At 40.8% G+C, this 112,040-nt stretch overlaps 2 protein-coding genes and 1 non-coding gene across 5 annotated transcripts; 1 reads left to right on the forward strand and 2 right to left on the reverse strand.

Moving 5' to 3' along the window:
• The first annotated feature begins 6,546 nt into the window (after positions 1–6,546).
• LOC106021786 (pyrin domain-containing protein 3-like) lies at positions 6,547–19,499 on the forward strand. The gene is given in 7 exon segments (XM_021231881.2): positions 6,547–6,550; positions 6,650–6,934; positions 8,904–9,040; positions 11,964–12,953; positions 14,638–15,054; positions 17,357–17,545; positions 19,202–19,499. Coding segments are annotated over 7 exon segments (2,100 nt in total). The 3' UTR covers positions 19,280–19,499.
• A 3,440-nt stretch (positions 19,500–22,939) lies between these two features.
• Positions 22,940–72,636, reverse strand: Aim2 (absent in melanoma 2). 3 transcript variants are annotated; one of them, XM_040738451.1, is made up of 9 exons: positions 72,514–72,627; positions 67,245–67,294; positions 40,180–40,295; positions 35,256–35,540; positions 31,788–31,799; positions 30,108–30,253; positions 27,701–28,120; positions 24,970–25,161; positions 22,940–24,083 (listed from the first exon to the last, which is right to left on the reverse strand). In XM_040738451.1, exons 4-9 carry the CDS (start codon positions 35,518–35,520, stop codon positions 24,036–24,038), a joined length of 1,083 nt encoding a protein of 360 aa, XP_040594385.1. In that variant the 5' UTR covers positions 35,521–35,540; positions 40,180–40,295; positions 67,245–67,294; positions 72,514–72,627; the 3' UTR covers positions 22,940–24,035. The 3 variants fall into 3 exon arrangements, with proteins under 3 accessions (XP_040594385.1, XP_040594384.1, XP_021087585.1); XM_040738450.1 differs by lacking the exon at positions 67,245–67,294 and having other exon boundaries at positions 72,514–72,636; XM_021231926.2 differs by lacking the exons at positions 31,788–31,799; positions 67,245–67,294 and having other exon boundaries at positions 72,514–72,636.
• A 27,235-nt stretch (positions 72,637–99,871) lies between these two features.
• Positions 99,872–99,945, reverse strand: Trnar-ucu. Its single transcript has one exon. It is a non-coding gene; the product is annotated as a tRNA-Arg (tRNA).
• Positions 99,946–112,040: the final 12,095 nt, after the last annotated feature.

Consider the following 112,040-nt stretch of genomic DNA (forward strand, 5'->3'; position numbering starts at 1 on the left):
TTTGGCTATCCTGGGCCTTTTGTTTTTCCATATAAAGTTGATTAATGTTCTTTCCAGGTCCTTGAAGAATTGTGATGGAATTTTGATAGGGATTGCATTGAATCTATAGACTGCTTTTGGCAAGATTGCCATTTTTATTATGTTGATCCTACCAATCCAAGAGCATGGGAGATCTTTCCATTTTCTGGTATCTTCTTTGATTTCTTTCTTCAAAGACACAAAGTTCTTGATATACAGGTCTTTCACTTCCTTGGTTAACATTATCCCCAGATATTTGATGCTGTTTTTGGCTATTGTAAAAGGTGATGTTTCTCTGATTTCTTTCTCAGTCACTTCATCATCTGTATATAATAGGGCCACTGATTTTTTTGAGTTTACCTTGTATCCTGCCACATTGCTGAAGGTGTTTATCAGCTCTAGGAGTGACCTTGCGGAGTTTTTTGGGTCACTTATGTAAACTATCATATCATCTGCAAATAATGAAAGTTTGACTTCTTCTTTTCCTATTTGTATCCCCTTTATCTCCTTTTGTTGTCTTATTGCTGTAGCTAGAACTTCAAGTACAATATTGAAGAGATATGGAGAGAGTGGACAGCCTTGTCTTGTTCCTGATTTTAGAGGAATTGCTTTGAGTTTCTCTCCATTTAGTTTGATGTTAGCTGTTGGTTTACTGTATATTGCTTTTATTATATTCAGGTACGTTCCTGTTATCCCTGATCTCTCTAGGACCTTTATCATGAAGGGGTGCTGGATTTTGTCAAAGGCTTTTTCAGCATCTAGCGAGATGATCATGTGGTTTTGCTTTCGCAGATTGTTAATATGGTGGATTACATTGATAGATTTTCTAATGTTGAACCATCCCTGCATTCCTGGAATGAAGCCTACTTGATCATGGTGGATGATTTTTCTGATGTGTTCTTGAATCCGGTTTGCAAGTATTTTATTGAGTATTTTTGCATCAATGTTCATGAGGGAAATTGGTCTATAGTTCTCTTTCTTAGTTGTGTCTTTGTGTGGCTTGGGTATCAAGGTAATTGTAGCCTCGTAGAAAGAGTTTGGCAGTGAGCCTCCTGCTTCTATAGTGTGGAATACTTTGACGAGTATTGGAATGAGCTCTTCTTTGAATTTCTGGTAGAATTCTGCACTGAAGCCATCTGGGCCTGGGCTTTTTTTGTTTGGGAGACTTTTGATGACTGCTTCTATTTCATTAGGGGTTATAGGTCTGTTTAGATTATTTATCTGTTCTTGATTTAGTTTTGGCAAGTGATATCTATCCAAGAAATTGTCCATTTCCTTTAAATTTTCAAATTTTGTGGAGTACAGATTTTCAAAGTATGCCCTGATGATTCTCTTGATTTCCTCAGAGTCCGTTGTTATGTCCCCTTTCTCATCCCTGATTTTGTTAATTAGCATGTTCTCTCTCTGTCTTTTGGTTAGTTTGGACAGAGGTTTGTCTATTTTGTTGATTTTCTCAAAGAACCAACTCTTTGTTTCATTGATTCTTCTCAATGTTTTCCTGGTTTCTACTTGATTGATTTCAGCCCTCAATTTGATTATTTCCTGGCGTCTGCTCCTCCTGGGGGAGTTTGCTTCTTTTTGTTCTAGAACATTCAGCTGTGCTATTAATTCTCTAGTATGACTGTTCTCCAGTTTTTTCATGTGGGCACTTAGTGCTATAAACTTTCCTCTCAGCACTGCTTTCAAAGTGTCCCATAAGTTTGTGTATGTTGTGTCTTCATTCTCATTGAAATCGAGGAAGTCTTTAATTTCTTTTTTTATTTGTTCCTTTACCCAGGGATGGTGCAATTGTGCATTGTTCAATCTCCATGAGTTTGTAGGGTTTCTGCGATTTGTGTTATTGTTGAATTCTAATGTTAATGCATGGTGGTCTGATAAGATGCAGGGGGTTATTCCAATTTTTTGTATCTGTGGAGATTTGCTATGTTTCCTATTATGTGGTCAATTTTAGAGAAGGTTCCATGTGGTGCCGAGAAGAAGGTATATCCCTTTGTATTTGGGTGGAATGTTCTATAGATGTCTGTTAAACCCAGTTGGGTCATAACTTCTATTAATTCTTTTGTTTCTTTGTTAAGTTTCTGTCTGGAGGTCCTATCTAGCGGTGAGAGCGGAGTGTTGAAGTCTCCTACTATTAGTGTGTGAGATTTTATGTGCATTTTGAGCTTTAGTAATGTTTCTTTCACGAATGTAGGTGCCTTTGTATTTGGGGCGTAGATATTTAAAATTGAGACTTCGTCTTGATGTATTTTTCCTTTGATGAATATGAAGTGCCCTTCTTCATCTCTTTTGATTGATTTTAATTTGAAGCCTAATTTGTTAGATATTAGGATTGCTACGCCCGCTTGTTTCTTGGGGCCGTTTGATTGGAAGATCTTTTCCCAGCCCTTTACTCTGAGATAACGTCTGTCTTTGGTGTTGAGATGTGTTTCTTGTATGCAGCAGAAGGAAGGGTTCTGTCTTCGTATCCATTCTGCTAGTCTGTGTCTTTTTATAGGTAAGTTGAGGCCATTGACATTGAGGGATATTAATGACCATTGATTGGTGATCCTTGTTTGCGCTTGATTTATTGTTAGTGAAGTTATTTTGTGTAGTTTCTCCTCCCTTTTTCTTTTAGTGTTTTGTAAAGTATGATTCTATATTGCCTGTGTCTTTGTGAATGTAGTTATCTTCCTTGGCTCTAGGTTTTCCTTCTAGCATTTTCTGTAGAGCTGGATTCATGGATACGTATTGTTTAAATCTGGCTTTGTCATGGAATATTTTGTTTTCTCCATCTATGGTAATTGAGAGCTTTGCTGGATATAGTAGTCTGGGCTGGCATCCTTGTTCCCTTAGCGTTTGTAGGACATCTGACCAGGATCTTCTGGCTTTCATCGTTTCCATTGAGAAGTCAGGTGTAATTCGGATAGGTCTGCCTTTATATGTTACTTGGCCTTTTTCTTTAGCTGCTCTTAATATTTTCTCTTTACTCTGTAGGTTTGATGTTTTGATTATTATATGGCGAGGTGACTTCTTTTTCTGGTCAAGCCTATTTGGTGTTCTGTAAGATTCTTGTACTTTCATAGGCATATCTTTCTTTAGGTTAGGGAAGTTTTCTTCTATGATTTTGTTGAATATGTTTTCTGTACCTTCAAGTTGAAGTTCTTCACCTTCTTCTATACCTATTATTCTCAGGTTTGGCTTCTTCACGGTGTCCCATATTTCCTGAATATTTTGTGTTAAGGATTTGTTGGTTTTGAGATTTTCTTTGGTTGACGATGCTATGTCCTCTAATGAGTCTTCAACACCTGAGATTCTCTCTTCTATCTCTTGTATTCTATTGGTGATGCTTGCATCTGTAATTCCAGACCGTTTACCGAGCTTTTCTATTTCCAGCATCCCTTCATTCTGTGTTTTCTTTATCGTTTCTATTTCAGCTTTCAATCCTTCAACTGTTTGAGCTGTTTCCTTAATTTTCTTGGTTGTTTTTTCTTGGTGCTCTTTAGATTCTTTGAGAGATTTGTTTATTTCTTGAATTTTTCCCCCATTTCATGGATTTTTTTGTTTGTTTTTTCTTCTATTTCTTTAAGGGATTTCCTCGTTTCTTCTTTGAGGCTCTCCATCATCTTCATGAAATAACTTTTAAGGTCTGTCTCCTCTTCTTCATCTATGTAGTGCTTTTCAGATCTTGCTGGTGTTGGATCCCTGGATTCTGGTGGGGTCGTGTTGGTGTTTCTATTGCTGAGTGATCTCTTATTCTGTCTTCTTCCCATCTCTTCTTCCAGTGGGTGCTGGTGGGGGCTTTCTGTTTCCACTGGTCTCCTTCCTTACTGCAGCTGAAGCTGAAGCTGGCCTCGCTGGGGTTGGGGTCTTGGAGGGGCTGATCTCTTTCCTGAAGCTGGGCTCGCTGGGTTGGTGTCTTGGAGGGGCTGATCTCTTTCCTGTGTGGGCGGCTCTTCTGAAGCTGGGCTCGCTGGGTTGGAGTCTTGGAGGGGCTGATCTCTTTCCTGTGTGGGCGGCTCTTCTGGAAGCCGGGAGCGGCCCCGAAGATGGAGGGGGATGGGTGATGGGCAGGTGGTCCCAGCCGGGGATCCAATCTCACCTGAAGCTGGGCTTGCTGGGTTGGGGTCTTGGAGGGGCCTGTGTGGGCGGTTCTTCTGAAAGCTGGGAGCGGCCCCGAAGATGGAGGGGGATGGGTGATGGGCAGGTGGTCCCAGCCGGGGATCCAATCTCACCTGAAGCTGGGCTTGCTGGGTTGGGGTCTTGGAGGGGCCTGAAGCTGGGCTCGCTGGGTTGGGGTCTTGGAGGCGCTGATCTCTTTCCTGTCTAGGAGGTAATTTATAATCATTTTTGTTTCTTATAAGAATTTTTATCTTTAGTTTTAATTAAAACAATGCTGGTATGGAAAATAGTCTTTTATTAGTTAATATGCAGATGATTTATATTAAAATTCCCACCTTTAATGAATGTCTTTTAATAGCATTTAACTGTATATGTTAAATAAAATTTGACAAATGATGTTAATTAACAGATTATGCTATGTCCTTATGGGTAGGTTGGTAACACATTTTTCTGGCTTCTATTATGGCCATTTCTTTATGGTATGTCTATACTGCCCTTCTTGCCTTCTCTTTACAACTTGTGACTTACAATTGAAGATAAAAGCATTGGTGATCTTAAATTCTTGCCTCCCTCAGTGATCCTGTTGATATCGTTCCTGTCTCTTCTCTTTCTGAGAAGGGTTTCACACCTGGAGCAGAGGCACACCCAGACAACTTTGGTTTTCATTCTGCTTCGGTTTTTCTCTGAGACACTCCCAACTTTACATACCATTCTTTTATCATGCTTTCAATAGTTGTTCCCTGTGCACTTTCTCATTTCAAACTACTGAATGTCAGAGAATACTTTTGAGACTTTCTCCTTTGAGCATAAATGTGTGTAAGTTAAAGCACTCTTTCTCATTTTCTGTTTTACTCAGGGTAAGTTGAGGGCATCTCTTTGCACCACAGGGCTGAACATATTTTGATATCCAGGATTTGCTGTCTGGAGATGTGTTTTAACTCAAATATCCCAGATATTATATTGTTGGACACTTTGTCGAGGTTGTGATCACTACTCCAAAATCAAAAGAAATACTGTTTCAACAGCAAAGCATGAGTGTTCATATATAAGCAGAATGCATGAAATGTATTAAGATCTCCTGTCATGTCATATCAACTTATATTTTTGCATAAACTTCTTGTCAAAAATCACACAATCAATAAAACCTTCCTATTTTTAAGATTTTTTTGATTTGTGGCATCTTAGGTCATTCCACTCATTTGCTGAAAGTAGCTTGCTCTTGAGAGTGAACTTTAATCTGGTCCTTGAATCTTTGCAGATGATCTGATCTTTAGGTATAAAAGTTGGCAGTTGGCATTGACTCAACCTCTGTAGCTTTCTTCAAAGTCACTGTCCTGTGTCTCTTTGTAGAACTGCCTGTCATATTCTGGAACGGCAACGCTGTTCAAAAAGGTTAATAGTCCTAGAATTCTGATTAGAATATCACACACATAATACATAACTAAAATTATTTATAAATGTAAGCAGACATTGGAATCCATCCTCTAGGATGTACAGAATTTCCTAATCATATCTAGAAGAGACATTTGGTTCATTGAGAGTTAGCAGTTTAGAGAGTTTCCAGAAGGCAAAATCTCAGTTGATTCCTAACGGTTATCATAGAAGGCATAAAAGGAAGACTATGTGGGAATGGTGATGAAAAAGACAGCATCTATTTCACAAAGCCTAGCAAAGGAAGGGGTGTTGTGTTTTCTGAAGTGCGTGGTGTCAAGAACATAACTGAAAAATATGTGAAAGGTGCAGATTAACCAATGCATTCCAATATATTTTAAGAAGCAAGGAATATTTTTAAGAAACTGATGAGCTATGGACTTATTTTAGCAGGGTTTAAACATGGCCTATACAGAGAAACCTGGCACTGTGAGTTGAGAAAACAAACTAAGAAAATCAAGCATAAAAGGAGGAAAACCAGGTCACTACTGAAATAATTTCACCCAGTAAATGTTGTCATCAGAGAGTATTGTGGGTACAAAGATCTAGAGAACAAGGTCTAACATCAGGAGAAACAGTTTAATGAAGAGACAAGTTCATTAGGACCAATGCCTCAGGAAGGGTCACCCTATTGCAGTCAACACTCATTCCTATATATGGACAGAATGTGCAGCCCATTTACTAATAGGCCACTTAAGCATGGGCAAGGCAGGAACAGGTTCCAGTCCAATAAAGAATGGAAAAAGGAACCAAGGTCTAACATCAGTTATACATAAAGGAAAAAGAATGCAGGATTTCAACCTCACAGCCCATACTCCAACACTGTAACAACTACTGACTTCCACGTTTTCTTGTATCACAACCATCACAGACCTAAGGCAACTATCATCATCAACAGAGAAGAATTTCTTAGACTTACTTATTAACTGAGCAGCTCTCTGGTCATTTTTCACAGTGGCACAATTAGTAATCAGTTCTCCTTTCCTCACACCCACAGCTATGGGTAACACTGTGGCATGGGTTTTTCACTCACATAGGCATGTCCTGTTTTTTAAATTATCTATTTATGTGTGTAATTCTTTATACTGTTATTCTCTTGCAGGCTCACCCATAATTTGAGAGATGGTGAATGAATACAAGAAAATTGTTCTTCTTTCAGGATTACAGTCTATCAGTGACTACCATTTCAGAGTAGTTAAGTCCTTACTGATTCATGACCTACAACTGAATAAGAAAATGCAAGATGATTATGACAGAATTAAGATTGCTGACTTAATGGAAGAAAAGTTCAAAAGTGATGCTGGATTGAGCATACTGATAGAACTGTGTCAAGATATTCCAGATCTTGGATACCTTGCTGATACACTTAGAAAGGAGATGGCAAAAGGTAATAGGGGAGCACCCTGAATGTCCACCCTTTATCTACCCTTCCAAAACTTTCTAGCTCCTCGCAGTGTTTATGGCTGATATGTCCCTTTCCCAGTGTATGCTCTGGGACCTATAGAATGGCAGCACTTCAGATCTTAACAAGTTGCTGGAAACTTAGGCAACTTCTTTCCTACAAAGAATTCTAATACATTTGGAGGTAGATGTCTTTGGGGTGAGTGTAGGAAAGAAAAACAAAAGTTTCTTAGAGAAACAAGAGCTTCTAATACAGTGGAATGGATAGAAAATTACAAAGCAAGACTTTATTATCACAATTAAAAATAATTAGGTCAATTAACAAAATTCCAAATTAAGATGCACCATCATTAACACATTTTATGGCAGCAAGTGTGAGTCAATATTTAAGTAGAACCCGGAATCTAAGAGATGTGAAGTTACTAGGTTCAAAATACATGAAAAAAGAGAGAGTGGGCATGTTGCCCCACACTGTGAGCTTAGCACTTGGTTGGAGCAGAGACATCTCCAGTTTAAGACTAGCCTGGTGTTCATGCTGAGATCTTACACCAGAAAATAAAAGGGACCCAAAAGGCAAGCAAATGAAGTTCACTATTAATCCATTGTCACATCTCAGATTAGGTCACCATATCTTCCTCTGTTTCTCTAATTTGGGATGAACTGCAGAAGGTAAGTTGTCATAACATCATGCAAATTTTAGATTTCTTTTTTCAAAATAAATTTATTTATTTATATATGTATATATTTTACATCCCAGCCACAGTTTCTCCTCCAAGTCCCTCCCCAACCCAATTGCCCCTCTGTTCCCACCCCACAATGGCAGGTCTCTGATGAGTATAAACAAAACATGACATATGAAGTAGCACTAAGACTAAACACCTCCCCATGTATTAAGACTGGACAAGGTGACTCAGTGTGAGTAATAGAATCCCAAATGCCTATAAAAGGGCCAGAGACAGTCATTGCTCTCACTGTTAGGAATCCCACAAGAGGACCAATTATACAACTGTAACATATATGCAGAAGGCCTAGGTCAGTACCATGCAGACTCCCTGGTTGTTGGTTCTGTCTCTGTGAGCCTGGGTTAGTTGCTTCTGTGGCTTTTTGTGGTGTCCTTGACACCCCCTGGCTCCTACAATCCTTTCTCCCTTCTCATCTGTAGGATTCCCAGAGCTCAGCTAATGTTTGACTGCATTTGTTTCCATCAGTTACTGGATGAAGCCTCTCTGATGACTGGGTTAGGCAACAATCTAGTCACAGAAGATGGTATTCAGGCTACATAACCACTATTGCTGGGATTCTTACCTGAGGTCATCCTTGTGGATTCCCTTGCTCCAGCTTTTTATCTGATCCCAAAATGCTCCCTCTTTCCAGAAGTCCCTTTTAGTACTCTCCCCCTATGGCCCCGAACCAGATTGCTCATGTTCCAATCCCCACCTGCTCTCATTCTACTTACAAAATCTCTTCTATTTCCCTTCCCAGAAGGATCTAGGTGTCCCCCATAAATCCTCCTTGTTACTTAGTCTTTTTTGAGTCTGTAGATTGTAGCACAGTTATCCTTGATTTTACAGCTAATATCCACTTATGAGTGAGTACATACTATATTTGTCTTTCTATTCCTTAAAGTAAACTACAGATTAAAAGGGCTGGGATAGGGCTTGGCTGCTTTACATACAAGTCCCATACAAGGGAAACCTATGCCCATTGCACATGAGAAAAGCAAGGAAACCCAGATGCAGTTCCTGTGTCTGTGTTGTTTGTTGGTGGCAGAGGTAAGAAGGAAGTAGACTGAGACACAAACAAGAAGTATACTGAGATGCAACAGGAAGTATTCTGAAACACAAGCAGAAAGTATGCTGAGACATAAGCAGGAGGCAGAAGAGCACTGGATGGACTTCAGCTGTCCACAACAGGACAGCTTCATTCCGTTTTTCATCTTTTCTTTATTTCATCAGTTAAAAATAAGAGCCAAAGAAAAGTCAAACACACTTCAAAAAGACCTAAGCACAATGAATCCTGTACTTCCCACCTGAGCTCCAACACAAAGGAAGATTTGGAACTAGAACCAACTATGAAGATGCCTTCGTTAGAGGTATGCTGTCTAAGATCTCACTAAGCTTGCTCTCCTCAGAAACTTTCTCTGAGTACTTACTCTAAGCCCTTTACCTGTACCAAGGGCTTAGCAGAATTAAGTGAAGAGTCAGCAAATTCATGATTTCTGGTCACTCATTTTGTTAGGACTGCAGGACTACTTTATTAAAATATAATTTCCTGAATCAAAACTATAAAATCATTACTTACTTTGTGAATGTGTACTCTGTGTGGGTGTGGGTGTGTGTGCTTTACATACATGTGTATGTGGTTTATATACATGTGTGTATGCATTTGTTGATACAAAAGGAGGACTTCAAATGTTTTGTGTGTGTGTGTGTGTATGCGGTTTACATATTTGTGTGTGTGGTTTGCTTAGTTGTGTGTACATGCATTAGTTGATACCAAAGGAGGACTTTAAGTACTCTGCTTAACTCCCCCCTCCTTTTCCCTTTGAGAGAGAGTCTCTCCCTGAAGCTGGGGCTATGCAAGTTTCAGAGACCATCCTACTCGGGGGTAGCCCAGATTTTTCTATGGTTTCTGGGATCCAATCTTAGGCCCTCATATATGTGTAGCAAGTACTGTTGTCCCCCGAGTCATCTATTCTCTTCAGATGCTCTTCGCTCCCTTTAAAAACATTTGCAGAAGTAGCAGCCAATTTAAGGATATGACATCCCAAAGTCTGTTAAAGGGCATCAAACATCATCTTGTGCTTTCTAAATCTAAGCCTAGAGTTCTCCCATCACCAAATGTGATTAGAGGATTGACATAAATGAAATGTTTCTATTCCTGATTGAGATGATCCTGTGATCTTCTCTGGCCATTTGTTCAGAGTATTCAGTTCTCAATGAATCAATAGAATCAGAACCCAGTAACACGGAGTGAATTATCTTGGTATTAAAATTATTATTCTTCAAACAATATTAAAAACCATTGTATGGGCATTGTATGGGATGGGGATAAAACTCCTTAGTGGAATCCAGTTTTGCTCACATGAGACACCAATTCCAATCTTTAACACACAAAAGAGAAAATCAGCCCTTACCAGTTGAAAATGCATGCATTTTTTTCTTTGAGAAAAAGGGAGATGAAACTACAAAAACTGAAGACTCCTCAATTCCAACATATAATTAAAAATCAGTCATTATGTTATCAAATGCTTCTATGAAGACCTCAGTGAACAGCTTCTGCTCTTGACAAGATATATACTGTTAAGAAATAATTTATGATCTCAACAAACTATATATAGTAGTTAGATTTCATCAGCATTATCACATAATTGTGTTATTGATCACTTAAAACATGTTATCTTTACATATATTTAAATGAGTTTTGATTGGGCTTCCTGTATATTAGGCAAGCATTCTACCAGTAGAGCCACAACATGATTAACAAAAATATTAAATCTATGCTCCTTTCTTTCAAGATATCCCATACTTCTTCACAATGGCTAAAATCTAACTTAGGTATTTAATGTAAATATTCATCCCTCTAGTGTACATTGTCAAACTCTGACAGCTGTTTATAAATGTTTGATTTATTTTATTGCATTTTACAATTACACTAAAAATCTCTATATGGTCAATGTTTTTCATTGTAAATTTTAGGGTTCAGTTACTTGGAATGCTAAAATGTGCACATTTAATTTTCTGTCATCATCAATGATGATAGTAATATAATTAAAAACAAATATAAGCTTGGAGAAAAGGCCATTAATAATCCTTTTTGCTTGCATGGTATCAGCTTGAATGACATCATCTGTTTTCTTTTTTCTGTTTTTTGGAGCAAAGACTTCTTAATGAATATATTTTACAAATACACCAACGGATCAAGCAATGCTGCCTTCACTAGATGTGATTCTGGGCAAAACGTCTGCACACTCCTTTATAACTAGAGTTGCAGAACCTTTCATTTTCCCCTTATTGTTTATTATGATGCCTGCATTATCCTCAAAATGAAGAAAGCCCCATCTTTTCATTGTTGAAATACCACTGCTGCATTTATCTTTTTTCTTCCTTCTGGTCACAGAAGACTTACACCCTAAGGGATCAGAAACACAAAGAAAACAGGAATAGTTGACATGATAGTCATATGAAAGCTTTCACATACTTTCACTTTTATTTTTTTACTTTTCACCTTTGAAGCTAAATTTAAGATCTTTTAAGGCGTATGCCTCATATAAGTTTAGGCAAATATATTAAAAGGCACTAAAATATGTATGGCTGGCTTAATATACAAATTATATGATGGAATTGTGGAGTCTTGTTTTTGTAGTTTGTGTGTGTGTGTGTGTGTGTATTCATATATACAGCAGTTTCATTTAACCAAATACAAAATGAGTATTTAAACGATCTTTACCTAAGCAAATATTTAAATGAGTTCTATCTAGTGGAGAGTAGGAAAACACTGTATTAGCTGAACTATATCTCATTTTCCAAAATCTTACCTCTGTGGTCCATTATTTCAGGTTACTTGTCACACATTTAAAATCAGATCATCAGAAAGGGCAGTGGCAAAGATTCCTGTGTACTGACAAAGTAGACAATTTGGAGCAGTTTTGTTACAAAGCTGAGGGAAGAAAAACTCATAAGTGGGAGCCAATCTTGCCTATACAACAACTATGAGTTAAATAGGACCAGGGTACCTTTGACCAGTTTTATAAGACATGCAGAGTGAGATTCCAAACTAAACCAGTGATTTAGTGCCCAAGTTTCTAAGAGACATTCTGATTACCACGGGAAGAGGTTAGGTACTGGGGGTCTCTAAGATATGTGATCTATAATACCCCCTGCAGCCCCCAGGGAAGGGGGAACTGGTGAAACAGAATTATTTTTAAAGGGAGAAAATGTGAAAATGTATTTGATTTGATTTTTGAAAACCATTTATCAGGACACAAAGAATTTTAAACATCTGTTTCCCTTCAGAAACATGAAGACACAATCACCAAATCACCTGACGTCAGGACAGCAAAGTCATTCCAGAGAGCGCATAAACTTCCAGAACTTTCTGCAACCAACAGATGCCCAACTGTGAGAGAGCCACAGACTCCTCAGGAGCTTCCAACAATAGCCTTCAGCAGCCTCCGAACTCCGCTGGGGCCTCCAGAAATATCACACACCACATTGACAACATCGCGGGGTCCTTCAGCACCATTTTCTGCCAGTGACCAGACTTCTCAGGAGTCCCCGGTGACAGCCTCCAGCAGCATCCACACCACTCAGGTAACTTCATCACTTTCGTACAGTCACCAAGATCCTCTGAAGTCTCCAAAAACAGTGCCCAGCTCTGTCCTAACCCTTCAAGCAAGCCCAGTGACTGTGACCAGCAATGCCCAGGCTTCTTGGACACCTCAAGCAGCAGTGCACAAAAGTGTCCAGGCCTCCCGGGTGACTCCAGCAACAATGACCAGAGGTTATAAGATTCCCCGGGTGTCTGCAACAACAGTATCTGGCAATTACAATACCCCTCAGGTCACCTCAGCAACCATGCCCAGCAGCAACCAGGCCTCTCTGGTGACTCCAGCAACAACGACTAGATGTTATAAAATTCCTCAGGTGTCTAAGGCAACCATATCCAGCACTTTCAATACACCCCAGGTCACCCCAGCAACAGTGCCCAAAAGCAACCAGGCCTCCCTGGCAACTTCAGCAATAGTGCCCCACAGTGTCCAGCCCTTTCAGGCAACCCCAGCAACAGTGACCAGTAGTTGTAAGAGCCCTCCGGTGTCTGCAACAACAGTTTACAGCAGTTACAGTGCCCCCCTTGTCCCCCCAGCAACAATGCCCAGCAGTTTTAAGTCTCCTCCACAGTCTCCAGCAACGCAGCCCTGCAACAGTAGTACTCATCAGCGGCCTTTGGCAAATGCACTGGGCAGTTCCTCTGCTACTTCATGGTCTCCAGCAATACCACTGGAGGTAATGATGGCTATTCTCATACATATAATGACAACAGAATGAACACAGATAATTTCCCTTAAGCACCCTATGATATATGACGTTTTATTTTAATGAATCACTTGTTTTATCATATGATTTGAGCTCCTTCTCTAAATTCATTTTGTACTGTTCTTATGTTCTGCTCCTTTAAGAAAATGTATGATTCAGTGAGCACCTGAGTACCCCTGTTCCTTAAAGGGTACAATTAACACTATTTATTTATTTTTACTTTTTGTTGTTGCTTTGGCTTTCATCTACATTTTTCACTAGGTGGACCATAAATGTAATATTTTGGTGGAAAATATTATGTAGAAATATAAAATTAAGCAGAATGTATCACCAATGATTTCTTTTTCATCTTTTAATTATACTAGTATCATTTTAGAAAACTTAGGAAAGTAGCTAATACACAAAAATAAGTAAGTTTTAAACTATCTAGACTCTCTTTAGAAAATGCCACATTTCATTATTTAATCTTGTTTATCTTTTGTTATATATAAGAAGAGTGTCCTTTACCAGATTTGCATCACAATGCACATATTTTTCTATAGACTATGGTTTTAAATTTTTATTTAAGCAGGCCTGGAGGATGGCTTAGTGGATAAAAGAACTTGCCACATAAGCCTGACAGCCTGAACTTGAATCACCACGACCTTTAAAAGATCTGGACACAGTAATATCCATGTGTATAAACCCATGTGTCCCAAGGCAGAGGCTGAAGGCAGTGACAAGAGAATCCACAGAGACTCATAGGCCTGCTTGTTAGGTACTCCCAGAACTCAGCTAGAGAGATCCTGTCTCAGACAAAGTAGAAGGTAAGAACCAGCACCCAATGTTGTTCTGTGATCACACACACACACACACACACACACACACACACACACACACACCTTTAAATCCAGAAAAGAATGGTGGACCTCTACGAGTTCAAGGCCACACACCCTGATCTACCTAGCAAATGCAGAGTCAGCCAGTAATACATATGAAGAACTTGTCTCAAAGACAGGAAGAGGAGGGAGAGAGGTATGGAAGAGTAGGAGGGAAAAGAAAGAGGGGAGGGAGAAAGGAAGGAGGGAGAGAGGGAAAAAGGAAGAGAGGAGTGTATTGTGCAGGCTGCCAAGTACTGGGGAGACAGAGAGGTTGTCAAATTACTGTTCTTCCTTCCTTTTCCAAATCTAGGATTCTCCTCCAGGGCCGCTCTGATGCAAGTGGAAGAGCTTCTAGTCTCAATTATTCAGATTAGCAGAGCCCTGGGGTGCCTCCAGTGGCTGTCTACCTAAGCCTATTTTACAAGGCAGTAAGACAGTACTGTGTGTGTGTGTGTGTGTGTGTGTGTGTGTGTGTGTGTGTGTGTAAAGGTTTGTAACTTAAGTTTTTAAAATATGCTGTTAGACTCACGATGTAGCTCACAGGAAAATAATCTGTCTGGCATTCAGGAGGCCTTGAATGCATTCCCAAACACCATGAAATATTAATACAACCTATGTACCTACTGTGAGTAATTAGTACATTCTGGAGTTACTGCCCAGATCTCTATTTATTCCCCATCACTTACACCATAGCACATCAGAAATTGGTTAGATTTTTTCCAGTATGTCTAATAAAAATATTCCCTAGTGTCTATCTTAACTGTGCCTGGTTTTCCCATGTACATTCCATGCAGAAACCAAGACTGAAGACCATATCAAAGCAACCTTCGGAGGAAGATGGACATCAGGAAGGTCCCAAACAAGTGATGGTATTAAAAGCAACAGAACCATTTACATATGACATGAGAGAAGACAAAATGATGTTCCATGCCACAGTGGCCACTGAGACTGAATTCTTCAGAGTGAAGGTTTTTGACAAAGTCCTAAAGGAGAAGTTCATCACCAACAAAGTCATTGTCATCTCAGATTATATTGGCCGCAATGGTTTTTTAGAAATACACAGAGCCTCCAGTGTATCTGAGGTGAATGGCAGCAATATGATGAATATCCCACTTTCACTGAGACAAAGAGCCAATGCAACTCCCAAAATTAATACTATTTGTACACAAAGAAGAGGAACATTTGTGAATGGAGTGTTTGCAGTATATACGGTAAGCCTTTGGGTTATTTTGTAAAATTTCATTTGCAACCTGGGATTTTAAGTCTTAACTTGGCAGATTGGATGTGGTCGATTTTTCTGTACACAAGAAACCAAGGCCTCCCTGATCAGGAAGAGGAAAGTGGACTTTCCCAATTTAAGACATGGGATAGTCTCTTCACATTGTTATCGTAGTATCACCATGAAATGTTTTACAAAGAGACTCCACACAAAAGCCAGTATTTTGCTAATTGTAATGATCCATTTATAGCATTTGATATCAATACATATCCTTAAGATCTTGTCTGTTTGCATTCTTCCCTACACATATCAGAAATAACTTAATTATAATTAATAGTTGGAGCCCTTAACTGGGTAATTGTTGTGACAAATAGAATAAGAAAGCAAGTTGTAGTGGGATGCCTTGCTCAGCCTCAATGCAGGGAAGAGAGCCTTGGTCCTACTTCAACTGAATGTGCCAGGCTTTGTTGACTCCCCATGGATGCCTTACCCTTTCTGAGGAGTGGATGGGGGTTTGTTTGGGAAAGGTTGGGGGGAGCAGAAATAAGGGAGGGAGGGTGAATTGTGGTTGGTATGTAAAATGAATGAAATAGCCTGGATATCTGGTTCTTACATTCTTCCTGTCCCCTCTTCTGTGATAATTTGTGAGACTAGAGTGCATATATTATGTTTAAAATATATTAATTGGGGGAGGGCACTCTATGATCCTTTGATCTCGCATTTTGACCAGTTGTGGCCTCCTGTAATGGTCTCCATCTGCTGCTCAAAGAAGCTTTGGGGGGGAGAGGTTGGATGGATTACCTGGTTGTACCTGTAATTTTAAAAGCTGCATGAGAAGATACTGTGAGACAGGGTTCATGTGGAGGGGCTTTTAATTAGGGAAAGGGATCATAAAAATGAGGAAGGGGGGAAGACTGGTCTCCAGGGACAGGAAATAAAAGCAGAGAAAGAGGAGAGAGACAGAGAGAGGGAGAAAAATAGAGAGATGGGAGGTGGGCAGAGGCCTTTTAAAAGGGAATGTAGTGAATGTGAACAGGTGGTGCTCTTCGTGGATGCATCTGATGGTGTATCCTGTCAGAACCCCAAGGACAGACCTGTACATATGCCTGAATACTAACAGAAAAGTATTTAGAATGCAGTTAGAAATTATACTGGTTCAGGCAAGTGGCAGGGGGTCTTCCTCTAGATTCCACGTCCCAACAACTTACAGTGCTGCATTCATATTCCTTCCTAATGAGTGGAATCTACATTCAGTAAAGTAACTGTTGGTTACTTACAGGATATAAGTGCCACTATTTCACCTTTCAGGATATCTTGCCATGCTTATCATTGTTGTGGCTCATTGTCGGTATACCTGAGATAGGGCTATTCATTGCTGTTCTCTTTAGCTGCCTCTGAAACTATAAGAATAAATCATCAGTGAGGAGGCTTCTAGATAATCTAGATCAGTTACTCCAAATTCTGTGTCTCAACTATGTGATATCTTCAGCAAAAGTGTTTAACATTCGCCTGGCAGGAGCCTATATTGTTATGGGGGTCTATTGCACTGACCTGATTAACAGGTTGAAAGGAAGTTTTCCATACCTGGTACTGGAGTTTTTGTTGATAGTTTAGGAGGTTTTCTGTTTGTTTGTTTTTTGGTGGGTAGGCAATTGCAATAACTTCAATCAAACTACATATAAGTGTGCATGTGTGCGTGTGTGTTTGTGTGATGTTATATGTAATTTAAGTTAGAACAAAATATATATTCCACTATGGCTTTTCCATACATCATTAATGTTAATTGTATCTCCTCCTTCCATCTCCGTCTGTGTTGTCATTTCTCCTCCACCCCAGGTGAGTGTCCCCCAGTCATTTTTTCCCATTTCTTCCTTCATAGATACGGTGCCCTCCTATTCCCATCCTTAATATTTCTGTTATGGTCCCTTTTTACTTCTCTAGGATCTGCATTTATTCTAGGTTATTTACTTGCACCTAAAGATTTGGAGCTAATATCCACAAATAAGAGAAAACATATATATTTGTGCAAAGGGTTACTTGAGTTACTTGCCTCTCATCTCTATCAATATGGTAGAAGGAAAGTTTTTTTCTATAGCAACCTATAGGATAAAGACCTTAAGTAAAAGCTTGAGAGACATTTTCTGGTTTGGGAACGAGAACCCCTGAAACTGTCTTGTACCCATAATTCTAAACCTACGCCTGTATTTGCCTTATCAGAGACAACAGTATTTATGTCTCATAGAAGTAACAATACAGATTTCTCAGAAGATTAATGTTAATTATTTCTTTTTCAGAAAACAGTGAAGAATGAATTCATTTACTATGGAATAGAAGATATAACAGGGAAAATGGAAGTGGTGGTACACGGAAAGTTCACCAATATGTACTGTGAACCAGGGGATAAACTTCGACTCTTCTGCTTTGAATTGAGCTTAAGTATGGATAAGTGGCAGCTGAGATCCGGGAGGCACAGTTACTTGCAGGTGTGTGGTCTAAGGAATTGTCATTTTTGCTAGTAATCACTTTTAATACTCTGCTAAGACTTGGTTGCAACAGAAAGTAGATCCAGTTTATGACATTAATATATGTAAACATTTTCTTACTATCATTTTCAAACAGGTTATTTTTGTTTGCTTCCTCTTGCTTTTTTTTCTTGAAAATATTTTCTCATAGAATATGTTCTTATCACAGTTTCCCCTTCCTTATCTCCTCCCAGATCCTTCCCCACCTTCCAATCCACCCAACTCCATCCCTATTTTCTCTCTTTATCTTTAGGAAACAAACAGGCAAAACAAAATAACCACAATAAACAAAAAGAAAAAGCAGGAGCAACACACACACACACGCACGCACACACACACACATACGCACATCCACACCATAGAAACGAGAGATCAGAAACCATAATATATAAGCAAAATACCAGTAGCATTAAAAAATGTTCAAATAAATTTGTAACAACAACAAAATATCCAAAACTACCTTTGAATTCATTTTGAGTTGGCCATCAACTTTTAAGAATGGTTTGTACACGCAATGAGATTCCATTAGAGGAAACTAATTTTTCCTTTGCATCAGTTGTCTGTTAGAAATGGGGTTTTTTTTTGGTTAGGGATGGGAACTTGGATCCACTTCCCCCTCACAGTGTTGGGATTCCATCTGTGTTGGACTTGTGCGTGCCCCGTGAGTTCTGCCTCAGTCTGTGTGAGCTCTTATGCCGATCCTGTTATGTTTAGAGGTCTTGTTTCCTTGGTGTCTTTCAAACCTCTCTCTTGCAGTCTTTCTTCTTCCTCTTCCACATTGTTTCCTGAGCTCTGGGGGGAGTTGGGGATTGATGAAAGCATCCCATTTAGCACTGAATGTTCCAAAGTTTCTCACTACCTGCATATTGTCTGGATTTAGGTCTCTGTGTTAGTTTCCACCTACTGCAGGAGGGAGCCTCTCTGGTGAAGGCTGAGTGAGACCCTGATCTATAGGTATAGCAGAAAGTCACTAGGAGTCGTTTTATTGCTATACTCTTTTAGCAGACCTATACTTGATCCCTCCCAAGTACAACTTGGAAATAATGTTCATCACAAAGGATCATGAACAGAACTCACAACAAATACCATATGTTTCACAAGGATGCCTTAAACAAATTAGAGCACAAAGAACCAAAGTCCAGTTTCTTGTCACACAGTGGGATTCACTAAACACCACCAAAGACTAGCAATAATACATAGAGGAAATATAAGAACTGACCTATTCAATCACAGGAAATGCTTTCAGATCTCCCTTATTCTCAGGACCATAAGTCAAACATTCCAAACTTCCCCCCAAACCCCTGCAGCGGCTTCAGGCATGCTTTCTGTGCCGTCCTAGTAACCATCTGTGTGATGGTGTCTTCCACTTTGGTTCTGCGGTTTCTCCATCCCTACTATTCCTTCACCATATCTCCTGCTCTTCTGTCTGTGCTCATGCCTGGTAGGGTGTGACTAGCTCATTTTATATTCTCAAGCACTGGGAGCAAAGCTGATTCCCAGGATAGATTCAGTAAAGGAGTTAGGTAAGGAAAGAGGAGTGATTCATAGAGTGTGAGGAAACAGTTGTGTGGCCAGCTGCATCTCAGCTGATCTGACTTTATTCTTTTCTTCTTCAAGGTCATCCAGGCTAGGACAAAAGACTTAGAGCCACCCAATCCTCGTTTACTTATGGAAAATCCCTACACTCCAATTTAAGGACAGCTGAACAACTTTGGCAATGATGTCTATGGTAATAAGATGCAGGTACAGAAAAAAGTGTATACAGCTTATAATGAAGTAAAATATATATAAAATGAGGCTCTTAATTCTAGAGAATAGTGCTCTTTGACTTTGTTCTTCATATATTTTAGATTTCATATTTTCCACATATATGTTTCAAAACTTGAAAAAAAGAATAATAAACATTTTATCGAAAGCGGGTCTTCCCCAGGAGTCTTTTTCATCTGTTTATAAATTATGAAGTATATAGCTTGTGCTGTGCAGATCATAGTGAAACAAACAGGGTTTGACAAACATGCCAACTTGTACTTTGGGTGGGACATCCAAAGACATAGGCCTCAGGCTGTGTTCCATGAAGAGAAATCGACTTAAAAGTAGTGTAGGGTCTGGAGAGCAGTCTGTACTGTAGTTATCAAGGCTTATTCTCCAAGGAGGGGTTTCATTGACTGAGGAAAAGATAGTGATTACTTTACCAAATGAGGATTGTCTAGTGGTTTGGTGAAGGCACTAGTATGCTAGAACTGCCAGCCCTGTGAAAGGGACGGAGTCCACTCGCTTACTCATAGTTTACTCCTATCCCAGGGTTTGTCAGTAGCTCTCCCATCCAAGTTCCCGTTTACACTTGCGTGTGTGTAGAGCTACTGGGAGTTATTCCCAGCAAAGACTTATATCAGGCAGATGTTGAAGGCAACTTACTTTTGAGTAGAAAGGCAGATAACAGGGCTGTGTGTGTTAGGGGCAAAAGTCTGGAGACCCTGGGAACAGAAAGCACAGTTCGCTACTCTAAGTCACAAGGCTATTCATTTCCAACGGGAATCAATGAAGTTCTACCATTTTATACTGTGTCCAAAGATCCAAGAATCACGATACCTTGCTTCACTTTCACTCTCTGATTATGTGTCTTATACTACCTTTAGATGACAGATATTATATATTCTTGCCTAATATTATGCTAATAGCATATACATGTGTTTATATATTTATATTTACACACAGACATGGTTATTTACATATTTACATAAGTATAGTTACATGAATGCCTAGGTTAATGTATGTTCATATATTTACTTATTTATAAAAATTAGTTTAGTCATCATATCACTTCATCACAGAATCTCATTTTCTTTGCTACCATAGCCGATCCAATGAAGTGATCAAAGTTGTAAGATTACTGATCTGGCTAGGAAACAGTTTCAGGAGACATAAAGAAGGCATGCATACTCTAATCAAGGAAACAATTAGCTAGCACGATACTACTAAACATCTATGTGCCAAATTCTGGCTCACCCAAATTCACAAAAAGCATGCTACTGGACTTCAAGACACAAATTATCCCCACCTCAGTAATAGCAGATGGTTTCACCACACCCCTTTGCCCAGTAGACAGGCCACTGGGACGAAAATGTAGAGAAATTTCAGAATTAAATGGCATTATTCATCAACTAGATCTAACAGATACATGCAGAACACTGAACTGAAATGAACACACATTCTGCTCAGCAGCCCAGGGAAGCTTGTCTAAAAATCACCACATAACAGGATACAAAACAAATCCTAAGACGTCCTAGCTTGTGTAGACTGTATTGTAGAGTCACAGAGAAGAAATTTTGCATAAATACAAGTCATAGAGAATCCAGTCGGATATTTTAAAGCTCGAGATTTTTTACAGCTGAGGCAATTATTTTCTTTTTTAGTTAATTTTGTTAGTTATGAATTGGGCCCATTATTTTTAACGTGGATACCTAATTGTTTTAGTAGTATTTGTAGAAAAATATGATTTCTATGTTTTGCTTTGTGTTTATACTTTTATGGATAAAACAGTATATTGTAGACATGTGAGGGATGTTGCCTTCATGTACTCTATAGGCTTATTTTGACCTTAACATCACAATGTCATTGTATTATTTACCTATCTATAAAAACATTTTAATTACTTCACTATGACTCACAATATCTACTTTTAATCACACAAGATATATTTCAAAAATATTACACTGCTTTATATGCTGTATTAAGACCTTGCAACCAGTATTATACTCTTAACTTTTCCCTCTCAGATATTGTATTTGTGCCTATATACTTTACTTTCAAATATTTTGTAAACATTTGTAGTATCTTTGCTTAAGATCAGGAATTGGCAGCCGGGTGTTGATGGCACACGCCTTTAATCCCAGCACTCGGGAGGCAGAGACAGGTGGATCTCTGTGAGTTCAAGGCCAGGCTGGACTGACAGCCTCCAAAACAATACAGAGAAACCCTGTCTCGTAAAACCAAAAAAAAAAAAAAAAAAGATCGGGAATTGGCAAAGTTGGTCTCTTACCTGTTTTTATTTAGATTATCTGCTTTTTAATAGCCAATAAACTAAAAGTACCTTTTACATTTTTTAGATGTTCAGGGGAAAAAAACCAAAGGATAATATTGTGTGGCTGAGGGAATTATATGAATTTCAAGTTTCCGTGTATATAAATAAGATTGTATTAGAATTCAGACAGACTCATTTATCTGTATTTTTAGGGCAGGGGCCACGTGGGGCAAACAGTTCTGTATATGTGTATGTTTGGAAAGCCAAGCTGTGGCTCTTACAACCTACAGAAGGTCAGAGAGACTGGGGACAAGACACAGAGTCGGCAAGAAAAGCACACAGACTTCTTTTCTGAAGGATAAAAGCTTCTGCTCCTTTATTTTTCAGACCCTTTTACTATTCCCCACTCTAAGTCAATTACAAAGTCAAGGGTATCTTTTTCTATTCCCCATACTAAGTCAATTACAAAGACAAGGGTGTTCCCTATGACCAAAAGTTACACAGTCACTGCATAATCACCGTAAAAACATATTTTTCTCGAACAGCTCAACTCCATTGTGTTTCTCAACCACAATTTGTGCATTTCCTGAGAAACCCACACTCAGTCAAATGCTTATCTTGTAGACTTCTCACAGATCAGGAGCCTTTAAGCCACAACCATTTACATAGGCAGTAGCTCTTATAATTGCCAGAAAAATAGGCCACTTGTTTAACTTTCAGATTTTAGAGTCCTGTATATTTATCTTAACTAACCATCCAAGTCTTTGTTTTTTAGTTATACAAAGTCATTATTTAAAGCTTTTTCCCCCCGGTTATGTTGTACACTGAAACCCATATTTCCCAACATCAAGATTTGAAAAAAAAAAGAAAGAAAAGAAAAAACTTGAGCTAGCTCAACTCCTGGGACTCTATTGTTTTCCTTAATCTTTAACCTAAACCACAGTCTATATGACTCATCAAGTGAAACTCACAAGCTGTGTGACACTTCCTATTTTCTACCCTTTGCAGCCCCTGCCTTATCGGGGCAGGAGCAACACTATATCCTACTTTTACCTATATTAACTTTCACACTAAACTAACTATCTATATAATCTATGTAGCTATATAACCCATTACTGTATTTGTTAGAAACCCTTAATCACCCAAATTCTATTTCAACTAACACTGTATTGTATAACACCATTACTTCAGTTAATTACTTCATTACTCAAATAAAGCTTAAGAGGAAATCACCTTGATAACAATCCACAGGGGAAAATGCCCAGTACAATGGGATATTCCTAAGAGATAATCACACTACATTAAAGACAGTGGAGACCCCCCCCCGCCCCATGCCCATTCACACCATGCCAGATACCAAAGAAAAATGGCAGTGGCAAGCATGAAAAGACATAGCAGTAGCATGAGACATTATGGACCTGAAGCCCTTGATGCCTTGCCTATTGAAGATTCACCCATCAGTGCCTTGCACTGTGGTGAGCTGAATGCCTGAAGCTCAATTGTCATCTGCTGCTCCTCTGACAAAGCCATGAATGACAACCTTTCTGTCTCCTCTTCCACAATGCTCCCTGAAACTTAGGTGCAACAGTTCTGCTGTAGATATATCCACTGGGACTGGGAGGATATACAACTCTACATCTTGATGGTTGTGATTTTCTGTAATGGTCTCTATCTATTGCAAAAATTTTCTTCATGAGGGATAAGGACTACACTTATCTATGTGTATAAGGCCAAATACCTAGAGTGTAGTTAGGGATTATGCTGGTTTAGTAAAGTGGTGTTACTAGGTTCTTCTTTAAAATTCATTTCACTAGCCCTAGGGGATCCGGCTAGGTTTCAGGAATGATTTCTTCCTTGTTGAGTGGGTCTTAAGTCCAACTAAAGAATTGTTGGTTACCACTAAGGTATTCACCCTTACGGTTATTTTGCCATGCTGGTCATTTTTATGGTTCTTAGTCATCACAGCTGGGTGTTACTGATGGTTGCTTCCCTCTTTTGGAAGCTTGTATGGCACCTTCTGGGATCATGAAAGATAATCCTTGGGTAGAAGACTGTCAGGTCAGTTACAGTTCAGGCCTCTGAATCCCATGTCTGAAGTGCGTGGTATCGTCATCAGCATAAACTTATCACCCTATCTGGGGGTCAATAGCATTAGCAATGGCAATAGCCTGTAATGTTTGGGGAGTCTCTTAGACAACCCTGACCAACTACTCAAAAGAGGGTTTCTCGTGCCTGGTATTATGATTTTTATCAGGTTTTGTATTTGTTTTGTTTTGCTATACATCTGACAGAGGATTTTTCTAGTATTTATCCTTTTTGAACTAATGGGATAGGATGATGAGCCGGTAAATTGCTCTCCTCAGGCAGCTCAATCTGATTCAAGAAGCAGTATTATAATTCTTTAACAAATGCTGTTTAGATGACTTGACTTCAATTCATAGTTTTCTTCTCAGCTTTTGGCTTTGTGGCCTTAATAACCTAGGTGGAGAAGAAAGATGTAGACTGAGATATCATTGATCAATTAATTCTTCTCTACTTCCTATTACTGTGTTCTCCTGAAATGTACCTCCCTTTTCATCATATCTCCTCCCCCTCCCTCATACCCCCTTAATTCCTTCACTCTTAGATGACTCTCCTGAAGTACATAAGCTCCAAACACATGCATTCCTACCTAAGAAGGGCACAGATAAAGATTTCTCAGGTCTCTATCTAAAACTTACAGAGAGAGGCAACTGTCCATACAAACACTGTTGAGTGGAGGAGAGAGAGCAAAGCTAGGGGAAGAGAGCAAAGCTGTGTCAATAGGATAAGAACAAGGGTGTGACAGCTTACTTAACTGCCCTGGACTATGATATAAGCACGAATGGTTGGACTGCCTCAGAAATTTGTTTTCAAGGAGTTAGTCTGACTTTTAACTGCATTTGTCACAATATTTGTGCAACTTCAGTCAAGTTGCCTTCATTAAACTTAGACTGTGTTTAAGAAAACTCACTGTGGAGTTGAGAAAGAGAGAGAGAGAGAGAGAGAGAGAGAGAGAGAGACAGACAGACAGACAGACAGACAGACAGACAGACAGACAGACAGAGACAGAGAGAGCAAGGGAGGGAGGGAGGGACAAAGGGAGGAAGGGAGGGAGGTATGGAGAGAGGGAGGGACAGAGTTGTATGTGACACCTATGAGTTTTTAATTGTGTGTCTAGGATGTGAATTTTCTAAAGACAGACTCCTCGGTTCTGTGAGATGTAGATGTGCTCACTACATATTGGGGGTCTTCTCTGTCATATCCTGTTCAACAGCCTCTTTTCAGATTTCTGACAGAAAACACAAAATAATGTCCTTTTTTGAGAACTAACATTCTTCCATACCTTAAGGAAGCTGTAGGGTCCCGATTTCAGCTGTATTTTCTCTCCACTTTTTGACACCTCAAAGAATGTGAGTCTAAGTTTATCTCCTTCCTCGCATTTTTCTTGATTCTGGTTTCCAAGCACCAACAGGTTCATCTCCCCTGTGTTGTCATGGATACCATATAGCACTCTATCTTTTCTTTGCTCTATTACCTGTGAAAGGAAGACAACAACCAAGCTCTGTTGAGGTGACTAAGGAAGAGCAGCATGTAAATCAATCATCAGACAAGATGGGAGCAGCTTTCTAAAAGAAGCATTAGGAGCAATTCCAGCTTCCAAACTAGAAGGTTTCTACCTAACAGGTATTAGAAAATCCTGGTGAAGGAGGTAGGAGAGTCTTACAAAAATCATGTTGCTTCTTGCATACATCTTTCTGGTCCCAAGCCTTTTTCCCTTTGGGAAGCCAGGATGGCTCATAGAAACAACTAATAAAGGGGAAGTCTTCTCCAGGGCTAGTATATAGGAGGCAGCCAGGGGAAAGGAAGACCTTGTGGTTAGGAGGAAGGTCGCTTGGTGAAACAAGTCCAGAGAAACATGAGCTAACAGTAAAAGACCTAGTGAACAAATCTACAAGTTAAAAGTCAAAGACAGGAAATCATTCACATTCAAGTGCAGATTAGAAGGGACCAGATGCTGGTGACATATGTAAAATATGGACAGCATTTGAAAGTCAGTTTTATTGGCCATGTAAATAGACATTATGGGTAGTTGACCAAACAGAAGGTTCAAAATTCAAGGGTTAAAAACAGGTATTTTTATACTTTAAATTTCCAAGGAGGATAATCTTCTCCCATTACCTTTTCTGAAAGGACTAGAAAACCTCATCTCACTACTAGGTACAGAAATCAACAAGTTCCCCGTGGTCCTTTAGGATTTGTACTAGGCCAGAAAATTGTTCACACAAGGATAGTTTTCCATCCAGTTGCAGAGAGGGTGGAGTGATGAGCAAAGGGGTCAAGACCATGCTGGAGAAACCCACAGAAACAGCTGACCTGAACTAGGGGGAGTTCCTGAACCCCAGATTGACAGCTGGGAAACCAGGACAGGACTGTTCCAGACCCCCTAAATGAGGATGTCAGTTTGGAGGTCTGGTTAATCTATGGGGCCTCTGGTAGTGGATCAGTATTTATCCCTAGCACACAAATGGACCTTGGGAGCCCACTCCACATAGAAGGATAGACACATGGGGGAGGGCTAGGCCCTGCTCCAAATGATATGACAGACTTTAAAGATCCCCCATAGAAGGCCTCACCTTCCCTGGGGAGCAGAAAGGGGATGAGATAGGGGATCTTTGAGGGGCAGGGGAGGGAGAGGGAACTGGGATTGGCATGGAAAAGAAGCTTGTTTCTAATTTAAATTTTAAAAAAGGAAAAAAGGCCCCCTCAGGCTCATAGGGAGTGGCACTATTTGAAACGATTAAGATATGTGACCTTGTTGTAATAGGTGTGATCTTGCTGTAGGAACTGTGTTTCTGGGGCTGGGCTTTGAAGTTTTAGAAGCTCTAGCCAGGTCCAGTGGCTCACTCTCTCTTTCTGTTGCCTGTGGGTCCAGATGTAGAACTCTCAGCTACTTGTCCTGCACCATGTCTGCCTGCATCCACCAAGCTCTGGGCCATGGTGATAATGGAGTAAACCTCTGAACCTATAAGCCAGCCCCAATTAGATGTTTTCCTTTGTAAGATTTGCTGGGGTCATGGTGTCTCTTCACAGCACCAGAAACCCTGACAAAGACACGTGGCATCTAGCTAGGATTCCCTGCTAACTCTCCCATTATCTTCTATTAGTCCTCTAGCTCATCAAAGAGCACACCTCTCCTCAAAACAAAAGTGGCTTTGAATGCGGATGGTAATAAGTGTGCAAGAGCAACACAGAGGGGGAAATAGCTGTGTCTGTGTTTCAGAGGTTACAAGGATTGAAAACATAAATAAAAGTGGCTTCAAAAGAAAACTTCTGCCACCAGGCCTTGGTGGCTCACTCCTTTAATTCCAGCACTCGGGAGACAGAGGCAGGAGATCTCTGTATGTTCGAGGCCAGCCTGGTCTACAGAGTGAGTGCCAGGACAGACTCCAAAGCAATACAGAGAAACCCTGTCTCGAAAAACCACAAAACTAAAGTAAAATAAAACCTTTGCTGGCTGTTGTGGCTCACATGTGGGTCTCAACACTCAGGACACAGAGGCAGGGGAATTTTGGCAAGTGCCAGACCAGCTAAACCTACACAGTAAGACCCTATCTCAAAAGACAAAACAAACAAAAATACATATAAAATAAAACTTTTGTGAGCTTTGCATAGAAGTTTTGGCAAATTCTCATCCTGCAAATTCTTAATTGTATTAAATTGGGTTTTTCTTGATTGTCAAAGTTGTTTAAACTCAATTATTTCATTGATTTACTTGTTTCATATTTTATACAGGGAGAAGAACACTGAAACATAATTTCTAGAGTTCCATTAAAGCTTAGAATAACTGTTGGCTAGGCATTGGTGGTGCATACCTTTAATCCCAGCACTTGGGAGGCAGAGGCAGGTGGATCTCTGTGAGTTCCAGGCCAGCCTGGTCTACAAAGTGAGTTCCAGGACAGCCTCTGAGACAATACAGAGAAACCCTGTCTCGAAAAAACAACAACAAAAAAAAGCTTAGAATAACTGTTGCATTCTTTTTACCAACCAATATAGAATTGTACATAAAGATTTACCTTCTGGACTTTAAACATCCCATTGACAATTGTTCCACTAGGCTGAGTCTTCAGCTTCTTAATCATGGGAGTTCTCCCAGCTTTTTCCCTAATGTTATTTGGAACACAAACTTGGTGGTCAGCATCAGCCTCAACCACAGTTGAGGAGCTGGTCACCTCCAAGAAGCTCCTGTACCAAAGATAGTTTGATATTTCAATTGTTCTTTGTGGGGTAAACTTATCTTTAAGCTGTGCATTTAAAACTTTTACGAAGAAGAAATTTGTCGGTGTGGCCACTGTTGCATGGAATATCGTTTGCTTCCCTTCCCGAGTTTCACACTCGAAAGGAGTCGTAGCTTTCAGTACCAATAAAGCCAGGGGATCTTTCTGTAAACCTTTTCTGGTGGCTTCCTGTTCTGCCATGATCTGCTTCTTCTGAGGCTGTGACAACAGAGAAGAAGAGATGTTAGCTATGGGTCAACACTGCAATTGAGGTGGCCTTCACTCAAGATAAACCCCAGCAAGCCAGAAAATGATGAACTGAAGGGAAGATGGAGAAGTCCAGAAAAGATTAGACTTGGAATTATCTAGATTTCTTAAAAGGGATACCTCTCATGTTATATGGGGGGGGGGCAATAGAACTGACTCTGGAGACAGAATTTCTGAGTCAGGAGCCTTCTTTGCCATGTAGTCTATGAAAAGAGTGTGTGCAAAACCTGAATCATTGCTAGAGGCAGAACCTGATCCTGTTTTCTTTTGATTCTATTATAGTGTATTTCTCCCTCCAACACTGTTTTGAGCATTTATGTGGCTCTTGTGTGAGGGTGAGGAATTTCAGTGATGTACACAGAGCTCCCCACATCCACAGGAATATCCACGTACACAACAAAAGTATAGATCACTAAATATGAGTAAAGGAAGAGATCTTGGGATGAGATCCCACAGATGTACTAAACAGAGAATGAAAATGAGAATCAATTCTACCTTTGTGACTTTACTCTTAGAAGCAATGAATTCTACATTAAGGTTTACATAATAATTGCATTTTATTATTTGTAGTTATAAATCATTAAGATCATTTAAATATCAAAAAAGGATCTTGTCAAATAAAATCTTGTAACACAACATATATAATACTAAATATGTTTCATAGGGATAATGTAACAAACTATTTTAGTTGATTTAACAAAGGATAAAATACAATGTATTCCTTATTGAATAAATACACAAATAACCCACATAAACACAATACAGGAGCGTCGTCAATGATAAATGGGCTTTCTTCTCCACAATCAGATTATGGTGATTTGATTCTCATCTTTTTTGTTGTTCTTGTTGATGTTGTCCTTCCAAATTAAGAGATTAAGGAGGATAGGGAACAGTCTGTCTGTGTAGGTGCACATGCAGGCCTGTGTTCATGCATGTGTATGTTTTAGAAGCAATACTATTTTTTTGTAAGTAATTAATGACCCATAAGCAAAGGAAGACACTGAGTAAAAGAGGCCCAGAAAAGACGGTTCTGAGCTGGATCTCTGGGAGACCCTGAGATGTGAGTCCATGAGTACATCTGACGAACAGCATCCCACACTCAATTTGGTCCAAAGCAGGAAAATGCCAAGTTCACTGGGGACTGTTGCAGAATTTTTTGTCTGCAGGCCCAACCATTTTATCTGGATCATCCAGACTATACAATATGTATTTTCATGTCTGTTGGGTAAAATGCAACACTTCAACCTGGATATTGTTCTTTTGACAATTCTAGAAATTTCTAAGCCAAGCACAAAGGAAGTGGGTGGATACGCTACAAAGAATGGTGTACACACCGTAAACTCATTCCTCTGTAGAAGGACATGACACTTCCTTCACAGGAAATGAAATTGCATGTGCTTGGTAGATTTTGTGGTAGAGCCCTGCATGCTGCCATCAGGGCTAAGGAACAAGGACTCTCTTCAAGTTTTATTCCCTCTGCTACAAAGAAACACTTCCCCACAAAAAGATCAGGCACATAGTGAGTAGAGGGGCCCTAACTCTCTCATAGGACAGGCTAATCTCTTTACTGCAATCCCACTGAACTTGAAATTTTCCCCTATTCCCTCACTTCCTAACCCTCCTCACAAGAACTAATGTGGAGAGCACCCTAAAATACACTCCCTGAAATAGACCCTGTCAGAGTCTTCTTCTAATAGAGGCTTAGAGTGAAACATGTTAGTATGTCCAGAGCACGGCAGAAATTAGATGTTTGCAGGCATGTAAACTGATGACTTTGAGTGACTTTTCTTTTTGTAATGCAGACATATCTTCCCTATCCTCACCTTGCTTTCCTGCTTTGTATGCTCTAAGACAAAGGGCAGAAGACTTCAGGTGCTGGATAACAGTGTTAATCATGGAAGGGGGTCCTCATGAGGACCAAGGAGCTGCCCTAGCCTACCTTAGCCTGAGGACAGACTTCTGTAGCAGAGTGTTTATTGGAGGCTTCGTCTCTGCTGGTAGCAGAGGCACCAGAACAGTTTTCATCTTGACTTCTTTTTTCTACTTTCTGTGCTCCTTTCTTCTTTGTCGTGGCTCGACTATCAACTGAAGAAGGAAGAAGAGGGGAAAGAGGAGGACAAGGTGGGGGGAGGAGGAGAAGAGGAGGAGGAGGAGGAGGAGGAGGAGGAGGAGGAGGAGGAAGAAGAAGAAGAAGAAGAAGAAGAAGAAGAAGAAGAAGAAGAAGAAGAAGAAGAAGAAGAAGAAGAGAACCAGAAAGAGGTATGTTAACCTAAAATGCATGAGCAAGCATGGCTGAGACATTAGAATATCATTTTCTCTCAAGAAGAAAATTAGAAGGGAGACAGCAGCAGGGTGATGGATTAGGAGTTTCCCTCTTCAGCTCCCCTCAAGAATACAACTCATGACTATCCATAGACAAGGCACATTAGGGAACATCTCAGAATGCAATGGAGGTATCTTCTAGAACCATGGAACCAAAAATGTCTGGAGGCTGAGAGAACTGTTTTCATTTTTAACAATGTTATCTCCCTCCCAAGATGGTGCAGTACTGTGCAGAGAGAATTCCACGACTCCACACCTCCTGTGGTGAAGATGGATGGCAGGAGGTGAGCATGTGGCTTGCTCAGCATTATGGAATTCACTGTAGAAGACTCATTTTCACCTTATCCCATAAGGAATGCTGGGGACATTGGCAAGACTGGAATAACAGGGGTCAATTAGGAGTAAACAAAATGAAGTGGGTCTCACTGTGACCAATACATGCTCTTCTCTCTGGAGTTGCCCAACCAAAGACACTAACTTATAGTACTTTTAAAAGGCATTCACAACCAGTGTGTTGGCTTTGAATCATAGCCAACTTTCCACTTAGCCTTGGCACTCTGTGTAAGGCTTCCCTGAACTTCCTGGCTGAGGGTGTACACATATGCACATGTGTGGAGTGCATCATCTAAATCTGTCTAACCTCCACAGTGGAGTGATGACCCCGCCAACCTCAGAGCAATGCAAGAGGCTTCTGGGACATTATAGGCAAGTTCATGCACACAAATAACCTTGAGAGGAAACATCTGATCCTGCTGCCCTATTGTGCAACTCATCCCACCCAACCCGGGGCTTAAAAAAAAGGCTTCTTGTTAAAGACAAGTCTGTGCCCCAGTACTTCCTCAGAGTAGAGCATCTGGTCTCCCAACCCCAGTGGCTGAGAAGTGATGGGACCGGGAGGAATTTTGACCCCAGCCTGAGATCCAGCAAGGCCCAACACTGGAAGGGAAAGCCTGAGATTATACATAGGTATCTAGCATATTCTTTGACCCTGCCCATTCCAAGTGGGCCAACAGCAGCACCCTCAGCCTTTCCCAGCCTCAGAACCCAATCCTACGGCCATGCACAAATAGAGATCCTGATTGTCAATTTAGGATCCATATCCTGTAAACTTACTTAACTGAAGGTGATCACAGATGCTAGCCAGCAGCTACACCTGACTGTGAAGTCCAGTTGGTGATCTTACTGGACCATTCAATGTAACTAGTGTCCTTATTTGACCACAGGACACAGGCAGTAGCCTGGTCCAGTCAGAGAACCTGCAAAGGGGTCTCCCCGTAGCTGATACCAGCTGACTTACGCAAAAGCACAGCTGGGTTAAAGAATAAGGAGGATGGAGAGGAGGGGAAGGATACGAAGAAGCAGAAGAACAAAGACAAAAAAATGGTTACTTGTTTCTCTTTCAAGTGTGCAGACACTAATCACAAAAAGAACAGACCCAAAGCATGGGCCATCTAGAACATCAGTTAATTTGAAACCGAGTAAGCCAGGCGACCATGTGGTAGTATATTTAAAGCCGTGGGACAGAAAACAAATAAGTGAATATTTTACCTGGAAAACTGTCCTTCAACAAGAGGGAGAAGTGAGCTTAAAGGACGGCTCAGTGGGCAAAGGCACTTGCCACCAAACCTGATGACCTGAGTTTCGCTCCAAATCTCCCTTGCTGGAAGGAGAGAACTAAGTCCTGCAAATTGTCTTCTCACCATGTCCATGTGCTGTGACACGCATATGACTCCCACACCCCCAAATTGAATAGATAAGTGTTAAAAGGGTTTCATAAGAGGCAAGTACCTAGCTTCACCTTTCAGAACTTGTCAAAGGAGCTAATTGATAAATAAATAAATACAAATATATAGAATTCAATAATATAAGTCATATGTAGTCATGCTTAGAATACTATAATGGCAAAATAGAAGGAAAACTTATCTATAATATAAGGTTTAAAAGAAAAACGTATTTTTAAAAACTACACCTACAATTAACTATTATAGTAAATGTTACAAAAATATGCAAATTGGAATTAACTCTAATTTCTTGAGCCTAAAGGAGTTGCCGATAGTCATTAAAAATTCAAGGAATGTTTGTGGATGGAAAAGTGAATTGTTAAATGAATGACATACTCACCTTTTAGTAATGGCCCCATAAGGCAGTTGTATGATACAGCTTGGGTACCCAGGTTAATGGTTCAGTTTTACTTTATTCTAAAAAAGCCACTTCTTGTCCTGATTTTGATGTGACCGTCTATCAAGGTGGTCAATATTCAATCACTTAAGGAACTCATGGGCAAAGCGCATCACAAGTAATTATTAGTTGTGGTTCCTCACAGGAGTGTTCATGGATTTGAGTTTGTTGGAAATCAAATGATTTAAAGAATATAGCTAGCAGTAGAGTGAGCTCTCTAGTCACATACTAAGTAGGGTCTCTGCCACTATGTTTTAGACAAAAGAAAGTGTTTGAGTCTTGGTCAGAATGTTTACAGAGACCTTTGCTCTTGTAGGTGTGTCTAACCTGGGGTCTGTGGGTCTCATGAGGCCAGGACATGTCTAACCTGGGATCTGTGGGTCTCAGGAGCCTGGAACGTGTCTAACCCAGGGTCTGTGAGTCTCATGAGGCCAGGACATGTCTAACCTGGGGTCTGTGGGTCACAAGAGCCCATAGAATATCTAACCCAGGTCTGTGGGTCACATGAACCCAGGTCATGTCTAACCCAGTGTCTGTGGATCACAAGAGCCCAGGACAGCTCTGAAATCAGCCCAACACAAAACCACAAACTCACTTAAAACATTAGTAGAGGTTCTTGTCATATTTTAAGTCCATTTAGCTGTTATGGAGCATGAACTCTGTAAATGATGTTGGCAAAATACTAAATGTCAAAATGGCTAGAAATGTTTGCAGGAAGTTAAACTGATCTTCCAGTGGTTAGTTCTATGAAACTTTTTTAGAAACATGCACATAAACATCCAGTCTATACTGACAGTATAGGAAAGGAGAAAGGAGAGTCACAGGGTCTCAAGGGAATAAACACATCCTTCGATCACACTTATGTGTCCTTGTATTTTTTCACCAGCTTTCCTGTTCAAGCCTTATAGTCAGAACCCTGACATCATTCTCTAATGACATTCTTTAACTTGTTCAGATATCCCCATTCTTCTTGAGACGCGGTAGTGGCTAGACATGGCGAACGTTTGCCAGAATAAAGGGTAGGTAAGACTTCTAGGAAACAACCCAGAAATCAACAGATGGTGCCCTAACGGCCAGAGGCATCACTGACACAGCTGTGCTGAACTTCAAGTGGGCTTGAAGATGGCTTCGGATAGAGCTTTGAAGTTGTATAGGAACTAAACTGATTTCTGGGTCAGCACGCAGAGCTGCCAGTTGGTTGTCAGCCAGGTCTCACGGTAGGTTGTGTTGAGCTAATCAAACTGCTATAATCCCACCATCATTAGAAGCAGTAAAATGGAGGGAACAAAATGAGTAAGGGTGTTTACATCATTTTAGCTGAAAAAAATCAGGAATATGGATTGATGGGGTGGGGTAGAGCAGGAAAAGATATTGTCAACTTTATTCATTTGGCTTGATAGTACTAAACCAAGTAGCTACTTGGAGCAATTATGTATTCTTACTGCCACCCTGTGGCCATTTGGAAGAACTACATATTCCTCCTAATTTCAGCCACCCTTTGAAAATAAAGCATTTGGCGTGATCAGGCCTTGCTCTAATTTCCTCAAAATTGCATAACAACTTACATCTGTACAGAATTTTAACAGGCTTCCTAAAGAAAGAGTGACCAGGACCATGGCGGGCTGGCTCAGTACAGAAGTGGATAGTCGGTGATGAAGTTAGAAGATTCTCTGGTTCGTCTGTTCAAGGCTGTGCTTTCCTGAAGTTATTGTCAGGCTTTCAGCAAAGTGTGAAAGCAAGCCATAAGTACCGTGTAACGGGACCTTTTATCTTAAGGCTTGTTACTTTTGTTTATGCTCTGGAACATGTGTTTAAGGATTCAAAGATGTGTTTGGTTGAATAAAATTCACCTGCGGTCAGGAGGCTGGGTCAGCAACTAGCTGACAGGAACTTATAGGAAGGAGCCAGGTGGAGAAGGATTTATAAGGAGGGGTGAGAACGAGCACTTCATGGGAGACTGGAAGAGGTGAGGTAGGTGGGCTGCTGCCTATTCAACCTCTCTGGGAAGTGGGATTCTATCTCGACCTTTGAGTCTCAGAGTTTTTTAGTGGGAAAGAGATTTAAATGAGTTTTCTTAGTAGGTTTGAAAGAGTCGGTGCCTGAGGGAACAGTTACTGAGCAGGAAACAGCAATTAACTACAGGGCATCACCTAGGTAAGCCACAGCCATGTGGAGATACACAGATTAATAGCAATGGATTAATAATTAAGAGAAAGCGAGCTAGTCAGTAAGAAGCCCAAGCCAATGGCCAAACAATTATAAATATGTGTTAAGTCTCTGAATAGTTATTTCATGAAGCAGCTGTGAGACCTGGTAGGTGGAGAGAAAACAGATCCAGTGGGGCCTGAGATAGATGGAGAAAATTTCCTTCTACACTTGAACACTAACACTGCCATCCTGTGACCACAGTTTCTGCAAGTAGATTGAAGACAATGGGTGGCAGTCCTAACTGCTGGCGGAGGAATTTCTAACACTCCTTTTAGTGACTCCAAGGCAGGGAGGCAAGGAGACTGGTGATTAGGCAAATGAATTCCCTACACACGGGCTGTATCTCTCCTGTTGTTAAAGGAGGGTCGCTCCCACATACCTTTGTTCTTTTGTTCCTGAAGACGGTTTGCAGCGTGCATGAAACTCAACTTCTGGAAAATACGAATGGTCTTTGTCACCGCAGCCACTGGGCCTGCACTCTCAATCAGTTGTTCAGCTAACTCTGTCCTGTTTGTCGCCTCCTCCAGTTTGCTCCTCGAGATCTTAAACTCATCTGGGACAAAGAACTTGAACCGTTGCAGTTCCTCCTCCTTGATTTCATCTAGGCCGGTCAGCAACAGTATCTCTCTATATTCACTCTCCATCCCACAGTCTGGAGATCAGCCTGAAACAAAACCTCAGCCATAAGATGGCAGCGCTGTAAACAAGTCTGTATTCAGGATACTCAAGGTGAGTGCTCCACAGAAAATATCCAAGATGGCCACTTTGCAGCAAGACAGAACTGGTGAAGTATGAAAAACAAATCCCTGTGCAAGAAGGTGACCAGTGTTGGAAAAGGGCACCTCCAATGTGCATGTGATGCCTCAGGAATTCCTAGAAGGTGGTTCTGTGTTCCTGAGCCCTCTAAGGCAGATTTGTAGAGACAAATGACATGTGACACAGTGTGTGTATTTCAGGCATATAATGAGAAGCTTTGACACACATATACATGAAATACAACTTGCCAGTCTATTCACTAGTGAACAACATTTTGGCGTTCCATCTTTTCAAATTCAAGATCAAGACTTTTCTCCCATATTCCCGTATTATTCTCTAGAGATTTTAAATGTCATCTATTAACTTCTATATCTATGACCTATTTTGGATTCTTTTGTATATGGTATGAAATGTTGAGAAGATCCTGTTGCTCACATGACATGAATTTTCCCATAATCTTATCAAAAAGACCATGTCTTCTCCATTTGCTTCTGCCAAAAATCACTTTCCAATATATGAGTTGGTCTAGTTAAGGAATCTTGCCAATTCATTAGTTTATCTCACTATTAATTTTGGATGCATGTGATATTTTGAATGGGAACATTCAGTGAAATGATGATATCAACCATGTCAATTCATATCCAAACCCTACCTAAAACTTCAAAGGATGAATCTAAAATCTACATGACAATGTAAGGACAGCAATATACAAAGTAAGTTAAAATAGTCACCAAGAAACACTGCTTACTACCTACAAATACTGTTAGAAAGATGCAATAATTAATAAAATATCATAAGTAGACATAAGTCATCATAAAATCATAATCACTTGTAATACAAAAGGACATGGTATGTAAACAATGTTGTAAGATATTTGTACGCTGTGTGAAGATGTGATGCTATGATTGGTATAATAAAATCTGAATGGTCAATAACTAGGCAAGAGAGGATAGGTGGGATTTCTGGGGGGAGACAGGAAGAGGAGGAAGAATCTAGGCATGAGGTATTGTCAACAGACTTGGAACAAGTCAGACATGTTGTACTGAGAAAAGGTAAAAGGAGAATGTAGATTAATAAACAAGGTTAACTAAGTTATAAGAGCTAGTTGGAAACAAGTCCAAGCTAAAGGCCAAGCTTTGGTAATGAATTATCAGTCATGTTGTTAACTGGGAAACCAAAGATATTCTGACAAGAAATCTTGATATAATGTATCATGTATACAAAGAGACATGGCATGGAACCAGTGTGCATAGATCCCAAATAAAGAATGATCAGCAATAATACCAGTGGCACAGGCACTGAGATCGACAATTAACAAATGGGACCTTTTGAAACTAAAAAGCTTCTGTAAGGCAAAGGACACAGTCAAAAAGACAAAAAGGTAGGCCACAGAATGGGAAAAGATATTCACTAACCCTACATCTGACAGAGGGCTAGTCTCCAAAATTTACAAAGAACTCAAGAAACAAGTCTCCAAAACACCAAAGGATCCAATTAAAAGGTGGGGTACAGAGATAAATAGAGAATTCTCAGTAGAGGAGGCTAAAATGGCCAAGAGACACTTAAGAAAGTGCTCAACATCCTTAGCCATCAGGGAAATGCAAATCAAAACAACTCTGAGATACCATCTTACTCCTGTCAGAACGGCTAAAATCAAAAACATTGAAGACAATTTATGCTGGAGAGGATGTGGAGAGAGAGGAACACTCCTCCACTGCCTGTAGGAGTGCCGACTCATACAGCCTCTTTGGAAATCAGTATGGAGATTCCTCAGGAAAATGGGAATTAATATACCACTAGACCCAGCAATTCCACTCTTAGGCATATATCCAAATGAGGCAAGTTCATACAACAAGGGCATCTGCTCCACTATGTTCATAGCAGCATTATTTGTAATAGCCAGAACCTGGAAGCAACCTAGATGCCCCTCAACTGAAGAGTGGATAGAGAAAATGTGGTACATTTACACAATGGAGTATTACTCAGCAGAAAAAAACAATGGAATCTTGAAATTCGCAGGGAAATGGATAGCACTGGAAGAAACCATCCTGAGTGAGGTAACCCAGTCACAAAAAGACAAACATGGTATGTACTCACTCATATATGGATTTTAGACATGGATCAGGATAGTGCCAGTCTGCACTTCCACTGATAGAGAGTCTGGGAAACAGGAAAGAACCTAAAAGATATGCATATATGCATAGTACCCAAGAGAAGAGGATGGAGACAAGATCCCCTGAATGGATGGGGAACATGGCGAGGGGTGGGGGGAGTGGGACCTGGGAAGAAGAGAGGGGGTGAAGAGGAAGAGAGTTGGTCATGGGGGAACAGGAAGTTGAGGGGGTGGGGGTAGAATAGGGGGAAGAGGGAATCATAGGATCGAATACAGATCAGGCACCAGAGCGACCTCAAGTGATCTAAAGGGATAACACCAATTGGCAAGCTAAGCAATAGTGGAGAGACCACCTCGAATGCCCATTCCTGATAATGAACTTGATGTCTATAACCATCCGGGAGCCTTCATCCTGTGACTGATGGAAACAGAGGCAAACACACAATTAATCACTGAACTGAACCCAAGGAACCCAGTGACAGAGAGAGAGGAGTGATGAGCAAATTGGCAAAGAATGGGCTGGCAAAACCAGCAAAGACAGCTGATCTGAACAGGGGAGAGCTCTTGGACCCCAGACCGACAGTGGGGAGGCCAGCATGGGACTGATCTGGACCCCCCCAAATGTGAGTGTCAGCGAGAAGGCCTGGGCAACCTATGGGGCCCTGAGCTGTGGATCAGTGTCTATCCCTGGTATACAAACAGTCTTCGTGTGCCTATAGCACAAAGAGGGATGCTCTCTCAGCCTGGACTCTTAGGGGAGTGCCTGGACCCTACCCAGAGTAAAATGACAGACTCTAGATATCCCCTATGTGGAAGGATTTGGCAATAGGGTGGGAGGGGGGGGAGGGGAGTGCGGGAGGAGGGGAGGGAGAGGGAACTGGGATTGACATGTAAAACAAGCTATTTAAAATTAAAATAAAAAATGATAAAAAAAGAATGATCAGCAATGAGAGTTGTTCAGAAAAACATGTGGTGAATACAACACTTAACGTTTATCTGATATCAAATACAAAAGACATATGCACCTGAGTTAAATACCTAAAAAGCAATAGTCATACAGTTGAAAAAATGTTTTTTTCTTTACTTTACATTGAGTAAAAGTTTAAGAAGCAATGTACATAAAGGACATATTGCAGCAGCAAGACTGTATTACATTTCATTGAATACATATTCTAAACTCCCTTTGTATTCTTCTATCATATGTTACATTCTGACTGCAGCCTCCCATCTCTCTCCTCCCCCAAGTCTCTCCCCACTAAATTTCCTCATAAGAAACACAAAGCAAACGTCAAAAAAAAAAGGCCCCAAAGTGGGAAGATACTACCTTGAGTGTCCATAATTAATAAATGCTTTGTTTTCAGAATATATGAAAAACCACATCTGTAAGAAAATTATTGACAGCCTAGGTAAAAAGTGCTCAAAAGACATGAATAAGCAACTTGCTTCCATAGCTAATGAAGATGTGTAAGAATATGTTTGACATTACTAATAATTATTTACTTGGGAGAAAACCAGGTAGAGGATGTCATGAGAGGGAAACAACTAGCCAAAGACCTTAAGGGTACCCACCAGTGTGGCTAGTGTCACTGAGCTATAAAAAGTATGGTTAATGTGGCCTTACTATTGTTCCTGACAAAGAAAAGACTGGGCAGGTAGGAAGGGATGGAGTGGCTCTACTTACATGGGTGTTGCTCATACTCTATGCCCGAAACTACCATCAGCATCCTTACCACCCTAAGAAATACACCCAAAATAGCCACAGTGATAACTACAACAGTGTAGCAGTCTTTTTGACAGCACCAAGGAAGGAAATCTCTTTTGGCTTAGTATATGTAGCATGCTAATCATATCAGCATGCTTCCTGCTGGTCTGTTTGAAATGTTTATCTTCCTAAACTCCTCTTCGATACAAACATAATTGCATTTAATCACAGTTTATTTGAAAAATTAGGACACTGATTTCTCTGAAGATTGTTTACCTTATTCATGTACAGTTTGCATTTTATTACACAAGTCTACTTGAAAAGTTTTAAATTATTTGTTGGGACCAAATGAAACTCAGTAGTAGAGCATATGACTACTATGCAGGAGGCTCTGGGTTCATTGGCAAACACGAAAAGAAAAAAAAGTGAGGTATTGTTGGAGGGTGGGTTGTATGCAAAGGAAATGCATTCGAGTCTGATTGGCAGCCTCAAGGTCAACAGTAGGTGCAGCTGTAATTTGACAGTGCTATGCCACGCACAATGCATATTCAAAGTGCTTGCACCAGGAGCCTAGATGGAAAGAAAAAAAAAAGCATATAGGCAGGACTGACTTATCTTTAAATTAGGGAGGTTCCTGTCACCACACAGAGGCAGCCAGTATGGCATACCTGAAAAACATCAGCTACACAGCAATTGTAGGTTAAATTTGGTATTTAAAGTGGAATGTCTTACCTGATGCCACACAGCTTGTAAAGTAGATGGTTCAACCTCAAGTCTCCTAAATGCAATCCCTTTTCTCTTTCTTTTGTTAAATGCCTTCTTATTTTTCGAAGAATGTGAAATAGGACCTTTAAATTTAAAAAGATTATATATATTAATTATATATATAGATTTACTGGGTATGATTTGAAGACACCCAATCCTTAATTACCTATATCTAACTCACTGGCAATTTTAATAATAATATACTAATTGTCATGTTTTTCCCTCGCTGAAACCATTAATCTGTCTTCACAGGGTGTCTGCATAACTGAAAACCCAGCCTCTGAGGATTTCTGTTCAACCTTCCATGGGTACATTTTATGAAATAGGACCTGGTCCTGTTCCTCTCTGTTATCACACACTGTTCCCTTTCTTCTCTACTTATCTACTCAGAATCCTGTATTTTGTGTTTGTGTTTTAGTTCACATTCTGTGCTGGAATGAAAGTGGCTTGTGGGCCAGGGCTCCACTGTTCATTTCTGCAGTCCTAGTTCCTAAAATATCATCAGAGATATAACAAGTATTCACTAAAAATTTATTGGGTGAGTTGGCTAGGCTTCTCTAACTAAAAACACAGTTCTAGGCATCTCCATGTTCTGAGCTGAACTGGGGATGCATTTGGTTTGACTAAGAAGCCCAGTTGAAAGACAGAACAAGATGGTAGCCAAATAAAGACCCCAAGCAACCTTCTTCCCATGGTCACACAAACTTTGGTCAACTGTTCACAGTCCAAACTACCCTCCTCAAACCCAAAGAAGTCATTTGAGAGACCATTACGTTAGATTTGTTCATGGTGGCATTCTTTCAGGTCCATGAGTGTGGAGCTCAGAGGGACGGTTTTAAACTCAGTTCCAGGCCATCACGGTGAAGCACTGCCCTGGGGTAGCCTGAGCAACTGGAACTGTGTTAGCCAGACTGCCGATCCCCTCTAGCTCTCCTCCTTAGATCTGGCTGGGGCAGAAGGATTCTGGAAGAGGACTCCAGTCATAGGCAACAGGGCACAAAAACTAGCCCAGAATTCTGCTTACTATAATGGGAACTGGTGGCAATCAGAAAGGGAAATCCTTTCCAGCCAGGCCACAGTTTACAGATGAAGTCTCCCAAATGGCACTGGCATTAAACAGCTGCCTGCATGCCAGTGAGGCAGACTCAAGTTTGGCTTTATTGTTGTCAGCCTTGAAGTGGGCAAAGGACACATTCCTACTCAGACTGCATGGTCTTCTCTGACTGTGAGACTCAGGTATAATGGCGCCCTTGCTGGATTCGAGGCTTGGGCATCAGTTATCTTCAAGTTAGTGTCACCAGAAAGATCAGCAAGATGTGGCTATCGCCAAACAGAGACTGTGTTCCCGCTGGCATGGAGCCATATTTTGGCCTGTGCTTCTACTGGTGTGCCACAGACCTGGGTGCACTCAGAATGGGTGAATTCGCCAGCAGATGTGCAGAGAGAGAGAAACAAGTCAAAGCTAACTCTGCCCACTGCCAGTTACAGACCCTTGCAGCCCTTTCAGGAAGTGGCTGTTGAGCGAGGTAACAAATGAGAATACAGTTGTGTTCCAGAAGCTAAGAAAAGATCATGCTTAAAGTAAACAAAGAACCAACCCTGTCTCTTTTGCTTGTTTGCTTTGTTGGAATGCTAGGTAAGGTGAGGACTACAGATCTGTCATGGAAGTAGCCATGTGAGGTTAGTGGTGACAAGTAGAAGGACGGGGATGGGCGGATGGAAAGCAAACCCAACTCTTGCTGTAAAAGGGCCAAGAAAATGTGACAGAAGACTGAGGCCAGGCAGGAAATGGAGAAAGTAATTTGTACATGTGTGCTTGCTAGCTTGCTTGCTTGCTTCTCTGCCATGGAAGAAATTAAGACTGGTTCCACGCTGATGAGAATGATCTAGAAGGGGGCGGTGAACTGTGGTACAGAAGAACAAAAGGGAAACTGTGTGAATGAGCCTTAAGATGATTCCTCTGCAGCACACCTCCTGAAACAAAGGAAGCCCACTCTCCATTTCCTGCACCTGATGTCAGCTGTGCAGGACAGACGCCCACCTTCCTCATGCCAAGAGTTCTGAATTCTTCAAGGATTTCCAACTGTGTTCATTTGCTGCCTACGGCTGACAGCTACATAGCTAGACAGACACAGACTCGGATCCTGGCTCTGCCATTTGCTAGCTGTGTGACATCTGGTAAATTACAACCTTCTAAAGTGTCTACATCCTCAAGTGTAAAGCAGAGGAGAGGTGATCAGAACCGTTGAATAACTACTGTTACAATGCCACGCCGCGGAATCAAGAACATGTAACAGAATGATGTATGAGGAATTACTCCGTCAAAGTCAGCTATGAATATAAAAAAATGATAGACAGCCTTCAGAGGAAGTGCTGTTTTATAACGAATAGCAGTCTTACCCAGAATGGGAGGTGATGGCTTGTATTTGAAACTGGAAAAAGAAGACTGACTGGTGTTCTTCTAAAACTGTGTTTTGAAAAAGACAGAGGAGGAAGAGCAGAAGGGAATGAGGAGGTTAAAGCTTGAAATCTTGCAAGTTAAAGAGAAATTGCTGGCTCCTTTTCTGGGCTAAATCAGAGGGCTTAGGGGCAGATGTGGCAAGTCTTACATGGTGGGAGAAAGGGCATTTACTTAGAGACTCCCAGTGCTGTATGAGGATTTAAGTCAATAAGCTGCTGAGCTACTGCCCTAGAAGGTACCTTGGGGACCCTGCAATAGGAACTGCAGAAAATGTCAGTCTCCTAAAAAGGCTGGCAGGAAATCTTTAAGACAGATTGAAGCTCAAGAGAAATGAATCCAATCAAGAGACTCCGGGGGACAGAGCTGAAGTCACAGTAAAGGAAATGTCTACTTTCCAAGGGGATGTCATTTGCTCAGGTTCAAATCCTCAGAGGATGAGCAGTGTGTCCAATCCCCCAGTCTTCTTTCCATGTGGATAAACCATAAAGTCACGCTGATCACTCTACTTCACTTCTGATCCCTGAGTGCTCAAGCATGTGCTGGCCTCCATCAGGCACATGAAGCAGTTTTACAGTACCACTACCCTCTAGGCCCCAAGGCACCATGAAGATTGCCAGGTTGCCAGGTCCATGGTGGGTAGGATCCAGATAAATCAGTTGAGATAGTCTTCCTTTCATTGCTACCAAAAAAGTAATTCTTGTAGACACTTCCTGTTGATTCACTCTAAAGTTACAGTGACTCAAAGACAGAATCAAGAGACTGTAAAAAATGATAACAGAAGAATTCCTGATACTTGTGTAGCAAATAGACTTAAGGTAGCACTTGATTTCTGATACGTTCTCACCATGTATAGAGGGTAAAAGCAAGACTGAGATCTTAAGGTCACTCCAGTGTACAAAAATGTTTGTCTCTAAAGCCTATGCTATATGAGAGCATGTGACCAAAAACTAAAACCTAACTAAAATAAAATCAAAGATCAAAATAAAAAAAATTGCTGATCTCAGAGGGCAACAAAAATATGCAAAAAAATCCTCCATCACTACTCAGACTCTTGCCCCAAGTGTGAAGCTGTTGACGTGAACATTTGTTTCTAATTCAGTGGATCAGATGTGATAGTATAATGAGAAGGTTCTAGGTGTTGAGTAGCTACTTGAAGTCAAGGAAGTGGAGGTGGGATTTGAAACATACAGTAACAACTTATGAGAACAGTTCTAACAGAAGCAAACTCCAGAAGCCACGAGGGTGGATGAAGAACATCTAGCTATGCCCTGTGATCACATAATCATCCAGGAAACGTAGGACCCCTTTTATCTCTCACTGCAAGACTCACTGCATACATCCACAGATGTACTCTCAAACAGGACCTTACCAATGAGCCATCACTGTACAGAAACTCTGTACCCTTCCCTGCATTACCATCTGAAAAACTATCCGTATTCCTTCTGTGTTCTGACTCTAACTACTAAAATTTAAGGCCTCTGATAATAGCCATTGTCCTCTTTGCTGACTGAACCCATGTCAGTTAACGTGGTGCATGGTACACAGAAAGTGTCTAAAATGCATGTGTTTAATGAATGAGTAATATATGCAAGACTAGAGGGTACTCTGATGCTCTGGTGGTTAAACTCAGTTTTCAACTTGAGATCTAGAACCACAGGGATAGGGACCTCTGGGCAGCCTGTGGGAAATTATTTTGATTAAGGTGACTGATGGGGGGAAGACATGACCACTCTAGGTGGTGCTTGAATGTAGATACAATGTGATCAGCTACCTCTCCTGTCATTGTCACTTTCCTGACATGATGGACTGTGACTCCAAACTGTGAGCCAAAATTAAACCTTTGTTCCCTAAGTTGATTTCATGGGAGAATTTTCTTACAGCAATGGGAATTTGTTACAGCAATAGAAATTTTATGACCCCAATGGAAAAAAGAAAAGGTGCTTAAAAGAAAGAGACAAAGCTAAGGGTTAAAGAAAAACAGGCAGTCAACAAGAGATTTAAACAGATATTGCAACAATGAAGCTATATCGACAAATGTGACAATGAAAGGATTAACAAAAAATATTTTAGACACACATTATGAATATAGTATCAGAGACCCTTTTAAAGTTAATGAGGTGTTAAAGAATGCAGCTGAAGAACACTTTGTAAAAGCATAAACGGAAGACAATGGAATGGAGAGAAGAAAAAATAAGAAATTTAGACTGTGCACTAACATAAAGAATGACTACCTAGTACATATTCACACAAGAGTGAGCAGAGAAAGTCGGGGAAATAGAAATACTGTCTAGGGTCAGAGATATAGCTCAACAGAAGAGCTCCAGCCCAGCAGAACAAAGTCCAGGGGAGAGCCCCCTATCCTTCCAAACAAATAAAATGTGGTCCAGTTGGGTGGACAAGGGGACCGTAGAGGCACATTCTTTTGTCTTGGGTTTTAGATTTTTTAAAAATAAACTTTATTTTTAAAGCAGTTTTATGTTCACAGCAACAGGGCCGAAGGTACAGACAAGCCCTGTGCCCCTATCCACCTTATACACACAGTGTCTGTTATTACCATCACTCCTGACTGGATTTGCTGGGACTGAGACAATGACACAAAGTTCATATCAGGCTTTGATCCTGGGTCAAACATGTCTATATGTATAGGCAAAGTGTATATGATAGGCAACTGACAGTACAGGCTGGTTTTACTGACCTTACACTTACACGGGTCTCTGCATAATCATGTTTACCTACCCTTAACCACTGGTGACCCATATGTATACCATCTCCTTGTTCTTTTCTCTTTCTCAGAAGTTTTATGTGTAGAATCATACACTACTCAGCTCTTTCTCAGATTGCTGTCTCTCTGTTAGTATATATCTAAGTTTCCTTTGTGAGTTTTTTTGATTAGTTTTACAGCTGAAACTTAATATACTTTTCATATCTGCTCCCAAATCATGACACAGAGACTTATTAGTTATGAATGCTCGGCCTAGCTTAGGCTTGTTTCTGGCTAGCTCTTTTAACTTAAATTCACCCGTTTCTATTAAATCTACCTTTTGTCTCCAGGCTTTTATTTATTTATTTATTTTACTTTTCTATCCATCTGTACATCTTAACTTTCACTGCTTCTCATGTCTGTCTGGCAGCTGACTGGGTTGCTGGCCCCGGACATCTCCCTTTCTTTCTCCCCCACTGTCTTTGTTCCTCCATTGTCTAGATTTCTCCTCCTGTTTATTTTCTCTGCCTGCCAGCTCTGCCTATCCTTTCTCTGCCTAGTTATTGGCTGTTCAGCTCTTTATTATGCCAATCAGGACCTTAGGCAGGCAAGGTGAAACAAATGCAGTACATCTTTACATCATTAAACACATGCAGCATAAACAAAAGTAACATAAACCAGCCTTTTAAAATCCATTTTTCCTACTGAATAATGTTTTGGTTACTCCCAAGTTTAGACAATTATCAATAGTACTGCTGTAAATATCCATGCACAGTTTCAGGGTGCATAAGCTTCCAGTTCTCCTGTGTGTTACCAAGGAGTTTGATGCTGTGGTATACTGTCAAGGTAGAAGTGGCTTTACAAGAACCCACAATGTTGTACCAGTCTGCATTTCCATTAGCAGTGAGCTAGTGTTCCTGTTGCTCCATATGTTCTTGCTAGTACCTGGTGCTGTCAGAGCTATGGATTATGCCAGATGGATGTGGAGATTGAACATCCTTGTTTATTATGCTTTTTGCTTTTGAATGATGGCACATGAGACAAAGCATCTTTTCAGTTAATTGTCTGAGACATTTATCTTTTCCCCTAGGTAAGGTGATTGTTAAGATGTTTGGTCCATTTCTTAAAAGACTTGTTGGTGTTCTCACAATTGAGATGATCATTTAAAATATATTTTCTAATATGAATAATTCATCAGATATGTCCTTGGCAGATATTTTCTATTATTCTCTTGCAAGGTCTTTGCATAGCAAACATTTTTAATTTCAATGAAATAGCCCATTCTTTCAGAGATTTTGTGGTCTTTGGAGTTCCATTTAAAGCCTTCACTGTATGTACAGCTTGTCTGGAGTGTCATCTACACTATCTAAGATGTCTTTAAAAGGTTTTACATTACTTTATTTGTTTATTTAGAGTGAGAGTTGGAGAGCAGGAGGGTAGGATAGAGAGAGAGCTATCCCCACATGCTACAGCATCTGTGGAAGTCAGCAGACGACTTGCAGGAGCTAGTACTCTTCCTCTACCACATGGGTTCGTGAGACTAAACTCAGGTTGTCAGCAATCCCCTTTATCCACTGAGTCATCATCTTCCAACCCTCTTCTAGACTCTTACACCTTTGTGTTTTATATTCACATCTGTGTTGGTGACCAGTTGCCTGCAACCATTTACTAAAAGAGTACCTTTTACCATCATCAACAAAGTTTCCTTCTGCAGCAGATGGGAATGGAATCAGTCCTAAAAAGGATGTCTCCATCAAATCCCTCCCCACAGGGCACAGAGAAGCCCACAGAAGCGTGTAAGAGCAAGAGGGGGTGGAGGACACAAACAAATCATCATGTGTAATCATGTGTAAAGTGCATTCTTCCCACAAGCTGCCTGGGTTCCCTGCTGTCTCTGTCCCCAAATAACACATGAGACACTATATTAATTATGAAGATGTTGGCCATTGCTGTGGTTTCCTAATAGCTAACTCTGACTTCACTGTTATTAACCCATAATTACTAATATATATTTTTATAAGGACTTTTCTTTCCAAGGACACCCTCCTGATGCATCCTTTCCTCCTGGGATCACATGGAGACCCTCCACTCTACACTACATTTGCCAGCATCCTCCTCAACTCCCAGTCCCACCTATCTTGCTTCCTTATTGGCCAACAGTGCTTTATTATCAACCAATTAGACAAACATACACACAGAAGGACTTCCCCCATCAATCATGATCAAAACTAATATGTCCACACAGAAACTGAAGCAGCATGCACAGGGCCTGCATGAGTCTACACCAGGACCTCTAGGTACACATTATGACTCCAGGTTAATGCTTTTGTGAAATTCCTGGGTGTGTGAATGAGTGGGTCTCTGAGTCTTGTGCCATCTCTTGGGCTCTTTTCCTTCTGTTTTTTTGTCCAATTATGGTGTGTTGGTTTATACTATGTTATATTATATATTGTTGTCCCTTAGAAGCCTGTTAGTTTTCTAATGAGAGACAGAAAGTGAGTAGATTCATATAGGAGAAGAGATGGGGAGAAACTAGGAAAATTGGAGGGAAGGAGACCTATAATCAGGATATAATAAGTGAGAAAAAAATCTGTTTTTACTAAAAGTGGGAAAGGGGGAATACCTTTTAGTCATTGTATTACTTTTTCTCCTTTGTCAAAGATCATTCAGTTAATCATGCTTATTTGGGTGTACTTTTAGGCTTTGTGCTCTGACCTACTGATTGTATATTTTCTTAATTTTTTGATTCTTTATGTGTATGTGTGGGAGCCTGTATGTGTTCATGTATACCTCATAGGCACAGAAAACTGTGGAGTCCAGAAGAGGGTATAGGATACCCTGGACCTGGAGTTACCAGTGGATGTGAGCTGTCCTATGTGGGTGTTGAGAACCCAACCTGGATCCTCTGCAAGAACAGAGGTCTACATGTCAAGCTATATGCCAGTCATGGCTTCAGAGAGAGATCCTGCCTCAAAACAGAAAAAAAAACAAAGCCAAAAGGCTAAAATAGTTGCTGCTGGTGAATGGGATTTGAAGTAGGAATATATAAGGCAGAGTCTCTCTCTCTCTCTCTCTCTCTCTCTCTCTCTCTCTCTCTCTCTCTCTCTCTCTCTCTCTCTCCCCAGTCTGAGGGGATAAAACTAAGGACATTGTACATGCTAGGCTGGCATTCTACCACTGAGCAATATCCCCATCCCCAAAGAAGCTATTCTTTCCATGGTTCCAGTACTATTTGAATTTTAAGCCAGAGCAATGTATTAATTTCATAAAAATAAGGATTAAATCTAAAACATAAGAAGCTCTGCTAATTTTTGCTAAAGTACTTCACTATTGTATCACCCCCAGGACACAAACATAATAACATTAATACCAATTATGATATGAAATAAAATAAATAATATTTTAGAAACAGAATTAGTTACATCTGGATAAACAAACTTATAATGGATTCATCAGGGGGAAAAGGCACTTGGGCTCATCTTGTTCAGAGTCAATTTTATTTTTAAAATTGTTTTTGAGACACAATTTCCATTCTGTATCCCAAACTTCTCTTGAACTGGTGGTTCTCCTGGTTCATGTCTTAAGGTGCTGGAATTAAAGGCACACACTATGTGCACTACAGTACCTGGCTCAGTAAGCAGGAATTCTATAAAATGGAAGCGTACTCCAGTGAAATGGAAGCTATTTCATAGTTTATGTGTGCATGTTATATATAGCATATATTACACACACACACGCATAATTGCTTCAGACACAAAGCTAAACTTTATTAGTAAGCCACTGAGAGCCAACCTTCTTCCACATTAACTCACATAATGCTTCAATAACCTTGCCTCCTAACTTAAGCTCCTGGAACTGGAATGAAGTGAATATGTAAAGTTACTTGCTTAGTGGAATTCTCCACTAGCTTGTGTTTTAGCCTATTGTTTCCTGATAAATTTTCCATTTTCTTCTCCCTGTTATTCCTTGCCTTTTTAAAACAGGTAGGAATAACTCCATACTCAATATACAAAACCACCGTTAGGAATGCAAATTAGCCAAACCCTACAATGCCCCAGCTCTGCCCATTCCTGTTTCTTGCTCATCCCACCCTCCCCGAACCTGTCACAGAGCTCAGAATACAGCTATATTTCCCCCCACACTGGAATCAATAACCTCAAAGTGTTCAAGATTTTCACTGCAAACAACAGAATTGACCCCAGCTAGTTTAATAAAATCTTTTTTCTTAAAAATAATAACCCCTCAGAGATCACTGAAGGCTGAAGGAACAAAGTCTGACACAAACTCACAGGAAAGGGGCCCCCACCTCCTCCCCTACCCACACCTCAAACCACAGAGTAAAACTGATCTGAGGGAAGACACTGCTGCTGACACCTGCAGAATGTCAAGATCTGGCTCCTCGGCAAATGCTGCAACTTCAGGGCAAATGCTGCCTCTGTGCCAGCAGTCCTATTGCAATTTCAGTTGGTATCTAAGAGCTACACACCCCTAAAGCAGCCATATTGGCAAGATACATGCCCTGCATGGTCCCAGTTCTTATACCAAAGATGTCAGACTCAAACTTCACCAGGAAAGCACCCATTAGGCAAGCCTGGTCTGCTGCAGCCATCTGAACTGCAAAGGAAGCAGAAAATCTGCCTTGCTTCTAGTTTGGAGGAGGGTAGGACTAACACATGTGAAGTATTTGTAAGATGCTGGAAAGCCCCAAATGTGACATGTGCCCAGAAAAAAAACTATTTATAAGACAGTGGATTGAAGGCTAAAACCCAAGATGCTGGGTCAGGAAAACATGAGAACAATGGCATCATTACAAAAACAGGAAGAGGAGGAGGAGGTCGTGGCAGGTGACAAGAAGGTGAACTGTATGCGAGAAGTTTTCAATTTGAGGTACTCGTGAGATATGTAAATAGAGAGGTTTAATTGAATATATGAGCCTGGAGCTTAGATGGAAGGTCAGAACTCTGGATAATGCAGACAGCATCAGAATACAGATGCCAGCTGATGCCATGAAAAAGGATGTGGTGGAGAGGCAAGGAGTAAGATGGAAGGATCCCATAGAGACTCACAGAGCTCCGACAGCACAACCCTGGGCAGGAGAAGCCTGAGAAGGGGAGACTTACAGAGAAGGTCAGGGAACTAGAGAAAAGAAGCAGAAACGTGTGGGTCCCAGAAGGCTGGGCACAGGAGTATGGAGAGCAACAGAGTGGTATACATTTGAAACTTGCTAAGACAATAGAACTCAGATGTTGTCGCCATACTCACAATAAAAGGATATCTATGTGAGGACACACACACAGACACAAATGCACACAAGCACTATGTATACACATATAAACATGGATAAGCATGGTTCTGTGATAATCATTCCACAAGGTATATATACACATGAAGACAGTACATTATGTCCTGTAAACACAAACCAGTTATCTGTGTCAATTACAGCCCAGTAAAACCAGAGGACTCTGTTCAGATTTAGGAAACAAACAGTTGGTTACCTGAAGATTTTAGCCCTCATTTCCATTTCTGGTCTAGGTTTCTCTACTTATGCTGGGCCATACTGTCCTGAAACAAAGATGAACAGACAACAGGGACAAAGCAAGTGGCCTGGAAGACAGCTCTAAGCTTCCACAGCTGCAGGATCATATACCCGTGCTACCCTGTGGAGAGTTCTCCTTACCTCCCACCTGCCCAAGGGCCTCTGTTTCCCGTGTTGTCCCTGCTCTCACACTGGAACCATCTCCTAGTATTCTTTGGGTGGGCCTTTTCCCACATCCCTCACCACCCCATGCTGAATTCCTGCTGCCTTGAGAAGATCTTGCAGTTCTTTTCAGCCCCCTTCCTTTGATCAGTTACTTATCCCAGAAAGGTCTGTCTTTACAGTTCACTTCTTTCAAAACTACTCTCAAATCGCCCAAGTCCAAATCCAGAATTCCCAGATCTTCCTATCACAGTAACATAATGCACAGAGGTTCGTGATAATATGCCACCATACTTTACAAATGAAAATAACTTCAGCTTGTGTGAACTTAAGCCCCTCAGCCTTCTGAAGTACCTAGTCCATGAGAATACCCAAGTATATCAAATTTAAAGAGTTTAGACAATTAAAATATTAGTTGTAAAATATAAAACAGACAGCAAACAATGTGCATTATTATTATGACATTCTTTCAAATTATTTCTGCTATTTTCATCAAATGCAAGCTATTGGAGCATACACTGTATCCAAATACTGGTTATAAATCAATGTAAGCATCACACCAGCCATGGAAGTGCATTAAGAGGTTAAGAGGCGGAGATAGGAAGATCATTTGAAGCCATCTTTGGCTACAAAGTAAATTCAAGGCCAACCTGGCCTATATAAGTCCTTGTTTCAAAATAACAATGACCAAAGAGAAAGAAATATGTGGAGATCTCAATCCACAATTATTTTTTTGTTTGTTTGTTTTGTTTTGTTTTGTTTCAAGACAGGGTTTCTCTGTGTAGCTTTGGAGCCTGTCCAGGAACTCCCTCTATAGACCAGGCTGGCCTCAAACTCATAGAGATCCACCTGCCTCTGCCTCATGAGTGCTGGGGTTAAACGTGTTTGCCACCAACTGCCTGGCTCAATCCACAACTGTTAAGTGCATGATTTTACTAATATCCATAAACCATTGCAAACCCAACTTACCAAGCACACTAGAATTTAAGATGCATAATAACCCTGTTAATGTCTTCAACCCAAACTTAAAAGGTAACTCTCTCCACAATTGCACCATTCCTGGGTCAAGAGAGAAATAAAAAAAATAATAATAAATTAAAGACTTCCTAGAATTCAATGAGGATGAAGACACAACATACCCAAACTTATGGGACACTTTGAAAGCAGTGCTGAGAGGAAAGTTCATAGCAGTAAGTGCCCACATGAAGAAACTGGAGAATAGTCGCGCTAGAGAACAGCACAACTGAAAGCTCTAGAACAAAAGGAAGCAAACTCACCCTGGAGGGGTAGACACCAGGAAATAATCAAATTGAGAGCTGAAATCAATAAAGTAGAAACAAAGAAAACAATACAAAGAATCAATGAAACAAAGAGTTGGTTCTTTGAGAAAATCAACAAGATAAACCCTTATCCAAACTAACGAAAAGGCAGAGAGAGAGCGTGCTAATTAACAAAATCAGAATTGAAAAAGGGGGACATAACAATGGACACTGAGGAAATCTAGAGAATCATCAGGTCATACTTTGAAAACCTGTACTCCTCAAAATTCAAAAGGAAATGGACAATTTCCTGGATACCTATCACTTACCAAAATTAAGTCAAGAACAGATAAGCAATTTAAACAGACTTATAGCCCCTAATGAAATGTAAGCAGTCATCAAAAGTCTGGCAACCAAAAAAAGCCCAGGGCTAGATAGGTTCAGTGCAGAATTCTACCAGAAATTCAAAGAAGAGACAATACCAATACTCCTCAAACTGTTCCACATAATAGGAGTAAAAGGGACATTGCCAAACTCTTTTTACGAGGCTACAATTACCTTGGTACCCAAGTCACACAAAAACAAAACTAAGAAAGAGAACTACAGACCAAAATCCCTTATGAACTTTGATACAAAAACACTCAATAAAATACTGGCGAATCAAATGCAAGAACACATCAGAAAAATCCACCATGATTGAGTAGGCTTCATCCCAGGGATGCAGGGATGGTTCAATATACAAAAATCCATCAATGTAATCCACCATATAGACAAACTGAAAACGAAAATCACATGATCATCATGCTAAAAAAGCCTTTGACAAAATCCAACACCCCTTCACTTTTTTTTCAAATATGTAACAACAAGTTGGCTTTCTTATCATGAATACATTTTATTGACACTGATTCATTTATTATAAAAACTGAAGGAAAAATCCATTGATAAGAAAGCCAACTTTCTGTTACATGACTATAGAGGACACACACTGTGAACTAGGTTAGAAATCTTTTTATTTATATAAAGATGCTACATGAGTGAGCAGCTCGTGTTAAATTTACAAAATGTTTCAGATGATAAAGGTATTTTTTTGCTTTTTAAAATTTTTTTTATTTTAAATAGCTTGTTTTACATGTCAATCCCAGTTCCCTCTCCCTCCCCTCCTCCTGCACCTCCCCACCCCCCCCATCCTCCTACCCTATTGCCAATTCCTTCCACATAGGAGATATCTAGTGTCTATCATTTCACTCAGGGTAGGGTCCAGGCACTTCCCTAAGAGTCCAGCCAGAGAGAGCAACCTTCTTTGTGTTATGGACACACGATGTCTGTTAGTATTCGAGGGATAAACACTGATCCACTGCTCAGGACCCCATAGGTAGCCCAGGGCTCCTCATTGACTCTCACATTCAGCGGGTCTAGATTGGTCCCATGCTGGCCTCCCAGCTGTCGGTCTGGGATAAAGTTTAAGATTTGAAAATTCTTAGAAAAAAATTCTCAAATTCTGAACCCCAAGAATGTTAGGAAATTTTTTTTATTGAACAACTTTTTATTTTTAGGTATTTTTCAGATACCACATAAAATGTGTATAGTCACTAGGAACATTTTGGGAAGAACTTTTAAAGAGATTAACTATTTAGTCTAGCCTCATTTCTTTTTATAATCAAAAGAGGTAGAGTAAGTTTGTCAAGGCAAAGTTCTTAGTAGTAGAGAGATGAAAGCAAAATTGACTTTCCATGATTTACTCTAGTGCTTCCTCTGTATCTATAGAACTTAATGATTGATGTAATCATGCTTGTAAGCAGGAAACAAATACATTTTTGTGTTTTTAGAAGCATTTCTGTTTTCTAATATTTCATATTTATATTTTCTCAATTATAAAGTGATGTAAGGATAGAAGTCAAGAATGATGAGGACCAGGGAAATGATTATAATGTACAATGAAGATCATAATAACAATTTATGGTGGGTACACCATATTCTAGACACTTAATCAGAAGTATTATTTAATCCTTATTACCACCTCTGTTTTCTAGATAAGAAATCAAGGAACAAAGGCCCTAAACAATCTACTGAGTGGTAGAGATAGGACTCAAACCTAGAAATCTCAGATTTTAGAGTCCGTACTCTTATGCTTCTCTGTATGTATCATGGGCACAAAGAGTTTAAGGAAACTCCTCACAATTAACTTTGAAGTTGTATTTCAAATTCGCTTTGAAGGCACAGTTAAAACCCAGGCAGCCTTAATCAAGAGTCTACGTGATTCTAGTTTTACTTTTTTTCTCAATATATGTTTTTATTTAAATTAGAAACATGAATGCTTCACATGTCAATCCCAGGTCCCTCTCCCACCCTTCCTCCCTTGTCCCTCTACCAGTCCGCCCAACCCCCATCCCATCCCCATATCCTTCCCCAGGGAGGGTGATGCCCTCCTTGGGGGCATCTCCAAAGTCTGTCATTTCATCCAGGGCAGGACCTAGGCCCTTCCCCATGTGTCCAGGCTGAGAAAACATCCCTCTATTTGGAATGGGCTCCCAAAGTTCATTCACACACCATGGTAAACACTGATCTACTACACAAGGTCCCAGTGATTTCTGTGGCCTCCTCACTGAGACTACATTCATGGAGTCTGGATCAGTCCCCTGTTGGCCTCTTAGCCATCAGTCTGGGATTCAAGAGCTCCCTCTTATCTGTTCAGCTGTCTTTGTGGGTTTCACCATCATGGTCTTGACCACTTTGCTCATCATTCCTCCATCTCTGTCACTAGGCTCCAGGAGTTTAGTTCAGTATTTAGCTGTGGGTATCTGTCTCTGCTTCCATCAGTCACTGGATGAAGGTTCTAGGATGTCATATAAGGTAGTCATCAACCTTATCATCAAGGAGGAGCTATTAATATAGTCTCTTCACTATTGCTTAGTTTGCCAGCTGGTGTTATCCTTGTAGATCTCTGGAGATCTCACTAGTGTCAGCTCTCTCCTCAAGCCTGTAATGACTCCATCTATTATGGTATCTCTCATCCTGCTCTCCTCTATTCTTACGTCAACTAAACCTTCCTGCTCCACCATACCTTCTTCTCCCCTCCTCTTATCTCTCTCTCTTTTTCCTGGCTCTCTCTCCCCTCCTCCAATGTTCTCAATCTGCTCAGGAGACCTTGGCTCATTCCACTTCTCTGGGATATCATGCATCTCTCTTGGGAACCTCCCTGTTTCCCAGACTCACTGGCCCTGGGATTGTAGGCTGACACTCCCCTAATCCATATCTAAAATCTATATATGAGTGAGTACATAACATGTTTGTCTTTTTGTATCTGGGTTACCTCACTCAGGATGGCTTCCTCTAGTGCCTTCCATTTGCCTGCAAATTTCAAGGTTCCATTGTTTTTTTTTTCCGCTGAGTATTACTCCATTGTGTAAATGTACCACATTTTCTCTATTCACTCTTCAGTTGTGGGGCATCTAGGTTGCTCCCAGAATCTAGCTATTATATATAATGCTGCTATGAACATAATGGAACATACATCCTTGTTGTGTGAATGGGCATCTTTTGGGTATATGCCTAAGAGTGGAATTGCTGTGTCTTGTGGTAGACTGAGTCCCATTTTCCTGAGGAATCTCCATACTGATTTCCATAGTGACTGTATGAGTTGGCACTCCCACCAGCAGTGGAGGAGTGTTCCCCTTTCTCCGCATCCTCTCCAGCATAAACTGTCATTGGCGTTTTTGATTTTAGCCATTCTGACAGGAGTAAGATGGTATCTCAGAGTTGTTTTGATTTGCATTTCCCTAATGGCTAATGATGTTGAGCACTTTCTCAAGTGTCTCTCAGCCATTTCATACGCCTCTATTGAGAATTATCTATTTAGTTCAGTCCCCCACTTTTTAATTGGATCCTTTGGTGTTTTGGAGACTTGCTTCTTGAGTTCTTTGTAAATTTTGGAGATCAGCCCTCTGTCAGATGTGGGGTTAGTGAATATCTTTTTCCAATCTGTGGGTTGCCTTTTTGTCTCGCTGACTGTGTGCTTTGCCTTACAGAAGCTTCTCAGTTTCAGGAGGTCCCATGTATTAATTGTTGATCTCAGTGTTTGTGCTACTGATGTTATGTTCAGGAAGCAGTCTCCTTGTACCAATTCGTTCAAAGGTACCTCCCACTTTTTCTTCTAAGAGGTTCAGTGTGGCTGGATTTATGTCATGGTCTTTGATCCAGTGTTTATCCCTAGTGAACAAATGGACTTTGGGAGCCCAATCCCTATGGAAGGATACTATTGCAGTCCAGATACACAGAAGAGGACCAAAGCTCTTCCCCAAATGATGTGACAGACTTTGATGATCCCCAGTGTAAGGCCTCAATAACCTGGGGAGTAGGTGGTGGGTGGGTTGGGGGGTTGGTGTGCGCATGGGAGGATGGGAGGGAGAGGGAATGGGGAGATTGATATGTAAAATAATGTTTCTAAAATAAATTAAAAATAAATAAAAAAGAGATACTTCTCTCTTTCTTGAACCTCTCTGTCTGCTCAGCCTCATCATACTAATAACATTAGTGACAAGAATGAGTCAGAGGTGAGGGTAGGGACATGGCAAACATTAAGGGGTCTCAGCTGACCTCTGATCCTGTAAATGAGTTCTGTGTGAAAGGACCATCCCTGTACTGAGGGTACCTGGGAGTGAGAACAGGTTTACAGCTCGACATTTATAAATCATTTGCTAATGAGATTTTAATGATAATAACCCATCACGCCATTTCTATGTGTAAAAGACAGGTTCTTCTGCTGCATTTTCTTTCATAATTAGAAACTTTCTACTTATGATTGCCTCTCACCTACCATGTCAGGCAGGATAAACATTACAAAATTATGAGAAGAGTTAATGCAGGTGGTGATAAAGCAGAGTAGTGCTTTTGGATGCACGGAAGGGCAAGGAAGGGTGAAGACAGACACGGAGTCATTTGGACATACTCAGGCTAACTGAATGTCCAGATGCCTGAATTGGCCCTAACAAACATAGCAAAGTGAGGTGTGTTTTGCGTGTGTGCATGTGGCTGTGCGTGTGTGTGTGCGTGTGTGTGTCTGTGTGTCTGTCTGTGTGTGTGCATGCAACATAAAATCTCTGTCTCTGGCATCTGATTCCTGTGTCTTCTTGATGTTTTATAAATCAAGTGACATAACTGACCACCACAAATAAAAAGGTATGTGACACACAAGGATTCCAATGAGCCAATCTGGTCTGTCATCTATTGATTTGTGATGTCAAGGGCTTCAGTCTTTTTCTATAATTAAATTTTAAGAAATGTGCTCCTGCAGATGAGTATCCAACACCTCACCCCAATGTCAATGAAGCTGTGTTGTCCAAATACCAACTGCCTGTCCTCTGTGTTGATAGCTACAACACATATATACATAATATCCATTTTTCACATTTTATGATTAAGTCTATGACCTAATCATCCTCCTTTCTTTGTCTTTTATTCAAAGATGATACAAAATTCTCCTTTAGAAGGATAATTAGGGGTTGTCACACACATGACATGATTTTCTCAGTCTAGTTGGCTTTTCTTGGCTTGAGAGACCAGCAACCCTGAGCCTCTAACTTTGATGGTTACGATCTTTGTTTCAAGTTATTAATGACACTCCTCACAAGCATGCAAAGTAATGTCACATCCATTTTGAAGATGAGCAAACAGAAGCTTAGGTTTGTTATGTGCATGGCCTACCATCATATTAGTAAAAGAATTATAGAAAAAATCCTGAACTTGGGCAAGGAGAAATTGCAAGCAGAAACTCTCACACCTTCCCACACCGCCCCACACTGCTTCCTGGTAGGAAGTGAATGGACTGAGCTCTGAGCAAGGATGAAAACAGCTGCATGGAGATGGAAAGTAGATGTCTACTAAAAGACTTCCCTCAGCTGGCTCAGCTAGCTCCCTCTTACAACCCCCAGGCTTCCCTGCTCGGTCTCTGACCAGCATTTCCTAACTCTTCATTCTTTCCCTAGTTCCATTACCTTCTTCTCTAGATAACACAAAACAAAAGCCAGGAGGTCTCTGCTCAGCTCTTTAAGTTACATACCAGCCCACCCCAAAATGGCCACTCCAAGACAAAGTTGCTACCATGAACTTATTTTTCTAGGACTTACACAAATTACTTTCAGCCCACCCCAACTGTCTGGTCATACTTATTCTAACTGCCTGTGGTTCAGTAACTTTCTATTTTATAGTAACTGCACTGGAAATTCTCACCACCCAGATCCTCCAGTCCCATAGCCCAGTGCTCATCCCCCCCAGCTAAGAGTACTTGCTGCCAATGGTTGAGTTATGTACCAGAATCAGCGTCTGCAAAGGCAGCCACCTTGCCTAAGGTCACACCACTGCCTGTAGTTAGTTTGAAGGCAAGCTTATGGAAAGGTTGTCCCAGCTTGAGAAGCCATCCAAGCCTGAGGGAATGACAGGGGACTTCTACAGCTGCCATTATGAATTCATGTGAGTTCACCTTCTCCCTCAGTCCATGCAGTTTTATGCTCTTATTTACAAATGCTCCTGGGACTCCCACAGGCAAATCTCAGCATCTGTGTCTTGGAAACTTGACTGAATAAGATATTCTACACTCATAACTTCAGTTGGATCACAAATACTGTCACTTTACCTAAAGGGTAAGACTGCACGATTGACACATACCAGAAGGTACATGGATATGATGTCCAGAAGCATATGAGGAGGTAAATGGTGTAAATATTAAAATCTATGAGTCATTCCTCCTTGTATCCTATTTGAAGTGTTTACTTCATATTTCATAGCTTTGCCATTGTAATATTTTCATGCATATTGACACTTGGATATCCTGCCCTTTTCTATTTCTTTGGTTTTTGCGTCTGTATAGAGATTTAGATACTTTCTAAGCTTTACTTCACATTGTCAACATGAAAACTCTTAGTATCTTTGTATATGTACTTCACATTGTCAACATGAAAACTCTTAGTATCTTTGTATATGTACTTCACATTGTCAACATGAAAACTCTTAGTATCTTTGTATATGTACTTCACATTGTCAACATGAAAACTCTTAGTATCTTTGTATATGTACTTCACATTGTCAACATGAAAACTCTTAGTATCTTTGTATATGTACCCTTGTATTTTGGTTCATGCACGGGTGTTGATTGTGTGTACACATAATGGTTTGATTGTGAATATGTGTGAATGCGTGTGTATATATGAATGTGTTTGTGCATGTATATTGCTGTGTGTGGATTTTTGTGTGTGGGTATGCATGTGGGTGTATGAAGGGGTTTGTGTCTATGTGTGCACATGTATGTGTACAGTTATATCAGCGTGGGATGTATCTGTGTACATGTAGACATATGTTATATGTGTATATACATATGCATGCAAGTGAATATAGAATGTTCATACATAAATAGCTATGTGCATGTATGTGCATGTGTGTACCTGTTCTGCACTTCTAGGTATATGTGTATGAGTGTATGGGTAAGTGGATCTATACATGTGCATGTGTGTCCATGTGTATGTGTGCATATGAAGGAAGGTGAATCTATGTGTCCATGTACTTGTGTGTCTGTGTCTGTGCACATATGTATGTTCATGTTCATGTTCATGTAACTGCATACATTTTACATCATGGTATTTACCATGGAAATAGAGATACAGGCACAGATTTAAATAAATGGCTATATATCTTGACACAATGTTAAGGTAAAGTATGTCAGTACAATCTGAACATGTAAAACTAAGATACTAATCATAAAAAAGACACAAAAACAGTTCACTATATTGCAGAGACTGAAAATAACTAGGTGATGTACTAGATGATGTGACTCCATGACTATACAAGCATCAAGAGGTTATGGGGATAGATATAAATAAAACTCTAAATAGGCATAAACTAAACTTCTCAAAGCATTCCCATAACCACACAGAAGAGAGATTTTTGTAAGTTATCTGCCCAACCCCTATCAAGCTGAGGTTCTTATCTTTGGGAAAGACACGAATTGAGTAAGGAGGGTGAATAAATACAGATGCACCATGTCAGCAAGCTGAGAGAGGAATGAATCTCCAGTGCAAATCCCAGGAATGGGAACAGCTGTTGAACCCACACTCTAACAGTGCAGGTGCAGAGAGGACAGGGTCCCTGCCTAAGACAGAAAAGAAACAGACTGAAGTCAGAGTCTGAAATATTGATCATACTCCCAATTTGTTTCTGAAGCAGTGAAATTCCAAAAGGACATTAACACACTCACAATTTTGTGACATTTATTAATGGAACAAGGTTAGTAATGGCATATATAAGTCTAAAAATCAAGCATTCTACTCCTACCCCAACTGTATAGAATTAAAAACATCTGAATTTCCTGAAGTTTGGTGGAGTGCTCTCTCTCTCGCTCTCTCTCTCTCTCTCTCTCTCTCTCTCTCTCTCTCTCTCTCTCTGTGTGTGTGTGTGTGCATGATATATATGTACATGTATATACACTCATACATACATGCATACATATACATACATACATACATACATACACCACACATGCATGTGTAAGTGAGTTCCTCCATACCCAGATATCCATGTTGGGTATCTTCCTTAATCTCCCCCAATCTTATATTTGAGACTGAATTGTTCATTCATCCTGGAACTTGCTGTTCCAGCTACAAAGGGTGTGCAACTAGCCCCAGGATTCCAACTGTGTTTGTTTTCCAAGCAGGTGTGGATTATCCTTAACTTCTTTGTTTGTGTGTTTGTTTGTTCTGGAATTCTAACTGCAGGTTCTCATGTTGCACAGTAAGCAGTCTACTGAAGACATTTCTCTAACCCGTACATATCTTCTAAATCAAACTGTTGATGGCACAAGGAGCTGCAACTTGTTTGAGATATATGTGAAATAATCTACTAATTTTAAAAATATACATGTTCTGCCGGGAGGTGGTGATGCACACCTTTAATCCCAGCACTCGGGAGGCAGAGGCAGGCGGATGTCTGTGAGTTCGAGGCCAGGCTAGACCGACAGCCTCCAAAAACAATACAGAGAAGCAGTGAGGGCAATGGGAAATAGAAAGAGAAAGAAAGACAAGATTATATTATCTTCAGAGAGTGCTATATGATACAGGTGAAAATGAGCTACAAACAACATGGGGTGAGAATACCATTATCTGTAAAATGAAGTATATATATATATATATATATAAGAATATATATTAAATATAAGAATCATATATAGTACTATATATAATAATGTCTCCCTTTTAAAATGTATAAAAATAGCATATTATTTAATGATACAGAGTGATACCAATTCACAGCACTCAGGCATCTCAGGGAGGCAGAAAGTGGATGGGAGTAGAAGCCAACACGGAGACCTTAGGAGTCCTGATACAATTCTGATCCTGAGCCAGGTGCTGGGTCCAGACACACTTGCATCTTTACATCTTAAAGTGCTTATCATTATTATGTGTATTTCTGTGCAGGAGTCAACTATTTTTAGAAACAATATACTTGGTGAAGGAATTCTTTGGAAATTGTTGGTGACTTGTCAGCTAAATAGCCCTGTCTTTTTTTTAAAAAAGTTATTTGTGAAAGTTTACATTTTCAAATCAATTTTCCAAAGTTGAGGATTGTTTTTAACTGTCTGCTTTGTACCTATAATTTATTGTCAGTAGGTTATTCTGTGTTGCTTATGCTAGAAAAAGAGAGAAGTATAAATTCTCAAAAAACCATACAATTTTCTTGTGTTTTACCATTTATTTTATTAAGTTCACTTGTTCTTACCTTTGTTCTTGTTACAAAAGCAATTTAAATCAAAGCTTTAAAAATGAGAAAATTTAGACAAACAAAAGTAGGATAAAAACCACTTGCAGTCCCACTGTTGAGAATGTGAAACTCTTGCCAAGTGATTTTCAATACTGTCTGTGAATTAATATAATTATGGAAAGATTGACTATTTTGGTATGAGTGTCCTACAATTTACCATGATTCATTTATTTAATCTAAACTCAAAAGAAGAAAACTTTCAGATATGCCCTGTTTTCTTCTTTATTGGAAAGAATTTGTAGATAGCTGTCAAGGTAGAATATATAAGAAGCCTGAATGGAAAGTGCTTTTCAAGGGTCAATTGCAATCAACAGGGTTGGCTCTGTGAGCCAACCAGGCCCGGCATCAAGAATTCTGGTGTAGAAGGAATGGTGTCTTACATCTGCCATTGGGACCTCTGGGCCTCTGTTCATGAACAAGTGCTTCAGATTTCTCCAGTTTGCAGCTGTATATCCTAAGAGACATTCTACTTTAACCTGCACCTTTTTTGGTCTTTCTTATTGCAGTCTATACTGAAAAGTACCTAGATCACCTTGTACCTAGACCATCATGCCCAACACAGAGTCTGTGTGACCTAATATCTTTAAGACTCCATGCTTGCTTTGCAGTAGAAGAACCAACTCTAAAAATAGCATAATGAATATTAGGCAATCTGTAATAGCAAGAAACATTTGAAATTTTAATCACCTAATTAGAAATAGTCTAATTTATATATTATTAAGAATTCCCTAAAGAGGTAGAACCATGGAAAAGAAAACCATATAAACGTCAGTTTAATACTTCAGGCAGGTAGCTATGAAAGTTAGCTGTCATGTCATAGTTAATAGACTGATGAGAGAAGGGACCAAGCTGAGAAGAAACTGTATAGTATTGAATTAGGTGTGGATTACAATAAGTCACAATAAACTTTGAAATATCTCTTCACACATGTTCATTTTTATGCATATTGTCAAGTGCCCCAGTCAAGTTTGGGTCTGAACTCTGGGAAGACTGATACCAAGAGAAAGGGCATTGTTCCTGAAACAGCATTAGCTTTGTTTAGATCCTCATGCATGGGCTGGTGTTATCTATCCATAATGCTACCAAATGCTAAAAAAGATCATTCTTGAATCAGCTATCTAAACTCTCCCATCTGTGATTCAAAGGAAACAATGCTATCATAGGAAGAGCAAGAATTTGAATGTGTGTGTATATCTTCAAGTCCTGGTCCTTACGTTCACTGGCCTCAAGCATGCTGCTTGGCTGTCTGATTCTTGTACAAAATAAACACATAAAGACTATTTAGCAGATATATTTTAAAGAGAAACAGGAAATTGTCAAAATACCACTTCCCACAATGACACAGTTCATTTACTAAGCTTAGGAAATGTCTGACAGCAATGTATGCCAGAGGTAAAATAATCCAGGATGTAAATGAAATGCCATTAATTTCTACCTCAGGTTTTTGCAGATTTTGCTGATATTTTTTGCAGCCTTGTTTTCTAGCAGTAACCCACATTTTAAAATTGTTTCTTGACTAGATTGCTTCTCTAAACACTTCCTAACTCCTCTGGCCCACTAACACTTTCACAGCATGTGATCAAACACGGAGCTGTCAGCAGCAGTTTCAGGCCAGCACAGGCACCCAGTTCCCTGTGAGAACCAGAGCTTGCCAGGACTCTGTAGCTTCTCCTGGCACTGTAAATGTATGGCCAGGGTGTTGCCAGTCATGAAGGAAAGGATGGATTCCGTGGTACAAGGAAGATGCTCAAAGATTCAAAAGACTTTTTTGCAACAACAACAACAAAAACCACCACAAAGGAGCCAAAAATAAAAATATGTCCCACAGAAAACGCAAACCACACCCCAAACCAGTACCCCCTTCGCCCTTAAATCTTCTACATGCTCAGTGAGCTCCTAGACATTGGATCTCTTTGGATGAAACAATTCCAAGGCTCAGAAAATGGGAACATAAGAGAGATATGCATGGTAACCCAGAGAAGGGGAACAAGAAAGAATATTCTGAGGGGATTGGGAACACAGGGCGGGGGAAGAAATAAAGAAGCTGGGGGGAAAAGAGGGTGTGAAGAGTAGGGGAGAAGAGGACAGGGGGGCAGGAAAGTTGATTCGGGGGAAGAATAGAGGAGAAAAGGATGAGACATACCATAATAGAAGGAGCCATTTATAGGTTTGAAGAGAGCTCTGGCACTAGTGAGATGTCCAGAGACATACAAGGATGGCACCAACTGGCAATCTAACCAATAGTGGATAGGCTACCTTAAGTGCCCTTCCCTGATGATGTGATTGATGACTTCCTTGGGTGTCACCCTAGAGCTTTCAACCAGTGACTGAAGGAATCAGAGGCAGACACCCACAGCTAAATACTGAACTGAACTCCTGGAACGCAGTTGCAGAGAGGGAGGAGAGATGAGCAAAGGGGTTAAGACTTGGCAGGTGAACCCAACAGAAACAGCTGACCTAAACAAGGGGGAGCTCATAGAGCCCAGACTGATAGCTGAGAAGCCAGCATGGGACTGATCCAGACCCCCTGAACATGGGTGTCAGTGAGGAGGCCTCAGCATTCTATGGGGCCTTGGGCAATAGATCAGCACTGATCCCTGTCATCAACTTTGGGAGCCCATTCCACGTGGAGGGATGCTGTCTCCACAAGGACACATGGGGAAGGGTCTAGATCCTACCCCGGATCATATGACAGACTTTCAAGATCCCCCATGAAGGGCCTCACCCTCTTTGGAGAGTAGAGTAGGGGTTGAGGGAGGGATTGGGGGAGGGTTGAAGGGCGATGGGAGAGGAAGTGAGGGAGAAGGAGCTGGGATTGACATGTGAAGCAAACTTTTTCTAATTTAAGTTAAAAAAGAAAGAAAGAAACCTTACAGAAAAAAAAGATGAAATGAAGGGAAGTAGGGAATCCCCAGGCTTCTCTTCCAGATTACAAGAAAAAAATCTTTGAACTAAAGGAAACTGAAAGTTAGATTTTTCTCTCAACCTCAGGGAAACCACTAAACTGTGTAGTCGTATAGTCCCTGAGACCGGCTATCCCTGTGTGGCCACTGGCCTATTCTGCCCTTCTAGGCAGCACCCAGCCCCACTTGGGAGAAGATCCTTTATGTTTAGCAAGTCTCTTGACTATAGCCATTGCGTGTGAGTTGTACCGTGCATGCGTGTATGTGTGCATGTGCATGTCTGTGTGTTCAAACAAATGAGAGGTAGAGGGCTCTGATGTCATAGCTGCTTCATCCTGCTCTCCCTCTTCATCCCCATCTCTTCCTCGTCCAGATGGCGTTTCTGTTAGGTAGTATCCTGCTGTCATAACAAAAGTCCTGATGTAATCAAGCTACAAAGAAGAAATTTTCTTTGTCCCTACAGTTTTGGATGTTTCAGTTCATGACAAACTGGCCCCACCATTTTGAGATGGTAGTGGCACAGTCTGTCCTCGTGGGGACATATGACAAAAGCATTCATTGACATCATATTGATAGGAAGTGAAAGAAGGGGATGGTAGGAGAGATCATGTGCCCAATATCTGCTTTTGGGAAATGACCCCACTGATATTACTCCCAACGGGTTCCATCTCCTAAAGGCTTGACCACCTGCAAGAGAGCTACAAGATGCTGACACGGGGCCTTTTGTAGAGCACTTAGCCAAACCACAGCACAGTGGAGATGCTATGACGCAGAAACACAGAAAGCTATAGGCAAAACCTTGGACCTGACAACAGACCTACAGATATGAAACTGCATTATAAAAGAGACATTTTCTTATCATCAGACACTGTACAAGTTGCTTTCAAGATACACTTGTAAAATTCTAGAACCTGATTTTTGAATGACCTTGGAAGCATGCTAACATCAAGTCCTTCACAAGGGGGGAGCTAAGAAACAGAGCAGGCTCTTAGGGCACAGATTCTTATTTTTATCTAAATTAAAAACAACCTCTGGACTCTTAGGGGGAGTGCCTTGACCCTACCAAGAGTAAAATGATAGACTCTAGATATCCCCTATGTGGAAGGATTTGGCAATAGGGTGGGAGGGAGGGTGGAAGGGGAGTGTGGGAGGAGGGGAGGGAGAGGGAACTGGGATTGACATGTAAAACAAGCTATTTAAAATTAAAATAAAAAATGATAAAAAAATTAAAAAAAAAACAACCTGATTTTACATACTAATTACAGTTACCTGTCTCTCCCATTCTCCTGTTCCCCCACTATCCCTCCATCCAACCCCATCCACTCCCCAGGGAAGGTGAGACCTTCCATGGGGGATCATCAAAGTCTGTCACATCATTTGGGGCAGGACCTGGACCCTCTCCCATGTATCTAGGTTGAGAGAACATCCCTCCATAGGGAATGGACTCCCGAAGTCCTTTCCTGCACTAGGGATAAATATTGGTTCCACTGCCAGAGATCCCATAGACTGCCCAAGACCCCCAACTGACACCCACATTCAGGGGGCCTGATTTGGTCTTATTCTGTTTCCCCAGCTTTCAGACTGGGGTCCATGAGCTCCTACTTGCTCAGGTCAGCTATTTCTGTGGGTTTCCCCATCACAGTCTTGACCTCTTTGCTCATCACTCATCCCTCTCTACAACTGGATTCCAGGAGTTTGGCTCAGTGCTTAGCTGTGACTCTCTGTTTCTGCTTCCATCAGCTACTGAGAAGGCTCTGTGATGGAATTTAAGGTAGTCATCAATCTCATTATTGGAGAAAGGCATTTAAGGTAGCCTCTCCACTATTGTATAGATTCTTAGTTGGGATCATCCTTGTGAATTCCGGGAGATTTCCCTAGTGCCAGGTTTCTTATTAAGGCCATAATGGCTCTCTCTATTAAGGTATCTCTTTCCTTGCTCTCATTCTCTGTTCTTCCTCCAACTCGACCTTCCTGCTTCTTCATGTTCTCCTCCACCATCTTCTTCTCCCTTCCTCTTCCTTGTATCTCTCTCCGTCCTGCCCCTGTGCTCCCAATTTACTCAGGAGATCTTGTCATTTTACCCTTCTCAGGGGATCCTTGTATGCCTCTTTTAGGGTCCTCCTTATTTCCTAGCTTCTCTGGGATTGTGGATTGTAGGCTGGTTATCCTTTGCTCTATGTCTAATATCCATTTATGAGTGAGTACATACCATGTGTTTCTTTCTGTGTCCGGGATACCATCTTAAACCTGTCGGAATGGCTAAAATCAAAAACACCAATGACAGTTTATGTTGAAGAGGATGTGGGGAAAGGGGAACATTCCTCCATTGTACAGCCACTTTGAAAATCAGTATGGTAGTTTCTCAGGAAAATGAGAATCAGTCTACCTCAAGATCCAGCAATTCCACTATTAGGCATATACCCAAAGAATGCACATTCATACCACAAGGACATCCATTGAACTATGTTCATAGCAGCATTATTTGCAATACCCATAACCTGGAAGCAACCTAGTGCTGGTCTGGTGGTTAAAATGTTGTTGCTGTGAAACAAGGTGGTGACAACATTTATGACATGAGGCCAGGGCACCCCCTGCAATGCACAGTTCAGGACTCCTCTCGTGGTTTATCATAGGTCTGTAGTGCTGTTCTCCTCCTACGTGCTATCATACCATTCTGTGCCTGGTCCTGGAAACACTGTTCAAGTCACCTAGCAATTAACGCTAGTCAGTGCATGTCACAGTAAGGAAGCCATCAAGCAGAGGCTGCCCCTGATCTTCCTCAGAATACATGACAAAGGTACACACTCAGCACTGTAGGCCTGGCTCACATGGAGCTCCAGTTTAACAGGACCATTCTGAATGCCTTCTTCCTCCTTCTTTCCTAACACCGTCTCCACTGCTGTTCCCTCTCGGAAATTCTCAGTTTTAAAATTGACTTGGCACCCTGAAGAGATTGTTTTGGTTTGGGTTTTGACTCAAAGAATAACATTTTATTCACCTTTCTTTTCCTGATATTTATCATAATCTTAATACACACAAAACATATACTGAACATCCAAAGGGGACAATAGGAAGAGAAAAAGAAGAAACACATGGAATAGATAGGAAAGTGACAACAGCCAGCAGGGCAGAACTAGATGGACTCAGATAAAAGGTAGAGGCTGGGATTAATAAAGACAAATGACTATAAAATCCATCTGAATCTGAGTTTGCATTTGTCTTAGGCCTAGAAGTCTAGTATCTTAGAAGGCTTCCTCTACAACTGTGAATCAGGATAATGTGTTCTTTTCCATACGAATTAACCTATAGAAGCAAATGTGAGACTGGAGAGATCGCTCAACAGGTAAAGCATTTGCCATGTAAAAGTGGAAAGAAAGAACTAACTCCACAATAGATATGCATCAAGTAAATTCAGATTTTTTGAAAAGGAATCATGGCTTGTGTGGAAGGTTCTGAGATCAAAGACAAGATGGGTTTGCAACTCTATGCCTAGCTGGCCCTGTGTCCCGAGTGTGCTACCTGGTCCCCCTGAATCTCAATGCCATCATATGAAAAATCAGGCCAATCACTTCTACTTCAGGAGCTCAAGTGAGATAACTAAAGTGGAAATCTTCGCTAACCCAAAGGGCAAGGCACCTGGATGTGATTACTGTCTGTGAGTCTCCTCCCAGCTTTGCCCAACCTAAAGAGGATTCAGTCACTATAGGCTGTCTCATCTGCATACAGGGCACAAAGAAGTCGGATGGGTTCACACAGACTCATGATTTCCAGTTTCCTTGGCTGTTTTCCCGGTCTACCAAGTCAATCAGTTTGTATCCACAATAATCATCAACGGAGCCTAATCTCACAGAGTGTATAACAAAAAGACCAGATCCTGGGATCCAGGTCAGTCTGCAGAGAAACCACCTCCTTCCTCCATTCACTCCGGTAGGTCATAGAGCATGGGAGCATAGAGCATAGAGAGAAACTGCCTGTTACTTTTAGCTTCAGACATGGCATGCATACAGAAATAAAATGACCAAAATAATCTTTGTCTCTATTTTTAAATTAGTGCTCAGCTCTGACCAGAATATAAGCAAGGAAAAAGGCTCACAACTGATTCCTTTTCTTAGCATTGTCCAGCAGGTTTTGCCTCTATTCTTATTTTTACTTCAGTCACCTCCCCAAAGGACAAATGCAAGATCAAGAGAATTTTTAAACTGTTTTTTTTCTCTCTCCAATTTCTTGTGTATGTTTCTCTTTCCCCGAATCAGTCATACCAACAAAAAAGGATGTGGAGGTTTTCAAAAAAAATTTCAGAAGCTAGTTTGGAACCTCATTAATCCCAGAGGTCTGGTAGAAAATCTGTTCTGGCTACTGTTTTCCTCTGGGAGATATATATATCCATATATCTCATCTTGACTTTTTTATCTGCAGTTTGTTTTTGTTTTCTTTTGCAAAGCTTTTCACATTTCTCCAAGCAGACAATAGGATCTGTGCAGGGTCACATAGTTGCATGTTAAAGAAGAATGTGAAGAGACAGTGCTGATATTATGGCGTGGAAAGAGACAGTTCGAGGATTGGGCAGTTGGGGCAGGGCCAGAAGATAAGAGTTCTTTTCTACTGCAACTGAAGCAGAGGTGAATTATAAGGGCTAGGAATATGATTTTGTCAGTAACCTGCCTGACATTCAAGTGAGGAGATGAATTTGGAACCCCAGCACCCAAGTTAAAAGCTGAGCATGTGTAACACATTGCAGTTCCAGAACTGGGAAGAGAGAGATGGGTAGATCCAGGAGTTCTATGGCTACCATTCCTAACCAAATCATTGAACTCCAGGTTCAGAAGAGATCCTACGTTAAAAAATAAGATGGAGACACACACACACACACACACACACACACACACACACAAATACATATAACACACAATGCACTTCAGAAATCAATCAATTAATAAACAAATAGAAAACAGGCTTAAATCTAGAGTACCCTGCATATAGCAGCTACACAGGGCTCTCAAACATTTTAAGTGTGCAGCTGAGAGGACTGAATTTTATATTGCATTTAATTTTAATTAAAACATAAACTAAAATCAGTTTCTAGAAAATCAGTATGATTAAAATTACTTGAATATATAAGCTTACTTTTTCAACTGTAAATTTTGTGAATTTTGAGTATATATAAATATAAATTTAAATATAGATGAAAATTTATCATCAGAATTGATGAACTCTGAGAACAGAACACACACCAGAGTTTTGAAGACATAGTACATATTTTGGGTACTTTTGACTTTAATCAAACATATTGGGTTGATGTTATTTGTTTTTGTTTTTAATGTAGCTACTGGAATTTAATTTACTTAATTTAAATGTGTGCAATTGTTTATATTTCTGTTAGTCTCTACTTTCCTGATACAGAAAACACTTGGGTTAGAGTTCAATGCGTTTCCCTTCCGAGCTCTCAGATGGGAGCAAAGGTGATTTCTAGTTCCTTGATGAAGATCTGCCTGATAGTCCCTACTGCATAGACTCCATGTGAGATGTGACTGAGTTACAAAAGCTTGAAATCCATGAAGCAGCCCTGACACCTGGTGTGCTCAATATATGCTATTATTATAGTTTGAAGTTTATATTTATCATGCTATGGGGAGAGCAAGAAACTGCAAGAGACTTAAATGTCAGAGAGAATTTTTCTCCTTCTTAGGAAAGTGTTACAGCAAATGTCCATTCCTTTCCATTAGATTCTGGACAGCAGATGCTTAAGGCCTTGTCCTCATGTTGAGCTGCTCCATATCAGGTCACTGCTTGCTGTTGCTTGAACACCTTCTTAAGAATCTCCAAAAGCTACATCTAACAGGTGGGTTCCAGATTTAACTTAGAAATACACTCTAGTAAAAAAAAAATGTGGTACCAAGCCAGGAGAGTAATGTGCTCTGCCACTGCCTGATTTGTATTTATCTGATGGGGTTGGTTCCCTATCAGCTAAATATAGATAATAGGAGATGCTATTGTGAGGATTTAATAAGTAGCATGGCAGATAGAGCTCTATAAACCACACAGTACCAAGCCTGTACCAACATGTCCTCCCTTGAGAACCACTGCAGCAGGATGGTCCTCTCTCCCCCTCCCCCACAACATACAGTTGCTTCATGGGAGGATCCCTAAGGACCTGCACTCTGCTCTACTTTTCTTGCAAGTTTGTCTGTCATTAAACAGCCAATCCCTATGGTGCAAAACCATCTAAAATCCCTTTTGAAAAAAATACAGAAGATCAGCAGTTAAGAAATAAACTAGTAAATCAAGCAGTTGTTCATACATCAGCTCATTCTGTTCAGTCAGGCATCTTGCAAATCTTTGAGGAAATGAGTCACCAATCATTTGGTGCAATAAGATTTCTTCATTATTATTCCCCAAAGTGTAAATATATACAGTACATAGTATGCAATAAGGATGTGGGTTGGGGGGGTATGTGGTATGACTTAGATTAGTAGTTAGACTATGGCTCTTTAAGAAGGTAACATTTAAGCGACATATGAATTATGAAGATAAGTAGAAGCAGTGTTTCTAGATTCAGGGGAAGGTACACAGTATCATCTATGTACTAAATGGCACTGGATTGTTAGCTTTAGCTAACTGTATGCAAGTTCACTTCACTGAAGTAGTAAACTTGATCTTGCATGATATCTCCAAAAACTACATCAAAAAAAGCATTATTCTTGACTAATGAAAACTGACTTATGCCCACAAAATTTATAACATGGGACTTATGAAAGCATGGCTAGCATAATATACATCACTGCATAAATACTCTTAAGCATATTTTTTAAAAAAGAAGAAAGCAAACATGGGTAGGAAATATCATAGAAAAGATGGTTACACAAAAAAATCAAACATTTCAAGTGAGAGAATACACATATATTAGACTCCCAGATTTAAAAAGAATGTTAGCTGGATTAAAACCCACTGTAGGCACCATGGTGTTTACAAAAGACACACTGAGGGTATTACAACACTGAATAACAGGAAAGCAAAGAATGTGAACATATGTATCAGTCAGACATGAAGCACAAAAAAAAAGTTAGGCCAGTTACATTAATATTTGTCAGAGAAGACTATAAGACAAATAGTGTCATTAAGGACAGAGCTGCTATACAATGATTAAACATTAAAGTCACCAAGGTGACATAAAAATTCTAAGCATGTATGCACCTCATTGAATAAAGTCAACAGCTCTAAGCAAAACTTGACAGTTCTCCACGAACAAATGACAAACCTACTGTGATAGTCGGAAATTACAAAACACTTCCTTCAGTAACTAAAGTTTCACATAGCCAAAAAAGCAAAAAAGTAGAAAAGTCCTGATAAATACTTAGAAGTACTTAGCACATTTTCAATAAGTCTACAAAGGTTATCAGTGAACTGTTTTTTTTTTCTGTTGTAATAAAATATGACGGCCAAAAGCAACATAGGGAAGGAGTGGGTTTATTTTTACTCACAGTTCCAAAAGTGTGGATTTCAACACCACAGGGAAGATATAGCAGCCGACAGTGAAGGCATGACCACCGGTCGCCAAGCAGGGCGGGAAACTGGCCGATTTCAGTTCTTGCTCAAACAGGAAATAGAGGAAGAAGTGAGACAGCCTATCACCTCTCAAAACTTGTCCTGAGTGATACACTTCATCCAATAAGGTTTCTTCAGGAAGCTCCACTTCCTGAAAGTCCCAGAACCTTCCAAACCACCAGCTGGTGTATATTCAAATGACGATAGTTATCATATGAATCATCGCTTTCCTAAATTCTAAGAATTTAACTATGAAAAGGAAAAGTAGGCTACAATTTTAAGTGGACTTAAATATTTTTATAATACCTAATAAACTAAAAGAAATAGAGTTTAAAAAACATACATAATTTTTAAAAATAATAAATGCCATGCCACTTGAATGTCTGAGATTATGGAATAATATATTATCTGGCTGGCATTTCTTTTTTGTTGTTGTTTGTTTGGTTGGTTGGTTGGTTTGGTTTTTTGAGACAGGGTGTAGCTTTGGAGTCTGTCCTGGAACTTCCTATATGTAGACCAGGATGGCATCAGATTCACAGACATCTGCCTGCCTCTGCCTCCCAAGTGCTGGGATTAAAGGCATGGGCCACCACCACCCAGATATACTTGGCATTTCTTAAATAGTAAGGTTACTTACAATAGAGTTTGGTGCTCTGCCGCTTTCAAGCTAATGTTACATCATAGGCATTCGGTCACGCCATTGTTAATATCTTTTATCTAGGAATAGCTCTCCAGCCCCTAGGTTTCTTTCTACTTCAGCTAGAAATGAAAAGCCCTCTTCCAAATATAAATTAAATTCATGTCAGTAAGACACCTACAGACCAACACTCCCAGAAATTCAGAGTTCCTTTTAGGCTCAGTCTGGGTCAACCCTCTGAACAATATATTCTAATTCCTGCCACAGCCAAATGCATGTTCTTTTGTTAAAGGCTCAGTTGTGGTGAAATAAAAAATAACTTCTATTCCTTGGTCAAGTGAAGGTTTAGAACCAGGCTTCCTGCAGCTTTATTCTTTTCTGGAGTATAGTCAATACTGATCCCCATTTCCAAGCCCAGAAACCTACAATTCCCATTTCCTCTTAATTTGCTGATTAACAAAAAGGTCCTAAAGCTTTTTCTAGAAAACTTCTGACAAGGCTGACCTCACTGGGTTCTCTCTCCACAGCAGCCTCAGTTCTCAACTCAAGGATTAGTTGAGTTGAAAGCTCAACTAATAGTTAAAAGCTCCCCGTCACAAAGCTTTCACTACTAGTGCTAGGGCATGAAAATCAGGTCTTGAGAGACGGAAAGTGGAAAGTGTGATTGGTTCACACTTGGAAACTTCCGTAGCCTTGACTGTGTAGCTGAGTTCCCAGCCCCACACAATAATTATGACATCCTGAGGCTGTGCCCAAACAAGCACATATGTTTGGTTTCCTTTTTCCAACAAGTCTTAGCAGCAGCGTTTCTCCTACTGCTGTGAGATTTCAGCCAGAGATATTTTAGATAGAGGGAATTTCATGAAAGCCAAAACCTTTTCTTTTGTTTCCTGTAACACTAGGCGGTTCACAGTCTAAGGGACAAAACCAGGCCAGTGCACTCTGGCCACCCTCTTACTGGTGGTTGGTTTTCTGCGATTTCAACATCAACACAAGAAAACAGTGGGTTCTGCATAACAACAGAGAGACTGCTCTCACGTGGACTTTCATCACTCTCTTACTGGCTGTATCATACATTACATGTGTGAAGCGGCATGCATTGCTTGAACTCCGTGCTAGGCTGGCCTGAAGTGGGGTTGTTCTACTGCCATTTTAGACCCCAGCATGTTTGTCTCAAAGCATCCTCCCAGGTTTCTTGTCTGGGTGCATCTAGCCTTCCCCCTCCAACTCAGTGACAGGGAGGACAAAACAGCCCAAGAATAAAAATGTTGTGTTCTTAAAAATAACTAAGTCAAGTATTTCCAACAAATTTTTATCCATGGCATTTAAGGGTCTACCAAATGAAAGAGAAGTCAGACGTCCAGCCATGGAAAGAAAGTTAGCTGCCTTAACTTCCTGGGTTGATTTCTGCTGGGTATTCTGAGCATCCAGTTTGATGAAGTTTTCTCTAAGTGGTGCTATTTGTTCTTTATTTGGAAAGCTCACTGAAGGTCTGCTCTGTCCAGGACTCTCTCTATTGGAAACTTCAAATAACTGCCCCAAAGGGGCTTCCCTAGCCTCTATCTGCTTAGTGTCTTGACCTTCCATTTTGATGATGCACCGCCCCCTCGGTGTTATTTTTATTTTATTTTTGCTTCTATATATTTAATACACTCACTAATTCAAAACTGAAAATATATTTATCACAGCTCATTCTCTGGACCATACAGTTGTCTTATGTCTTTATTGTTTTCACTATTCTACCTTATGATTAGTGGTTGTTGGTAATCTCTTGTTATACCAAGTTTATGCCTTAAACTTCACCTCATTGGTTGTAGGAATATGACAAAATATAATTCTTTGTTGTATGTGATTTCAAACATCTACTGAGGATCTTAGAATGCATGATAAATGCAATTATATAAGAGACTGGAAGAAATCCCAGCCAAAGCCCGGGAAATATCCCAAGTGTAAGGAACTAGATTGATAATGTCATCAGACAATAAGATAGAAAAGATAGAAAATCATATCACATAAAGGGCTGAAAGTAAAGGAGGTAAACTGAGTTGCTAGACAAACAGAAGAGCCTGTGTTAGTAAAACTACTGAAGCCTCAAAACTGGCAGTAAAAGATCAGATAAAGCCAATAAAATGACCAATTCTGCCTAAGGATACCTGCAGTTCTAGATTTCCAAGGTCACAAACAGAAGTAAGACTGAAATTGTGTCTTTGGATGCTACTAGGAGAAAATACTAAAATATGGGGGAGGGGTGTCTTCATCAGTGTTCTACTGCAATGAAGAGACACCAACTATGGCAACTCATATAGAGCAAAGCATTTAATTGGAGCTGGCTTACAGTTTCAGGGGTTTAGTCCATTATCACCACGGCTGGGAGCATGGTGGCATGCAGGCATACATAGTGCTGGAGAAGTAGCTGAGAATTCTATATCCACATCTGCAAGCAACCGGAATAGAGGGCCAAGAGGCCTGGCTCTGGCTTTTAAAACCTCAAACTTCACCCCTAGTGACACACTTCCTCCAGCAAGGCCTCCTAATCCTCCTCAAGCAGCCACTCCTGATGACTAAGTGTTTGACTAGATAAGCCCATTGGGGCCATTCTTATTCTCTCCACTACAAGTGTCCTGGATATGTCTTAAAAGTTGCAGGACACATACACACACACACACACACACACACACAGAGAGAGAGAGAGAGAGAGAGAGAGAGAGAGAGAGAGAGAGAGAGAGAGAGAGAGAGAGAGAGAGAGAGAGAGAGAGAGAGAGAACAAAACAAATGGAAAACTGGATTTGGCTATCAAGCTGCTTTTTTCCTACCTTAGTGAGAGTTTCTTCATAAATGAATAGGAACAATGAGTGAGTGCCAGGGAAAACATCCTGGCTAGTGGAGACTGTAGCTAACCAAAATCTAGCTGTTGGGGAGAGGTAGGTCAGCACATACTAGGTGCTGGTGGGGTGGTAGAAAGAGAATTTCGTTTTTAATATGATGCTGGCAGGTGTGTGTGTGTGTGTGTGTGTGTGTGTGTGTGTGTGGTGTGTGTGTGTACATCTTAGACAGACAGTATGTGTACTAATTTTAAGGATGAAAGTCAACAAAAACTAAAGCAAAACTAAAGCCCAGAAATCAGAGCAAGGTCTCAGAGGCATTAATAAGAGATGAAAGATAGGATAGAGCAAGGATGAAAATCACCTTAGGGAAAAAGAGAGAAGATGTAGGCATATAGAAAAAATAATAATGCACCAAGTTCAGCAAATATAGTTATTAGAGCTGTTTGTCTCTACAACTGAGAAGGGACTTTCTCGATAAGGAACGTTTTCTCTAGGTGGGCAACAAGTCAAGATTGAAAATTGATCTTTCTCTAGACCAATGGGTGGTTCTTGGCACAGTGAAGGCGGCAGAAGGTCAGAAGCACCACTCAGACTCAGAAGAGGGGAAGTCAGCAGGGTGAAACCATGTTCACCTCACGAGGCTTCTGGATTAGGACAGCAATTGAACACAGGTTTTAGTTCTGCAGAAACACTCTCCCACATCCCACACAAGGTCCCACTTCATTTTCTTTCCAGTATTTTATTTTTCCACAAAAAACTTCAAACTCAAATGTAAAGTAACAAAATGGTAGGCATTCATATACCTATTACATAGAAAAAAAAGAAATATTAACACTTTTCCTTATTTTCAGATATTATGTATATGCCTAGGCCTCTGTATAAATTTATTGCTACATGATAGAAATCGGGTCAGATCTCATAATATTTAGCAATAATCTGTCAGTACATTTCTTCAATGAAGAATGCTTTCTGATACTGATTTATTCCTTATCACACCCAGAAATATTAAAACAATTAAAAAAAACACCTGAGGTCACCCAAAACCGAGGATATTCAAATTTCCAGGTTGAGCATCAAGTGCTTTTCTGGTTCCCTTTTGAAAACTACAGTCCAATCAAGGCTCAGAAATTGCATTTATTTTCATTTATTTAGAGTGTATGACACATGTACATGTGTTTGCATACACATACAAATATGTGTGGTGTGTGTGTGTGTGTGTGTGTGTGTGTGTGTGTGTGTGTAGAAGCCAAAGATCAGTGATGAGCTTCTTTGTTATTCTCCATCTTATTCTTTGACATAGGAATTCAACTCTCATGGAAACTGGAGTTCACTGGTTCAGCTACACTAGTTAGCAAGAGAGCTTTTGGGATCTACTTAGCACAGAGCCATGCTCCAAGTGCTAGGGCTATAGACGTGTGCTGCCGTGCACAGGGTTTTATGTGTGTGCTGGAGATCTGAGTGCAGTTCCTTATGCTTGCACAGCTAGCACTGGGCTGTCTCCCCAACCCTGACACGCAGTGCAGTTTTGCATCTTTTGTTAATTTTAAACTAGAACAGTACAAACCACATACTGCTTTTTCAACCCCATAACAGGGGCATTGTAAAATCTTGAACAGCAGCCTTATAAAACTAGCACATTCCCCATTTGTTTTCCTGTACCTCATACTTGCATGTTGATGTAATGGTCTGGATTAAACACAGATGAAACATTTCAAATAAAGTACTCTCAAGGGATGTATCAAAGTACTGAATTGTACTCTTTAAAAATGTACAAATAGTGTATCAATTAAAATCATAAAGGAGTAAAAAACAATGAATTAGTCATTTGAGCTATTCATCATTATGCTGTTTTGTTTTCTTTCCTTCTGAGTGTCTTGTGGCTGTATTAGAGCTTTTGCTTGCTTTTGTAACAATCCCAACCAAACCTTACTGTCTTTGAACAGCAAACATTCCTTGCTCACAGGTTTGTGATTTTGCTGGCTCTGCTTGACTCTGGGTCAGACATCTTATATTTCTTCAGTCAGAAAGCTGAATACAAAAGTAATGACTTTTTAAATTTTTTTATTTTAATTTTAAATAGCTTGGTTTACATGTCAATCCCAGTTCCCTCTCCCTCCCCTCCTCCCGCACTCCCCATCCCTCCCCCAGCCTCCCACCCTATTGCCAATCCCCTATGTGGAAGAAGTAATGACTTTTAAGGATGATAAGTGAGCAAAAGGAAAGCAGAAAGCTTAACTTGGGGTCAGCAGTCTTCACTCCCATCCTCATCAAAGGAAATCACAGAACTGGTAGATGGAGGAAGCCAACTGTGCCCTTAGGGAAGAGCAGAGGAGAAAATTGTGTCTTAAATTTGGGCATGGCCATATAACTGGTGTGGGCCCATGAAATAGGAACCATTATATGAATGTTCCCTAGTTCTTCCCTTTCCACTGCCAGGGGGAGCGGCAGCTTTCTAAATGTTCTAAATTCATCTCTGTCACTTTGCATCCCCAAATGAAGATGTACTAACCTGCCAGAGGCACAGAATGCAAGCAAGAAATAAACACTCAAGTTTTCAGCCTCTACAGCTTTGTTGACTGTTACTACAAGAAGCCCATCCAGCAACAAACAAGGAAGATGGTATTGTTTCCATCTAATTACTAATTTCCAGTGTGGGCATGCCCATAATCACCATTGTGCCCAGCTTGTTCTCCTGCCATTTTCTTTACTCCCAAATAATCTGTCTTCTCCTACCACAGAATAGAGGTGATGATTGAGAAAGGGGCCAGTTATGTTCATGTCTCTATACCAACCAGACAATATTCTCTCCATTCTATTTCCTGAACCAATAGATCAATATTGGAGCACTGCTGTGTCAGGGAAGGGGGATGACTTCAAGAATAGCAGAAAGATCCAGAGAGAGAAGATGGGAAAGAGAAATAGTTCCTGACTGGAGCACGGTTAGTGAAATGCTGGTGGTGTTCATCAAAATGTTGTGAAGATGCTCAGAGAAGGCAGGGGCCTGCATCAGGACCATCAATAAGAGCCCGATGGCATGATTCCCCTGTGCTCTTACCCCGACGTTGGGAAACAACACCTGTGACTATGGATTTTTACTCAGCTCTCAGTGGCTAATGATTTGCTTCTTTATTTTTATTAGTTGTTTAAGTTAGCTTACAAACTGCTGGCTTTCGTCATAGTCATTCTATGCACACTTTCTTCTTACTGGCTCTCCACCTTCGCTCCTCTCCCCTGCCACCCTCTTCCTCCTTCCCGGGTCCTCCTCTTCAGCTTTTACACCGCATGCATTATATTGCCCTTTTTTCACCGCCATCCCTTAATAACGTCTCTTCTTCCCCCTACATGGTGTCTTCCTTCTAGTCCCATGATCTCCCCAGCACTCCCATGTACTTATATGCAAACTGGAAACCAGGATCCACATGTAAGAGAAAATCTGCAGTGTCTGTGCTTCTGATGCTGGCTTATTTACCTTAATGTAACTCTTCCAAGTTCAATTCATCTTTCCAAAAATGTTTTTCTCGAGAGTAGAATATAGTCTCATGTCTGTATGTACTACATGGTTTTTTGTTTTGTTTTGTTTTTATCATTTCATCCATGAACGGACATCTGGGCTGATCTCATTTCTTAGCTGTTGTAAATAACACATCAATAAGTAAGGATGTGAAATGTACCCACTAAGAAAATGCAAACATAAACTATTTTTAGATTCCATCTCACTCCAGTGAGAATGACTGATGTCAAGAAAATAACAACAAATGCTAGCAAAGATACAGAGAAATAGGAACCTTTCTCATTGCTTATGGACATGTAAGCTAGTGCAGCTATTATGCAAATTAGTATGGTGGAGACTCACAAAACTAAAAATAGAACAACTGTTAGAAACAGCTACCCCACTGCATGTTTAACTATGGATTTACTTCTATCAATTCTTTATATGACAACCATAGCAATGGGTCCCGTGACTACCAAAGATGAGGCAGAGAGGTCTCAAGCTCAAAGTCTTAGAGACAGTAAGTCCCAGACATTCAAGACCAAAAATTTTTGGTCTGAATTGAGCTCATCATAGAAGTGTGTGAGATTCTGGGCCACCTCTCTCCAAGGGAGCTGGTGACCAACAATACAGAGGGAGTCCCTGGATCTTCCCATTCCAGTGGAAACACATAACCCCTAAACAACTGTGGAGTCTTATCCAATAGTATATTCAGATTACATGCAGTGGCACCTGATCTAAGTGCAAACTCTACAGGATCCCATGGCAAATAAACTGAGAAAATTCTAAAGAAATGGGGAAGTGAATCAGTTTAGTGCAATTTTGAAATCTCTTATTTTTTGTTATTATTTTCACTTGTTTGTTTGCTTACTTTTTATAAATGACTTTAGAGGCACACCATCCCCCACCCTCACAACACCAAGATGCTAGGTTGTCCTCCTAGCTGAATCCAGGCACACAACTTGGAGTTAAGCAGAAACGGCTCTCCAGGCCTCCTGTGCCAAGTTTACAAACCAGGTAATGACTGCAGGGTGTTCCACTAACAACTCACACATTCCGAGGGCATTCTGCCAATGGCAAAGCAAGAAATGAAAAGGAAACCAATTTCATGGAAGTAAAGTAGTGTGAAAGCTCTCTTCTTCTTGGCTCTCAATTTAAAACCATCTCATTAAAACTTAGGGCCTCCACAATTACACCTTTTCCACATCCAGCCCAGGAACTGCAGCCAAGTGCCTGCAAACACCTGTGTTGGACTCCTACCAGAAATGAGCTCCTCACATGCAGCCAAATTAAGCAGGAAGGATGAATTAATAAAGTGCCCACCTTTTCTCTGTTCTCTTTGCTCTCAATTCACTTGATGATTCACTTAAATACGTGAAGCGAAGGAGAATAGAAAGAATGCAAGAAGAGGCGGTAAAGATCAGGGCTATATTTCAAAGAAAAACTCTAGAAGATCATAGATGTGTGGAACAGAGCCACTCAGGAGAAAGTCTGCTAATCTTACACTTAATACTATTCCAGAAAACACACAGAACCCAACCCCACCCTTACACACCACACAGTGAGCTTCTGATCACATTCTTACTGGATATAAGTGCTTCCGGTCTGTTGACTCAGATCTAAGCAGTGATTCAGCTTCCTGCACTCATGTCCTTTGGAGGAATTGTCTCTGACACCAGTAGCCAAGGAGATAACAAGAAAACAAAGAAGGGAGAAATCACATCTCATGTTTGCTTTTTAATGCCCTTGCCCAATAAAAGTCACACATCCTATTCACCCATGCTGGTAGCATCCAGTCCCAAGTACTGCCAAGGGGACTAGAAAACATAGTCCCTGGAAGAGGACTGGGTGTGACTTGCTGCTGCATCATTAGTTGTCTACTGCAGAATAGCTTTAAGAGATTTGATCTGGACACCATTCCAAAAGCAACTTCTTTAGGGGGGAGGGGAGATGCTAGGAAGGAATTTTAAACATTAAAGTCCCATAGGCTGTCATCTCTCAAAACCCTTCGGCCTGTATGACATATCCTACCATGAGACAGAATTGTGAAGCTATGTCTAAGATTTTAGTGCTTTCCTGGTGATCTCCAGGTCCATGGGCCCATGCATTTTGTGGCAGTTTTGTGACATTCTCTCAGGAATTCCTAGGTGGCCAGCTAGACAACAGCTGAGATGTCCACTGTGAACTGAATCTTGTTTTCAATAATATCTGCACCTTCTAAGTCTTTAATTAGCCTGAAGATTATAAGGACTTTAAGCCCCATGAAAGTGATTTAATCATTGTTAGAGTTCAATGTTGGTAGGCAACTTACACTTTGAAAACCCATCAAATCCCAGTCCATGGGTGGCTGTGTGTGCCCAAGAAAAGTCAACCCACCAAGGAAATAAAGTCTGTCATTACTTAATTGCTTATAGCCCTTTAAAACCCCATACAAATAAAATTGTAATCATGAAACATAAAAATCACATTGTTCTCATTTTCCTGATGAGAAAACCGTGACTTGAACAAGCTAGACATTTTTCTGGTACCAGAAGGCTGAAGGCTGAAGCCAAAACACTGATTGCTAACTCGGTGTCCTCACACTTTTGGAAAAATCTAGCCCTTCCTTCTTTGTGATATCTACCATTTTCAAAGATATTTTTTAAAGCTGTTGGTTTTCAAATATCTTAAAAAAAAACTGTCGTCTGTTCCCAACCTGGTCTTAGACTTGAGATTCTTTTCTTTCCTTCCTTTCTGAGACATCCATGTTTAGGCTTTATTCTTTTTTGACCTCCTGTTTTCTGACAGTCGTTTACCTTGGGAAAAAACCCTGATTTTGACTAAAGCTACAGGCCTTATATGATTGTGTGCATTTCCAGTCACCAAGGACTCTTGCCACAGTCCTTGTGGTTTCTGGCTCTTGCCTCTTCCCTTGCCAGTTTGCAGCACTGGTAGCTTACTCTTCCCCCTTTAACTCTGAAAGCAGAGCAAGCATTCTGCTGCTGCATCTGAAGGCAGTAGGGACACAGATGAGGCCCTGTGGCATGCATGTCCTGTGCCACAGATTGCGAACAACTTCCTTAAACTTGCAGGGACAGACTGGTGTGTAAAAGCCACTAACTCAACTTAGGGGATAACCTGGTGTCTTTGTTTCCATTTTACCACATCCTATTCTTTGTTCAGCATCATCTCTATTCCGGTCTCTCAATTCAAAGGTCATTTTAATGACCTCCTCATGCTGTCTTCTAGAAATTCCCTAATAATCGAAGCCTTCATAACACTTCCTCTGAAAATTTACTAAATTAGATCTGGGTGTTGGTGGCCCATGCCATTAATCCCAGCACTTGGGAGGAAGAGGCAGGCAGATCTCTGTGAGTTCAAGGCCAGCCTGGTTAGTTCCAGCATAGGCTCCAAAGCAATACAATACAGAGAAACTCTGTCTCAAAAATTAAAAAAATTACCAAATTAAGTAATTTAAAGTTTTTCTCTATGATATTTTGTTCTTGTAAAAGTGAGAATGAGATTATGAAAATAGAGTTGGCAAACTGTAAGACAAATCCAGCCTGTGGCCTAGTTCTCTGAGGATCCAGCTCATGGCCTAGCTCTTTAAGGATCCAAGCTGCAAATGGTTTTCTGTATTTAAAAGAACGGAGAAATCAAATCAAAGAATGTCAGTACGCGGAGAGCAGAATGCTTTTATGGGAAGAATTTGCCAGAACCTGTTTTACTCTGTATTTAGTCCCTCTTTGTTTCTGGCTTCAATAATCATTCTTTAAAAGTGCTCCTAAGTTTGCTAAAGTAGACAATCTAGGATTCCTGAGTGATGAGCTGCAAACAGAAACTGAACCCTAAGGCTTGTAATGTTTCATGTGATGTGATGTGACCAGAGCATCTGAGAAGTTCCTCATATCCTCTTTTGTCTGCCCCGTGTGTGTGTGTGTGTGTGTGTGTGTGTGTGTGTCTGCTCTCTCTCTCTCTCTCTCTCTCTCTCTCTCTCTCTCTCTCTCTCTCTCTCTCTCTCTCTCTCTCTGTCTCTGTCTCTCTCTCCCTCTATCTCTCTCTCTCTCTCTCTGCCTGTCTCTATGTGTGTCTATTTCTGTGTGTCTGTATGTGTGTCTGTCTGTGTCTGTGTGTGTGTGTGCTCTGGTGCACACACATGTACATGTGATACATGTGGAATATTTGGGGTCACAGAGAACATCTCCTCAAACCAGAGCCTTTACATTCCCACTGCGTTTCTCTACTGGAAACCCAGCACAACTCTCTTCCCAGTGCTCATGAAGAGAGGAAGTATGGCATGCAGATAGGGTAAGTGGGAGACAGCAACAAGGGCAGGCAGGAAAACAGGTCTGAAAAATGTCTGCCCCAAAGGCTGTCACAGGTGGAGAAAATGGCCCTTCTGGTATAATTGTCCTGCCAGGAGAGAAGCATTATTATTAGTTTTGTTTTTTGGTTTTTTTTTCAAGACAAGGTCTCTCTGTGTAGCCCTGGCTGTCCTGGAACTCACCCCTGTAGATCAGGAGACCTGCCTGACTCTGCCTCATGAGTGCTGGAATTAAAGGTGTTTGCCACAACCACAGAGCTGAGAGAAGCCATTCCAAAAGAAAACACCTGTGACCCCTCTTGGCTATTAGACTATTAAAACAATAGATCCCAATGAATTCAAATTTTCCTAGGAGTCTCAAGCTCAAGGAAAGAAAGGCTGAAGCCATGATGTTGGCCAGAAGAGGAACTTGCCTCTGGGCAGGAGGGTTTCACACACATCTGATGACTATACAAACCACCCCGAGGGACAGACAGTGATGAGCACAGGCTGGACAGGACCATGCTTTGCTCTCTTTTTAAACCTAAACCTTATGTCAGGATGGCAAAGACTGACTTGGGAGTTACAGGAAGCCCATTGTTTACTTTCCTATGGTAGTCTTGCTAAATAAATCTCCTTTCTCTGGTTTCTACTATTACTTGTGTCTTTTACGGGTGTTTTAGGAAATATGGCTGAGCTTGTTGGGCTTGCCAGAGCACACGCTTTGACTCTCAAATATGCAGCAATGTAAGTCTAACACCAATGTATTAGAAACTGGTTTATTGTTATACACACACACACACACACACACACACACACACACATATTATATTTGAAGCAAGATCTTTCTCTACAGCCCAGCTTCACCTTGAAACCATGGCGATCCTCCTTTTGTGGCCTCCTGAGTGCTGGGACCACAGACATGAGCTACCTACCATGCCCGGCTGAGTCTCTTACATTTGAACAATGCCTCCTCTCTTCTCGTGAATGTCCTGTTAGCAGTGTGAGGTATGACCTGAGAGGTAAGGAGCCTGGGAGGCAGTGACAATGACCCCCAGGGATCAGGCACTGGCATGCTAGCTATGCAGCCAAGCCTGACTGTTGTCCCAGGAGGAATCACAGAACCTGAGTATTTGCGAGCTGGTAACAGCACACCTTGTGAAAGATTCCACTGAAAATCCTGACCATGATGGGAATAAATATGCTGTGTGCTGGCAAGGCAGTGTGAGAGGAAAATGACAGACTACACACCTGAGTAAGCTTTATAGCCAATTCCTACCCAACTGCAGGCACACACTGCTCATATAGTAAGTGAAACTTGTACTCAACCAGAGAGAGTGGATTTAGGAGACAAATAAAAAAAACAATAACAATTATAGTGTCAAGGGGAAAGATCCTCGCAAGCCCAAACCATTCCTCCTATCAGAATGGAAGAAGTCCACATAGCTATTTTTATTGCTTAATAAATGTTTACTATTGTTTTCTAATGTAAAGCTTAGATAGGATGAAACAGTTATTCATGGTCCCATGGTTACAAATGACAAAACAAGAATAGATAGTCTGAGAGAGATAGAGGGAACAAACACAGATGGTAACAGACAGAACAACATTCTAGAAGGTTTTTAATTTGCAACAACTTACTCACTTCCTGGGCCTCCGTTTGTTCATTGCTACCATTGGGACAGTTTCCCAGGGCTCTTGTGAGGATTGGAGACCCTTTCTACTGAGAATGGCTCAGAGCTGACTGCTAGAAGGAAGGAGGACAGGCAGAAGACAGAGGTACTGGGTGCTCCTGCTTCAGGAAAAGGAGGAAGTCTTGCCATGTGTACATATGCATTTAGACTAGGGAAAGAGCAAGAGAAGAAAAACTCAATCAGTGCTACCCAAACTATAGAATTCCAGGCTACCAAGCATTTCAACGCTGAGGGTAGGAATTCTGAGCGAAAGTCTTACAAATGAATTCCCTCCCCTCCAATGTTCTATGAATACTAAAACCCCTCAAAGCTTGGAACTCCACCCCCTACTTTGCTACTTCTGACTTTAAATCTCCTTTTTAAGAAACATTTTCATCTTTCGTGAAGCTTCCTGAACTTACTGGAGTGGTAAGAAATGCCGTTTCCAGTCTGAAAACGGGAGTCAGGGAAAGCAAACAAACAGAAGACGCATGCCCAGACTACTGCAGCCTGGGAGTCTCCATGCTCTTCTCGTACTGTGACCACCTCTCTGGGAGGTTACTAAGTGAGCGCTCTGCCTGGACTTCACAAAGTCTCTAGTGTTGTCAGTAATGAAGATAGAAACTAAAGTTGTCAGGATCACTTGGAAAAGCAATGAAACATCTCCTGAAGGAATTGAGCAGGAATGTAACCCAAGGCCTGTCAATCACCCAGGACTTGTCAGTCATCCATGACCTGTCAATCCTATACTCAGGATCAGGATTATTTATAATCTGAAATAACTTAATTTAGGAGATAAAAGTAGATCCCAGCAACACTATTTATAGTGAACAGTGAACAACCACCTGGAAATAAATGGTTTATCCATCCAGAGCAGAATGTGTTAATGTGGGGGCTGGAGACATGGTTTGACAGCTAAGAGCACATACTGCTCTAGCTCACGACCTAAATTCAGTTCCCAACATCCATATTGGTGACTCACAACTGCCTGTAGAATCTGACACCTCTTGGCACACACACACACACATGCACACACACACACACACAAGTACACATGCAATTTAAAAATAAAATAAATCCTTAAAAGGAATTCATTCATAAACTGTGACACACTCATAATGGTATATTATGCACCAATGAAATTAAACTGGTGGGCATCCAATAGCATGAATGAATCTCAAAAATGCAATAGTGAACACCACAAGAAAACCCACCTAATCAACTATTCTGGGCTCACAGGGCCTCACAGAGACTGAACTGACAACTGTAGCCTGCATGGACTGGCCTAGGCTCTCTGCATCTATGCTAAAGTTGTGTTGCTTGGATTTCTGATGGGACTCCTAACACTGGAAGCAGGGCCTGTCTCCCACTCTGTTGACTGTTTTGGGAACTCTTTCCTTGTACTGGTTTGCCTAGTTCAGCCTCAATAAGAGAGGAATTGCTTAGTCTCACTAAAATTTGATGTATTATAGCTGGTTGATATCCATGGGAGCATTGCCATTTTCTGAAGATAAACAGAGGGGTGAATGGGGGCGGGTGAGGAGAGGAGAGAAGAGAAACTGCAGTTGGGATATAAAAACATAATTAAAATAAATAACAAAGAAATAAAAGAACCTCACAAAAGAACAAGGTTCCCTTTGCATAAAATTAATAAGTAAAATGAAACAATATATAATTTGGGGAATAGCCATATCCAAGATAGAACTATGAAGAGAGCTAAGAGAATGGATAGTTACCCTGGGTACAAAGGCAGGGACAAAATGAGAGATATCAGCCCAAAAGACTTCAAAAGAACTGGAAATAGTCTCATTTTAAGCTGACTGGCAGGACTGTGAATGTCTATGACTGTAATCATGCTTTTAAACTGTTCTTATGCCTCCACATGCTTGAGTCTATATACATATTAAGTTTTATTAATATCATGTATATATGGTGTATGTGAGTATGGGTGCACATATGCCATTGTACATGTGTGGTGGTCAGAGGACAATTTTCAGGAGTTGGGTCCTTCCATTCTCCACAGTTATCAAGGTTTGAACACAGATCATCACACTTGAGTACAAATCTTTTGACCCACTGAGCAATCTTATCAACCTGTCTGTGAATATTTTGTTTTACAATTTAAAAAAAGTAGCTTAAACACACTCTCCTCGCAAGGAGTCAAGTGACACTGCCAGCATCAGCCTCAGCTACTATAGTCTGAATATGTGTGTCTTCCAGAAATTCTGATGGTGAAAACCTAACCCTTTGTGAGGGAAACTTTATGGTATTTTCAGTAACAAAAATATAAAATCAATGGAATAGCTTTAAAGGAACAAGACATAACTCTCTGGAGAAGAACAGTGTAGCCTATGACTCAGCATTTCTGTTCCCTCCAGGGTCCCAAATGGAATCAGAGTCTATACACAAGAGGCACAAGAGCCTTGCCTCCCTCCCACTATCTGAAGACCCAGCAAGATGCCCAAAAGCAAGACCCCACTAGACACTGAGTCATTGGCTTTGGACTTCCCAGCCTACAGGACTATGAGAAATAAAATTTCTGCCTTCCATAAGCCACTCAGCTCATGGTATTATGTTACAGGAGCCTGAATGGACCAAGACAATAAGAAACATAAGTTTTATGAAACAATTTTGGGTTATAGCAATGAGCACTATACATCAAAGGGTACAAGGAAATGTAAGCTTTCCCCGTAGTGATTTCCACCCTGCCATTTCCTATGTCTGCCTCACATATGTCTATCTTCCCAAAGCCTCTTAAAAGTCTCTCTATAGGAGGCAAAGGCAGGGAGATCTCTGTGAGTTCAAGGCCAGCCTGCTCTACAGAGTGAGTTCCAGGACAGCCAAGGCTACACGGAAGAACCTTGTCTTAAATCCCCAACCCCCAAAAGCAGAAAAGAAAAAGAAAAAAGTCTTTCTATAAATTTCTAATCACTTCTTCTCACCTTACATAGTCAACTGCTCTTATCAGCTCTTTGCCTCAAAATCATAATTTGAAAACAAATAGATAGATAGATGATAGGTAGGTAGATAGATAGACAGACAGACAGACAGACAGACAGATAGATAGATGAATAGGTGATACATAGGTGATAGGTAGGTAGATAGATGATGGATAGGTGATAGATAGATAGATAGATAGATAGATAGATAGATAGATAGATGATAGATAGATAGACAGACAGACAGACAGATAGATAGATAGATAGACGATAGATAGGAAACTATTGACTTCCACAAAGAATACTTTCAGACAGGAAAGGGCATTGCTGAGTAGAAATCTATGCATGTCAAACAAGAGGAGAGTTTCAAGAGAAACTCACAGGAAAAGTGGGTGTTGACTGTCTTAGGAATGAAGAAAAGGAGATCCAATAACGTGTACACTCATTCTTGGTTGGTGGCTTTACTCTTGTACAGGAGGGAAACAGAAGACCTGGAGTGGGAGCTCATTTAATGTGTCAGTGAATCTACAGGCAGGGATTCAACTTCTGCTTCCTGACTCTGCTCCAAAAGAGAAGGGGAAACCCCTCCCACAAAAAGCATCATCTTTCTCAGCCCTCATGTCCCCATCACAGCAGACCTGGCACTTCACAGGCCCCTCTCTGATTCCAGGTCTCCAACCACCTCTCCTCTGGATGGAGCCCTCTCACTGGGCCAGAACAGCTTCTCTTCCCAGGCTCCAGCTCCAGCCCTTCTCTGGCCTTTTCCTCCAGCATCCCCAGCCACTCTCCTATCTTAACATCTATGTGAAACAGTTTTAAAATGAGGAGTTCCTAGGTCTCCTTCCTCATTCCACATTCTTTTGAACACTCCTAAAATATCAATCTCCACTCAACAAATTGACTGCTCCTACCAGTATCTCTGGCCTAGATTTCTCTTCAGAGTTCCTGGATCATTCACCCAATTGATTTCCTGGTCTATCTACTTGGACTTCTTAGACACCTCAGATTCAGCGTGTCCACCGTGGAAGTAACCTTCTTCATTGAACACCCCCCAAAGTCCCCACCTTCAGAGTATTCCTTACTTCTCACCAGCTTAAGGCAGGAAGCTAGGAATCACACCAGACACTTTCCTTCTCCTATAGTCTATTTCAACAAAGTCTTATCCCTTCACCATCTGAAATGCCTCTTGGACGCACTTCTCTCACTCTCTCCTGCCCAGCTCCATATCAGATAACACACACCTTGAAATCGATCCTCAATCTGGCTTCCCTTCAGCCACTCTCCACAATTCAGCCTGAATAATCTTTCTAAACTATAAACCTGAGCATGGTCACACCCTGCAACTGCACATGGATGTGCACATGCACACAAAGAGACACAAAGACAGAAAGTCAGTGAGGACAGACAGACAGACAGACACACACACACACACACACACACACACACACACACACACAATTTCCAGCTACTAGTATTTGTCCATTGAAAAACTTAGCAGCCCCTGCCCCTCAACCTCTCTCCCAGTTTTCAGCTTCACCTCAGGACCTGCCTTGCATGTCTTTGCTCTAACTTTCCTCACTCCTTCCAGAAAGTTCTCTAGCACTTCTAGAATTGACGCCATACACTGTGATGACTTAATGATACCTGTCTTCCATACTACATCTCTGTTCAGTTAGGTCCAGGATCATACTTGCCTCTCAGACTCCCTGGCCCAGCTCAGGCACCTCACAAGAGCTGCTTAAGTAAATGAATGGTTGCTCTTTTCCCTTATAGGATGATTCAGGATATTTTCCATTGGCATTTCCCTAAATCCTGCAGGTATCTTCCTGAATGTGTATATTTTAAGTGATCATAATTAAGAGTTATTGCTGAACCACAGGAGAGGAACTAATTAGAATAAGCGTTCCCTGATCTCTCTCATGGGCTGAAAAAAGATGAAGCGACAAATAACTTAATGAAAATCTAGAAGTTGAAGCACTTCAGTAGCATGACCTAAAGATGTGAGAGAAAGGTTTTAACACTGTTCTCAGGTTAAGAGAGACTGTTTTCCAGGGCTGATTCCACCTTCCATGTTAGCATTTTTATTGGTGTCGTTGTTTGGGTCTTATTTAGACAGCCATGTTGATGAGATGAGCTTCTCTAGAAGCTGTTCCTCTGGCTCTTACAATCTTTCTGCCTCCTCTTCCACAATGAGGCTTCCACCCCAGACAAAGAATTACAGACAAGTAAAGAATTCTGAGTGGGAGAAATAGCTCTTCCTAGGGAAGAGCCCTGGTTATTCAATGCCAAGTGGTCATCCCTAAAACTATACACATACAAGCGATAAACATTATGTGGACTGAAGCAGGTTGTATTTTATATTTATAATATATTTAAATAATACAATACATCTTTTAATATAATATGTATTAAAGAAAAATAGATCATAAACTTGAAAGAGAGAGCAAAGGGTACTTGAGAGGGGCTAGAGGGAAGAAGTGGAAGGGAAAATGATATAAATATATTTTATTTTCAAAAAAGTTATTAATTAAAAACCTAAGATACAATATTTTTAAAATATAAGTCAGGTACAGTGGCATATATCTAGAATCATAAGGATGAGGTATGAAAATTTCCAAGAGTTCAAAGCAAGATATACATGGAAAAGCCTGTCTCGATAAAATAAAATAAAATAAAACCATATATTACAAGCTAATTAACTGAAGAATCAACTTGGACAAGAGATGAAGAAGTTTACATTCAGTGTACTAAAGAAAATGAATTTGGTGGTAAAAACAGATAGACGAAAATCAAATAAATTTAAGAAATTGCTAAATGACATCAACTAATAGGTATGAAGGTAGATTCTGCTTTATCTGTAGCTTATAAGTGTTCAACAGTTAACATACTTCTTCTACTCCATTTCAGACAATTGTAGCATTTTATCCTTTCCTTTTACAAAGCACAAATGAGGTTGAAAGACATTTAAACAAGATACAGCATTTGCCCAAAAGACCAAGATCAAGACAGAAAACATCTAATGTTACTGCTTTCATCTACACATACAAAACAGTAAACTGGTATCTGAAAAATCTGGAAGTTAGAATTCGTAGAAGAAAATGCTGCAGGTAAGAACATTGACTTTTCCAAGGACATAGATTTCAAATTATGCTTGGCAGAGCAAACACTGTAAAGGATTCCAGCAGGTGGCGCTCTGAACCAATTAATGAGAAACTGGTCCTGGGCTCAGACACAGGAACTAAAATCCCTCTCTTTTGTGTATTCTGACCACATACTCCAGAAATGTGGAGTCCACACCCTCTATAGCACACACATACACACGCACACACACGAGGAGATGGGGAGAGAGTGCTGCAGTAAGAAATCAAGTAACATCCCTAAGTTATGAAGGCAAACAAGCTGGACACAAAAATGTATATGTACAGGCGTGCAGATTGAATGTCTTTCTAACAGCCAATCTGTCTTCTCCTGATGGGTCCTTCTACTACTCAGCTATGTTAGCCTTGCAACCAAACATCCGTCTAAATTTCTGTGCTTTCTTCAAACATTGAACACCTACTCCTCTGGGCTCTTCTGCTCATTTACTATGAATAAAGGGAGCAGGAATACACAGAGGATTTGCCAGCCTCCCATGCACATGGTCAGTTATAATCTTCTCAGCTCTCTGCAAATCCACGTGCTCCTCCTTTCCTCCCAACGACAGTCCAAGGAGCTAGCCCTCCAGTTACCCAAAGTTGGGCCTTTTTTGGTGCTCCTCTGATGGCTGCTCCTGTAAATGGGTGCTGTTCTTTAAATGGGTGCTCCCCTGTAAATGGGTGCTCCTCTGTAAGTGAGTGCTCCTCTGTAACATGGGTGCTCCTCTGTAACATGGGTGCTCCTCTGTAAGATAGGTGCTCCTCTGTAAAGTGGGTGCTCCTCTGTAAGATGGGTGCTCCTCTGTAAATGGGTGCTCCTCTGTAAGATGGGTGCTCCTCTGTAAATGGGTGCTCCTCTGTAAGATGGGTGCTCCTCTGTAAAATGGGTGCTCCTCTGTAAGATGGGTGCTCCTCTGTAAAGTGGGTGCTCCTCTGTAAGATGGGTGCTCCTCTGTAAAGTGGGTGCTCCTCTGTAAATGGGTGCTCCTCTGTAAAGTGGGTGCTCCTCTGTAAATGGGTGCTCCTCTGTAAACGGGTGCTCCTCTGATGGGTGCTCCTCCCATCTTCTCAGAAACCTGGGCTACCATGTGCTGTTTAATTTCTCTGTCTTGAACTTCCAAACCCTACTCCTCAGTGATTTTATCTCTAATGCTTAAGATATATTCCCATCTCTCCTACTAAAATACAAATGAAATAAGTGGAGATGTATATATACCAAGTTTGACCACGAACCTAACATTGTTGAAACCCATTAGTGATGAGCTGGAGTTGGGGTCAGAGTGCTTGCCTAACATACTGGGCCCGAGTTCAGTCTCCAGTAACCTAATGGTAAACAGATAGTTTGAAATTCAGTGGTGGCTATAGTGGAATTTTAAAATATTTTTCTAGCTATGTTATTTATTAAGGGCAAAGTCCCGTGATACACAGTTACAAACAAGCAAGCCTTGTGAAAAGCCTCAGCTTTTTCTGGCTCAACCCTTCTAACATCTAACAGTCAAACTCCTAAAGCTTCCTGCATGTGTGGGCTCAATTCCTCCCAATTCCTCCCCCTCAATCTCATATTTACCTCCTGCTCCCCTGCATCTTAATATCGCCCATCAGGGCCTCCAAGTCACTTTGATGGACATGTTGTCATTATCGTTCGGTTGACTTCTCGGTAGCATGTGACACTCAGCCACGCCACATCTTAAACATTTCCTTCCACTGCTCCAGCCACTGGGTAATTTTGCTTCCCTGTTGTCTCCTTTCCCTTGCCAGCCTTTCTCTAACTCCTCCTACTTTGTCACTCCATGCTGCGGGTTTCTTAAATTCTGCCTTAAGTCCTTTCTCCATAGAGAAGTGTGACATTTTCCCTTAGCCATCTCAAAAGTGCACCAAAAACAAAAGCTCTGAATTTAATTAATCGTTTTCCCCCTTCATTAGATTAGATCTCACCCTTTATTAGATTAGAAAGTGGTACATAATAAAACTGGAGCCCTTCCTGTCAGCTCCCACCCCTCCACACCATTCCAAAACATGGACAACTCCTGCTATCTTACTTCAAAGATACGTCTAAGTCACCTGTGTCTCCTTGTAGCCACCATTAGCTGTTAATTCAATCCAACTCAAAGTGGCTTCTTCTGCTTTTGGTGGCATTGTCTACTGTGTTCCCAGCAAGGCTCCTGGTAGTTGCTTGCCCTATTTTCTCAGCAATAGCTGGGGAATTAGTTCCAAAACACAAAACTGGTCTTCCTAGTCTCTAACTTCAGTTTCTGCAGGTGGTTTTCTTCTAGGGCAAAATGTCTTCCAGGGACCCCAAAACCATCCAGGATCGTTCTATTGGTTCTCCACCCAGCTTCATAGCAAACCTTCTTCTCCCTCAGGCCTTATAGTCAAATAAAGCTGTTTTCCAGTCCTTTACATGGGACATTTTCCCTCCTACCACAGGACCTTAGAATACACCTAGTGCATGCTAAATTAATATTTGTTGGATGAATAAATGAATTGATGTTTGCTTATATGAACTAGTGAGTTACTTGCCCCCTAACCAGTATTTAGACATTTACCCTTTACTCTCTAAGTGGATCCTCATGGACCCCAAAACTCATTTTAATATTAATGTAACTGCGCTTTTGTAAGTCATGTATTCCAGGAAGTGTTAGGAGACATGCCAGGTATCCCTTCTATGCCAAGATTTGAGATCAAATGGTAGCTGCAGAACCTCAAAAGGACAGATAAAATCAAGGAGAACTCAAACCTGTACTAAATTATGCCAGAAGTCTAACACTTCAGAGAAATGTGCTCGACACAGATCCCTTTAGGGCCCACTGCTTGAAACCTGGGAGTGAGCAATCACTCTCTTCTTCCATTAGACACACATTTAAGTAAAAAATTAAAAAGCTCTGTTAGAAGTTTGTACATAGCTGGAAAAGAAAAAAAAACCTTTCATGTTTGCTCAAAATAAATTTAACTGGTTCTAAATTGTCTGCTATTTTAGGTGGTACATTTCCTGAAAAGTGGTCTGTAGAGGCAGCCAAAGGAAGACAAGATTATTAGGGGTTGTTAGCAGCTCCCAACAGATACTCTACTGAGCATCAGACTGAGCCCAATCCATGTCAGGGAACTCTCCAGAAAGGTCCCTGGCCAGTAATGCAGCTGCCAGCTCCCCCAGGCATTTGCTTTTAGCCTAATTCCGTCTCTCACGATACTTACTTACCTTGTGTCAACAGACATGGCCGCCCTCCTACCTCACTGGCACTCTGAGAAGGCCTTGTTTGACCTTCACCATAAGGCCTCGGAAACCCAGCTTCCAGGGCCAGCACAAGGACTGCTCTGCTGCATCTCTGCTTGCACCCCTGGAGAGAAATCTAGGGAGAAAATGCTCTTGGAATAGAATGACTCTTTAAAATATGTTGTATACTCCTTTATGACTACCTGAACTCCACTAAGTAAAAGCATTTCCAAGATCCAGATTCCTGATCCCCACTAAATCCCACAAATCCTCAGTACACACAATCTGAAGATTGATTGAAGGAACCACCCATAAACAAAAGAAAAATGAATGTGTGTGGGCATTTACGGTACAACCAAGTATCTAGCCAGGCTTATAGTTTACCTTATTTAACTCTGTCTTTTACATGGGCCATTTTTTTAAGTGAGCAAACAGAAACTCAGAGAGACCTAGTGTGTATCCCCAGAGAAACAGCAAACCTTGAGATTCAGACCCAGGCTGCTTTTACTGTGCTCATGGTTTTTCAATTTACCTCACCCTAATACTCCATGTCTTGTCATTTATTATCTCAAAGGATTCATCACTGAAAAATGTCTTCATCTCAGGACAGAAGTTTTGCATTGATTTTGTTTTGTTTTGTGACCTAACCAGCCTCTAAGAATGTCATAGAGAAGTTAAGGGGATCCTATCCCATTATAATTTCAGGACTGTATTAAGAATAACATTCCTTTCCTATTGATTACAAATACAAGCAAAGTGAAAATTTTCTCTTGTGACAACTATTGGATGCCCCCAGTGACTTACTCTGATGCCTCTGCAAGACTTTGGACCCAAGCAGACCTGTAGACTTGCCTGCATCTCAAACCATGTCTATCATGTATCAATAACCAAAATCAACCTTCCAACTTGCCAACCCATTTCCCTGCTGAAATTCACCAAAATGGCCTTGCCTATTCCTTATCACTAGCCCATAGGAAACCTAACCAATAAGCCCTTTGTCACTATTTATCCAATGCTCTGGAACTGCCCCTCAAAGGTGGTTGGAATTTTGGTAGAGTATTTTCTGTTGTCATAAGGAAGGGATAACCATTACTAACCATAGAGACAATGTATACCTGGGCATTTTGCTTCTTTCCAAGTTCACAGAGCCTTTCCCTTGTGATGCACTTCTCTTTAATGACCTATTAAAAGCTTATTGGTTGATAGCTAAACCTACAGTCTAACTTGTTCTTATACACAAAGATCTTGTTTTCTTGATGGTTTCAGGCATGACCAACCCACACCTCACTGGCTTCATGCACCTAGGAAAGCTATGAATACAGCCCAACACAAAGCCATAAAGTTATATAAATCATTAAGACTTTTTGGCAACTTTATTTTTGTTGTGGAACTCAGCCACATAGTTCTAGAGATGAAATTTCTGGCTGACAACATCACGTTGCATTGACGAAAGGTTGAATATTCCTAGAAACTTCTTTAAATGAATTGACAATGCCAGGTACTATTAATTTTGAAAAAACAAATTGCCCTTCATTTTGGTAAAAAGCAGTAAGAAAAGGTGTTCATTGCCTTGGGGAATCACCAGTGACGGGCATTATGTCTTCCAAAGCCATGTAAGCCATCAGCATGCCATGTTTTGCCCATGTGACTGTTGCATTCAAAGAGATGCTTTGTGATGGGAAGACTACAACCAAGGCCTTCACTTATGAAAACAGTATTGCAGGTGCGTCTCCTTTTTATTTCTTATGCTGCAATTATTAGGAGATTCCAGGGGTTTCTTTAGCTACCTGATTAGCAAGGTTATATTGCCTTTAAATTATATTTTAATTATAAGAATAGGAATTTTATTTCAGGACAGTAGGAGGTGTGAGAAAATGCTGGATTTAACTAGGTAGAGTCAGTGTGGCATCATTCAGTGGCATTCCCACTCTTAACATCTAAACTCGTCTCTCCATGTCACCACTCTGACCTTCAGATTTTCCACTCAAACTGGACCCTCCCTAAGATGTCTTATTCTTACTGTCTCTTTGTGAGAAGTCACTGAAAAGTGAATTCCATCTAATCCCTCTTCATTCAAACACTCACTCAGATATCACCCTCTTCAAGAGGTCCCTATTCATCCCTAAATTCCTCCATAGCACCCATCTGGCCTCAAATTCCATGATAATATTTGCTTGCCCATCATTTGTCTTATCATAAAAATATGCCTCTACAAGAGATATGGATGCAAGTGTTTGGAATAATGGGAAATGGTGCAAAGTGAGTATTTGATAAATACTGTTAAGAGAATGAATTAATGCATGAAGGCATTGCCCATGTTCCTGCTTCCTAGGAGCTAAGAGGAATCACTTTCTGGTTCCTATCTTCATAATTCATAGCCAGTCTAAATCAGCATTAATTCTCTCAGATATATCCATCAAATGCCCAGCATATTTCAGGCACCGAGAACACAGTAATAAATAAGACAGATATACCCACATACTTTGCAATTAATAATCAGCTCCAGTACCTCTAAAACGTTTGAGTCACACAGTGTAGTGACTTTATAAAAAATCTGTTTCATTTTGTATTTTGAGTGTCTTTGAAATGTAATAGTTATAACATTCTTAGGTTGGAAATTTTCTCTCATGTAGTAAGAAGAAAATTGTTATCATATCCAGAAGAATTTTTAATCAATGTAGAAAAGCACTGATGTCCTTCAAGTTCCCAAACCATCACCCCTGAGGGATGGACATATAGAGCCAAAAGCTAAGTGAGATTTAAGTATGTGGACACTTTTGAATCCTTTAAATGAAGTGCCTAGCTAGCTGAAGTCTCCACCTAGCTAGCTGAGAAGGGAAGCCCCCTTATTGGAGGCAAAGAGGGATCATTGTCTTCAGAAAGACCCTCCCAGCTAGGAACATCCTGTTAGTTATCTTTCCTAGGTGTCCCAAATTAGCACCAGTGTCAGATGACAGCATGCAGAAGTGATGACTTAAACCCTCACACACCATCACTTTGTGGACAGGCATCTTTCCCACATGCAGAGAGAGAGAGAGAGATGAAAAAACCTGTAAACAAACAGAGGTTTTGTATTTGTACAGAGATGCACAATTGGCTTTCTCATTGACTTTCATATTGTAGGAAAGATCATATAAGCTTGTCTATATAAATAAGCAAAATAAAGTTCAGAAGGTAGCCACGACTTAGGCCAAGGTCTTCAAACTGCAAGTTAGAAACCAGCAAGGAAGGCTCAAGTCAGGCTAGGGGCATGGGACTTCACAAAAAGGAGCTGGCCAAGCATGAACAAACCCCAAAGCAAAGCCTACTTAGGTACACACACCTTCCCTGATTTGACTCTTATCCTTGGTCCTTAGGATTCCATGCCTAATAATTGGATAATTCCAATTATCAGTCTTGTAAGTTTCCTAGATTCGAGAAGCTTAGAACGATGCTGAATGAACCCAAGTCCCTGCTCTGACATTTGACGATGCACATGGGAACATTCTCCATCCACCGTCTGAACTTTTACTCTTGCTAACCTGTGATATAAGACAGGGAATGTGAAAGACATGTGATACTGAGATTGTGGTTGGAAAATATAACCCATCCCTTCCCTAAACTCCCTCCTCTTCCTCATACCCCTTTCTCCACATACACCAATATTTTCTTTCAGCTTAGAGTTCAAAGTAAGTAAGAAAGAATATGTCAATTTAACAACAAACAAAAACGCTCCATGAAGGGATTGGGGGGACTTCTGGTCTCGATTTTGGACCCCAAAGGACTGATGAGTTACACGTGACTGGCATATAACTAAGATAACTTAGAAAGGTGGGGTTATGTTGGCTCCAACTACAAGACTCTTCAGGCCCTTTAGAATACAGCTGCTTCAAAAGACGGGAAGAAGTTTCAATTTCCTGAAAATCTGCCCATTCCAGAGGACAAAGCACCTGCGTCCATCCACAGTTTGACTGTGGTTTCAATCCCTCGCCCCTTAACATGGTTTCGTTCCGTCTAAATACGTACCCTCCTTCGTCCTGGCCCAACTTCCTCAGAGCGCAACTGAATAATCGTGTCCTCTGGTCTCCTTCCCAAGAAGTCCCACTTGGGAGAGATGCAGACTCTCGACAGCAGGCAAGGGAGGGTGTCTTCTCAAGTTTCTCAGGATCACCTGAGGTGGAGGTCAGTCCTTGGCAAGGGCGGCGCCATCTAGATAATCATATATAGCAGCAGCAATGTGCAAGAGAGGGAGCCAAGCTGGCTCCAAATAGAAACCCAAGCTACAGCCCAGTCAGACCAGGCTCCCGATCTGTTTGAATGTAGCCTGTCAGATGAGACCCGGAAAGCTGGCAAACGTTAATGAGGGATGCAAGGGGGTGAGCAAACAGCTTGTTGGAAATTGTAAAGATGACATTCCCCGGCGTTAAGGTAAAGCACAGCAAACTTCACATTAAGGAGTACTTAAGGGAGACCTTTAACTTCCTGGGGATAAGCTCAGCCAACTTGCTCCTGGCAAATAGTTGACTGTTTTGTAGTTCATTTTACTGAGACAAAGAGCAGGGCATGGCTGCATTTCACCTTACAGATGGATATGTGAGTGATACGCCATTGCATCCAAAGTGCCAGGAATGCAAAAGCATAGCTGACAATGACTGTGAGAAATTACCCTCTGTATGAACCCCAGCTGTCCCCTGACCCTGAAAGGAGCACTTTGGTCAAGATGGATATTATCTTAGAGAACTATTGGCCACTTCCTTTTTGCATGTGGGTGGATCTGGCCCTTGTATTCTCAGAGAGAGAGAGAAGGGAAGAACCAGGTGGTTATAAAAATCTGTGGGGAGGCACCTTAGTTATTTTGTGTCTATTGTATCATCCTAAATCAAAAAGATTGTATCAGCTGAGAATAAAGATGTAGCAGACACACAAGCTTCCATCAGATGATAAAAATCAGCTAGGGAGGAAGGGAGAAAGAATGAAGAGGGAGAGAGGCAAAGGGAAGAGAAGGTCTAGGATTCCCAAGTAAAAGGCTTTTGTTTCTCTCCTCAGAGCATCTAGGGAGGAATAAATATAATTACCGTCCTAACATGACAGCATTCAAAACAAAAGAGGCACATGCCAGGTGATCATCTCTGCCGGGACTCGAACCCGGAACCTCTGGATTAGAAGTCCAGCGCGCTCGTCCATTGCGCCACAGAGACCTCACCACACACACAGCATCAGCACCAGAACTGAAAAAGCACATACCTTCTGCATCACCGAGCCATCTCAGCATCCTGCTCTCTGAGCGGTGGGGGGGACAGGGACAACTGGAAAATCTGGAGTGGAGATCCACCAGCCGGCTCCATCAAAGCTTTTCTCAATATTGCGGGTCTTAGATTCCTCCGAGGATTGGAAGAAAGTGACAGCAGTCGTTTACCAAGTCCCAGGATCCCTGAAAGAACAGGACAGAGCAGGAGCCTTTGCTTGTTATTGCTCTCCATCCCTAAGGGAGGATAACGGGGAAGTCTCCCTATTCTCATGCTAATGAAGCAGGGTACACCCAGCCCGGAGGAGAAGGCAGAAGCCATCTCTACTTCCACCCCCATTTCCTCACTGTGGTTTCATCCTGGTCCAGATATTCTTAGGCAAAGGCTGGGGAAAGCTAAGGGCTTCAGGAAAACCCTGATTCCAGAGACAAAGAATCTACTGCTATAAAAATCACTGTAGCAGCATCAGAGAAAGTCAGGGATGCCGGGCAGGGAAGCTGGTCCCTTCCTTGCCCCTTGCCATCAGCTTTGAGAGCTGTTTCTGTCAAGCCCAGAGAGAGGTCCAGGAGTCTGATATGATGCTACTTTAATACCCTCACTAGAACTGAGAATGGAGAGGGTAGATGGAATCAGAAAAGTGTATGTATGTAGAGTGCATCCTTATGTAGGTCTCTCTCTCTCTCTCTGTCTCTCTCTCTCTGTGTGTGTGTGTGTGTGTGTGTGTGTACAAATAGGAAAGGGTGAAAGGTGAAAGTGGCAGTTCTCTGATGAAATACAGGTGGCCTTCACACAGCCCTCCCTGAGTACACTTGTCCCTCTCTACACCTTCCCTGGCTCCAAGTCTTTCCAGTCTTTTCCCTCTAATTTAAGCAGGGAAGATTTCTCAGCTGTCTGGGCTTGCTTGAGGCATCCTAGTATAATTAAATTGACCAGCCCTGGGTAACCATATGTAAAGACCCAGCTTGGATCCAAGAAAATGTTTCCTATTTTTAAAAGCCTCCTGGAGAAGACAATTCCATCATCACTGCCGTTTCTAATTTCTGCTGTGCCAGTTCTTCTGTGTGTCTAATCCAAGTTCTTTCTGCACTGTCTTCTGCCTTCTTCCTCATATTCAGGCACATTGGGGTCATCAGCATCTGTACTCCTGATGGCAATGCACTGACTGGAGACTTGGCTCCATATTCATCATCCTACCCAACCCTAAAAAGGTTACATTAAAATCAGAGCCAACTTAGAATGCACTGTGTGTGTTTCCAAAACCCTGGCTTGGAGCACTGCCTGAGGGCTCCAAACATGGGAAGATAGCCCTAATCTCTGAGATCAGATGGTGACCAGGAAAGCACAAGGACGGCCAGATTGGGAGAACTCAGGGGTCCTCTAACGCTAACCAGCCTTAGTCTCAGGGTCCTCACCCCATTCCTATAGCCTAAGAGTGAGCTGGAGGAGGACATAGCCAGGATATCCAGCTGGGCATCAATGTAAGCAGGTGACCCCTCCTCTAACCTGAAAGCAGCAGTTCCTCCAGCCATGCCTGAGTCTGTGTAGTACCTGCAAACAGATGTTCAGAGATGCAGCCTACTCTATGTCACAAGCCAGAATGGAGCTTTCTTCACCTATGATCCTAGACAGTTTCACAGCTCTGGTCCACAAAACTGAAGAGCAGCCAGAGAGTGTTTATTCTGAGTGGCTGCTGAGGGCAAGGAGCAGTTCATGAAGCCCATGTGTCTGAAAGGGGAAGCCCAAACTTATAGGACAGTGCCAGCCACTCTGAAGAAAAGGCAGCTCTCAGGACCTGTCCCTCCTGGTGTAAGTAACACACACACACACACACACACACACACACACACACACACACACGTTCTGCTCATCACAGAGATTATATCCTATACTCACAGAGTCTATCATTCCCCAGTTTCACCCAATGCTTTGCTGATGCCTCAGATCATGTGCTCTTTAAACATAAAGGTCCACCTCTCTTTGGGAGCCTCATCCATTGTCTGCAAAGTTCCCACCTGGTACTGGAATACAGTGGGAAAAGCTCTGCTGGCAAATCCCAAAGGAGAAATGACTCTAAAAAATAGATAGGATGAAAGGAGAAGGCAATCGATTGCCTACCAAATAGGGTACCTGGTCTCCAAGTTTGCATGGAGAACATAATCCTAAACTAAGGGAAAAGACCCAGCTTCAGTAGTGGGCTGTGAAAAATATGTGCTTAGAGTTGCCAAGGAAAGCAGCTAACTTCTCACAAGGCAGCAACTCATGCTGTCTGTAAAGCGTAACTGAGGTCCTATGGTACTGACCTATCAGCTACACCGCTGGTTACAACTCTCAGGGACACCTGGGTCACTTTGTTCCCTTTGAAGACTTCCCTTCAACTTTCCCATGCTGTCCCATAGAAACCTCATCTCAGGAAAAACACATACCTGCTGCCCATCAGTCTTTGTAGCACTCATTGTCTGTACCAACAAACACATTCTGGATTTTATTTCTTTGACATCGCTAATTTTGCCTTATCATCCATAAATCAACCCAGCTTAGTGGTGTGAATAATGTCTCCTAAGTAGGTTTCAATTTAAAAATAAGAAGAGTCAAATAAAGCTGTGACTTTACAGAGAACAGAATGATGAGGTTAAGCCACTCAAAATGATTGACTACAGTACATATTTTCCCTTCTATCAAACCAGATACATATCATCCGTGTTTATGTAAACCCTTAAGAAGATAAGTGCATTCCATTTCCAATTAAAACAAAAGTGCACCGGTTGAATTCTCCAAAGATCTATGACTCAAACATTACTCATGCTTCTAATTAGGTGCCTCCCTGTGACCCTACAGACAAGCTGAGGATGCTCATACATGATTTCATTCATAAAGTGTTGCTGGGATACGCAGAATAAATGCCAAAAATTATCTTCCCTTTGATCCAGAAGCAAATCTCACATCCTAACGTGGTCTTACAGCTTTCCTAAAGGTGGCTGACTGGTTTGTGCTTTACAGGCTAAGGGATACTAGTGGTGTAAGGCCGTGGAAGAGCTATCTAGTTATCAGAGCCCTTACATGCTACACTTTCATCTTAGTTGCTATAACAACCCTATGCCTTACTGTTCCTGTCTATTGTGGGCACACACTATAGAAGTGACTTCTCCCTGCCATCTTCTCATGCTCCCACCTATTGCCAGCCCTTCTTACTATCTTACCCTAAGGAGTCAGTCTACTTCATTTCTACTGTGATCATCTCCCTGGTAAGCTAAACACAGGAGAAATGTTTTGCAGCATTAGGCCAATAGTACAAGACCTTCCCTATATAGAACTCAGAACTCACAGTTCAGTTTGTAACTCCCAGATGCTTTTTTAAAAAAGGTTAACACGGGCAGATATTAATACAGCACCCTTTCATTCTTTTTCAGATATTTCACCCCTGTGAAATTGCCATATACTCACCTGTCTTTTCCTCTCATGCATTTCTAACCCATCACAATGAAGTGAACGTGGCTTCCTACCTATCACTCATGTCTTCTCCAGCTGTCTTGGTTAGGGTTTCTATTGTTATGACAACACAATGACCAAAAAAACAAGTTGTGGAGGAAAGGATTTATCTGGCTTGCACTTCAAGATTGCTGTTTTTCACTGAAGAAAGTCAGGACAGGAATTCAAACACAGCAGGATCCCACAGGCAGGAGATGATGCAGAGGCCATGGAGGGGAGCTGCTTACTGGCTTGCTTCCCATGGCTTGCTCAGCTTGCTTTGTTACAGAACCCAGGACCAGCAACCCAGAGGTGGCATCACCCACCATTGGCTGGGCCCTCCCCCATTTCATCACTAAACAAGAAAGTGCCTTATGTCTGGATCTCATGGAGACATTTCCTCAACTGAAGCTCCTTCCTCTGGTGTCTCTAGCTTATGTCAAGTTGACACAAAACCAGCCAGTAGACCAGCCTACTATTCTTATCCTCTGTGATTAAATAGGTAAGCCAGGTAAGAATTAAACCTGAGAACCATACTACAAAGAGACAAATACAGAGTTACTGCGTCCAACTCCCAGAAGCCATTCAAGGTCTAACTCCGCCCAACTGGCATGGAGAGGAGACCTTTTAGACTGTCACCAACATAGTCCCAGAACCTACCTATCTTGATACTGTAGGGGATCTCAAAAGCCACTGAAACTTGGAATTGAATGCACACAACATGGCCTGTCCTCCAAACGTAGGCTTGAGGAAGCTGGGAGGAGAACCTTCCCTCCTTGGGCACCTCTCTCCTATTCTGTCAGCCTTCCCCAGAAAACCATCTGGAGACCATTCTACATTATTTCTCTAAGCACATGAAGTACAGGAAACTGTCCATGCTTTAAAATTAGGACTGTGGCTGTCAGATTCACCAGATTTTTTTCTAGAAGTTTAGAAGGAAACTTTCTGCTTCATCCAAACCACCCAAAAAAGTGGTTAATTCCAGGTGCTCAGTCTCCAGTTCAACTTCTTTTTTATCCACTTTAGAATCAGGGCTCTGGATGTATTTGTGCCTTACCGGCTCCTCCACCTTCCTGTGTGTCAGGACCCTAGTCCTGTCATGCTGCAGTTTCTTCTTGCTGTCCCTATCAATTTGTCTTCCTAGTAATTTCTTTGTTGGGAATATTCATTTTCCCTATAATTACACCTCTCAGACTCACTTTCTCACCCCCCATCCCTAATTCCCTAATTCTCTTGTCACCCAATCTCTGTATTCAATTTCCTGTCATGTCTCCCTCTGTTCTTTTGTGCCATAGAACCTGTACACCTCAAATACTCTTGACAAACTCAGTTTTTGGTCTTCTCAGACTCTGATCACTTCCTTTTCCTATTTCTGTTCTTACCCAAAAGCTCTCTGGGCTCCCCAAATCTCCAAATCCCTCCCCAACTATACCCTCTGCTTGGACCCAGACATAGTTACTATGGACCCTCTATTTTCAGAGCCTTTATCTTTCCTCTGATTCACTCTCAAGACTTTACTAACCTCCTTATAGTCCTTCTGCTCAAATCTCCAGCTCAAACCTGCAATTCTGGATGTCCTTTCACCTGTTCATCCAGTTCATCTTCCAAGTCTCTTCCAGAATGACTTTATCTACTCTCCATGTTTACCTCCTGATGCTTTTGCCACTACCTAGCTTTACAAAACATATACTCCTGCTTTATTTAGGACTCTGGGCCTGCTAATCCCCATGGCGTTGAGTTACTACAGAGATGGCCTGGCAACCATCCTCCTTAATATTCAGTTACCATGGACTCAAGTCCTTAAAGGACCAGACATTGTGAGACATAAGCCAATGAACTAGAAGATAGATCCTCAGCAAAACAGTAATCTATGGCTACAGGTCATGATATTAAAAAATACATTGGTTTTGACCAATACTATGAGTAAACCAGGCTTTCTATTATCCTCTGGAAGGATCTTTAGATGAGCAGAGAAAGGTGTTCCTTTATACTGCATTACTTCAATTAATCAAATGTGTATAAAACCATAGAAGGTCAATCCCAAAGGCTAAGTGTGCTCTCACATAAGAAGGTTCTGACTGGCAAATCCCAACATAATCTATCAGGTCTTATCCTTATACAGGAGCTGGTCATTAAGGCAGGTACTTCAAACAAGCCCACGACCACCCCTGAAATCTGTCCCTAAAAATACCTGTTCTTGAAATGAAATAGGGGCATAGGTCAGCATTGTACTGAAGCAATCAATTAATTTCCATAGGCTCAGATTCTCTTTTCAGAAGGTAAAAGCTGAACACCCAAGTCCTTTCTTAACACCTGCCTATATGACTCCAAGGGATAGTAATGGTAGTAATGGTAATGGTAGTAATGATATGGATAAAATTATTCCAAATGCGTTAGCATGTTTTCACATCACAACTATCGTAAGTTATGAGAAAAACGCTGTCTTTCGCAAATGAAGCATTTCCATGAAAGACTTCCAATAATGACCAGCAAGTGGCTCTTAAAGCGGCAGAGTTAGGGCGGGCCGTGGCATCGTGTCCAGACTTGTATTCATTCTGGGAGCCTCCGCAGAAGGAGTCTGCGGAGTCACCTGGCCTGGTCTCCTGATATTTTGATCTAGAATAGGACAGAAGAACAGCAAAGATCTGGAAAAGGCTCCCAGTTGGAATAAAAACGGTTGTAGTGTTTAGAAGTCAGAAGGAGTAGCCTGGGCAAATGAGTTGGGGTGGTCACCACTTCAGCTGCTAACCCTCTCTCCAATTACCCTAACTTAAACCATGGGAAACAGATGCCTGAGAACTCAACCTCTGGAAAAGAAACATTCACTGTTCCTTATAAGCTTGCCCCCAGTTCCAGGCATTTGGACTCCTTTAACTTGGTGTCCTTTTGTCTCACTATAGTGTCAGTGAACCTCTCTTGAATCACCAAGACAGTTTCTACATGAAGAATGTGAGAGAGAGAGAGAGAGAGAGAGAGAGAGAGAGAGAGAGAGAGAGAGAGAGAGAGAGAGAGAAAGAGAGAGAGAGAGAGCAGAACAAATGCCTTACACTCGGTTTCAACTGATGAACCAGGAAAATAAAGGGAATAGAAAACATCCCCCCTGGAATCACATGGAACACAAAATGGAAAAAGGATTTTAAGATAGCTGAGGCTTTTTTCAATCTTATGTATCTGCTTAATTTTTGCCATGTGTTATTATTACTTCTAGAAATTTTAGGAAAACCACTTGCTTTGAAGATTAAATTGAAAATGCTAAGTAGGTGAATATTTGTTCTTTATTTGCTGTATCTCTGTGGTCTGTAATATTTGTCACTCCCTCCATCTATAATTACATAGAATAATAAACCCAGGTCCAAAGAAATTAAATGACTTATCTGATACTAAAAAAATATAGTAACTGTTAGTGTGCATTTGGGAAACTACAGACTCAGCAAGAATTGAGTTTGAACCCCAGCTCTGCAACAGAGATGATCAGCACCTTTATGTACCTAAACAGCCTTCTCTGAGACTCGGATTACAAATTCAATTCATCTTACAAATCCACACAACTAATAATGTCTACTCCTTAAGATCATTATAAAGAGAAGAGACACTGAAATTCCTAACAGCCTGGTGCCAGGCAGTCACCGTACCTGCAGAGAGCAGGTTTCCACAGGAGTGTGTGCTGCCTACCATACCTTCCCCTCATCACTCCACAGTTGACTCCAAGCCAGCTACTGATGAAGTGTCCTCACTAAAGTTACTAATGGCTTCCTAATTGTCAAATCCAATAGTCTCACTTCACCTTCCTGTAGCATTTCACACTTGTGACCACAGCTTCATTCTTAAAAATATCCCTCCGGCTTCAGTGACACAAGCTGTTCTTGCTGGTGTCTCATTTCTCAGTCCTTTCTTTTCATTCTCTTTCAGCAGCCCCTCCTCTTTCTTCTTAACTGCTGCTTTTCCAAAGAGCAGTGTTGTCAGAGTGCAAGTCAGAATGTTAGTAGCATTTCTGCAGCATTAAATGGAAAAAGAAATGATAGTGCAAGATAGGCTGTGTCAGGATAAATAAAAGAAAATAGCAGAAGCCATCAAATACTGTCTAATGAAATGTTTTGTCTCAGGTACACACACATGGACACATACCTCAGCTTTTTACCACTGTAATAAAACACCTGAGACAGTTAACTTAAATAAAGAGAAAAGGTTTGTATTGGCTCATACTTTTGGAGGATCCAATCCAAGATCAGGTGGATCAGTTTGCTCTGGCCTCTGTTTGGGTGCTGGATTTGCTGGGGATGAACACATGGCCAAGCAAAGCTGCTTATGTAAGTCAAGGGGCAAAATGGGAAAGTGCGAGAAGCTGGCAATGGAGTCCCCTTCAAGCACACACCTCAGTGACCTGAAGACTCTGATACTAGGTGCCACCTCCTAAAGGTTCTGTCTTCCAATGCCAGGAGAACAAGCTTTCAGTTCATGTTTCACTGGGCATGTCCAACATCTGAGCATCATTCGTGTCCTAGAGCATAATGAAAATAAATTGACATCCAATTGGCATGTGTGTTCAGGGCATAATACAAATGATCATCAAAAATTATTACATTAAAGGGTCTTGGTTTTTTCTCTTTTTTTATTTTCTCCCTGCATAACCTCAAATGGCATAAGATACACTATTGACTAAGAACTAGAAACCTCCACATTGATCTGAAGGCCAGACAACTCACATGGAAGTCATGTGAACTAGTGAACACAAGTCGCCTTTGGATAGCTGTCCACAGTGACTCACGGGCGTCTCAGTTGCAAAGTGTCTAAACCCGATCTCCATGAATCTGCTCTGCACAATCCATTTAGTTAATGGTAGCAGCATTCTATTCATTAATTACCACCTATTTATTTATTCATTCTACAAATCCATGAATAGCTCTATCTACCAAGAAATGTGCTGAATTTTGAACATAGAAGGATAATGGTGATATCACACATAGTTTTTTTAATTAAAACTATTTTCATACAGTATTTTTTATTTCTCCCCTCCTCAAGTTCCTTCCTGATCCTCCCCATATTGTTACCTACCCAACTTTATGGTTTCTCTTTCTCTCTCTGCCTTCAAAGGGGAGGGGAAACCACAAAAACTAAAATTAAAGCAAACCAAAAAAACTTTTATAAATACATGAAAACAGAAAAGTTAACAGAATCATAAAAAAATTGTCTAACTCGATAGATACATCCCATGCTCTACAAAACCAAAATGGGTCAAGTCATCATCAAGTCTGAGGATTCTGTACGTTTTCTAGAGCTCCAGACACAAGTCAATGTTTAAAATGAGAACAGCTTTTAAACAGTGCATAAAAAGTTATGAAAGTGCAGGCACGCTTATGTGTGTTGGGTGGAAGCTAACGCAGAGGGGTGCTCTGAAGTGACAGGACCAACGAAACGACAAACAAGAACCATCTGTACAGAAACTACAGCAAATGAGATATAGGCAAAGTCTAGAAACAGGAAGTGACAGTGGTTGCCTGCAAGGAGCTGGTCATGAGGTTCCTCCAGTGTCATGTTTCAAGATTCTAACCTCTCCTCAGATGCAGGAGCTGTGGAGGGTTTTCAGTACCAGGGAGCTGTTGTGCCTATTGTGCAGAGATCATATCCAGAGGGCACAATCAGGGTGCTTGTGTAGGTAAGTTACAATGGAGAGTTAAACCTCAGTAAAAGGACTACTTCCGGTAAATTATGATTTTTCTTGCAGGTAAACTTAATGCATCTTATTTCACAATCATCTAGTGAAGAGTTAAAACAGTGAACTGATTTTTGTCTATCCTCTCAACCCCAACTTTGTGATTTGTAATGCTAAAGTACTAAGGCTCAATAAAGGAGAAGAAATAAAAATGAAAGGTTTCAGTTCCATACTAGCATGCCTTGGTATATGGTGATATTTCCTTTCTAAAATGCCCTTCTCATCTCCCTATCCTACATCTGCCTGAAGAAAAAAAAACCTCATCGCCCTTGACTCAGCTGAGTCACCTCACTTTCTGCAATATCTTCTCTGACACCCACAGCAACCCAGAGCAGATTGGATCGCACCCATTTTCACACCATCACTGCACCCTGTGCATATGGCTATTGGAACCCTGAGCACAGTATATTGCAATTAATTTGTACACGTCTTTCTCCCACCAGATGATGAGCAAGTTGAGTTCTTTCTACCCTTGACGGTCTGAGCAGTGCCCAGCACATGGTGTTGCTCAATATGTGTTTACTGGGGGTGGTGGGGAGCAGGAACAGACAAACTGTTGGAGCAGTCATCCCCCTTCCTAGACAATTCCTCACTGATTCATGTTTTTATAATAGAAGTATTAGATGGGAATTCTTAAAATTTTAAAGAAAACTATACTAAAAGCTATGAAGTGAATCTTTGTGGCCCCACCCCATATCATAAGCTGAAGTCTTGAAACATGTGTGCATCCTTATAAAAAGAGACAAACAGGGATGATCTTTTTCTTTGCCCTGAAAGGTACAGTAAGAAGGTGACTATCCTCTAAAAGGTGGAAGACCAGGCCCATGCCAGTACTTGGTTCAGGCTCCCAGCTTCCAAACCCATGAGAAAGAAATGTCTGATATTTTGGCTACCCAGTCTCTGCTGTTCTGCTATAGCAGCCTGAACCAAGACACGTATTCCATCCCAAAATATTACACCCCACAAAAAGCTTCTCCTGACTCCAGTATTTCTTTCCATAGTTCAGCGTTTTTCAAGACACCCAACTACCAGAGCTGAGAACTGTATCTCATTTCTCCCCATTTCGTGCTTCTCAAACCACCACCTAACATTCTGTCTCAGGGCCAAGCACAGGGCTATTTGTCCTCATCCCCAGATTCCAGTAATCATCATTTTACTGAACTTCTTGGAATAAGCTTTCAAATTTAAAAACTTTAGTCTTTCAGCCTGCAAACACACATTCATTGTACAAATAGTAAGCATGGTATATAAACAATCCTCTTGTGCATTAGGTCCCCCTCTCACTAACAATTAGTGTAATAAATAATAATTTTCAACTTTAATATGAAGTTGAATAATAGAAATACTAACCAAGTGCCTACTGTGTGCCAGGTACTATTCTAAACAGTAAAATACTAATACATCATGCAATTCTTAAGCATATGTAAAATTGCTGTCTCTATTTTCCACATAAAAAACTGAAATATTAAAGGGTTACATACCTTGCTTGGGGGGTCACAGAACCACTAAGTAACTACTCTTGTACTTAAATATACATTTACACATATATAAAGTTTTGAAAATACATGTACACTGTTTTAACTTCTTTGTTCCACTTTGTACAAAAGGACAATAATATGTGTATTTCTTTATGTTTTAACTAAACAATACATTTTGGATATTTTTCTATAATGGTTCAAATAAATTTACCTCATTCATTTAAACTGCAATGTGTTATTACAAAGTACGACATAGACTTATTTATTTTACCAATTCACTATTGATGGATTTGGGGTTGTTTTCCATTTCTCACTACTGGAAAATATGACGAGATGCACACCTTTGTACATGAATCATGGCACTCATGTGTGAATAAAGCTATACACAATTTGTGGAAACAGCACCTCTGGTATTTCCATTTTTAATTTTGATGCATCCTGCCAAAAATATCCCTCAAAAAGCTTTGCAGACTTATATTTTCACTCATAATATATGAAGGTGCCTATTTCCCTCAACACTTACCAACACTGTGTGTTATCCATCATTTTAATTTCTAGCAGTCTGACGTGTCTCTTTGTTGCTCCTTAGCAGCCCATGGTCCCTTTGGTGCTTTAACTTATATTTTTCAAAATTCAAAAGCAGCTGATCATCTTTTCAGATGATAATTAGACAATTGCATTTTCCTGACAATTTCTATTCATAACTTTTGCCCAATTTTCCATTGGCCCATCTGCCTCTTTATGTTTACAGACTAAGTATTTTATGTGTCAACTTAACACTTTGGTAGACATGTTCACTCTTTTTCCCACTCTGTAACTTACTTCTGCATTTTGGTGATGGTGTCTAGAAGGCTAATCATGTCAGAAACACAACTCAGTCCTGTCGGTCACTTCCTTTGGAGATTTTGTAATATTATGTCTTAAGAAGAACTTCTCAACTTCCAAGAGTAAATGGATTTTTTTGAAGTTTGAAAATGTAATGTGCTGCTTGTGGTGGCACACACCTTTAAATCCAGCACTGGGGAGACAGAGGCAGACGGCTCTCTTAGTTCAAGACCATCCTGGTCTACAACATGAGTTCCAGGACAGCCATGTCTACACAGAGAAACCCTGTCTCAAAAAAATTAATGTACTTTGTTTATAAATTTTCCAATATATTCATCTATTCTGTGTATAGTATAAAGGGAGTAGATCTGCTACCACCCCAATGGACAGATAACCACTTATTCTACAGCACTCTGCAGCCCAATCTTCAATTACTAAGAGTGAAGATGTAAGGACGACTACACTTAACTTCAAGCACTAAATTCACACATTGGTTTAAAACGATGCTGTGTCTTCTGTGTCTTAATGATTATAATTTTAAGTAGCTTGGGATAGGTAAAAATCCTGAT

This window comes from Mesocricetus auratus, unplaced genomic scaffold (assembly GCF_017639785.1).
Source record: "Mesocricetus auratus isolate SY011 unplaced genomic scaffold, BCM_Maur_2.0 Super-Scaffold_100676, whole genome shotgun sequence".
NCBI lineage: Eukaryota > Metazoa > Chordata > Mammalia > Rodentia > Cricetidae > Mesocricetus > Mesocricetus auratus.

Bases quoted from the DNA above. Each gene is read 5' to 3' on its own strand.
- Aim2 (XM_040738450.1), bottom strand. From the start codon at position 35,520: ATGGAGAGTGAATATAGAGAGATACTGTTGCTGACCGGCCTAGATGAA. The intron at 28,121-30,107 runs GTAGGCTAGGGC...CTGTTGTCACAG, and splicing joins AAGTCTGTCCTCAGGCTAAG to CCTCAGAAGAAGCAGATCAT. The intron at 25,162-27,700 runs GTAAATCTTTAT...TTCCTTTCACAG, and splicing joins GGATGTTTAAAGTCCAGAAG to GTAATAGAGCAAAGAAAAGA.